Source organism: Balaenoptera borealis, assembly GCF_965194805.1.
Source record: "Balaenoptera borealis genome assembly, chromosome: 2".
Classification (NCBI taxonomy): domain Eukaryota; kingdom Metazoa; phylum Chordata; class Mammalia; order Artiodactyla; family Balaenopteridae; genus Balaenoptera; species Balaenoptera borealis.
In genome coordinates, this window is record NC_138867.1 from 2,636,977 (window position 1) to 2,780,721 (window position 143,745).

The 143,745-nt window shown below is 47.2% G+C and overlaps 1 protein-coding gene and 2 long non-coding RNA genes across 13 annotated transcripts; 1 reads left to right on the plus strand and 2 right to left on the minus strand.

The window, feature by feature from the left end:
• Positions 1 to 39,672: 39,672 nt before the first annotated feature.
• Positions 39,673 to 78,035, minus strand: IRX2 (iroquois homeobox 2). 8 transcript variants are annotated; one of them, XR_014241703.1, is made up of 6 exons: positions 75,905 to 76,520; positions 74,119 to 74,524; positions 73,090 to 73,815; positions 72,197 to 72,272; positions 69,296 to 69,423; positions 68,020 to 68,386 (listed from the first exon to the last, which is right to left on the minus strand). XR_014241703.1 is itself a non-coding variant. In XM_082381212.1 (5 exons), exons 1-4 carry the CDS (start codon positions 76,151 to 76,153, stop codon positions 72,220 to 72,222), a joined length of 1,434 nt encoding a protein of 477 aa, XP_082237338.1. In that variant the 5' UTR covers positions 76,154 to 76,520; the 3' UTR covers positions 39,673 to 40,081; positions 72,197 to 72,219. The 8 variants fall into 8 exon arrangements, 7 of the variants coding, with proteins under 7 accessions (XP_082237338.1, XP_082237339.1, XP_082237337.1 ...); XM_082381212.1 differs by lacking the exons at positions 68,020 to 68,386; positions 69,296 to 69,423 and adding an exon at positions 39,673 to 40,081; XM_082381213.1 differs by lacking the exons at positions 68,020 to 68,386; positions 69,296 to 69,423 and adding an exon at positions 61,807 to 61,991.
• On the plus strand, positions 75,994 to 80,396 carry LOC309623892. Of its 4 annotated transcripts, XR_014241704.1 has the most exons (6): positions 75,994 to 76,132; positions 77,110 to 77,217; positions 77,370 to 77,532; positions 78,071 to 78,150; positions 79,310 to 79,645; positions 79,825 to 80,396. It is a non-coding gene; the product is annotated as an uncharacterized lncRNA (long non-coding RNA). The 4 variants fall into 4 exon arrangements; XR_014241706.1 differs by lacking the exon at positions 75,994 to 76,132 and having other exon boundaries at positions 76,658 to 77,217; positions 77,370 to 77,523; XR_014241705.1 differs by lacking the exons at positions 75,994 to 76,132; positions 78,071 to 78,150 and having other exon boundaries at positions 76,658 to 77,217.
• A 151-nt stretch (positions 80,397 to 80,547) lies between these two features.
• Positions 80,548 to 95,394, minus strand: LOC309623894. The gene is made up of 2 exons (XR_014241713.1): positions 81,310 to 95,394; positions 80,548 to 80,710 (listed from the first exon to the last, which is right to left on the minus strand). It is a non-coding gene; the product is annotated as an uncharacterized lncRNA (long non-coding RNA).
• Positions 95,395 to 143,745: the final 48,351 nt, after the last annotated feature.

Below are 143,745 nucleotides of genomic sequence, written 5' to 3' on the forward strand. Positions count from 1 at the left end.
TTTTACACTGCATTTGTATCTCACGCTAATTAAAGACAGAAAAAGAGATCAGGAAAAGAAGGGCAGTGATTTTTATTTGAAGAACTTTTCTGTTGTGACTAATAGTCAACATTCTATGCCTCCTGCTAAATGGAGCTTAACCCAGAGAGAGTATCACATCTGGAAAAGATGGGGAGATGGTCATAAAGGAGAGGAGGATGAGAAATTCACTCGGAACGCGGATGAGGGGCAGGCTGCTCTGGGGCCAAGAGGGACAGCTCTGGACAGCAACGAAAGCTTTGTTTGATTGATCATTTTTAAGTTATCAACATAATAAAGTTTTAAAAACCTCTCTGCCCAAGAAAAAGAAAGCAAAACTACTGTCTTTTGAGTTTATAGGCTCTTAACTGGCACTACATCCTTATGTTTTCTTTGAGGACATATTCTTAAATATTATTTTTATTTTATTTTTATTAAGTTATTAAATTGCATTTCCTTTAAAACTTGGTTTGGGTCTTTTTGTTCCCACCCACTGTGTTCAGGAAATCCCAAGAAGAGGGAAATTATAGAACGTAGTGAAAGATATAGACCAAAACATACCCTCATATTTTAGAAATTTTTGCTTTCATAAAAGGAAGAGAAACTCATCAATGTTAGAAAAGCTTCTTTTCAGTTTGACTTTCGAGGGGTTTCAATTTCCATAAAGATGTGGTTTTGAATATATTTTTTTCAATGAAACTTGACTTGTTCCAAGTGATTTGGAGGCATGGGTTATGTTCTTCGTGGATGGGAGAGATTTATTTCCCTAGAAACCACAGAATGCCAAAATCTCCCTGTGAATGATAGATCCTCCGGTCTCTCCCCTCCCTGGAGCCTGCCCTGTCCAACTGAGAAAAGATAAACCCTGTGATTTATTCGGGGAGCACCCAGCTTTGCTCGGGGGTAGACAGGGTGCTTCTCCCGTGAGGATGCAGCTGGAGCAAACCAATGGTTTCGCTGGGCTGGGAAAGTGCATCCCTCCCCAGCCTCCTATCAGGTCCGCAGAGGGGAAGCATCTCACTTAACTAGAAGCATAAGATAAATGATCGTCTGTGACTTTTACTCAAAGTAATATTTCAACTGTTGTACCTTTCTAGTACATTTCCTTTGTTTTTACAACTGTTCCCTAATCTGAAAGAGTTTGCCATGTCAGCAATAAATGAGAGTTAATAGTATGTGCCCTTTATGGGGAGAAAAATATACACAGAATTCAGTCATGAGAAGAAAATTAAAAACCTGCTTAATCAGCAAGAGTTAGAACGTTTTACAATATCAGATGAGCTAATATATGGCAGCTAATGTGTCTACCCCAAAGTCTGACATAACCTATAGGAATAGCTACATGATTTCATGATTTTCTCCCTAATGTTAACCAAAGGACCCCAGTGATTCTGAATTATTAAATACAGGCAGACCTTGGAGATATTGTGGGTTCGAGAATGAAACGAATATCAAGATAAAATTAGTCACACAAAATTTTTGGTTTCCCACAAGTAATGTTTACACTGTACTGTAGTCCATAAGTGTGCAATAGCTTTATGTCTAAAAAAACCAATGTACATACCTTAATTAAAAAGTACTTTGTTGCTAAAAAATGCTAACCATCAACTGAGCCTTCAGTGACTCATAGTAGCAACATCAGAGATCACTTGGCACAGTTCAGCATGAGACATAAATAATAATGAACAAGTTTGAAATATTTTGAGAAATACCAAAATGTGACTCAGAGACACAAAGTGAGCAAATACTGTCGGAAAAATGGCGCCGATAGATGTGCTTGATGCAGGGTTGCCCCAAACCTTCAATTTGTAAGGAACCAAAACACCTGCCAAGCACTGCAATGGGAAGCACAACAAAATGAGGTCCACCCCTACTGTCCACACACAGTTCTCAGGAGAGAAGGAGCCAGGGGGATAATTAACATCTCTGCATTTTATGTTGTTAGAACCTGCTGTGTGAGTTCCAGTTTCATCAAATCTATATAGAGAGTCCAGGAACAGAGTAAAGCACAAATGAAAATTTGTTAATTGGTAAGTTAATCTCTCAAATCACTGCCTTAAAGAATGAATTTTTTTCATAAATGGTGTGGGGTTCACCACTTGGATAAAGATGCAGTTTGATCCATACCTCACACTGTATACCCCAAAGAACGGCAACTGTATTACAGATTTTAATTTGAAAAATAGTCACTATAAGGAAATTCAAAAGCCAAATGACAAACTGAGAGAAGAAATAGTTGCCATTTATAGTGTAGACAAAGGGTAATATTGTGAATATTAACAGAGTTTTTAAGGTTGGAGAAGAAGACCAAAAACTTACAGAAAAATAGGCAAAAGACAAGATATGCTTAACTTTTCAACTTCACTCAAAGTAATTTAAAAATCACACCAATACCTTATTTCTCATGTATCAGAGTGGCAACAATTCCCGAAATTCGACAACATTCTCTATAGAAATGGGCACATTCCGTAATTGCTGGTCATCAGAATGTATTCACAGCGGATAATCACAGGGATTGTATCCAAACAGCAAACATAAAATAAACATGAAAAAGCAAAGTTTCTGGTCCTTTGGTGAGGAAAATAACTCTTTCCTTTTAATTCTCAGAAGGTTTGGGGATTTTTGTAAAGTGTCTTTCCTATCATTATAGAACTGATTTCTGAGATTATAAAGGGAAGGAAATAGAATCTCTTCTATTTTTAATTTTTAACCATTCTTTTCTTGATATTTTATTTAATAGATCTGTCAAGATACCATTTCAGAGACTACAAACCTTGGCCAAGTTTTGAAAGAGGTAGTCCCCCGCCAGGCCCAACGATGCGCCCACCTGAACCAGGAGAGGCAGAAAATGATTCTCTAGGGGCTCGTGGGATAGAAGAGCAGTGAGACCCCAGCCTCACCTACTTGGCCTCACCTGCAGAGGCTTCTGGTAGCCAAGCTTCGTGACCCCAGGGGGCACCATTCACTCGGCTCATGGGAGGGGGTTATGGATTAACAATGAACTGGACTTTGGTTTTCGTGTTAAAAATTAGATTTCATTTTATCTTAATTGTAAAGATAATTTAAAAGATTTGTTTGGGGTCACTAAAATGTCTGGTCCCGCAAAGTTTGGACTGGTCACCCCTCCAGGCAAATCAGTAGTGAATTCCTTTGTTCTTCCAGGTGGAGTCATGGAAGGTTGTGTTTCCTCTTGAGAGGGTCATGGTGGCATTTACACCACTGGTGTGTGGCGAGTAGTAGGTTACTGCTGAGGAAAGAATCCCCATTTCATTTCTGATGTGATTAAAAGGTCATGTCCTCAGTGTGAAGAAATAGCAGTGGCACCGGCAGCTGGGACGCTATTTCAGACCATAACCTGACCTGTGGTCACGCAGGAAGCCAATACTGATCAGTGCATTTTCCCTCCCATGAGGCTATGCATTTTAGGGAGGCAAAAAGTAGCAATGTGAATATTATTTAGATGCCAATGTTTTCACAAAGATCACAAAACAAAGCCTAGAATTGTGAGATCACATGCAATAGTGGATTACTGTGACTGTCTTGGGTTTTGTATGAAGTCTCACAGAAGACAATCACACGCACAGTTACACACATGCCCATACACTCACACACGCGCATACACACACGCACATGCACACATGCACGCACCCCCCTGAGCACAAACCTAGCTATTGCCTTCTGTTGGGTCCACCCCAGACACGGCCATGACTTTTCAGCCTCATGGGGTGAGATGCCGTCCCCAGAGTTTTCAGCAGGCCCAGAAAGGCGCTCTTGTGAATTAAACAGCTCCCTCTTGTATGCACATCAGCTGTGAGTCCTTCCAGCATGTGCTCTGAGTTTCGACACTCGAGGGTCTAGGCTGAGCTAAGCCGCTGGACCAGGAGTGGACGCCCCCGCCAGCCTCCAGCCTCCACTCTGTCTGACCTATCCCCCCACTCACAGCCTTGCTTGTAACCCCACGCCCTGCAACTTCCCACCCTTTGCAGGACAAAGGTGGCTGTGCTGGGGGGGGCGGCCTGCCAGTCTGGCCTCTGGCTCCTCTCCAGCCCCCCTACCCGCACCCCTTGGGGCCCTTGCTCCCCCAGTGCCTCCCCACACGGGCCTGCCCTGAACCCTTTGGGCAGCTCCTGTGACACCTCTCAGAGCTTCTCAGAATGGCTGTCCCTCCTCTGACACTCTTGTCCCAACACCTGCTCCCAGGGTGATGGACGCCTTGCTGGGAACACAGTAGGTGCTCAGTAAACACCTCCCGAGTGGAAGGGGGAATGAGTACTACAGATGCTGCCACTTCTCCTGAATCCAGGCGATCTTTAGATTAATTTCCAGAGACCGGAGGAACTTCATCAAATACTTCCACTATCAGTAATATCTTAGTAGTACCACGAAATGCTTTATCTGGCAGTAAAGTAAATAAGAGATGGAAATTTACATACTTCATATTTAACTGCCTCTCTTTCAAGAGTCCCCGATCAAAACAGTACAAGGATGATGGCTACAATGCTAAGATCCTTATTCATCGGCACGCAGTGAAAGCCAACGTGATGGCCCCCAAGGGTCACTCTGAGTCGCAGAAGCAGACGTAGGCTGCCGTCCCTGCCCTCAAGGGAATTAGAGTCTGGTGGTCCTAGTGGACCCCATCAGCCTCTCCCAGGCACACGCAAACTGAGAAGAGCCGTGAAGCCAGCGTGAAGAGCTCTTCCTCCACTGTTCATCCAGGGTGACGTGCATGAGTGAGCCGTCCTCGCTCTTCACACGCTGCTCAAACTCCAGCAGGGATCCTACAACCCTGGTAGCACAGTCCGAGTCTTAGAGACAGGAAATGCCCTAGAAGCCAAAGCACTCGCTCTTCCAAAGCCCTCGAGCCTATCCCTGGCTCTCTTCCTCCTCACAAGTGGTCCACGGATCCGCAGCACAGCACGTCCGGGAGTTCCTCAGAGGTGCAGAGCCCGGGCCTGCCCAGACCTAGGGGCCAATCCAAGCCTGCATCCCCGCAAACGCCCCAGGTGATTCCTGGGCACCTCGCAAGCCCACCCAGGCTGGGCATGAAGTCTGTTGCTCAGCACAAACACGACTCGCAGACAGAACGCGGGCCCCCCTGCGCGATCCTCTCATGTGAAGTCACAGCCCCAAAGAGGGGACGCAAAATCCCCACCTGGCAGCATCTACCGTGTGTCCCCGAACGGCTCCGGCGTTGCCCTGACCATCTCGGCCACCATCCACCATTCCACTCTGAGCTCCCCAACCTTCACTTCTGGGGGCTCCTTGTCAGCCTCACTCTGCCCAGCATTTCCTATTTATCGATTTCATGAGAAAACACTCTCTGAGAGCCCGGAGGTGGTGGGACGGGGGTGATGGTGAGGGAAGACTCGTATTCAGAAGACGCTGTTTCGGGGTCCCCAAGACACCCTCCACATCCAACAATCCCCTGTGAGGACTCCCAGCGCTCGGCCGTGAGTTATTCCAGCCAGGAGACACAGACCACAGTCAGCAAAGGGAAAGGCTCATGGGGTGAAGTGCAGGGGGACCAGGCGGGAGCTCCCAGAGTCCTCACCCTCGGGGCCCCAGGACAGGCTGAATCCCCCAGCAATGCATGGTGACACAGGGACCCCCATTAGAGACTCAGGGCCCACGATTTTATGGGGGCTGGTCACGTGGGCTCCTTCTGCCCGGCACATGCCAAAATTCCAGACTCCCAGCAGGAAGGCAGGATTCAGCCCGAACCCAGGATTTGTACAGTTTGGACACAGCCAGGCCCTTTATCAGTCAGGGTGGTGAGAACTCTCCCTAAATCCGTTTCCCATATGCCACAGAAGGCCAGCCTTGCGAGCAGACCTCTCTAAACTGAGTAGTCTCAGGTCTGCTGTGCTAACCCTTTTCTGCACAGATGCATTTATTTCCTTCAACAGATTTTGGAATACGGCCATTATTATCCATTAAATTTGCAGTTTTAAGTTGAAATGGCAGGAACTTAAGTTACATCGTGTAAAGAAATCCCTGATAGTAAAGGGTTAGAGAAAGAACAAAAATATTTGGGGTCAGGTTGATCATTGTGTGTCTCTCTCCCTTTTACAGCTACCATCCCAGGATCTACAATAATGTCACATCAATGAAAAAATCATAACTCTTTGGAAATTAACAGAAGCCCCAGTATACAGGAGTCCCTAGTGTAATAACTGAGGAGAAAAATTCTCTGTTCCCAGGCCGGAATCACAGAACCCTGGAGCACCTCCCCCCTGGTGACGGAGATAGTAATTGCCACCTACAGTCTACAGACTGGTGACAGTAATTGCCACGTCGAAGGCATTCTGGCAAAGTTTGAACTTAACTATCATTGACTGTACTGTTTTTATCGATTGTTCAGAATAAGAACCGATCTTGATTTGGCTAACATCACACTTGAGGTCGTCCCCACGGCCAAGCTCCCATTTTTATTCCATGATTAAGAACCCAAGACCACGGATGGACCCAGAGGAAACGTCCCCATGGCCCTCGCTCACATGCTACAGAAGGAAGAGTGACACAAGTCTATGTGACTCTCTTCTGACCAGCCAAAAGATTAGCATCATCTGACAAGACCGAAGCCGGAGAAAACTGGGGTTGGTAAAGTAAGAGCTGTAATAAAGAGTGAACCTAAAACACGGTTCCATGCTTCACCTTCTCCAAGTGTCACTTGCCTTTCAGTTAAAATGGGAGGAATATGGAGGCTGCTGAGGAACTCATAGATGTTTCCAGGAACTGACATATTTTTATACTCCACCTGCATTTAAGGTTGCTTGAAAGCATTATTTGTCATTTCTTTCCGAATAGACATGAGTCTCTGGTCACAACATCCACTAGACAGGATCTGGTCAGACAGTAACCGCAGAGGCTCCAGAAGGCCTGTGTGTGGGAGGGGCAGACACCCCCTGCGTAGCTGAGCTTCTTGTCCGGGCTGAGGTTGGCCTCCTGCTTGCCTGGTTTGGAAGTGTTGCTGCTTCAGTCCCTGGAGCCCACCTAGGGCAGGGCATGCTGGGGTAGCCGCAGGACGGATCCACTGCAGAAAAAGCATTGCCCATCCTTGGCTGGGGAAGGTCACTCCTGGTGCAGCGGCCTGAGTCGTGGTGAAGATGCTCCAGGCGACCCTCCACCACGGCCGGACTCGGCCGCCTCTGAGTGGAGCTGGTGGGCCTCAGGCAGGCAGCCAGGGGTGAGGAGCCCCACTCACGGCAGAGTAAATACCCCAGCCCCTCTCCGCTCATCCCAAACCACTGAAGCACACTGGCAGAGTCTGCGTGGGTTGGATCACCCCGTTATTGCCATCCTCTCAAGTGAGTTTTCTCCTCTACCACCTGGTGACAATATTACTGTGATTTAGCCGAAGTTTTCTGTCTCCAGGTTAAAGACTCAACATTTTCTGAAGGTGCCATTTCTCCTTAACGGGGTGAGTCATGTCCCCGTAGGAGCACCAGAACTAACCTTCAGAAAAGATGTTAAACACGACCTTGTAGGATGTGAAATGCATCCCTCGAATTTTCCTTATGGCTTACCATATTTGCAATCTGAAACTTATATGGTTGGAAAACAAATATGTTTTCTTCTTAGAAGTGTTTTAAAAAAATCAGTGCTTGCAGACCATTGTGAAGCCCTTGGTTTCAACCTTTTGTACAATAGAAACAGAACAGATTTAGAGGCTGCTGTCCAGGGCCCCGTGGCTGCAGGCAGGTCCCGGAAGGTGTTTGCCAGAAAGTAGGCCACCAGAAGCCAGGGCAGATCGGGACAGTTCCCCATGCTGTACAAATGAACCCCATCCAAGCACGGTGGCAGAGGTATCTATCAGGAAGGCAGCACTCTGTTCATCAGCCATCCCCGCTCCTGGAGCTGGAAGGGAAACCCAGTGGCTGATTCAAAAACGTGAGGACAGAAACCTCACATAGAGGCGAGATTCAGTGTCAGGCTGTGTCCTTGAGGGAAGCTGAAGAGTCCTTCAAAATGCAAACAGGCGATGGTTCTTCAGAAACAGGAGACCTCAAAAGCATGGGTCCCCAGGATCGCATAACGCAAAGGTGGCAAAGTCCTCAGAGGGCCCCCAGCAGGGGAAGTTTCCCTCTGAGGCCCCTCAACAAGGGGCAGTGCTGGTCAGGGCGGAGCCACCGGGGAGAAGACTGCAGGATGGCGGTGCAGGACCCAGCTTGGCCTCACCTGGAGCAGCCCCCCGACCCCTGGTACATACACATTGAGTTTCCAAGAACGATGTGAGTTGAGCAAGGGTTTCTGTGCCCCACAAAGATTAAGAATTCTATTTTACAAATAAGTAAACAGAGATCCACAGGGATCAGTGCTCTCCTAGGAGAAAACAAGTAGCACTCGGCTCTTTCCACTCAGCCCTGCAGTTCCTGTGATAACAAGAACGTGGGCCCCGGGAAGAGTCAGGGATGGTGACCAGGAGGCACTGGGTGACAGTGAGGCTGAGGGGGCCTGGGCAAGGGTCATTTGGCCGGGGGGGTTTGTTCATCCTTTGCTTATTCCTCTTCAAGGTCCATGATGATAGGGCCAGTCGAATCATGGCCCCCCAAAATGCCCACGCCCTGCTTCTCTGGAACCTGTGACAATGCTGTGTTTGGTGACAAAGGAGTCTCTGCTGAGGGGATTAAGGTAACAGCATCATCCAGACTGTCAGGTAGGCAGAATCTCATCTCGTGAGCCCTTAAAATAGAGACTTTCCCTGCCTGGAGGCAGGAAAGCTGCAGATGTTTGAAGCATGAGAGGGGCATGACCGGCCATTGCTGGGGGGCCAAAGGGAGAGCAGGAGAAGCGCTGGGGGGGGTGGGGTGGCCCTGCAGGAGCACGACAGGCCCTCAGCTGATCGCCTGCAGGAACACGGACCTCAGTCCTACAACCAGGACTACCTGAATTCCAAAAGCAACGGGAGGGGTTTGGACGTGGATTCATGTCAAGAGCCTCCAGAAAGGGGAGCGGCCCTGCCAAGACTTTGATTTCGGCGTGTGAGTCCCCGATCAGAAGATCCGGTCCAGCCAGGGATCCCTGGACTTCTGACCTACAGAACTGTGGGATAATACACGTGTGTGGTTTCAAGCTGCCGAGTCTGTGGTGTCAAACATCATTACAGTAGCAACAGAAAACTAATTCAGGTGACGAAACATCCTGGAGACACTTAGTAAGGAGGACTCAGGAGATGTTATAGGGGAACACCAGGGAGGTCCCATTAAGATAGCCAGGCTGATTCTTGCCTCCTTAAAAATCAGGCAGTAAAGGAGAAGTCACCATTCTGAAAGAAAGGAACTCATGGTCCCTAGAACAACTTACTCACATAGAAGAAAATGACACAGAGGTTAAGTTTGTTTGTTTTTTTTTAATTAACCATTTCTATACAAAAATTTGGGGGCCAGATGAACAAAATCCCTTTCATGATGGTGATGATAATAATAATAGCAGTAAATATTTGTGCAGCACTTAAAAATTTATGAGATTCTTTCACGTCATTATTCCCTTCCATCCTCCACATTCCATGAGACATGTATTATTATTTATGTTTTATAAAACATATACATGTCCAAGGGGGTCACCAAGAGTCAGAGAAGATCAGGGCAGTTCCCCACGTCACACACATAGGCCTGAGCTCCACCGGGACGGTGGCCCCCTATGTGTAACATCCTGGAGCAACAGCAGATCCCAGACAAAGTGGTCCAGAGTCCCTGAGACCCCCTTTCCTTATGGCTTCCCAGACTCCCTCTCCACCCACATCCCCAAGCTTCTTCCCGATGTTCCAGGAAGCTCCGCCCCCTTCCCCAGGCCCAGGTCTTCAAACTCCGGGCTCCGCAGCCAGGCCAGCCATGGCCATCCCTTCCCCCATGTGGGCTTCCCCTTTCCTGGCCAGCATCGCTGCTGAGAAGCGGTTCCCTACGGTGCCCCGCACGTCCCCGGCTGGGCGTGCACCCCACCGTGAAACCCACAGCTTCTGCCCCACGGACAATACATGCCTGCCCGCCCCTGGCCTCCCAGGGCTTGGGGGGCTCTCGCTTTGTCCCCCCAGGTCCCAGCCTGTGTTGGACCAGCAGCACATGCTTCTCACTGCCACACAAGGGGAAGGACAGCATCGCCGCCCTGGTCTGTACCTTTGAACGACAATTCCGGGCCAGACCACCTCTCCTCTCTCTAGCCAGGAGTCCCAGTACCAACTGCAAGGATATAAACTCCGACACCCCCGCTTGCCATCTGTGCTCCTATATTGACGTTGTGACTCCCTACTAGGGCCCAGACATTATGCTCTGTGGTGAGGACAAGATTAAAAGCAGCTCGGGGGGCTGTTGGTCTTACAGAAAGATTTGTTTGTGGTGAAGTAAAGCGTGGAAGGGGGGGAAGGGACTGTAGGAGGGAAATGAGGTCGAGTCGGTGTTCCTGTGAAAGAGCCGACCCCAGGCAGTTCAACAACCCTCCTCCTCCGAGTGCCCTCTTCCAAGTTTACAGTGAGATGGTGTGTCCTGCTCCCTGCGGTTGGGCAAGGCGCCGGGACTAATTCTAGGAAGGGGCTGTGAGCAGAGCCTGGTGAGTTCCTTCGTGGTGGAGGTATTTAATAGGCAGGACAAGACACCCCTGCAGAACTTTCTTGCCTTTTGCACAACAATTGGCAACATTCAAACTGGGTCCTTGAAAGATTACGATGAGCACAGCTTGGAGATTCAGGATGAGAAAGAAATAAATCTGTGGTTTTAAACTACTGACATTTTAGGTTTGTTTGTCACTAAAAAATAGCTTACCGTAAGTGATACTAGAATTGGTACCAGCATTGGGGCGCTGTCACCACAGAAAATCTGAAATATGTGGCGCTGATTTAGGGGTTAGTTGTCAGCCAAGGAGGAAGCTGGTATTAGAGCTTGTAAGGGTGCCAGTCTGTCTTATGAGGTGGTGAAATATGTGATAAAGTTCTCGCCTATGGCAACATGGATGGCATGTAATATACCTAGTAGGCTGAAGGGATTGCATGATGGAAGGTTAGCAGCATGTTATTGTTAACCTAGTTACTTTGGGCTGCACTGGAGATAATACTACAGGAGATAATACTAAAAGTTTGCGCTCAGAAAAGAAAATGAGGAGTAGAGGTCCGAGCCCAGAAATTAAGGGGCTTTCAGAGTTGGAAGGTACAGCTTCTTCTCATCAAGGCATGGCCACCAAGCCCATTGTTAAAACTTCAGAATAGATGCAAAGTCCTGTTTTCAGTGGATAAAATGTCTTGGGCACATGACTAAAGGTGTCCCCCCCACCAGAGCCAGACAGGCTTACTCACATGGAGAGACAGAGACCCGGATGGAGAGACTGGCCAGGGGGCAAAAGAGTAAAGACAGCAGATCTAAAATGGACATGAGGAAATTGACACATAGAGCTGAATGGGATCATATAAGTAAGAAATTCAATATGTTTTGTGCTTTTTGTTTTGTTTTTTAATTTTGGTAAAATGTACATACATAATATTTGACATTTTAACCATTTTCAGGTATACAGTTCAGTGGCATTAAGGACATTTACATTGTTCTTCAGAGTCCCACCGTCCATCCCCAGGACTCTTTCATTTTCCAAAGCCGAAGCGCTGTCTCCATAAAATACTCATTCCCTGTTCTCTCTCTTCAAGCCTCTGACAACCACCGTTCCACTTTCTGTCTCTATGAATTTGACAGTTCTCGTAAATGGAATCATACAGTGCTTGTCCTTTTGTGATTGGCTTATTTCACATCTCATTATGTCTTCAAGGTTCATCCATGTTGTAGCCTGTGTCAGAATTTCCTTCCTCTTTGAGAATAAATAATATTCCATCGTATGGATGGACCACATCTTTTTTATCCATTCATCTCTCAATGCACACTTAGAGCGCTTCCACATTTTGGCTACACTGCAATGAACATGGATGTACAAATATGTCTTCTAATCTCTGTTTTCAATTCTTTTGAGTATTTACCCGGGAGTAAAATTGCTAGATCACATGGCAGTTCTAATTTTAATTTTTTGAGGAACCTCCATACTGTTTTCCACAGTGGCTACACCTTTTTACGTTCCCACAAACAGTGTTCAAAGGGATACAACTTGCCTACATCCTTGTCAACACTTTGTTAGTTTCTGAACCGTTTTGGTAGTAGCCACCCTCATGAGCATGAAGAGGTGTCTCAATGTGGTTTTGATTTGCATTTCCCTAATTATTAGTGATGCTGAATATCTTTTCATGTGCGTATTGGTCATTTGTATGTCTTCTTTGAAGAAATGTCTATTCAAGTCCCTTGACATTTTACAAATTGTTTGTTTCTTCGTTGTTGAGTTGTACCACTTCTTTATATATTCTAGGTATTGCCCCCTTGTCAGATATGTGATATGCAAATATTTTCTTCCATTCTGTGGGTTACCTTTTTACTCTGTGTCCTTTGATAAACAAGAAAACTTATTATGGTTGAAAGATAACCGTCCTTCCAAAGAAACCATAAACTAGGATAAAAAGACTCTGTAAAAATTAAATGAGATTATGCATGTAAAACACTTAACATAATATTTAATGTATTATTGTGTCCAATAGGGGTTAGTTTTAGTGTATACTTATTCTAATAATAAAACCATTGCTTTAAAAGTTTCAGAAGTTTAAAAAATTTCCTTTTGGAATCATTTTATAAAACACATGTTTAAAATTTCAAAGATAATCTGTCTCATTATTCATAAACACATTCCATTTTAAGGCATCAAATAAACAGTAATGGTTTATTAGTTATGGGTTTTGCATTTAAATTTTCTTTACCTGTTAAGTGTTAAGAGACTTTGGGCTAGTTCTACGTACTAAATCTACTCTAAACCAGAGAATATTTGCTGTCACTGAAGTACATAAAACCATAGTGCAATGGAGATTCTGACAATTCTGATCTTCAGTATCACAGCTTAAAATAGGCCGTGGGTTAAATGGGCTTTCCCACTGGAAATGTCTTCTTTAAGAGAGAAAATATAAATGTAAAAGCATAGTTCAGGTCAATATACAAACAACAGCCTTCTCAGTTGCCTTGTGCAACTGAGAAAACTCTACTGATCCTCAGTATTGTAACTGTGGTGTCAACACCCTCTGGTCCTCTGATGAACCTGGACGGGAGGCATGTTCTCCTCTCCCGTCCGATCTGTAGCTGAGTCACAGCCAGCGTCACCCACCTTTACCATTCGCAGGATTACATGGAGAGGCATCAGAAACCCAAAGGAGATTCTGATGCTGTGCCACCGTTGAGCTGATGATGGGCATTCTGTGTCACCGATAAAGCTCTGTAGTGACCTGAAAAGGAGAGACGTTATTCATTCATTCAACCAGTAACTCTGAATCTGGCAAGTGTTCCATCCTGGAAATGATGTGTGCCTGGGTAAGCAGTGATTTGATCAACCTGAAAACTATGCATGCTATGATGGATACCAAGGTCTTCTTGCTGTTAAATCGCTACAGAACAAGAACCCTTCTGTTTAGACCTGTTATCTGAAGATGGATCATTCTGACTGGTTGAGTTCATCCAGCCAATCATTCAATCATGGGCTTCTTCAAAGATGATTTGCATAACTGAATCTGGAAACATAGAAATGAGTGAAGTGCTAACAAGCTGATCGTTTCACCTGGGTTTTCTTGCAGAAATATTGCTGCATTCGCTTCAGTGCTTCTATTTTTGTTTTGTCTTAAGCTCCAACCCTTAAATAATGATATACTGTGAGCAAGTGGCTGGCACGGTCTGTGCCTTGACACGGTCCTCTCGGCCAAAATAAATTCAGACGAAGAAATTAAAGTCTGCCTCTTTGAAATGCTCTGAGTTGCCCAAAGCCAGCGGTGAGCATAAACTATAAAATCCAAAGACGATGGATTCCTCAGCCTACTCCACATCACAAAATTACCAAAAGCCAAAGAAGAATCAGATGAATGCCAAAGACCACATCTCACATGACAAGATATTCTCAGGATGGCAGATCAAAGAGAATCTTTAGGAATGGAATTTAGCTTAAGTGGAAACTGGCAAACGGACTTTGAGTAAAAGTTGATGAATGAGACGACTCTTCTGGAAGTGACCACATTACCTGCTTGTTTTTCATCCATTTCCCATGGACAGAAGCCTATTTGGGGAGATTTTAAAATTATCCCTGACTTGAGACTAAATAATAACTGGGTTTTATTCCATTTATAGCTGAGGTAGAAATAGGACAGTCGGTCTGACAAGCAAGCCATGGAGTTTGCCATTCCCTAATCCCGCTCAGCTCCCCAGCTTCCAAGAGCCCGGCAGTCAATACAAAGTAAGAAAAATGCAGTGCATGGGGGCTCCAAGCAGCTAACTGACCATGCTTGGAAAGCATTTTTTCTCCTTCTGAGATTAGTTTGGAAGAGAAAATGCCCTTTCCTTCACAAAATGCAATGATAGGAGAGAGTCATAGTTGTGCTTTCTGTTTATTTTTAACATCTTTTTTGGTTTAAATAAAAGTTGGCAACCTTTCCTGCAGCCTACAATACATTTATTTTAATTACCACTTCTTGAATATTGAGAAGTTCCAATCCATTCTCACAGGAAGCAATTTGCACTATGGTCAGGGGTTTGGGTTTGAGGAAAGTGGGCGGTGGAGACAGAGGGCGCGGTGGGAGGAGAGATGCAGGACAAGCTCCCGTTCCCCTGGGCTCAGGCACACCTCCGGGGCTGGACGGCACCCCCGGGCACTTTGCCCCTCTGCCCTCGGTGGGCCCATTCCTTTGTTCCAAACACAACAGTGAAGCACCCGGTGGGGAGCAGCCGTGGTTGTGGAGAGTCTGAGGCACCAGGGCAAATTCTGACACATGGCTTCCATTGGATGAAGAGGTCTTGAAAAGGGAAGACGTCCCTCTGGATGTGGAGTGATATCCAGCCCAGTTAGCTATGGACTCCTCACGTCAGGCCGTATAGAGCCAATGGGTGATGACGCAGCCTTGGTGGTGTCCTGCCAAAGATGCATGAATCTGGTGGACCACGTCCTGTCCGAGCTGCTGTGAAAAGCCAGCCAGTCCACCCGTGAAGACGGGGCTGCCGTGCTCGGTGTGGAGGCTCCACTTAGCCCTGCAAACACTAACCCGTTACAGCAGCCATGGCGGACAGACACAGAACCAAGTAGAACTTCGAGATGAATAACCTCCAAACTCCAGGGCCTGGCAGCCTTGAAAGGCTCTGTGGTCTGTAGCTCATCTGCCCATCTGTAGCTTGAAGGAAGTCTGGGTGGCCTTGATTGATACCTGCAGTGGTCCACACTGGAGGCCAGCTGGCCTCACCAGGCTCTGGCTGCAGGTACACCCTGTACAATGAATTCACTCATATAATCCTACTGTTTAGACTCGCCCACGTTCTGTGTGTTATCTCAGTGCTGAGAATTTAAAAGAAATGATGGGTTGACCAGAAAAAGCTAAACAGAGTGCAGGACTTAGAAGCTTAGGCTCCCATCTGTACCTCCAGGTCCCATCATCAAAAAAGCCATGCAGGGGCTTCCCTGGTGGCGCAGTGGTTGAGAATCTGCCTGCCAATGCAGCGGACACGGGTTCGAGCCCTGGTCTGGGAAGATCCCACATGCCGCGGAGCAACTGGGCCCGTGAGCCACAACTACTGAGCCTGCGTGTCTGGAGCCTGTGCTCCGCAGCAAGAGAGGCCGCGATAGTGAGAGGCCCGCGCACCGTGATGAAGAGTGGCCCCCACTCGCCGCAACTAGAGAAAGCCCTAGCAGAGAAACGAAGACCCAACACAGCCAAAATAAATAAATAAACAAATACTTTTAAAAAAACCAGCAACAACAAAAACCAGTGGCCTGAACTACAATATTAAGTCCAATAAAAGTGTTTTTAAAAAAAAAAAAAAAAAAAGCCATGCAGGTCACTGAGTTGATGAGTAGGGATGTTGAGACCCTGCCTGGAGAACCAAGGTCATGTAGACAAGCAGAGATGCCCACAGGCCGCACAGGTGTTGGGAGGGGGCCAGGAGGAGCTCGACCTTCCCTCTGAAGAAGATCACCCCCTTATTAGCCAGAAGTCCTTTCACCTTGTCAGTAGGAGGGGACCCCCATCCCTGGGACCCTATTTATGAAACGTCCTCAGGGGGGCTTCTGACTTGACTCAGCCAGGTCAATGGCACTTTGCTTAAACAAGTCCTTCGGGTGTTATCTTCCGGACACATGCCTTTTTTTTTTTTTTTTTTCACTAATTAGCTGATGGAAAGCAGGAAACGCGTGGGAAGTTCATACAGTCTGCGTCCTCCCCGCATCCACAGTGTCCCTACCCTCTTGTCTCCTTTTTCTCCTGCTCTCACCCTTCAGAGGCATGGATATCACTTCACGTGGACTCAGAAGCCACCTCACAGCCTTTCAGGAACAAGAGGGGGTGGAATTAAACAGTAACTTTTACTTTGCAAATTGGATTTCAGATACTTAGGGTTTAAAAAAGCGCTACATGTTTATGAAAAAGAATGCAGGTGAAAAATAATCAGAGAGCAACAAAGAAGAAAGGGGAAAATCATACTTTTGATGAATTTGTACATTTTGAATTTAAATATATTTTATTAACTTCCTCCAAAAAATCTGCAGCAGGAGCCATGACGTGGTGGTGTGGAGAGTGTCCACCTGGTGTCACTTCTAGTGAAATGTTTGCCAGTTTAAAAATACGGACTTTTCATTTCAATTTCATTGACATTTTCTGCCATCAGCAGGGTTACAGACTTTTGATAGGTTTGAGGTCCTAGGCGTGGTTACAGTTGCTATTAAGTATCTGTTCTTCAACTTTGAGGTTTTTCTATTGGGTGTGTATCTCCTTCTCGATTTGTCATAAATGTTGTATTTTTTTTTTTCATTTTATTGTTTCTTCTCACTTGATTTTTCTTTTTATTTGCCCTAAGTAGGCTTTAAATTTTTATTAGTCAAATTTTTCATTCTTTTTCAGAATAATTCTGATTCATATTAGGGAAGTTCTTGACAAAACTAGAACAATGTAACAAAAACACACTTAATTTTCTTCTTAAACTTCTGTGATTTTATTTCTTTGTATTTGAATATTTTTATCCACCTTAAATTTATTTTTGTGTAAGATATATATTTGTATTTTATCAGATGAATTTTTTACAGAGGATTTCTTTTTTTTTTTTTAATTTATTTATTTTTATTTATTTATGGCTGTGTTGGGTCTTCGTTTCTGTGCGAGGGCTTTCTCTAGTTGCGGTAAGCGGGGGCCACTCTTCATCGCGGTGCGCGGGACTCTCACTTTCGCGGCCTCTCTTGTTGCGGAGCACAGGCTCCAGACGCGCAGGCTCAGTAGTTGTGGCTCACGGGCCTAGTTGCTCCGCGGCATGTGGGATCTTCCCAGACCAGGGCTCGAACCCGTGTCCTCTGCATTGGCAGGCAGATTCTCAACCACTGCGCCACCAGGGAAGCCCCAGAGGATTTCTTTATATGAGATATTTCTTTTTTCCAAATGGGTAGCCAAGAGTGTCATGATGAAGTAAATATCCTATCATTTTCTGGTCAATGTAAATGCCTCCTTTGTAATTTGTTAGATGCCACTCTGCTTGTCCTCTTTCCTTGGACAAGGAACTCAATTCCATTCATTGTTCTGTCTTTTCCTAGGCAAGTACTCAATGATTTTACTTACTAGAACTCTTTTCTTTTTTGGGGGGGGGGCAGTGCCATGCTGCATGGCCTGCAGGATCTCAGTTCCCCAACGAGGGATTGAACCCAGGCCCCCAACAGTGAAAGCCCGGAATCCTAACCACTAGGCCACCAGGGACTCTTTTGCAAAGCAATATGAATAACTCTCAAAGAACTGTTTAAAATAAGTCATCTATGGATAGAAATATGCAATGACTAATGTAAAATCGCACTAAGCCAATAATAGACACGTAAAAGAGAAACATTTGTATCAACAAGCTGGAAGAAGACACAGAGCCAGGATTATCAAATACCATGTTGACACAGAGTCAGGAGAGATCACTAATTCTGCGGAACAGAATCCGCCTTTGCAAAGAATGCCAAGGATCAGAATTAGCCAGGTAAAGTCCCAGGATAACTGTGATGCTGTGCACTTGGGGTTGGCACACCGACTCCACCTGTGCTGGAGGGAAAGCCCTGGATCAACTCAGCCTCTTGTGAAAAAGACCGGGAGCTTTAATTCACCACAAGTGCAGCGTCAGCCAACAGGGTGAGTTTGGGCAGCACCAATGGAATTAGCGTCTCCGTGGCAGCTGGGAGGTACATGAGTTCCCCTTCCATTCCTAGCCCACCTCCCAGCCCCCGCTGCTCCCCCATGACTTCACGCTGGACCCCCCAGTAAACCAACAGCCATTTGGGGCAGGGGCTCTTCTCTCCATCAACTGCAGCTCTTGGTGGAGACCCAATAAATATTTTTGGAGGTAATAATCCCTGTCTAAAAGCTAGAGCTTTCTTACAATTATTTGCGATTTTCAACATGTTCTCTCAAAACTATGTTTTTAGAAAAATAACCCTTGTACAAACTGAAACTATGATATTTTAATAAGAAGACCACGAACCACTATCTAAATACCTTTTCAAAAGGTGCTCCTAAGAATCTTCACTTGCATCAAAGAGGTGGAACACAGGTGGAAGGGAAGCAGAGACTCCCTTACCTTCTGGGAGGTGGAATGCAGGCAGCTTCTCAGGCAGGAGTGGTGGGTATCTAGGAAGTGAAAATTTTGTTGGCAGTACAAGACGCTAAAGTTGGTAATGAAATAGAAGATGCTACAGAAAAGAGGAAGGTGATAAGAATGTAAATCTGAACACATATCTGGATCTCTGCAGAAAATAAAAGACTAAAGCAATTTTCCCCTCGCTTTGAAAAACTGACCTAGTTTAAGAAAGTAAAAGAGACAAAAGGAAAGAGGCACAAGAAGTTAGTGGAGGGACAGGAAATGAGGGAAGAGGAGGAGAAAGAGGAGAAACAGGGAAAGAAGGATTGCACTGGTTTCTGGAAATATCGGAAAAATGGATGAAGTAGCAGGAAAATACCAAATAAATCACACCAGCTTTTAAAGACCGTCTATATGCTCAGTGTCCTGAACCTAGGTCCAAACCTGCAGCGTCCCCAACTGGGTGGGCTGTCCTCAGTCACAACCCCAGGACAGTGCGGAGAGGCCCCACAGGTAAGAGCAACCTCGTACCACCACGTCTTCCACCAGTCACTGGAAGGGGTGGAGTTGTGTCCACATCTTGAGCTAAAGCTCAGAATATATCTTCTCTTGGAATCAGCTCCAGGAAAGTCAGCTACATTGAAAAGGACCAGCTGAGCTTCTTATGGTTTGGCCCAAGACCCTCACCACCGTATATAGTGCTGTCTTTGGAACTTGCACATGAACTTTTAGAGTTCAATCCATTCATAAACTGAAGACTGCTCATCCTTGCCACAAACATGTTCGCCCACTCCTGGGATGACAAGCGCAGCAGCTGTGAAAGCCGCCTTTGATGTGAGCCTAATTGATTCCAAATATTTCCTTTGAGAGCGTAGGGCCGGGAACTTTAGAGTGGAAGTCCTTGGATCTTCTTGGGCTGGATCTGCTTAAACTCCTCCTGCTGGCGAGTGCAGGCTGTGGTTGCCTTAAAGCCTTTGACCTGGACATTCAATTGCAGAGGTGGATATGGTCCACCCAAGATAAATTCACACAATAACCAGGTGCGGATCTTTTTCTAAAATTTTGTTTATTTATTTTATTTTTGGCTGCGTTGGGTCTTCACTGCTGCGCGTGGGCTTTCTCTAGTTGCGGGAGCGGGGGCTTCTCTTGTTGCGGAGCACGGACTCTAGGCGCAGAGGCTTCAGTAGTTGTGGCTCGTGGGCTCTAGAGAGCAGGGTCAGTAGTCGTGGCGCACGGGCTTAGTTGCTCCGCGGCATGTGGGATCTTCCCGGACCAGGACTCGAACCTGTGTTGCCTGCCTTGGCAGGCGGTTCTTCACTGCACCACCAGGGAAGCCCCAGACGGGGATCTTAAGAGCCACGTGCTGACTCCGACCCAGGCTTGTCATTATTTCAGCCACGTCAACACTCCTCCCAGCTCCGCTGCTCTACCATTTTAAGTGACTGATAAAATTACACAGTTGCTTGTTTACTTGTCTAAACACAGCCTGGAAAGTGTCAGGTTGTATCACAATGTTTAATTGCTACCAAAATAGGTGTGTGTCAAGTAAACAGTTACAAATAAAAGGAAATCATTGTTCAGAAAATGGATTAATTAGTATTTAATTGCTATAACTTACAATTAATCCCTTAATATTAGGAATGCAAGCTTGTAACAAATTCGTGAGGAACAAAAAAATGCATCAAGGAATGCGAGGTCCTTTCCCAAATCCATAACCCATGAGAGCGCCCAACCCCCCGCAGTCTTGACTGGAGCTGGTCAGGAATCTCAAGGTCTTTACACTGGTCAAAACTCAATTTCTCTTTCTAACCTCAGAAGTCATTTTAAATGGTTAAGGTGGATTCGGGATCCATTCTGATGATTCAGACGTGATGCAGGAGCGGGAGTCTTTGACTGAGAGCACATCTGAAAATAATTGGTTTGCCGGGAAGACGCGTTTAGTAAGGCATGTTTGCAGGGACACAAACCCCAAATGTTCTCTGCCTCCGCGGATGCTTCTGGCAGGTCTGAAAGCTCGGGCTCAAACCAGGCGAGTCTTTTCTAACACAGCTCTGTCCAGGGGGCCGGACATGCTGCCCATGGGCCTCGCTCACACCTCGGGAGCTGGGCCACCCTTAGGGTGAACGCATTCCCAGTGCCCACGCCTGACATCGCCCGGGAGACTCAGGTGGGACCCCTACCCAAGTCATTGGGAACCCAGCCGGCTTCGCCTGGCAACCAGGCCCCAGTCGAGGCTGAAGCTGCCCCGCGTCCTGGGGAGCTGAGTCCAGCTGCTTCTTAGGAGATCAGAACCCCACACGCGATGGGTCCCCGGGCAGAAGTGGCTCCCGCCCACCCCCATCCACCCACCGCCGCTCTTTAAGGCCTTTCTGAATTGTTTGCTGTCAGCAGAACAAGTGTGTGCCCCGCGATCCCACAGACAACAAAGCCCCCAGCGGCATTTCACGCGGGTGATGTCACCCAGGTAAAATTGTACTGACAAGCTTTTAATTAAAGTTTTCCCACACATCTTTCCACGGGTCCCCGGAGCAATTATTCATTATGTGCCGACTGCCAGCCAATTGTGAGTTGGGAGGGAAGTGTTTTATTTTCAAAGCTCTTGCTGACAGCTAGAGAACACTCTGTTATACAAGCTGTTTACGTTTTCACACACACACGCACGCACGCGCGCGCGCACACACACACACACACGGTCTCGCTTAAGGGGAAATGGCCATGCAGGGTGTTTAGCATGCACGACAGTAATTAAATGTGTCTGCTGTTAAGATAAATAAAAAGGTGGGGGGGGGGAAGCACAGCTCTTCTGTAAACAATCCCCCATCCCGACCAGGTCCCCCCAACCTGTCAAGGAGAGATGTTTCCAGGAAGGCACAGGTTAGAACAGATGCAGGGACCCATGGCTGGGGCAGGGAGGCGCCTGGGACCACCCCGAGCGTTGCCAGAAGGAAAAGTGCCCTCACTGTTGAGACAGCAGGCCGGTGCCCCGTGCGGGGCCACTAGGAGCGAAGCAGGCTTTTGTCAGCACCTGAGACACAGTCCCACCTTTCGTAGCTGAGAACCTGCAGGAAGGAGCCCAGACGTGGGGAGTGAGACTGAGCTGGAGATGGTTGGGGCTCCCCGGGTCCCCGGTTCCTGCTGGTGGAGCTTCTGCAGAATCGGGCTCTTCATCCCGTCCCTGTGTCACCAGGACAAACTCTCCAAAACCTGGAGAGGAAGGAAGGGAGGGGCCTGCCCGGGAGAGGTGACCCCGACCTTGAGTCTTAGAGGATGAAAGTCCATTTGCACAATGACCACCTCACTGGGCCACCCTGGACACCTCCTGTCGGGCTGGCCTGGCGCCTCTTGTGAGCTGCGGGGCCTGCAGAAGCGGCTTCCCCTTCTGAACGTGGCCCTCACTGGAGGGGAGACTCCACACACACCTGCCTGGCCTCCCCGGCCTCAGGATGGGGACAAGGGACTGGGACCACCTGATCTCAGAAAGTGTGAGCTCACCGAGGGTCCCCCAGTCGTGAATTGCCGAGACCCCCTTTTGCTCCCTCCCATCGTGGCTCTAAACAGTGGAGCAGAACGAAGATTGGGAACCTCAGCCAGGCGTGCTTGGGCCCATGATGCTCCCACAAGGTCCTACCTGGGGCCCTGCTTCCAGACGCCCAGAAGGGCTTGGCAGAGACTCTGGCTCTGGTGGAAGCAGGTGCCCTCGGGCAGGCCCACGACAGGTCTTTTCACACCTCAGGCCAGAGAGCCCACTAACACTTCCCCTCTCTTGGCCCATCTGTCTGTCAAAATCAACTGTGAGTTGGGAAAAGAAAATGTATGCATATATATGCGGCCATCTGGAAAACTGTCCCCTCTCCCGATGCAGAAGTAGGAGGAGATGTCGGGACCACAGCCGTGGCACCATGGAGGGCGCCTGGTGCCTTTTAAGGGCCAGCCCCTGTTCTCACACCATCGCCTGATTGGGCTCGTACACCGAACCAGTTTCCTGCATTCCTGGGCCACAGATATGTGGAGGGACTTAGGATACGTCCATGGCGAGCGACTATGAATAAGCTCACGTTCTCTTCCCTTGATATTGACCCAACAGGTTTGGATTCCCACTGGTCTTGCCTCAGCCATGCCTCAGTCACCCTCTGGCCCCCTCCCTCGGAGCCTGACGCCCACTGATCCCGAAATGTCAACCAGTGAACTAAAAAGAACTTCTGTCTCGCACGGGCATGATGCAGAACGGAACTGGGCTTCACAGCATTGCTGCAAGGATGCTCAACAAACCCGCTGTCCCCGCCACTCTGGGGCAGACGTCCCCCTCCCGGTGTCTGACATCATGTCTTACGTTGCTGGGCAGGGAAGCAACATGAACTCCTCCCACCCGGCTCCGGCCCCAACCTGCACGGAAGTGACCACAGCCATCTGAAGAGGCAGTTCCTGAAACAATTCAACCAATGCTCACTACTATCCTAGGCGCAGGGCGTTGTGCTAGGTGCCAACACCACGATGCTGAGCGAGACACACTAGCCCTGCCCTCCTGGAGTCCAGCTACGGCCACAGACACTGAGACAAGCACAGAGAACCTCTGGATGGGGGCCCGTGGACGCAGCAGCAAGCCAGCCCTGGGCGTCAGGCTGGAACGCCGAGAAGGAATTACTTGTCAAAGGGAAAAGCAGAGAAGGCTCCACGCAGAGTTACCAAGGCCAAGGAGAGAGAGAGGAAGGGAGAGACTGAGAGTGAAATGGAGACAGAGCCCTCAAGCGTCCGGGTAGAGCTCTGTGTTTGAGGCGCGAGTCCATGAGGAGAGCAACAAAGGAAGGAGGAGGCTGAGACGCCAAGACTGGACAGAAGGGCGGGCTCGAGTCCCCGGGGCCTCAGATAACACTCCAGGGTACCTGGCTTTGTCATAGAAGCAGCTGGAACCCCTAAATGTTGTGAGCAAGAAAGAATACAATCCACCTTGCGCTGTAGAGAGAACTTTCTAATGGCTGGGGGGGCAGTGGACGAGAGAGGGGCGTGGAGGAGGCAGGGGGCCCTTGGGATGCTTGACAGCACCCCCCCAGAGTGGGAGGGGTCCTCTGACACAGAGCAGAGCCAGTGGGGGTGGAGAAGGGTGAGCACAGCTCTCCAGAGCCTGTCATGCGAGCTACATCGTGGGAATATGTGTGTAAACACATGGATGGGTGGATGGATTCCATTCATGAATGAGTAGAAAATCGTTTGCCCTCAGCTACCTGGCAGTTTCATGATTTGGAATCGGTTTAGTTAATTTAGTTTGGCATAATGCATGAGGTGATTTAAGGAAAAAAAAAAAAAAACAGCCACAAAAGTCTTCCTCGCTCCCCCCACTGAGCTTGGGCCACCAGCCCCCTCCTCTTCAATCCTCAGTGGCCAACATCCCTCCAACCCACACAGCACAGCCTTGGAGGCACATCTCACGCATCTGAGGCTAGTTTAAAACACATAACACGGCTTCCATCGTGCTCTTTTGAGCCCTGGAGTTGGAGAGTCCATCGGGTTGAAGAACTTCAGCCACATGGAAGCATTCTGGCTGACAGTTCCAGCACCAGAGAGTTTTGCTGAATTTTTCTTCAAATCATCCCCCCCCCGCCGCCCCATCCTATGGGTCAGGACAAACTTGGTGTGTTTCTGTCCAGACGCTGCAAATCAGAGACACACCATCTCCTCAGTGGCCTGTTTAAATCCTTAGCTCCCTGAATATATTAGCAAATTTAAATGGTTGTTTATGCCACTAAGTTCTGGGTGATTTTTCTTGCATCAGTAGGAACGGGGACAGGATCTGACAGCTGGAAGTGAGATGCCGCCATCATGAAAACCTAAAATACACTGGTTTTAGGGTCTTAAGGAGACTGTTGGTAGAAGCCAGAGCTGTGTCATAAGAAGTGTCAGTGAAAACTCAATAAAAAGTGAGGAAAATGTTATCAGAGGAAAGATGACCCTTGCTATTCAGTGGTGGAAATGCTAGCAAAATTATTGCCTGAAATAATGGAGAAAATAGCAAATGCATGCAAGGAAATGATGGACTTGTCTATGGTAATATTTAGGCAGAATGCTGAAAGTGTCAACTATTTTCTTTTTAGATGAACATCATAAGGTAAGGAGAAAGAAGGATGAGTTGCAGAAGGAATTATTCGGTTTTCAAGAAGGATTCGGAGGAAATATAAACAGGCAGGACTTGCTGGCTTTGAGAATAAACTATTTCACATCTTCACTTTCTCCAGAGAAAGATTTAAGGCAGTCCTTCACAGACTCTTTCAAACTAACTTATCTTCTAAGAATCTCAAGGCACAAACCTTGCTTATTAAACAATAGGGCTTCTATGAATTTTAAAGGTGTTTCCCACTCTGTGCTCAAAGGGAGCTCAAGTTAGAGAAGGACTTACCTTGAAAATTTTGTGGATGTGACTTTTGACTATATGACTATAAAGTGATACAAACGAAACCCACAACATTTTTAAAGAAATTGTATCAAGTTGAACTGAAACAGTACAAAAACAGTAACAACAAAAAAAGAGCGTTTTGGAACTAAAACATTTAACATCAGGCAGTAGGCTGAGTAGGCTATTCAGTTACAAACTCAGGTCATTTCTGGCAGAAAACGACGAATGACTCTTTTGCACACAGGTCTTTTTTTTTTCTTTAATTTTTATTGGAGTATAGTTGCTTTACAATGTTGTGTTAGTCTCTACTGTACAGAGAAGTACAGCTATCTGTATAAATATATCCCCTCTTTTTTGGATTTTCTTCCCATTTAGGTCACCACGGAGCACTGAGTAGGGTTCCCTGTGCTATAGAGTAGGTTCTCATTAGTTATCTATTTTATACATAGTATCAATAGTGTATATGTGTTAATCCCAATCTCTGATTTCATCCCACCCCCTTCCCCCCTTGGTAGCCATATGTTTGTTCTCTACGTCTGTGTCTCTATTTCTGCTTTGTAAATAAGATCATCTATACGATTTTTTTCAGATTCCACATATATGCATTAATATACGACATTTGCTTTTCTCTGTCTGACTTCCTTAACTCTGTATGACAGTCTCCAGGTCCATCCACGTCTCTGCAAATGGCACAGGTCTTTATATTGGGAGGAACTGTGTGCAAGGAACCACACACAGATGCCTCATCCTCACAAGGAGCCGCAGCCTGGTGCCAGAATGGCTGAACATGGTCTTGACCTATTTTGCACAAGAGAAGGATGTAAACAATTTGTGACCAGAGGACAGGCTGTAATATTCTTTTAAAGGAAAATGACCATGAATTTCTTGGACAGTCCTTCAATTGAGATTCAGGGCTCTGTCCCCTCTTCTTAAATCTGGGAGGGCTTGTGGTTGTTTTAACTAAGAATACAGCAGAAAGGATACTTGTGATTTCTGAAGCTAGTCCCTGGAAATTACCCAGGCTTTCCCTGGCTCACTGGAACCCTCAGTATGGACCCTGTGCCATCCCACAAGGAGCTCCACTGCCTTGAGGCTGCCGTGCCACGAGGAAGCCCAAGTAGCACGAGGAGATCATAGCACCTGGTCCACGGTCCCAGCTGAGACACATGAGTAACTGAATCTCCAATTTCAGCCATGAACCAAGGAACAAAGGCGGCCACCGGCTGCTGGAAGAGGCAAGGAAGGATCCGCCCCTGGAGCCTCCAGAGGGAGCGAGTGTGGCCTTGCCAGGATCTTCATTTCAGACGTTGGGGCTCCAGAACTGTGAGAGAATGCATTTCTGTTGTTTCAAGATACAACGTTTGTGGTATTTTGTTACAGCAGCCCCGGGGAACGACTACAGGGATCCTTCCTCCAGAATCTGTGTGCGGAGGAAGTGCCCTGAGAAGCAGCCTGCGGCCTGGGCCACGGTGCGGTCTGGTGAGCGTTATTAGCTGCCACTGCAAGTTCACCAGCCCTGGGGACTGGACGTCAGGGACAGAGCACGGAGAAGTGAGGTGGACGCGGGAACACAGGGCACAGTGGTGAACCCGCCGTGCACGCACGATGACACTGACAGGCGCGAGAATGCCTGGAGTGTGAGCGCCAGGGCGGTAGGGCCCCCGCAGCGGGGGTGAGCTAGAGTTCGAGCCGGCTCTTGTCTGCTCCCCCAGACGCTGACCATCCTTGGGCAGGATCAAAGCGCTGGTCGGTCAGAGCTGGTGCAGGTCTGTGTGCACGGCCAGCTCGGCCAGGACGAGGACACTGTCAAAGGCTTAGACGCCGGCCCCTCAGGAGCACTCACTGCCCACGACGACCCTAGGACTCAGGATCCACTGTCCTTCCCAGCACTTCAGGTAATTCTGGAAATGAGACGCCATCCCTCCTGTAAACAGACTTGATCTCTACGGCTCCATCATCCAAGGAGACGCTCACTTACTGGGGCTAAATAAACTCTCAACAGTGGAGGACCTCTTAGTGCAAATCCCTGTGCTTCGGGCTTGAACTTTTCTCTGGGATTTCTCCCATCCTTTCCTTCCTTTTTCTCCGCTCTGCCCGCCCCCCATCTTTTCTTCTTTCTCTCCTTTCTGTCTTTCTTAATATTCTTTGGAAGCTCTTGAGACACACAGAAAGAGGTTGGGAAACCCACTTCCCCTGCAGCTGTGGGCGGATGGACTTGCCCTTTCCCTCCGTACTCAGACTCTGTATGGACCACAAGGTCGTGTTGTGTTTTCCTTTGGTTCCTTTGTCTGTCTTGTTCCTCCTGTTTTCAGGTAACTTTATGGAGTCCAGAGGTTTCATGTTACATGAATATGAACAGCAACACTATCTAAATAATTGGATCTGACTCTACAAGATTCACTGGGTGGCATCATTTGAGGACTCACATCTCCAGGAGAAGTGCTGGCCCAGGAATCATGCGTGTTCAGCTGCAGCGGCACTGAGAGAGCTGTGCAAACTGCAGGGAGGACCCGTCCCCGCAAATGCACACGTCGCCAAGTGCCTGGCCTGAGCCCTGACTGTCTGCCCACCCAGGAGAACCATGAGGAAGAGTCAATCAAAAACTAATACAGAAAGCTTTTCTGTCTACCCATGAGGCAGAGTACACACAGACTTCCAGACTCTTAGCCACTGAGAGGTTCCAACCACCCCCTCTGTGGGAGTGGAAGCCAGCCTGGATCCGTTCCTGCCACCTGGTGGCCCAGGCCCCAGCTGCTACCTTGCCTTCCCAGCGGGGCAGCCTGAGCCATGACGTGGGGACACATGCTGGCCCAGGATGGAGGGCAGGCCCGACACCCCACAGCAAGCACCTTGACCTTGTGGGCTTCCCCGTGGGCTCATCACGGCTGCGGTTGGGAGGTCCCCAGGGGGTCCAGGAGAGAATGAAGTCAATGATGTGAGTCAAAAGGCCTGAGGACCCTGGCCCCATGGAGATGACCTCAGCCTGCCCTGACCCAGGGCAGCCACTGATGGACCAGACCTGGGACAGCCGCTCTAAGGGACGTGGCCTGAACTTCTGCTCTTGGAGGAAACTGCCGAGATGAGGTTTTCTCACCAAACAGTTTTCTGGTTTTGTTTTTATTTTCTTGTTGGTTTTCTGGGAAGAGTTTCTTTTTCCTCTCACGAGCTGCTTTCTCTGCTGCCTGCAAGAATACTGGAAACCAAGCGAATCCACCTTTTGGGTTGCCCTGTTATTCACTCTCCAGACGCCTCCTGAGTTTGGACAGGTGTGTTAATCACATTCCCAGACTCTCAGGCTTCCAGAACTGTCTTTCTTAACCTGCTCGGCAGTGGGTGCTGACCAGCGAATAAATGGTGTCACCGCCCCGCGGGCTCGGAGAGGAATGACGTCATGGAGAGAAACTCAGCCGAGCGAGGTGAGGAGAGTGTCCGGGAGGAGGGAGGATGTCCAGACCCCTGGGAAGACAGATGGGACCATGTGCACAGCCTCAGATGGCACTTCTCTGCAGAGAGTGGGCTGGGCCAGGTCAGCTCAGTGTCAGCCTGGGAGCAGTGCAACTGGGGCTGCCAGGAGCATGGCCTGATATTAATCCAAAATTGTTCCCTCCAATTTCTCATCACAGATTCTATTGCCCTGACAAATAAGATGGAAACACGAGAAGGAAAAATAAGACGATAGCAACAGGAAGACTGCTAGTCAGCTCCCCTTCTGTGTGTGAAATCTTTTCTTCGCCCACGTCTGGCAGAGGACCCAGGAGTGTCCAGGGAGGCCAGGCTGGGTGCAGACGTGAGCTCCCCCAGCTCATGCGGCTGGCAGATGTGTGGGGCTTTGATAACCAGGAAACCCCAAAACAGATTGTGGAGGGAAATTATCTGCAGATGTGTCATAGGGAGAAGAGTCAAGCAAGTGCCAATAAATTAGTCAAAATTACATTTTCCCAGATCAGCCTTACCTTCTGAAGTATAAATTATGTGTGATCTAAATTTTCCAAAGTCTTCAAAGGCAAAGCACCCAGAGTCCTGGATGTTCTTGGCAAATTTGTGTTCTTCCCTGAAAGTGTTCACAAGAGAATGAAAGTGTGTACCAGCATCTTGCCACTTGATGGTGGAGCTAGTTATGCAAGAGAGCAAGGGGAGGCGCAAGGCTGCCCCAGGAGCTGGGCTGAGGGTTTGCTGCACCAGGTCCAGGAGAGCAGTTCCTCCTCTGCTCCCAGGAGCCCAAGGTTCGCCCACCCAACACTAAACTTGCCACACTTGGGACTCTTCCAGCTCGGCAGGGTTTTCATGTGGTCCTTATGTGAATCTCCCCTTGGGGAGTTCTAATGCTCAGGCACGAACCCTATATCCATCTGATGACCCTGACATAATTATGGTGAACAGAGAGATTCCATTTTTATTAATTCCCATTTTAAAAGAGAGGAAACCTAAACACAAAGAGATTCAGGTCAAATCCCCAGCCCTCCTGAGATATCCAGGAATGAAGCCAGGCCAGTCATCCTCACCCAAGAGAGCTGGATTCTGTTGGGCACTAGAATTTTTCAGAGCAGTGGCTCCTCATCTAAAACGTGACATTATCTCAAGGGATTTTCAGAGAGTCTCAAATTCCTAAGACAAAATGCAAAGCAAGCCCAAAGAAAAAGTTCAAGGAAATATACACACAAGAAGTTTCTTTTTAAAAAATCCCTTTGACACTGGGTTTGAATAGGTGTATTGAATTTCTGTCCTTCCCTTAGAAACCATGTTGACTGGTTTATCATAAAATAGTTAACATGCTGATTTGATAAACATGCAAGAAATAAAACAAACCTCCTTTTTTTCTTGGCTCTCATTTTCTCCCTATGGAGATGCACTTGTCTACCCAGGGGCAAGAGTCTAGACAAGAATACTGAGCGCACCTGGGGGGGTTGCAGGGCACACCTGCCTGATGTGTCTGGACCATGCAGGGTGGGTGCCTCTGGTCCTGCCACCTCGAGTGCAAGGCACCATTTAGCTAAACCTCACCGTAGTGGGTTGTACAGCGTCCCTCCAAGAGCTATGTCCACTGGCAACTTCAGAACGTGGCTGTCTCTGTCCGCCTGGGCTGCCGTGACAACATTCCACAGACTGGGCAGCTTATAAACAGCAGAACCATATTGCTCACAGTTCTGGAGGCTGGACGTCCAAGATCAAGGTGCCAGCAGGGTGAGTTCCAGTGAGAGCCCTGCGCCGGGCTGTAGACAGTGCCTTCTCACCAGGTCCTCACCTGATAGAAGCTCTTTCATAAGGGCACTAATCCCATCCCTGAGGGCTCCATCCTCATGACCTAATCACCTCCCAAAGACCCCACCTCCTGATACCTTCATCTTGGGCGTTAGGGCTTCAAAGTATGAATTTGGGGGGACACACACATTCAGACCACAGCAGTGAACTTATTTGAACTAAAAGACTTTGCAGAGGATCTTGATATGAGATCATCCTGGGTTTGGGTGAGCCCCAAATCTAGTGGTGGGTGTCCTTGTAAGACAGAAAAGGAGGTGACAGAGAGGAGAAGCCAAGGTGAAGTTGGAGGTGGGGACTGGAGTGATGAGGCCTCTATAAGCCAGGAAGGCCACAGCCACCAGGGGCCCAGAGAGGAGTGGGATAGGGTGTCCCCAGACCCTTCAGAGGGAGCCAGCTCTGCCCACACCTGGATTTTGGACTTCCGGCCTCTAGAGTTGTGAGACAATAAATGTCTGTTGTCTAAAGCCTCCCAGTTTATAGCAGTTTGTCACAGGACACTCGAATACTTATGCGCCCAGAGCAGGAGGAGGTGGACGTGCCTGGGGGAAGGGACAGCACAGCCCTGGCTGCTCCTCAGGGACGAATCTCTGGGAGGGTGAGGCCCGAGCCCTTGGCCTTCTCCTCTGGGGTTCACAGCAGAGGCCACCTGAGCACAGGAACAGTCACAGAGAGAGTGGAGGCCATGGCCAGGGCTCCTGGCTGCCCTCCCGCACACACACACGCCACAGCCCAGGCTGCCCTCGGTGCCCGGCTGACCTTACCCTTCTCACCCCTAAGGAGGGAATTGATGAAAACATGAGGGACAGAGCTTCTGGGGGAAACAGCACAGACTGGGCAGGGGTGCGGCCTCTAGGGACACTGGCCAGACGCTGAGAGGAATGCGGGCCTGTGCTCGGCTCCCTCGTTCCCCAGATGTGCCGTGGGGTCCAGGCTCTGAGTCCCCTCCCAGAGAGAAGACCACCCCCCCAGGAGGAGGGGACCACCCCTGGGATGACAGCAGCTGGTCACCGTCCACCCCCAGCACCAGGCAGGCCTGCAGCCAACTCGTGTCTGAGACGCGTCTGCTGTGTTCGGGATCTCAGGACCTCCTCCTTCCACTTGGGACATGAGTTCCTTGTCTGAGTCGCCCCTGCTGACAGCCTCCTCCTCAAGGACCGGCAGCTTATGGGTGTGTCCTGGTGTGTCCTGTGTATCCTGTGTGTCCTAGGGTATGTTCTGGGTCTCCTAGGTTATGTCCTAGGGTGTGTCCTGGTGCGTCCTGGTGTGTCCTGGGAGTGTTCTGGCATGTCCTGGTGTGTGTCCTCGGGTGTCCTGGGGTGTGTCATGGGAGTGTCCTGCTGTGTCCTGGGCATGATCTAGCACAGATGAGGGCCCTGCCAGAGGAGGGCAGGTGACTGGGAAGCAGCAGGACAGTACAGGACACACAAGGGGACCAGGGTCCAGACCGTCTGGGGTCCAGGGCTACCTGCACACACACAGAGACAGGAACATGCCTCCACAAAGGAGCAGTGAGGGTTCCGGAGATGCCACTCCCGTGAACTCACCACCTGGGAGCAAGAAAGGCTGGAAGCCCTGGGGAAACCCTCGGGTGGCACCTGGCGAGGACTTCCACATGAAGACAAGGACCCCCACAGCCCACCCATCACGGGAGAGCCATCCGGGTGGTACCTGGGCTTCTCCCCCCACCCCTGCACCCGGGCCTGATGGCTCCGTCTATCCCTATCGCCCCAGCAGCCTGTGTCCTCCGGCTCCACGCGCCAGAGACAAAATCGGAATCGATGGCGCAGACAAGCCTCATCTTACCTGCATGTTAGCAGCGATGAAACCCAACCGAGAAACTCCTTGAAGCATCTGGCCCAACGGAGGCAGAAGCAGATCAGGCCAAAGCCGGTGGCCCAGGGAACAGGAAGGGCCAGAGAGGATGCCACTCAACAAGACCTCACTCGGGTCAAAATTGGACCAGTTTCCAGGGACCTCACAGCCAGTGTTCCTGCCTTCCCTGCTCGACCTCCTCTCCATCCACACCTCACCCCCACCCCACACACACGCCTCTCAGCTCTGATTGTTTTTAGATCAGCGGGATCTGGGGTCCGTGCTTGTGCCTGAAATGGAGAGAAGCCATGCCCTGCTTCCCCCTCCAACTCCGATTAAACCTTCCCGTCCGTCTCCAACCCCGCCTAAGACGCCAAGTGCCCGGCCTCCTTGTGAATTTGCTTCGGGAGCCCAGCCCGGCCAGGACTGCCCCCCGCCCTCTCTACTGTGTGCTGAGCGGTGCATGGTGAGCACGGGGCCACGCTGGCAGCCAGGGAGTTCTGCAGAATAGACAACTGTCCTCACAAAGGCTCTGTGCATGCATTTGGGGCAAGAAAGGGGATTCCTAGGATGCCATGTAGCTATCCAAGGCTGGAAGATTGATTTGCAAATTTACACATTTAAACACCTTTCATGTTCCATAAAAAAAATTAAGGAATGTTATCTGCTCTTCTCAGATACAAAACAACTGAAAACGTGTGAGACTGTCACGCTCTTGGTGTTTGATTATTTAAAATATTTACGAGACTATGGCCACACCCATCTTCCATGGGATTTCAGCTCCCCTCCTGCCACCAAACTGTTCCACCCTGTCACCACCCTGGTCATGTGATGCAGAAACCCAAAGACCACTTCTCTCAGTTCCTCTTTCTTGGCATCTTGGGGATGTGGAATCATCTGGAAACCTGCTCTTCCCATATGGTTCCAGGAGGTTGCAGGCTCTGCCTCCACTCCCGACCCCCTTGGGGCTCCTTCTCTGCTTGATCCTCTCCCTCTGGTCCCCCAAGATGCTGGGCTCCTGGGGTTCCACCCTCAGCCCTGTGCTCTTCTCCATTCCCACCCTGCCCTGGGGGCTCCTTGGGCTCCCCCGGCTGCCCATCCTACAAACATGCCAAATCCCTCCACCCAACAGCCTGCTGCCGGTCACCAGAGGGACCACCTGTTGTCACCTGTAGCTCTACTTCTCTGCAACGCTCACCTGTACCCCAGCAGAGCCCTTCCCCCGATCCTGTCCCCTCCACCCACCGTGCCATCACATCGTCATCTGCTCTCCAGTCCCTGCCTGTCTCCACCTCTACTGTGTCCTTGGGGCCCCTCCAACCCCCCCGGACCAGTGCAGCCCCCTCTGCTCACCCTCACCTGCCCGGCCTCCATGCCCACCAAGGGACACTCACAGGTGTTGCCTCAGGACCCCCTGCTTTGTTCCCCACTCATCAGACTGCTGTCTTGGGGTGAAAATGTTGGGCTGCTGCTCACTGGTCCCACCTGCTGCTTATTATCCTGTCTCCTCCTCCAGGAAGCCTTCCCTGCCTTCCCCATGCCTGGCAGACCTGAGCAACCTTTTCTACCATCCACAGCACCACCACAACTGGATGTATTACAGCCCCTGGAGGTAGCTCTGTTTCCTTATTAGCCTGCGAGCTCCTTGAGAGAAGGAGCACATGGTGTCTGCCTTTGACACTGGACACTCACTCAACCACTCACTCACTCATTCATTCACTCACTCACTCACTCATTCGACTCCACCACTCATTCACTCAACCACTCATTCACTCACTCATTCATTCACTCAACCACTCACTCATTCACTCAACCACTCACTCACTCATTCACTCACTCATTCATTCACTCACTCATTCGCTCAACCACTCATTCCCTCAACCACTCACTCACTCACTCTCTCACTCACTCATTCACTCTCTCACTCATTCACTCACTCATTCATTCACTCACTCACATTCACTCACTCACACATTAACTCACTCACTCATTCCCCTGGTCGGTTTCAGTCACACAGGACCCCTGTGATGGACATAAGAAGGAGCAGTGATGAGACAGGCGAGGTGGCCACCTGGAGCTCACTCAAGACAGGGGAGACCGACACCCAGTCCAAAGTCCAAGGACAAAATATCCCACACAAGTTAAAAGGAAATGCTCCAGCTTTAACTTGAAGATGACCAGACCTTAAAAACATACTTCTGAGAGGGGGAAAAAAGCAAGTTTCGTATACGTTTTGATCTCACAGACATTAAAAACACAGGAAGTGAGTGTCTTTTCTGTGTCAGTAACATGCGTGGCGTCTTTCCAGACACCAGCACATCAGCTGATGTTTGCTGAGAGCCTTTCCACTAGCTTGTGTGTCCTGACAAATGCCCGCCTGTACCTCCTCTTTCTGTCACCCTGTGGGGTGGCCCCAAATCCCTGAAAACCTCCCTGTCTCCTCAGGGCCTCGGCCAGGGCTGTCTGGCTCGCAGGAGGACCAGCCAGCCCCTCCCAGGTCTCCTGTGTGTCCCAGCGTCTCTGGGTACCAGGCTGGCCTCAGGGCCCCACAGAGCAGGGACTGAGCTGACCACACTGCTGGGCACCCCCCTAACTTAGTATTTTTGTCCTTTGCACAAACAACTGTGCTACGGGATTTTCTGTGTAACACACACGCGGAGCCTCGGAAGTTAAACTGCCCTGGTGTTTGTAAAGAGCCGTCTGCATCCCTGTGACACCATCTGGCAGCTCCACGGAGCCTGGCCTTGGAAAAATAAGACCCCAAAGTGTGTTGAAGCCAAGCCTCACCAGGCCATCCACCGGGACCCAGCCGGGGGGTCTCTCAGACAAGATGTGCCGGGGCTCCCCCAGGGATTATACTGGGCACGCGGCCGCCAGGCTGTTCTGCCCCATTGCTTCTTGGTGAAATGAAAATAATAATAATTTCTAAGACTTCAGATTCTACCTCCCAAAGTACTTTTCCAGGAACATACTTTGAAAGAACACCATAGAAAATATGGTCCCAGTGATACAAAGCTTCAGACATTCTCATGATTTAGGGGGCGAGGCCGTGAAGGGGCTCCTGCAAGGATTTTTTGTTTCTGAAATTTCAGAAGCAAGAAAACACACCTTTGAGCTGAGCCTGTACGGTCAGCATTCAAAGTTTCATGTGAGCTTTGCTTGGCTGGTGCTTGTTCTAAGAAAAAAGAACGTGTGTGCCATGAGGGTCTGGCTGTCGGCAGGCATTCGCATCCTGGGGTCAGGGGAAGCAGCACTAAAGACAGCGTCTCAAGTACAAAGTCTTGTACAAAAGTCTCTGTATAAAGCACAGAAGAAGAGAAAATATTCTAGAGCAACCCCTGTGAGTGAGTCACAAGGCAATTCTTCAGGGTACGTGAAGGTCCCAGAATGAGCTTGCAGACTCCAGGTAGGCAGAGCACAGATTCACCCAAACATGCCTGGGTGCACTGGGCACTTAGTGAGCACCTACTGGGTGCTTGGTCCCTACCAGGCTCTGGGGAGAGAGCGGGGACAGGTGGAGGGTTTGTCCTGTGATCGTGACCGCTCGCGCACTTGAGGCCCCTGGGCCGCCACGGGAGGGACGCAGAGCCGGCTCCTTGGGGCTGACTCGCTCTGGACTTGATGACACGCACGTCAAGTGCTGCTCAGACCAGAAGACCTTTGTCCTTTCTGAATCAAAGCTGGAGTTTCCTTGCACGACACAGAATTCCCAGTTCTGCTCCAGAAATTGACCTTAAACTGCAAAACGTAAGAGGAGGAATGAAAACTTCAGCCTGCCTGGAACACAGCAATGGTTTAGCGGATTCAACTCAAAAAAAGGCCTGGGCAGCTGATGAGGTTTCAGACGGCTGTTGATACAAACTCTCATTTTTACCCACAAATCCTGAAAAGCAACATGTTGAAGGCAATGGATGCCTCTAACATCGTCCTCTTGCCTTCCTTGGGAATTCAACATTAAACAATGAAGAATAATATTTATCTCCTTCAAGAAAATTGTGAAGATAAATACACAGTGGGTCACATCGTTCCAAGACTTACCTGGAACAAGTAAACAGGTTTTCCCCTGTGTCCAAAGAACAAAGTATAAAACTAATCACTTTGGGGGGATGGTGGGCACGCCTCCTCCTCCCCGACATCTGGTCAGACCAGGTAGCCCTTTGGTCCGAACACTCCGTGGACGCGTTGCTGGAAGCATCTCGAAGCCCCTTGATGCTTCATTGAAGAGCTGCCATGGCCTCATGACAGTTATACCGTATCTTGCGGGTAAGGACACAGGACAATGCACTAGATTAATACTTTGCTTTCTTAATCTATTAATCTACCACCTTTGGGACATGATTTTAAATCCACTCCAGAGCAAAGTGACTGAAAATCACTCTGGTCTGACAGCTTTAAAAGATCACAAGTGAAACGTGTTAAGAAGGTCTCAACCCATCGATACGGTGCAAGGATGGCTCTCTGGAAGTTTCCCTGGCCTGGTGATTCTACACCCTCCCGCTGGGAGCGTCCAAAACAGACAATCATGCACCAGCAAGAAAATATTTCTATTAGACAGAGTTAAAGGGGCGAGTCCGTGTTCTGTCAGATCTGGGCCGAGGATATTTATTACTGCTGAGGTTGAAAATCCTCCGAGTTCCTGGAAAAGATGTGCTTCCTCCTTGCTGGGGTGGGTCCTGGTATCATCTGAGACAGGGAAAGGGTGGGGGGGATGCAGGCCAGGAACTGAAATAGATGGAGCCTTGCAATGTGACAAAACAGAAAACTTATTTATAAAAAAAAAAAAAAGCTTCTATTTTGATGACACTGAAGTAAAGCATTTCTGTATTTTTAAAACCAATGACTGAGCCCCTGCTTCCCTTGTCAGTCTCTGTGCTCAATGGCCAAGTTCACCCCCATGGCCAGGGATGGCCCCCCTAAACAGGCTCTGCAGGCATCTCTCCACGAGCGTGGTCTGGGGAGAATGCCGAGGAGGTCCCCAGGCCACAGGCGTCCCCGGCCAGCCCCCAGCCAGCACGGGGGGATAACTCACAGCTCTCAGCCTCCCAAGTAGTGGGAAGATTAGATAATACGTACAAAACCTCACTTTTGTAAAGCAACTATAAATAAAAATTAATTTAAAAAAACACCTCACTTTCTCCCGTGGTCAAGGGCCCACACTGCACATTTGGCCATTTGGATGCAAATCACAAAGTGTAGGAACCTCTAGGAATTGGCTACGTATGGAGGAGAAGGAAGAGGAAGCATCACCGCGAGAGGTGGGTCACCTGGGAAAGCAGGAGGGGTGGACTCCCATAAAGAAGGAAAGCTGCCTGGGACGGCCTGGGAGCTGTGGACAGGGGCCTGAAGACGCTGCCTCTGGACAGGACGAAACAGCTCAACGGGACCGACTCCAGGCGGCTCAGGTGTCCTGTCGTGGGGACAGAGAGGGAAGCGTGGACACTCCTTCTAGGGTCTGCCAGAGAATGGAGGGAAACCGGACGGGTGCGTGGGGATGGCAGGGGCCAGGAGAAGGTCAAGGGTGTGGGCTGGCCGTGCTTACAAGGCAGAGACAGCAGGCACGTGGGCCAGCACGGAGGCACGGGGGGCAGGTGACCCCCGGCACAGACGACGTTGTGCCCATGATGAGGCTGGAGCAGAAGCTTGGGGGCCCTGCTCGCTGCAGCCCACCTTGGAGGCCACCTGTGCAGGGGGCTCCGCTCCGGCCAAGGCTTCCTGCTTGACAGCCCTCCTCTGTGCCCGGGAGCCACCTGCAGCCACTGGGCTGGGAATCAGTGGATAAATACCCAGCTCGCCTACCCTCGGTGGCCCCGCCAAGACACCAAGACTCCCACCAAAGAGTCTCCTGACCCAGCCTCCGGAATCACCTCCCAAATAAACTCCTTGCCTTCAAATCCTTTACTCAGAAGCTGCTTTGGGGTCACTGCAAGCGATTATACGGCATGAATGGGGGAAGTGTTAGCAGAATGCCTCCTGGAAAAAACCAAAAGGACGGTCAGGGCTGTGCAGACGGACAGACAGGGAGACGTGGGGTCCCCTCGGGGGAATTCAGGGGAGGCTCAGGGGGCAGGGTAGAGAGGGATTCAGATCTCAGAAAATGCCCCCTTTTGCCCTTTTAAAAGAATTGATAATGATGCTGAAGAAGAAACGCCATGCAGTCAAGGTTACCAACATGGGATTCCATGATTAGAAACAGGGAAAGGCTGGGTTCAGCCACGTGCAGGACACGCAGCCCTCCTGTAACAACAGTGCACTTTTTAAAATTATCATTAATTTTTACTGGAGTACAGTTGCTTTACAATGTTGTGTTAGCCTCCACTGCACAACAAATGAATCAGCCAGACACATACAGATATCCCCTCCCTTTTGGACTTCCCTCCCATTTAGGTCACCAAATATACATTATTGACACTATGTATAAAATAGACAACTGATGACAACAACGCACTTTTATCAGCAAGTCTAGGTGGATTTGCACAATCCAGTGAAGCTTCCCTTTTCTTCCATCAAGTTGCCCTGCAGGTTAGAGAGAAACCATCACTGTTCTCTCTCGCCCGGGACATATTCGTAATTACTTTGTTTTTTTTTAATTAGAAGAAACTCTATATCTCCGCCTTGTCCCCAACTTTATGGGCTCCTCCAGATGTTGAATAGGAAACAAGAAGCCCCAGAAAAACAGCTGGATGCTAAAGACAGCGAGAATTACCAACAGATCACTTTGGAAACGATGCCTTATCCTCACGTTACCTCTGAGTAACCACCGCTGTGGCATTTCCCTTCTAGAAGGACCGAGTGGTGTGAGCCTGGGGCAGGACGTCCACTCTCGCTGTGCCCTGATGTCTCCCGCGCTTACTTCCCTGGGGTGCGCCCACGCCACCGCCTGCCCCTCCGTACAGTCGCTGCCCCCCAGCAGCTCCCCTGGGCTCACGGGGCCTGGCTTCCCTCCTCTGGCTCTGCAGATGGATTAGCCGAAGGTTGTGGGTGGAGGTGCCCTCTCACCCAAACCTCCCACCTTCAGCCACTAATGCTAACCTCCCCTCCATCAGGCTGAGAGTGATTTGGCATCTTTTCCTTAGAAAACCACATCTCTCAGGTGACTTAGAATTGGTAGAGATGTCTCCCTTCCAGACCAGCGACCTGCCTTCTCTGGAGCGAGAGCCTGGAGTGAGGAAACCTCTGCGGGAAGGCACCCGGTGTCCACAGCGGTGACCTCAGCCGCTGCTCAGGGCCGCTGCATGGGTGTCTGTTGAGGGGCTGTGTGAGTGTGGGACCCTCCCTCCTCCCCCCACCCCTTCGGATGGAGGTCAGTTGGGATCCAGAGCACAGGCCAGCACCTCTAAGGCCCTCATCCTTGGTCACATGGAGCTTTCTCTACCAGGACTCACTCTTCCAAGAAGACGAGGGGAGATGGCAGGAGGCCTGCTGGTGTCAACCCAGCAAATGCTGGTCGGCTCTGCAGCACCTGGTGGGGAGGAATTGCAACTCATGGACGCCTGGCCAAGCATTCCCGTCTTGATTCCGTGGAGAAGAACGACCTTGGTTCTCGTCTTCTTTGAAGAAGGAATTCAGCAAAGAGACCAAGACTGTGAAATAGAAACAGTGTTTATTTAAAGCAAAGTACATGTGGAAGGGCACACGGGTGAACTTGGAGTGAGTTATGCGGGCAGCAGGGGAGGCTTAGTTTGGTTATGTGGGGACGGTTTTCTGGGTTGTCTCCGGCCTATCATCTCACTTGTGCCCACATTTGGTCTGACTCAGGGTCCTTCCAGGTGTGTGCGCATCTCTCAGCCAAGATGGATTCCAGCTGCCTCTTCTCCCTCCTTTTGTCCTTCCCCTAGACTGAGGGCCTTCTCTGCACACATGTTGGGCTGGGAAATCCACAGGAATGCACCCAATCAGAGCACATCGCGAAGCATCAGCAGGAGACCAGCTGCAGCTGCTTCGCCTGGGGCCTAACTCCTTCCTCAGTCTGAGTTCTCTATCATTCCTGAAATGATTAAAGCAAAATGTATGACAAAAGCAAAACCCAAAGTATCTTTCTGTCATTTTCATGACTGCATTTATATAATTAACATACATAATAAATAAATAGATATTCAAGTTTAGTTAAGTTCAGGATAAGTTCATGGTGATAAATACACTCGTTTATTACCAAAAAATTGAAAAATGAAATAAAAACGCCTGTGTGATTTGACTAGCCCATAACTGTCATGTTTCAGATATTCTGTTTCAGTGTTTTTCTATATGCAAACTTTTTCATAAAATTCCGTTTATTTACAGTTTCTATGACTTCATGTCCTGCTCCTTTCATTTACTGTCACAAAAAAATTATATGTTTGGTCTCTGCTCATTATTTTTTGTTTAAAATAAATGACTTTGATGTTTCAGTCTTTTGCTGTCTGAATTATGTTTAGTTTACCTTGTCTTTTCTAAGAAACTGCAGGATATATTTCTCCTGCCTTCAATTTTTCACATGATTACTTTAAATTTAGAAATGTGTTAATTCATATTTTATCATTAGAGTCAGAAATTACAATCATCTTAATCTCTTCATACAAGATAAAATTTCAGTCTATTTTTACCATTTCCCAACATCCTAGATTTTCTTGACCAAGTTTGAGGGTTGAGACACGAGTTACCCTCCTTTGAAGAGCTGGGGTCTTCCTTTCATTGTGGTTTGTAAACACCTCTCCAACCTCTTTCTGGATTTACTTGATATGTACTTTCTAAGACCCTCTGCCAAGTCTGGGTCTGTCTGCCCCACTCTGGTTTGCTTCAACCCCCAGTCTCCTTATGCCTCCTCAAGTTGTAGAGCTTTTGTTTTGTGAAGAAGGCAACCACGCGCCCTGCTCTCTGAGCACTGTCGATCTGGGTGGCTTGTCTGTGGGAATGGAAGCTTTCAGCTGCAGTAACAACAGGCCCTACTCCAACAGGCTGGAGCAGCAGGGAACACCCAGCCATGTGCAGGGGTGAGGGACGCCACCCGGGTGCTAGATGGAGAAGTTAAATGGGGCCATGGATGTCGCAGGTGTGTTCTGCCTCTCTCTCTGTGACACAGACCACCAGGGTCGTCCTAGGCTGGAAGCCCTCATGGTCACGGCAGGGCTGCCAGTGCCCAGCAGGACTGCACACCTCTTCCCTAGTCATGTCCTCTGGACAGAGAGTGGCTCATGTGTCACCATCAGAGTGTTTTCCAAGCAACCTCCACAAACCTCTCCTGAGCTCTCATCGTCAACTCTCGTTCCTCCCAGGGGTCAGGCTTGGCAGGGATAGGGTTAGTCCTAGAGCAGTCAGGCCTCCTGCTAGCCGAGGCGTGTGACCACACAGGGGGAGCATGAGGAGCCCCCAACACAATCTGGGAAGAGGGAGTGGGGAACACACCCTCCAGGACAGAGTTCTGCTGACTTCCTGCATAAACAGCCCATTGTCTGGGCCCACGACGATGCTAGAATAAGTGTATTTCTTTGGCCTCTGTGCAGTTGGGGAGGCCTAACCTCTGTTTCCTTTATAGAACAGGAACTTTTGTTGCAACTCTGTATTTAAAAAAATGATAGAACTGCAAGCAGTATTTCTGCCTGGAATATTCTAAGCATCTAAAATTTCCTTCCTTAATGAAAGAAAATTTTCTTCAATTTTAGTTCTAATTATGCTTCTCTTTTAGTTGCCCTAGCTTTTCCTACAAGGACATTTATAATTCTTAGTCTAGATTCTTTCTCTGCCCTATCTTCATTTACAAAGAATAAAACAATTAGTTTCATTTATTCTGCGTATTAAAAAAAAATGTTTCTTATTGCAGTGAGCCAATACCAGAAGTTAGACATAAGAATACAAACGCCCATCACCAGGGGGAAAAGCAGTATTAATAGTGAACCATGTATCTTTTGGTCTTTTTTCTATGTGATGTACATCAAGTCACGTGTTAAACAGTCATCAAATACTTCTTGGCAACCTATTACGTTGGCCTTAGAATATACCCCTCTGAAGGTATACAGAATGCAGCGCTTAAAAATTAATCAAATTGGTTATTTTTCCCCTGTACTTATATCAGTGTGATCTACATTTATTCCTATTTTGATGTTGCCGTTTATCTCTTTTAAAATTGGATTGTAGTTTTGCCACGTGCAACATGTCTTGTTGCAAACATCAGCCGGCACTCTGCACAGAGTTCTCCCCCTACACCCTCCCCACTCCCCTCCTGAGTGACCACTTTCACCATCGGTCCCCATGGGCCCTTTCTGTGTTCCATTCTACCAAAGTAAGGAAGGTGCTGACCTTCTTATTTCACCTTCTCTCTGATTACACATGTAACATCCTCACCCCTGAGCATTTGACTTCACAGCGTCACAATATCCTGCTCTGGGGTTGGGGGGACAGTCCTCCACACCTTTTCCGTGTGTGGCCACACGAGTTTATGGTCACCTTCTCCCCGACAGGCTCTCTGTGTTTGCTTCCTGTGATTGCTGTGATAAAGCACCGCAAAATGCGTGGCTTACAACACCCAAAATGTTTTCTCTCCCAGCTCAGGGGGCCAGAGTCTGAGATCAAAGTGTCAGCAGGGCTATGCCCTCTCCAAAGGCTCTAAGGGAGGCTCCTTCCTGCCTCTTCCAGCTTCTGGGGGCCCAACACTCCAACCTCTGCCTCCGTCTTCACGTGGCCTCCTCCTCTGTGTCCCTCTTTTCCCCTGTCATCTGTCTAATCTCCCTCTTAGAAGGACAACTGTCATTGGATTTAGGGTCCACTCACGTAACCAGAATAAGCTCCTCGTCTCGAAATCCTTAATTACATCTTCAAAGACCCTTTTTCTGAATAAGGTGCCATTCTCAGGTCTGAGGTCAGGACGTGGACAGTATCCTGGAGGCCACTGCTCAGCCCACTGCAGTTGGTGGCTTGCCATGTCTTACTGTAGCAAACACCACCTTGTGCACACGCCGCTTTGTGCTGTGTAGATAAATCTCTGGCACAATTTCTAGAGGAGGTGTTGAGACTTGAAGGGTGACTGCCTGCACGGTTTTGTTAGATTTTGTCCAATTCCCTTCCATGGATTGCATTTCTCTTAACACAAGTGACCTTGAGCATCTATCTATGGGTGTAAAGGCAATTTGTATGTGTTTGCATTTTCAGTGAAATATCTTTTCATGTTGTTTGTCCACTTTTCTTTTGAGTGTTTTGGTCTTTTTTTTCCTTGATTGTTTAAAACATCTTAAAATTTAAGGTTTTTAGCCCTCAAGCTAAGATAGGAACTGTTGATATATCCCCCAGTTTGCCATTGCTTTGGATCAAGGCAGTTGGCGGGGGGGAGATTTTTGGGCCATGCAAACATTTATATAGTGTTGAATTTATTCATTTTTTTCTTATTTACTTGAGTCTTTATTTGGATCATAGTTGGAAGGCTTTCACCAGTCAGGTTAAAAAGGAATGTGTGCTCTTCCAGTGTACTTGAAGTCTCATTTTTCATATGAATTTCTGACCCATTGTGGTTTGCTCTGTTGTTTAGAGGGAGATTTGGGTCCAATTTTGCCTTTTTCCAAACGGATGTTCAGTTCCCTTGATGTCATTTACTTTTACCTTGTTGGTATGAGATGCCACCTTTGTCATAAACAAAGTCCCCTGGGTTGGTCTCTCTACTCTGCCCCTAGGACCCATTTGTCCAGCTGGGCGCTAGAGCTATTAGTTACAGGATTTATACCATGTTTGCGTGTCCTTCTTCCTCACTCCTCTTTTTGGGATTTTCATATTCTTACATGATTATTTGTCCATACAAACTTTAAGGTCAACTGCATGTCTATAAAAAATACCTGCTGCCACGAGTGTTGGATTTATGCTAAATTCATATATTAACTCGGTAGAATTAACTCTTCTTATCCAAGATCAAGGTACAAGTCTACCTCGGAGACTTTGAAAAGTATTTGAGAGTTTCCCCATATAGATTTTACAATTTCTTATCAAGGGCATAAGAATTTCATGTTCTTAGTTGTTTTAAACAAGATTTTCTCTTTCTTTACGTTTTCTAAGGGGCCGTTGTGGGTCCATAGGAAGGAGATTGATTTTTGTTGGTTAGGCTTATAGCCTCCTAAATGTTCCTAAAGGCAGCTTTTAATTATTTAAATAATTTGCTTAGCTCTCAAAGTCATGTTGATAAAGGGATAAGAGTTGAATCTTCTCTCTAAACACACGGATATGGTAGATAAAGATTATTCAATATTTTAAAAAATGCACAGCCACCCATGAAAGCAAGCAAGGAGAATCCCTGTGGCTGGAAATGGGTGGAGTGCATGGTGGGGCCCATGGTCACAGTGGACCCAGAGCAAAACAGGTCCTTGAGATCAGCGCTCACCTTGTGCAGGGCCGGACTTGGTGGGTGAGGACTTTGGGTCTCGGCAGAAAGCTGCCCATCCAGGAAAGGGTTGAAATTACCCACCCCTCACTCCCTCCCACACACTCAGGGTTGAGGTTGGGAATGAGTTTCCTGCCCAGAATGAGCCCAGCCACACATTCAAATCAAGCCAGGCCCCCAGTGCATCTGTGTGCAGCCTCTGACCTGGGCTGTCGGGGCAGGATGAGGCCGGACCAGGTGCCTGCCCTGGGGACTGCGTTCCAAGCAGGTGGGAACAGTTGGCAAAGGGCCCTGAAGGAGAGGCCCTGCTCAGGATGAGCTCTTAAAACACAAGGATTTGAAAAACAGTTAACAGTCCCATAAATGGGAGACGTCAATAATGATCAAAGAAATGTTCACATATTGAGGTGTGGGGAAGTCATTCTAGCTTATACATGAGATAACTTGAATTTTCTTCTAACTAGAACAGCCTGTTTGCGGCCCGTCAAACACACATTGTGCATCTGCTTTAATGATTAAAGAAAAGGGCACATAGACTAGAAGGGAAAGAACGTCCATGTTAAAAATAAAGATTAAATGCCCCTCTTGCTGGACGCTAATGCTGGTCCTCCTTTGACGATAAGACCCCCTTCCCGGGCACCAAGGCCATACTGACTCACTGGATATGTGCAGATCTTTTTTTTTTTTTTTTTAAACCAGGAATGCCTCCCTGACTAGTTTGATGTTCTTGGTTCTGATGAGACATAAAACTGTGCTGAAAACCATGCTTCTCAGGACCAGCTCCACAGAGTAATCTGAGAGGCTGTCTCCCAGGCTATAGTCCTCAGTTTGGCTCACATAAAACTCTTTTCCATTCCTATTATACATTGTTTATTGATTATTTTCATCCGACAGTAAGGAGGATATAGAAATAGCAGAGCGGGAATTCCCTGGAGATCCAGTGGATAGGACTCCTCACTTTCACTGCTGAGGGCCTGGTCAGGAAACTAAAATCCCGCAAGCCATGTGGTGTGGCCAAAAAAGAGAGAAAATAGCAAAGCAATTTTCAAGAAACACTTAGCTAAGCACGTGTGTACTACATTCTCAAGTAAATAAAGTAAAAGTCTTCTTTGTGGAAAAATAAAACAGAAGGTTATAAAGCACACGTAGGCAGATTAGAAAAATGGAAAAGCTGGAGACAAAAAATAGCAGCGGTGAAACTTATCCAAATTCTTACACCCAGATCTCAGGCGGAGGGCTGGGCTATGTAGCAGGCATTGTGGAGCCTGTTGGAAAAGGTGGGTGGTGGGGTTGGAGCCAGTGGGGCCCCCGGCTGTGCAGCCGCTCCTGCACTGAGGTCAGCCCAGCAGCCAGCAGGGTGGCCTGGTCCAGAGATTCCTGCCCGCAGAGGGCGGACAGCAGGGTCCCAGGGGTCACACTGGCACCTCTGGCCCCAGAAAGTCTTCCCCTCCGGATGGAGCTGCCGCCCCAGTTGGGTCTTCGGGTTTGATCAGGTTTCGTGCACCACCACCACCCCCACCCCCCCTCCCCACGGTGTGGCTCACTCCTGCGTTTAGGCCAGTTCCCAGCAAGAGGCTTCTAGAGCATCCGCCCACCCTGCCGCCCGGGCCGGCCACTGGGCCTGCATCCTCAGCAAGGGCATCCACCCCCGCCGCAGGCACCCTGCCTGGCGCTGACCAGCACCGAGACCCCGGGCTGCGGTTGCCTTTCGGAGGAAAGTTAGACTTACTCTGGGATCCCCTAAGGGAAATCTTCTCAGAGCAGAGAGAGTTCCCCCACGCCCTGGGCGCAGACCCCTTTGATGGGGCGGGGAGGGGCCTCTGAAGGGAGCTCCCAGCTGGAGGCAGGTGAGGCCTTGGATGTTGTAACTGATGGAGACCCCTGTTCACACCGACGGGCCAATTAGCTCGAGGTGACCCTTTGTCCAGGACGGACCTGCCCCTCAGGAGACCAGGGAAGGCGCAGGAGGCACCCTGCACTCCCGACAGGCCTCCATCCTCCCTATCGAGGCATCCAGCCTCCCATCACCCCTTCGGGCAGTGGAAGGTCTGTTTGAGCTGCAGCCCCTTGCCCGTAACCCTTAATCCGGTGACACCAAAAGGGAGCTTCAGCGTTCAGGAAGGAGTCTGAGAGTTACAGTGAGGGCCTGGATTTCAGAGCCAGGATGGAAACGGGGAAGATAGAATCAGACAGGACCCAACCCCCTCCTCAGAGCACTTTGCAGGGGGCACTCCAGCTGATTCCAGGGTTTGGGGTATCTCCACAAACTCTTGGATCAGATGCCCTCCCGGGAGAAGCAAAACCACAATAGAATTACCAGAAGACAGATTCTAGAGTTTCAATCGCATTTTTGTGAAGTTCTGTACCATATACATTCAATTTCAAATGTCAACACTTTTCTTTTTCCATCTGATAGGCAAATGTAGAACTAAAAAACAGCCTAAAACCAAATCTAAGACAAAAAATAAACCATGGATTTACAGAATTTAGCATATCCTTGTCCTCAAAGATGAGGTTAGTTCATGCACAGTTTAAGCAAAATACCTACAATTACAGCCCCAGTTGCATGTTTAGTTACAATTCACGGAGAAGTGATCAGTCAGTAAACTAGCTCATGGTTAATAAACCATTGCATGGAGGTGGACCCTCCGTGGTAACCACACCCAAGCATTTCAACATACAGTTCCTGGTCTTGTTGCTGGAAGCTTCCAGCCCACCTGAACGCCCAGAGTGGGTCATCTCACAGGTGCACAGACACAAAACAATTTCTACAACTTACACTTTAGACCATTGTTCAGACTCCTACTTCTGACAATGTTCAATGTTTCATATTAGCTGTTTTTAAACAGCAAAACCAGCAAAGAAAATATTATGCAAAAAAAAAAAAGAGAAGTATAGTTCTCTTGCCCTGTGCATTGATGGAATATTTACAGACGGGCTGTGTACGGAGGCCCTGCCATCAGCATATTTAGAATAATCATTTTCAGAGCCGGGAGCTGGGCCGGGCGGGGCCTGCTCTCCTTTGGGTGTTGAGGAAGGACCACTGGAGGAATGGCAGCAAGTCCCCTGTGGACCCCACTCAGGAGCACGATGTCAAGGTGGGGATTCTACCTCTGGCTTCAGTATTACTCACGAATTTAAAATAACAAAGTGTTAAAAAATATATCAGAACAAGTAACTGCCAACGATAAATGCATCAAGGCGGTGGAAAGGATTACATTTAAGGTATTAAAATTGAAGTTGATGGTGATCCCACATTATTCATTACTTCAAATGGAGATGCCTTTAAATTTATATTAAATTCAATTTAAATGCCATCAAAACCATGGTTGACAAAGTACTGACGGATGAATATTTTAGTCTGATTCAATAGCAGTAAACTTTATTTTCTTACCTTGAGGCAAGGTGATGGAGTTTTTATATGCAGTAGGTTGAACTGGGTTTGTAGTAACATGGCTTCTGATTCCCATAAAATAAAATTCTATCTTTAAAAAATGATTTTCAAGGGTTTAAGTCTTGAACTCTGAAAACATTTCTTCAGGGTTCTTTCTGATTCACTCATTAATTTATACTCTGAAATCCAAAAGCTTTCTTATGCTTCTGTTCAAAATATCTTCTGGTTTAGAATTAACAATTAGTCATCTTAAAGGTTTTATGTTTGATGTTGATATTCAGTAATATTTCAACTTGATTTTTCCACTTACAGCTCTTGGTTATAGGGGAAAAGGGCCTTATACAGAAATTCACTTGGAGTTGGCGTTGAATGCATGTGCATTAGGTAAATGAATGAAATGATTCAATAACTGATTTATTATAATTAACTAGTCTCTGTAACTGTTTCTAAGAAAGAATAGGCAGCCTTTTGTCTGTCTGCTAGAATAGCCCTTGGCTTAAGAGTTTACAGGCCTCATCACAAAAAGATACAGGCAGTCCCTCTGAAGAGATTATTAGTGACATAAATATTGATTATTACCGATGCAGGGAAATAGATAGTCATCTCTGGGCTGAGTCCTTCAGCCTCTGGCTCTATGTGCTTCCGTCTAAGCTCCTAGAATTCAGGGAAGGTTTTTCTCTCCGTATGTCGTTCCCAGTGTGCTGTCTTTCCTGGAGATGTACAGGAGCTCCTGTGGTGGGATCACATTCTGTCAACTCTTCCTCGTGTATCATTATTTTCTTTAGCCCAGTGTATTTTTAATTCCTGTCGATTCTTTTCTAGCTAATGGCTCATTTCGCCCCTAAACCAAGGCAGCCACAGCTTCTGGGGAAGGACAGATGCAACTGAAGGTCAGGAAGCCATGGCTTGGCTGTGACTTTCAAAATAGCCTTTACAAAAGGGCGGGGGGGTCCAGGAGATTTGGGAGCCAGAACTTCAACTTCAAAAGCCAAGTCCTTGATAAATAAAAAAAGGCCCACAGACATTTTCCATTTTGCCTCTTTGAATAGAGTGGGTCCTGTAGCCAAGGCTGGGTTGCAGGGACCTCTGAGGAGTAAACACACAGCTTTTCCAGGCTCTACTGGGGGAAGGGGGAGGGGGAAGGGGCTGGGCATGAGGGACAGCCTGCAGTGTGGACCACAGCCCTCTAGCAAGCTGTGCCCAGCCCTGTAAACATGCGGGGCCGGGATGTGGGCACAGGCGTCTGCCTCAGAGTCCGTCCCAGGCTCTCCAGGCTGCTGTGCTGCGTTCCTCCCTGTGTCTCAGGTACGGCCACTCTGGTGATGAAGGTTGACAGCTCACAGAGACACTGTGCACAGAGGTTTACATTTTAACCATCCCTCTCCGGACTACTGAGCGATGCCTTCGGGGGAGACATTGTCACAATCCTAGTACAATTAGCATCATCGATTCTTTCATCTCCAGGATGGAAGGGCTGCATCCTGGGGGCCAAAAAGTAGGTTTGGGTCCTCAGGTTCCACGTGCCATAGCCACCTTCTCAGGGCTCCCTGAAGGGCCACCCAGTCAAAAGAGTGGCCATCAATCCAACCTTGTTTTAGGTGGTGACCACTTCAAGTGCTTAATTTTGATTGCCCCATTATTTTTATAAATGTGTAGAAATTTTTTTCCAAATGTATTTTTTAATTAATCCAAAATGAATCATTTAAAAAAATCTGTAGTAGGAGGGAAGAATCAGTGCGGATAGGTGATTCATTTCGGCATAAAATCAGTCACTTCTGGCTGAAAAGCAAAGATCTGTGACTGACATATAGAGTATCGGGAAAATAATCTCAGAATGGGTTTTGTCTGCTTCTTGGCTTTGCAGTACCGAAACACAGATTCAGAAATAAAAAATAACTTCATAACATAATGACATGTCTAAAGTACTGCATTTTACTAACCTTTCACATGAGTAATTTAGAATAAAGTCGCTATGTGATTATATAGATTTACATGTTATTTGTCAATTAGAAATATTTTATTTTAAAGGAATATGGATTTGTTTTACTTATCAGAATCCCAATATACACATTCATGAAATTACTTACAAACTTCACTTTATACTTTTGAATTATCCCAGGCTCTGGAGGCTCTAGGGAGTCACTAAAACTTAGTAATTCTGAGTAGAGTATCCCTGCCTCACATTTAAAAATAGAAGCCATAATACTCTCTAGCTTTTGCCAAATTGCAAATAAGTGAGCAGAGTGGAGAGTGATGTGATGAGTCAGAGCTGAATATTCTCAAACCCAACAAGTGTCAAAGTGTGATTACACAGCCTTACCCTGGGGTCCCGCACCCTCAGCTCTGGCCCGGAGCCCATCTCAGGTAGGCAGGCACCAAAGTCAGGTCCATCTGTGCACCCTGGAGCATCTTTGAGGAAAGCCAGCAGATCCCAGCTTTGTAAGTAACTTCATAACTGTGTCTCTTGGGATTCTGATAAGCAGAACAAATGCATACTCCTTTAGGAATACGTTAGGACACATTGTTTTAGTTACTGTGGATATCATTATGATTAATTTGGAAAATACAAAACATATAAAAGACAAGCCAGAGGATCACGGCCTCCTCCTCTTTCACTCTCAGCCAGAGGAACCCTCACTGCCCACCTGGTCTTCACTAGAGCCCTGTGAGTCCTGGGAGCTCCTCGTTCACTGAAAGTTGAGCCCCCAAATCAAGAAGAATGGCCAGGTTGAAGGGGAGTGGCCCTCACCCCAGTGGCATGTCCTGGTTGCACTAACATGTTGCTGGGACATCACATAGGAGAGGGTTTATTCCCCATCAGAACAGAAACAGAGCCGAGGTCACGTGTGCCAAGGTCATTCCATCTTGTCATAGTGCATAGTGACCACTGACCTGTCTGCACAGGAGAGAAGGGAATTTACTGATGGAAATGAAGGTGGGCGTCTGCAGACAGGAGACCCCAGCGTCCCATCGCTCTGGGCTAGGGGGACCCTCCTACACCCTGGTCACCTCAGGGTCCACAGTGCACCAGGACACCAGGCTCCAGCACTCAGCAGTGGTCCATTTATTGGTTTAAACAAACCAGAACTTCCAATTCACCAGGCTGGCGCTGTAGCCAGAGAATGTGAGGTTTCAGGACAACTGCAAAGAGAGCATAGCACACTGGAACAATATTTTGGAGGAAAAGAGTCCTTCATATTCTAAAGTACAGTCACAGAAAAGACGCAGCATCTCGCAGGCACCGGGCATGTGAACAGACCACCAGTTAGTTATACTTGTACCTGGCATGCTGACTACGGTTTCTTTCCCCAACCATTTTGGGACTTCAAGCTCAATGAATTTTAAGGGGTAATTGTACTTGGCAAAACAAAGACTTAGCTGGAAACGATTTTGACAATCTCCAGAACTTTCAGGGTGTGTAATATGTATTAAAGCATGTCAAAAGTTAAGCCCATAAGTCACAGAACCTCTCCTGGATTTGGATTCCAGCTCAGGAATGAGATGATGAAAGTATAAATACGCAGCCAACTGCGCTGAGCACCTCGGAGAGTTCCCAAGCTCACCCTCAGCCAAGTGGCAGGAAACAGCTGTCCAGAATTTCTGAGTGCCTTTAATGAAGAGGATTCTTCATTGTTCGGATTTGGTGATTAAATGGAATAAGACTAATATTCCTTAGTGGGTTTCCTGAGAGAAGACTGTCCTGGAAGACAACTGGGTCTATGAATCCATCCTGGGGCCTGACATGGCAAGGGCAGGGGTGGGGGGACCACACTTGGAAATCAAGCTTTTGGTCACATGGGTTCTTGTCAGTGTGCTTTTTGTCTTTCCACACATTTCAAGAATCTTTCTTAGACCCAACTAAGAAGTCTGGGCTACTTTATTTGTTGGGATTTCCTTCCTCAGAATACAGTGCCAAGGATTTGTAAAACAGTCTCTGTGTGGGTCCGTGGATGCGTCATGGCTGGTGGAATTATGGAGTGAAACTACGCCGCACTCAGGGCAGAAACAGGAAGACTGGGAGCCCCCAGAGGCCAGAACGCCCACAAGGGCACCGCGGAGACGTTTACAGGCCTTGGGAAGTTTCTCTCCATGACGGAAGAAGCTGTGATCATCACCAGTCATCGCTAGCAGCTCAAGGACGAAGTTTGTACCGATGAACTGTTCACTGAAACTAGGAACAGTCCCCATGGTCCCCGCGTTTCCACTTAATCAGCTTCAGTTTCACTCACCTTTTAGGGTTATTTATTCTTTCTTGACAGACAGAAATGGAGGCCTGGGGTGGCGGGTGGTGGAGCGTCCGGCTGGGCTGCCTCACCCCACACTAGGAATAACACAGGCCAAGCTCCGTGCTGGTTCGCTGACCCTGCAGCCCGGCACCCTGGCTTTGCTGCGCGAAGCCCCATGGGAATGAAGGGTCCCAAGTAGAACACAATTGAAATCCTGGTCACCTATCCGAAAAGCATAAGTCATCGCTTACTTGCTCAAGCAGCGGCCTTCAGACTGTTGACCGAAATCCTCAGAAAGAAATATGTTGTGTTATCTACACACACACACCCCTGAAATACAAGTTCACAAAACACTCCTTATATTCCCGGTGATACTTTCTCTTCTATCCTATCTCATTTAAGGAAAACTGGACACACAGTGGATAGAAACCCACAGATTGAAAATAAGCCTGAATTGCTTAGACCGTCTTGCATATTCACGGCTGCATCCCTACAGATCCACGGCCACAAGCATCTGTCCACTAGGCTGTTTCCACATAGGGTGAGACATTTCCGTTTCTGTAGCCACAAGAAATGTGTATTCAAGAGACACCGAGCTAGATTCTCAGTGCGGTTTCTAACCACCACTGCTGACTGAGCCCTTGTGTAGTTGAATCTATGACTTGAGCTTTCATCCAAGGTAGTTTAAACAACTTCATGAAACAGATGGGTGTTATCAGCAAACTTCATACGGGACGTCCTTTGTTTAAGGAGCTCTGACTAACTCCAAAAAGATCACATGTCAATCCAGAGACTCTTGGGATTATAAACTCTTAGGTCTAGAAGAAATCGAATTGGTCCTCCTTCCCAATTCTTGTTTTATTAATTAAAAGGAAAGCATCTGTGGACTAAATTGTCCCACCCAGCATCTGGTACACAGTGGCAGTGCAGTTATACGAATTGAATTAATGAACTTGCCAACGTGGGCAGGGTCAAGGCCACACAACAGGCACCAGGCTGGGGATGCAGACTTTGGATCCACGGTGGTGTGTGTGGGAAGTTCTGGGTTTGCACCACAGTGTCCGTGGTCCGAGCTCGCCTTCACACCGGGAGAGGAGCCGCTTGCCCACAGCTAAAGGCGCTCCCAGCAGAGTGAGCAGAATTATGGCAACTCTGTACCATCTGCACATTCCTGCGTGGCCTCCCGCACCTCTGAGTTGAGAGATAAGATGGGGTCCTGCTTCCCCAAAAGGCTTCATCTCTCCTAAGCTCGTCTAGAAGGCAAACCCACAACCCTAGCCTCAGGAGCTCCATGTTTTGATGAGGTTGGAAAACATGGTTGGGGGTGGGGGGGGACATGGAACAGGAAGTTTTGTTTAATCTATATTCACACCCCTGAGATGGCATTCCCAAGGGAAGTTAAAATAAGACTTTGAAATGGAAATTGCTTAAGAAGGGCCACGCAAATGATAGGGAGGGGCAGGAACCCACAGGGCCCTTCTGCCTCCTTCTCACCCCTGGATGTGGTTGGGAAGGTATTTCGTTTGTAAAATCCAAGGTCATTTTAGTCACTAGTGAGGTGCTTGTGAGGAATTATTAGTAGAAATTGTGAACAATTCCACTCAGACAGAACCCTGATCTATCTGCCTGTGACAAGCAGACTGTTAGGGGTTCTGAGAGCTCTGGATAACAACAGCTGGTTCTTCTCATAAAAACGGGGCACCTGTCAGCTTTTCCAATGAGGAACTTTCACGCCAAGCATACTAAACTCTCCTCACCCGGCTGCCAGCGCCCTGCCATCGGGCAAAGGTATTTTTAAATGTCTTCCAATATATTTTATTACCTGCAAGGGCAGCAGAAATAGTTTGTCGATGTGTGACGCCCTCCTTTCCCAGCACGACCCGAAGCGAGCCAGCAGCTTAGAGATGGCAAGCCATCACCCTAATCGCTTTTGACTTTTTTCTCCAAAACCACATCATGAAAATGCTGCACTATGAAAAAAGGGGATTGTTCGCAAGGAAAAAAAAAAGCCAGGGTTTCCGTTCAGAGTGCACAGAATCTCCTGCCGCTCCGTGTGCCACCCTGGGCCGTGGTCAGGGTGACACCTGAACCGCTAAGGGTGATGGGCTCCTCCCCAGTCCTGGGACAGCCACGTGACCTCAGAAAAGGCACATGGTCTCTGGGACGCAGCCCCAGGTGACGCTGATTCCGCCTTCCTGCCCCCCCAGCTGTTGGTGCATTGATGAATTAATATTTGTAAAGTACTGAGAACTATTTGCAGAGGGTCTCCAGGGTCAGGAATCACACGCCTCCTCTCAGAGTGAGAACGCATGAGGAAGAGACCTGCAAATACGAATCAGGCTAAATGCCCATTGTAAGTTACGAGTCCGCCCTAATTCTTAGTTTCCTGTGAGCCCGCGACTCCGTGAATTCAGATGTCCTCCCTAAAACCGGAACACGGAAGCTCCGGGGCCCACTTTCGATCTAGACAAACAATTAGCCAGGACATTCTTCTGTTTTACCAACAAAGGTCCTAAATCAGTGGAGCTCCCCCTGGCTTTCTTTTCAATGTTATAAAGTCTCTGTCAGTTTCCCCCCTTCTACTGGAAGGTTACATCACTTTCTTTTTCTTCTCTATTTCCTTTTAGGTTTGGAATCACATTCATGGACAGTAGACACAACATCTATCTGCCGTCTATAAGGTTTAGGAACCTTTCTGAGTTATCCCTCCAACAAAGAATTCTATAATTAGCACAGCAGAGTTAATAATATTCAGTGAATTGAATAATACATTACATAGTCCTTAACAGTATCAGAAAATCTTCTGATTGTCTGGTGTTTCACATGGGCTCCATTTTACTTATTTTTGTTTTTGTTGTTGAAGTATAGTTGATTTACAATGTTGTGTTAATGTCTGCTGTACAGCAAAGTGATTCAGGTATGCATATATATATATATATATATATATATATATATATATATATATATATACACACACACACACATTCTTTTTTATATTCACATGGGCTCCATTTTAAACACAGCCTTTTCATGAGAAAATAATCTTGAATTTGTTACCACAATGTACACTTTGCAGCTAAGGAATTCTAGAATGAAAACAGACATTCCTTCCAGATAACACATTAATGACTATGTCATCTGATATTCTTTCAATTTTGTAGAATTGCAGGGCTGCCTGATCCGGGAAGGCCCCGAGTCCCAGTGCCTCTGTGTGGATATGGCTTTAGGGATGGTTTCCTATGACCTGCTTCTGGCACGGGTGAGACGGAGAAGGCCGGGGAGTTGAGGGAGGCCGCGTCTGACCCCTCACTCGACGAGCCCTTCCCACGCCTTCTCAGATCACAAGATACTCAATAAAGGCACATTTAAAATGTGGCTTTCAAACTACTCCCTCTTACAATGATTCCTTGGGACACAGGAGTCAGACACGGGGCCAAGAGTGGAGCCAACAGCAGGTAAGGGAGAGTTTCTCCCGGGACGTTCCCTGCCCCCCACAGGGAAGGGACGCTGCATCCCCGCTGCCCCCAGGGGCGCTGTCAGGGGGACCAGGCGGTGCCCGGAGGGGCGGGGACGAGGACAGCCCCCATGGAGAGGCCTGGGAGCAGGATGCTCAGGTTACACAGCAGGAGGGGGACCCAGGTCACCAGGAGGCTGTGCTGGGGGAAGACGACCTCAGGCCCCTGTCCCAACCCTCGCCCATCACTCCCCAGAAGCACCCCGCTTGTTGAGCCCCCAGTGGTGTCTTTACCCGTCATCCTGAACTTGAAAGATTTACTTGTGTTCAGAATCTGGAGATGCGTGTCCACTGAAATTAGGCACATGGACCCTCCTCACTCAGCTCCCGATGTATCTGAAAGAGACAGAGTAACGCAAGGAAAGAGTGAACTCCACTCGGGCCTGTCTTTCCCCAGGCAGCTGGTGCAAGACAAACGGTGCCGAGTTGCTGACGGGTGATGAGTGACAGTCCCCAAATATTCCTGAAATACTCGGTCAACTTGATACATCTTGCTTAAGGGCTGTTACTCCACATGATGTAAGGTAGACATACCTCCTGCTCCAAATTAGATTGTGCAGGTGAGGCAGGAATCTGAGGGGCCCAGCTTCAGTGTGCAATTAGGGGAGCATCATGGGCTGCCCTGAGAACTTAACAAGGTGTGTGTTTGTGTGTGTGTGAAACCAAAAGGCAAAGATATTGTGCCTGATTCCTAAGGTTTGAGCAATTTCAACTACTGTTTGTGCCAAGAACACGCCATTAAAAAAAAAAAAAAAAAGGAAAGGAATTTACTGGAAAGGGCAAAGAGATGGGGCCTGCCTATGTAAGTTGAGGGAGACTGGGGGGCGTCCTGTGGAACTCGGGTCAACTGGAAGCTAACAGTTTACTCTTTAGAAGAGAGTAAATTCAAGCAATGTTTGCATAAGCCACGGCTCTAGACTTCATCTCTCTTTCACATTTTGATTCATTCTTGGAAATTTAAACTCCATGGGTGAGTGTGTGTGTATGTGTGGTGTGTGTAGAAAGACAGACAGACAGACAGAAACAGAGAGAGACAGACAGACACAGACAGAGACACAGAGAGAGGTATATCATATCAAAAAACTGTAAGGTCTCAGGAAAGAAACCAAGGGCTAAAATTTTAGTTTCCAGTTCCAGAAGATAAAAGGCCAGAGGCCCTCTTAGTCCTCATTCGCTGAGCCCGGGCAGAGAGCACAGGTGAGCACCCCTGGAGGATGGCAGAGGGTGGTTCCCCCACCAGGTGAGCCCCCGAGGTTTGAGGGCTGAGACCACCATCATTCCTGCCTTTCTGCAGGGCGGTAGTTTGGATGTTACAGAGTGTCTGTTTGTTTCTGCAAACCCTGAAGCCCTCTTTTGTGAACTTGCTGTAGAAAAATTTAAGGAGAAAATGATGCTGGCAGCTGCTCTACTGAAACCAAGAAGGACTTTCCACCATTCCCCATCTGCAGAGGAAATTGCAGGCTGCACGCAGGATATCACGTTGCTGTGTTTGCACCTGTCTACAGGTCCAGTGGGCATTTATTGGGCCACTCCCTCTGGCAAAGCTGAGACACGAGGATGCATCACCCCCGCCACCCTTGGTCGACCCCAACCCATTGTCCTCACTTCATCCATGACCTTCGTTTGCTCAAAGGCTGGCAGCAGGGGAGGCCGGGGACAGCGCTGAGGGCTTGTGTTGCAGGGAGGGGAAATAGTCTGGAAAAGCAGGTCTCGGCTGGACCACTCGAGGAGCGTGGGGTTGGCGCCTGGCCCACGGTGGAATCCACAGCACAGCCCTCGCCCCGGGTTAATCTGGGCAACTCACAGATCTCAGGTGTCTCACCTGTGAAGCCAAGACGACAATCATGACTCTTTTGTAGTGTTGTAGGGAAGATTAGGTGAGATAACCCACAGCACGTGCACAGAGTAAGCGCTAACTAAACACCGGCAGCTACTTCCTTTACTTATTAACTGCGTGTCCTCAAACAAAACGTTCAGAACTTCCGGTGCCCCCTGTGTACCACGTGAAGAAAGTAGCATCAACCCAGAGAGGGCTGAGGGATGTTGTTTAAATGAGATACTGGACGTGGTCTGCCAGGTGAAGGAGATACAGCTAATCCACAAGGATGTGGGTCAACTCCAGCTCTGCTTGTAAAGCATCTCCAGCCAAAAGACCCCCCACCCCATGCAAGTTCCATGAGATTCCCCAGTTTCTCTTCCAAACTACTGAACCTTCCAACTTCTTAACTTCACCCAGATCACTGGAATGAACTGAGGTTTAGACATTAGCCATAAAATGTACGTGTGTTTTAGATGAGTGGGTCTATTTTGGGTCACAGAAACTGACACGTAAGGATGGAATGGCTGTGCCTAGCAGTGGCTGAATGAAAACTCTCCCGGGTCACTGGCAGCTCTCAGTCCGTCCAACCTCTGTCCTCTGAGACTCCCCCCACTACACCTGCTCCATTCCAGAAGCCCAGGGCTAAGTCAGCAGAAGCACGACACAATGATGCCTCCCTCCACACGTTCCATGTGGGATAACCGTGCCGCCACCACCATCACCCCAAAACAAAATTTCCTCAGAAGCCAAAGAGTAAACACACCTCTGATCTATTCCTTTCCCAGCCCAACGTTGTCTGAGTTATGAAGCAAATTAGTAGCCACTGATTAAACAACTAAACTACTGGGTTGAGAGGAAAGTTTTCAAATGCACTTACCTATTTAACTTTTCTTTCAAGGCCACTCATTAAAATTAATAGCAGTTAACGTTAATAAAAGTCTCTTTTTCATCATTGAGTTGCCCACCCGATCAACATGTGTGTGTGCTGAGGCTTGTGAGGTGGAAAAAGGGCCCGGAAGTAAAGCCGTGCTTCAGGGAAAGCTTCCCCGCCCCTCAATCCGGTGCCTGTGTGGACAGACGCAAGCACACACATGCGCGCACACACACACACACGCACGCGCACACACACACGCGCGCGCATACACCCCCAAACGCGCGTGCACACCCCCACCCACGCACACCGACACCCACACACACGCAAGCACGCGCGTGCACACCTCACACACACGTGTGCACGCCCGCGCACGCATGTGCACTCACACCCGCACACACGTGCATACACACACGTGCATACACACATACGCACATCCACACACGTGCGTGCACACCCGCACACGCGTGTGCACACACACACACACACACACACTGTTCCCTGCAGTTTTAAGTTTTTGGCTATAACATACACAAAATGTATTTATAAGCAGAGTTGTCAAATTAATTGATGTAATTGCTAAAAAGCCATTGCTTCTTCCATGGCAGTTAAAAGCCCATAACTTCAGTAATGTAGTAAACAAACTTGTTTTATCCACGTAAGCCCCCTTTGAATTCTTACCTAACAGGGATTAAGCACGTACCCCAGAGAATTTTACTAGAAGATGTCTCAGGTGAGAAGACATGTTTTTGCTCACTTCCTGCATAAAGAAAGCTGGAGGCGTGCAGGAGATGGCCAGTCATCACCCGCAAGAAGCCGCCAGCAGGTGGCTGGAGGGGAATGGAACCCCAGCTGCTCCCTCTTCGGCTTCTCACCTTGCAGACACTTCACCTGCACGTGGCATTTCAAGACTCCAGGATCATTTCACGAGTGTTTCACAGGACACATATTTAAAATAGATGCTAGTCATCTGCATCTAACAAATTGCGCTAAAGAGCAGTTGAGGCAGCGCCGTGTGGAGGGGGTCCAGACAAGGTCAGAGGTCACAGAGGAGAGAGAACACAGGGTGCTGGCGGAGACCACGGCTTTGTGGTCCTGGCCTCCAGGACCTGTCCTCACTGCCTCTTGCACTCAACTGTCTACACTACTTCCTGCACCGGGCTGTTCACACTGCCACCTGCACCCAACTTCTACACTGCCTCCTTCACCTGACTGTCTACACAGCCTTCCCCTGCAGCTCGCAGTATGCGCAATTTCCCAGCACAAAGATGTGTTTTCAAACAAGAGCAGGCAAGGAAATGAGGAGGATTATGCAGGAAGCTGGCGGTCCGGGTCCTGCTGGGGGATGAGAGTCTCGGGTCTGATTCTGCAGGCAGCTGGGTCCCCCCTCAGCCCCTCCACCAAGAGACTGTTAGGTCTGCGATATTTTGGAGGTCAGTGTAGAACAGCTTGGTGCAAGCAGGCCTCCGAAACAGGATCCCAGTGCTTGGATGTTGCAGGGGGCAGACAGAGAGGTGAGGGTCACAGGGAAGGCCAAAGACAAGGGGAGAGGCAGCAGAAGGGGACAGAGGAGGCGGACCTCAGGCATCGCTTCTCCACTATCACGTGTCTTCCCATCAGAACAGTTTTGGGACTTCCCTGGTGGTCCAGTGGTTAAGACTTCGTCTTCTAATGCAGGAGGTGCTGGTTTAATCCCTGGCCGGGTAGCTAAGATCCCATATGCCTCGCAGCCAAAAACACAACAAAGATTAAACAGAAGCAATATTGTAACAAATTCAGTAAAGACTTAAAAAACCTGTTGCAAGGACAATGTTCAATTTCATTTGCGTCTGTGGCTCAGTGCATCTCTCGTTCTTCCTTCTCAACAAGTTCTCTCTGCTTAGAGCATAAATTACTACTTGAAAGTCACGGTCTCTTTGAACAAACCCCGATGTCTTTCCACAGACATGCAAGGTAGCCACCATGAACGAGAAATGGACAGGCCCGGGCTCTGGGCGTAGGATTACTCTGCTCTGTGCTGGTGGACGAAGACCATGGACCGAAGACCAAAGATCACTGTGTTCCAAATACATACTTCGATGGTTGCACAGTGACTGAAATTCTCAGATGCCAATAGGAAGCTCCTAAGAAACCCACGTCCCCTAGAGGTTTACGGTGGATTCTAAGGGGCTCATTGATAACACCCTTGGATTCACTGGTGGGACTGTGAATCAACCACACAATGAAATCCAACAAGAAATTATTCAAAACTCATCCTGCTTCTCCTGCTTTTAATTCTTGTTGAACTGAAAAGTAAGTACTTTAAAGAAACCCAAGTCCACTACCAAGAGCCCAGGATTCCAACATGAACCAATTGGAAAGCAGCTTGCGCAGGTGACTACACGTCCCAAGATTCCAGACCTCAGGAAAAGCCTCACGACCAAACCTATCACTTTGATTCTATCATATTGTTCCTTACCTTTTCTATCTGTAAACACTTGAGTCGACACATACTCACTGTGTTGAGTTCACAACAAGGCAAACCTAGGAAGGCTCCCTACCTATCGCGTTCCTGGATCTCAGAGCTGGCTGACGCTGGAACACACAGGCTTGTAAATCAAACTGTCTGCACAAAAGGGGTCAGGGCCCAGGTTTGAACACCAGCATCCCTCCTTCCTGCTGAGTGTGGTGAAGGATGATCTGTGTGCCCGCAGGGCTAAAGCCTCTTCCTACCCTGGGTATCACTACCTATAATGCAGACACTTCCCTGCCTCTGATGGAAACCAAAGGGCTTTCTGATCACCCTGTGGTGGCCATGCTAAGCCACTGTCTCCGCACAGCTCTGTTTGCAGGACGTCAGTGGCCTCTGGAAACGTCTGACACTTTCAAGAGCTTGTGGGATCATCACATCCCCGATCTGCCCTGAAGGAAATACACCCATGTTACAGAGGCCCCAGCTCTGTCTCACAGGGCTCCACCACTCGAATGCTGCCTGAATTTCCACTGCAGGCGTTTTCTTTTTTCTTGTTTTCTCACCTCAGTCCTGCACCCATGGCCCTGCCAGACCAATGGACCCCTAATCTCTCTCCAGGTGACTCCAGTGCCATCCTGGCTTAAGGTCCATTGGATTAATGCATGAAGTCACTTAATGTGGAACATAAAATCCCTGAATGTGGGTGACTGTCAACAAATCCATGCCAAGGTAAAGTGACCGTTTTAAAAAAGCAGCGTTTACTTATGAGAGGAGCATGTGATTTGGGAACGGGTTTTCATGAGAGAAAGGCGAGATGGAGGGCTTGGAGGGCCATCCTTTGGTGGGAAGGACTGTTGAGGTCTCTGTGTATAAAGACAAGGTCTGCCTGCTTTCTACCACAGGGTGATGGGAGTCTGGCTTGAACCCGAGCCACCTTACACCTCTAATTCTATCCACTCACAGTCACTAAATTCAGTTCTGTCAATTCTGCCTCAATTTCTCCCTTCCATACACCTCTCCTCCAAGCCATGTACGAAAAAATCTCACTAGACAAATATTTTTAATGTATCTCATCAGTAATAGGCTTGCCAGACTTAGCAAATAAAAATAAAGAACATCCAGTTAAGTTTATTCTTACTTTTTGCATGTGGTTTACTATACAGTTTCTGTTGAAAATATACTTAAATGTACACTTTGAATACAATTACTTTTTAATTTTTGAATCATTATTGTCAGTGGAACACAAATTATATGAAAATCTTGATTACTACAAGGGAAGGAGTGATCCTGCTGCAAAGAAGACAAGGAAAAAAATGAATAAATATATAATTTATGAATTACACAGTCTTTATTACTAATCCAAGCTTTGCCACCCCTCAGAATGAAACACTCAGACGTGCACAGTAATCATTAAATTCAATCCTCTTTGATATGGTGATGACTCCTGTGCAAGTTATGCTTTGCACATATTTTGTGACTGTTGTCAGTTGAAGGTGTATTTTCCCAGGTAGAAAAGCTAAAACATATTGCATGGAACAGTTTATAAGCCTGATTTACAAATGTTCAGGATTCGGACACTGAAGGGGACTCATTTATCCTCTTGGCCTGACCCCTGCATGGCCGTCACTGGGCCTCGCGCTGGGATGAGGTCTGTGAGTGGACCGACCGGGGCAGGTGGATAGTGATGCCAGGGCCAGCCTAGCCGAGCACGGAGTACCCTGGCAGAGCCTCCGGGGCAGGAGGAGCTGGGCTTTGGGAGGAGAGCCACTTGGGGCACACAAAGGGCCACGGCGGAATCGCTGAGCGCTACTCCCTCCCCTGCCTAGGTTGTGGAGGTCACCGGCCTCCATTGCCTTGTCCGGGGTTCTCTGCCTAGCAGAGTGCAGGCACTCCCCCTCCTGTAGGACCGCTGTCCAGAGCCAGCACTGGGGCCCTGCTTAGCAGGCGCCTGCCCGCCCTGCTCGGAGCTTGCACCCCATCCTCTCATGCGGGACACCCTCCAGGCGAGGACCCCATCACAGTCGTCAGCGCCTGCCTCTAAGCACCCAGCCTGAGGCTGCCAGTACTCCTGTGCATAAGCCCCTACCAGAAAAGAAGTGCCTCCTGGGCCTCCCAACACCGCGGTGAGTTAGCAACACGACTGGTCCCTTTCCCACAGGTGTGCTCTCAGCGGCTTCTCCTTACCTCGAGGTAAGAGGCCAGGAGTGCACCCAGCCTGGGACAGCCCGCCGCACTCCTGCAGCCCACAGCCCACCTGCAGCGAAGCCTCTCGCTGCGCACTCTGCCGAGCTTGCACGGGGAAGGCAGGGAGAGGAGGGGCTTCGAGCACCTGAGCACATCATTTGCTTCTACTTAAAGATCTAACGTCAGTCGAAAAGTTTACATTATAACTCATTTGTGTGCTGACTCCTGGCAAGACGGCTTTATCTTCTTTCAAAGCACAGCCTTGACTCAGCGCCTGCTTCGTAAGAGGTCCAGCCCCACGGAGAGGTTAAACCAACTGTGTTTCCCATCAGGGCTTGGGCTCATCCCACCCACCGCAGACAGGCCCTCCCGGAGGAAGCGGGCCCTTTCAGTAACTCCTGTTTACATCTGGGCCCATTACCACCTAACTCACTATTATTTGAGGGGCTGAGTATCACTAATCATTTTAAACGGATTGTTTTTCCACTGCTTGAGAGCCAGAAAGAATAAACCTGGAACTGGCCTGGGCCTCCTATTTAAATAAACTAGCGTCCTGGCGCCCGATCTGCCCCGCACTTGGGCCCAGGGGTCCCCAAGGCCCCGCCTCCTGCCTCCCGCCCCACCCCCTTCCCGCCTCCAGGCCTTGGCGGGCTGGTCCAGGCTCCCGTCCACCATCTCCGCTCCGGTCCACCATCTCCCCATCTCGGCTGTACGGACCTCCAGGGTCGAGTTACCCCCGGGAGTCGGATGGTGGGAGGGACGGGGCCGAGGTCGGGTCGGGGGCACAACTTACCCAGATCAACAACAGGGCCCGACTCCCAAAGGTTACAAAGCACACCGCCTCCCCGGACCCAAACTTCACTGCCCCAGCCCCACCCCAGAGCCTCCCCCGCGGCCGCTGGGGCCTCCTGCAGGTCCTGCTCTCGGGGACGCTCTCCCTACCGGTGGGAGGATGGGGGCGCTGCTCCCATGGTCCTGCCCCGGCACTACCAGCTCTGAGCGTCCAAGTCAAAGTCGCCAGTGGCCACCCGAGAACGAGGGCCACAGTGCGGTCTGGCAGCCAGGAGTCCCAGAAATGAAGTGTTGGCAGTGAGGCTGGGTTCCAGGACGCCCGCCCCCCCACCGCCTTTGACTCTAGAGCTTGTCCTCAGGAGCTGTAGCTGGACGAAACCCAGGCGACCTGGCCGCTCGCGGGCGCCCCCATCCAGGCCGTGAACTCCGCTGCGTCCACGTAGGCTTGTCACCACCTCCAGGCAGCCCTCCAGCTTGTTCTTAAAGAGAAGTGCGGGGCGGGAGTGGGGGGGAGGGAGAGTGTGTCGAGGTAACTAAAGTTGCTTGATCGGGCCTATAAAACCCTGACTTCTCCTGGTAAATTCCCTGAAAAGGAGAAGAGATGTCTCAGGCCACTGGCCTGCGGGGAGCCGCACCCAGACGCCAGCGGCTCAGTCGAGCGCCCTCCGGCCCCTGGCTAGGTTTATCCAGGTCGTCCCAGAGGGGCGGCCCCGCCAGGCGAGCTGTGCAGTCAGGCTCCTCCGCGCAGTCCTGGGAAGGCGGCTGGGGGCGCGCGGGGTCCCCGCCCCGGTCACTGCGCGGCGGGACCTTCCGGGCGCGCGCCACGAAGGCAGCCGCCGGTGCGGGGCAAGTGCTCTCAGCTGCCGAGCGAATATCACCTCGAGCTCTGCTCCCAGCACCGCGCAGTTGCCTTGTGCGTGCAGTAAAGACCCGCAAAAGAACCGAGGGAAGGGGGCGGACAGCAAGGCTGGCGGCGGCTCCTCCCTCCTGGGCGTGGGGAGGGCGCCCAGCCGACCCTCCCTCATCCTAAACTTGGAGGCAGTGCTTTCGATTTGCGGCAGCTGGGGTGTGGACTCGTCGCCCCTTCCCCGCGCACGCCCGCGCTCCTGAGGGGCAGGGGTGCGGCACCCACAGCCGCCCGCGAGGGTGTCCGGAGCAGGGCTGGAGGACAGGGGGCCCGCGAGAGGGGCCGGGAGGAGGAGGGGAGACTTGTCCAGGGGAGGGAGCAGGCGTAGGGCCAGGATGGGGGCTAGCGGAGTGCAGCCGGGGGCGGGAGTCGTCGGAGGAGCCCGGGATGGGGCCTCCGCTGGGAGCTGGCAGGCGTCGCGCGTCCCTGCAGGCTGGTGGACGGGCCCCGGGCGCCTGGCTGCGGCCTCCCCTAAGGAGGCTGCGAAGGGCCAGACCGTCTCCCTCGAGGGGACGGGGCCTGGAAGTGGCGGGAGGACATCAGCAGGCCACTGGACCCGGGCCTCCCGGAGCGAGATCTGGGCGGGGGCTCTGCCCTCTCCTGAGCGGCCCCCGCGCCCCCCGCACTTCCCAGTGCCCCGGGCGAGGGCTCCCAGCCGGGCCCTGCGGTCCCTCCCGCGCTCTCCGCGGTCCCTGGACCTGCTGCTGCTCTGCTAGCCCGCCTCGGTCCTGGCCGCTGCCTTTGGGGGCCTCGATGTGACCAGTGAGCGCACACGTGGCGGCGCAGCCCTGGAGGCCGGTAGGACAGAAATGGGTCTAGGGGTGTCAGCTGAAGGACGTCCTCAGCCCGGACGGCCCAGGGGGCTGGAGACCGTGGAGGAAAGACAGTTCCTTGAAGAAATGATTGTAGTAGTTGTGCAGGGGCCAAACGTGGGCTCAGAACCGACCCTGGGTTAAAGGCCCTTAATGAACTTCGGGCCCCCGGGGGTCCCTGTGGAGAGCGCGGCCGGGAGCGGGGCGCCTCCAGGTCACGCACCTCACGCGGGGCCGCCGGCGCCCACGGCTCCCCCTGCGCACGATGCGGAGCGGCCTCCTGGGCTGACACTGCCTCTGCCCACCCAGCACGTCGGGGCACCGATCGGCCTCCCCTGTCTTCCTGGGCCGCCTACTTGTCCCCACCTGACCTGCTAACTCACCTCCCAACTTTTCAGGGCTCGTGACGCCCCCGGGTCCCGCGGGACCCGCACCTGCTCAGGACGAACGCCCGGTACCCTTCCCATCCCTAGGCCAGGGTGGTCCCACTGTGCTGGTAGGAGCAGGGCCTGAAAACAGGGGTCCTCCCCCAGCCCACCTTCCCCTGTTAGAAAATCTCAGGGGTTAAAATGTTCGCTTTGCGCTTTTTCTTGATCTCGGAGGGGTAAGGCTGGAAATGCTGGCACCTTTACCGGCCTTGCTTAGACCTGCGGCTGCGAGTCCCAGCCCCACTAACTTGGGTCAGCCTTATTAATTCCAGCTGCACTCTATTTGTCTGTCATTTTCCCCTTTTCCTCCCGAATCATTACTTATGGCAGAGGGGGGACATAAAGGTGCCCGTTAGTAGAATGGAGGCTGGGAGGGAATTGCTGACAAGGAGAGCATGAATGTGTGTTTTCCCTAAAGGTCACCAACAGAAGGGGCCTGGTCTGATCATCTCTTAAAATGGTTACTCAAGAACATTAACTAATTACCCAATCAGAGAAATGAAAAAATATATATATATATTCTTTAAAATAACCAAAGGTAATTATAACCCGGTTGTTGACACTAATGGTGAATAATTGATCAGGACTTACAATCAATTGTCAATTCCCCCCACCCCCACCCCTAAAAAAACGTGAGTGCTTGTGTAGTGTTATTTTGTTTCTCCCCTCTGGGCATTGCCTATGAAGATCCACTCAGTTCCCATTTGGAGGCAGCCCCAAACCTCACAGCTGCTTCTTTAAGAATCTTAGATTTAATTTGTTTTCAGTTTCATCTAGAACCAAGTAACATCGGGACACCTTTTTAAAAGATACTTCCTTATTATCTTGGAGCCACACTTAAACAAACAAACAAAAATCATTCTTCCTCTTTCCTTTTACCTGGGGTTGCAAAAGAACAGACGGCAGATTTCCTGACTCATCCCATTTGCATTATATTACCAGTAGAGTCCTCCTTCCTAACAGCTTCAATTGTTATCTTTCTTAGAAAGAGCAAGAACACTCTGCCCTCAGTAGAGGGAATACAAGCCTATTTTCTCTGCCTGGAGGGTGGAGGGTGTAGGTGCCAGCTGAGACTATATCCCTCTGTTTGCAGGAGATGCAGGTGAAAAAGCAGAGGAGAGCATGAAAATGGGGGTATTTGCTCCCCAAACTGGGGGTAGAAGTGGTGTCTCCCTCGCCTACCAATGCCTGGCATCCAAGTGCACAGCATCAAACACCGGTTTCCTAACATTCTAGCCCAAGCAAAGGGAAGGGCTGGCGTGTGGTTTCATCGTGGCCAATAGAAAGTAATTTCCAGCAACTGGAAAATTATATTGTCATAGATTACTTCTCCTTATAATAAGCCTTTAAAATATCTGCAGGGATTTGTCACTTACATAAAGGTTTGCAAATACATCAAAGGGATATGTCCCCTTTGCGATTTGTAGAAATTCAAATGATGTTAATCATAATATCCACATATCACAGACTGTTGTGTATTGTTCCCAAGATTGTCTCTTGGGTTAACACATTTTTTTTTTAATGTTTAAAATGTTATTTTTGTGAAAGGCAGTGTAAAAACACATATTTAATGGGTCTATTTATATCCTTAGTTTGGGGTTAAAATGAATGTTTTCCTTGGGATTTTCAATGCACTGGGAAACTAAAGAAAAAGTATATGGTGGATAATCAGTGTAGACTGTTACTTGGAGGAACTTTCTAATAATCCAGCGTATTATTTACATCTGAAAAGGGATGCCTCCGACTGAAAAGATAAATGGCTTTGTAATGATTTTTGCAAACTGTCTCTTTACTGCGACTCGAGCAGAGAAAGTTTAGGGCACGTTTATTCCGTCACGTTAAGAAACAAAAGGGTCGACTTGACTCTTAGCCTCTTTGATAATATTTCAGTGCGATTTTAAATGACCCTAAAACGCACGCGGCCAGTGGAGGGCGGCTGCTCCGTCCGCGCTTTCCGCAGCGGTGCGCACGGGCCAGGTCCAAAGATGCCGGATAAACACGCGCGGAGGACAGCCTCGCGGGCACCCGGCCGCTTCCCCGCTTCCTGGACCCGCTCGGCGGCTGCGGCGGCGGCGGGGGCGGCGGCAGCGAGGGATGCGGGTTGCGCGGAGCCCCGGCCCGGGCGCCCGGCCCCTTCCTCTCCGCCGCCCCCGCGGCCTCGCCGCAGACAAAGGTGGATGAAGTTCTTTTCAAGTTTCAAAGGCAGTTGCCCGGCAGCTTTGCAGAAACAATAACTCTTTTATTGGGAACAAATGTTGACATTTGACGGGAGCGGAGCCTGCGGCCGCCGGGCAAGCGCTACCCTTGCTCTCGGCAGCGCCCGACCCCGGGGCCCACCTGAGATTAAAGCACGAATTCCGATAAATCTGCTCTAAAGCACCCGGGGCCGCGCGGGGTAGAGGCCGGCCGGCCGGATCGCGGGCTGCATCCCAGCCGAGGGGCGGGAGGCCGGGCCAGGCCCGCGTCCCCAAGGCCCCGCGTGCTCGCCACTGCGCGCCTCCCTCGCCTCCGCTAACATCTGCGAAAGTCTTCGTGGGCCAGGACGTAATGTTTGATTAGCTAGATTTTAAAGCAAAAGATAAAAATCAGACGCAGCAACTTCCTTCCCTAAGAAGGGTCTCTCTGTCTCTGTGTCTGTGTCTCTATCTCTGTCTCTGTTTCTCCCTCATCTTCCCTAAGGATCTGCGTGGAGAAACCATAACTCACTCTGCATTTCCTTAAAAAGATCCCGCTAAACACCTGCAGCTTTTATGTGCTTAGAGCACATTTCAAAATCACGTTTTCCAGAAAGAAATTCAGGTCAGGAGGCAGGGTGGGTAAGTTATGGAAATCTTTGATAATTTGTTGGACTTATAAACATCAAAGAAGATTCGTTAGCCTGGGCTAATCTCCTGCGCTGCTTTGAGTTTTCACCCATTGAAAGGTATGCGTTGTCCCTGAGCGAGGGCGTGTGTGTGTGTGTGTGTGTGTGTGTGTGTGTGTGTGTGTGTGTGTGTGTGTGTGTAGGGAAGGGATCACATGTCCAGGTAAAACAATCTTCAGTTCCAAAGGGAGACAGCTTTTATCCAGGCTTCAATTTCTGAACATGTGCAAGGGAGATCAATTTTTGCCTGGGTTTCCTACTTCTCCACTCCACACTTCTTTAAGAGATGGAGTGCCCTCGCTGTGTATCCTCACTGGGGGCATGGTCTTTCAGTGCTTAATTTGTTAAATATTGTTAACTTTCATACTTTTCACTGAAGTCTTCAAATATTCAAATTATAATATTGCATATAGCAGATATTGCTGCCATGTGCATTGTATTCCCTGCTGACTTAGGAAATATAGCTAATATTAGTAAAAGCAAAACTACTTAACGCCTTCGTATGGCAATGTCAAATGCTAGCTGGAAGGAAAATCATTATCTTCACAGTAATTCTACAAAGGTTTCATCTGAGAGAAAAACAGGCAAAGGAGCTCCCGCCTCACTTTTATGTCCACAGACTCGAATTTGTTTTCTTCCAGACGTGCTGCCACAGAGTAACCAGGCTGCCCACGTGAAAAATCTTCCCTGTTGCCAAGAGATAGCTCAGATCCAAACATGTCAAGGTCTCTTACTAGGAGAGGCAGGAAGGAGAAAAAAATAGTTGTGTACCCCAGAGATTCGCTTTCTGCTAACCTCCAAATGCTTATCTACTCAAAGCCAACAAAATGCCTGAGAAGTAATAGAAAACCGAAACCTTGGCCTGCGTCTCTGTTGGCAGTCAGACCCCACCGTTCCTCCCCATAGGCATGGCTCTGTGACCAGTTCACAGCCCCCTGGATTTGCCTCAAGTATCTAACATTACTTTCAAATACCCTTTCTAACAAGACCCCAGCAAGAGGCCACTAATTTCTAAGGCACAAAAAGCCACTGGAGAGAGATCCGTTTGTCAATATCAACTGGTCCAGCAATTTCCCATCCTCAGACACATCGGCCTATCGGAGCTGGCAGATGTTTAGACAAGATTTTATAAATTGTTCAATATCAGCCCATAATGAACCCCAACTGACCATTCCAAAGCAGCTAAAAGCATCCGGGACGACCCCCGCTGGGATCCAATAATGCTCTCAGGCTGCAACATTATTAATCATGGAATAAAATAGATGAACCTCTTGAAAAATAAGTGTATGATTGATTAAAGGGCAATCTAAGAAGCTATTATTCTTGTTTTATAACTGTAAGTTATATTCACTCAATTTATCTTTGGAGAGGAAATAAATGATTGTTCATTTCTTTTCTGAAATTATATTATATGGATATCCATATAATTTTGCTGAAAATTAAAGTGACAGTTTTGCTGCTTTTATGATACTAATCAAAGGGAATATGTTCCCTGACTACAAATTCTAGGCTTGTCCTATAATTAGATAGTAACACAATAATGAGGCAATAGGCTAAGGTTCTTTAAACTTTTCTTTCCCCCCAGGATAAGGGTAAGAGTCACTGCAAGGAAAATAAATCTCTCCTCCCAGATTTTCACCGTGTGTTTAATGTGAGTTATATGAAAACGAGAGTTAAGAAGTCATCCAATAAATCTGAATAATCTGTTCCAATTTGGATAATTCAAGCTTATAATAAACAATTATTTCCCTCAATAATTTATGGTGAGGGTGTAACTATTATCCATGTTATCACAATTCTCTAGTTACTGAGAAGGTTCAATAAGCCTACACCAGAAATAAATATAAAATGGATCCTAATGCATAGGCATATCAGATCATTTTATCTTGCCATGCTTTTAAAATGTACACTAACAAGCCGTTTTCATATTCAGAACACAAAATCTGAATTTTCTTGCAATGCATGTGTATATAAATAACCTAAAACCATACATATTCTCCCTACTGTGTACTTCTCTTCCATCTGCCTTTTTGTAGGAGCAGGAGAAAGGAGAGATTATTTTACACATTTTCATTAAAAAGCCTGAGGTCAGATCACCTGGGCAGAGGGGCTACTATCACCAGGACTCCCTACCCAAATCACTCTTCCAGGACAAATGAGCCCCAGACACCAAATTGTTGTAGACTAGTTTGTTTTTATTTACAATTTAAGATATAAATTAGTAAAGAATTCTTGTTAAACAACCAACAAAGATTATATAACCAGCAATGTTCAAATAAAAACCAGGCAGAATTTATTTACAAAAGGTTTAGATTCCATTGCAATACAACTTGCATAAATTACTAGAAGCTTTATATCATTATAAAAATAAATATCAAATTTGTTTCCACTTCTTAAGTACTCAAGTTCTATAATCACGTTTTATTTCTACTGTGTACATCTTTTACAAATAAACTTTACAGTAAATCCTATCACACCTATAGAATATATACCGTGGCAATGAAGTGATCAATTCAAGATATCCTGAGAAAAAAGATTGTTTTCAAAAGTCACACATACATTGGGGAAGCTATACTATGCCAACAAATTCACATATGTCCAACAAAAGTCTGTTCCAATAGAGTCTGTGGGTTGGCAGTGCCCTGTGGATCCTTCTCTTTTACAGTGGCACAAGATGTGGTCCGGATTTAGAGATCATTTTTTGTTTTATATATCTGTATATTTATGAACTTGGGAAGAGAGAATGGCCTGCTGACTTTTTTTTTCCAAAGCAATTGTGACACCTACCTGTGGACCAAGGAAAAAACCAAATCATCCCAAATCCTTCAGTCCCATGCCAACATCATCATATTCTAAAAAAGAGTCCATCTGAAATGGTTTTGCATCTTTCCCATCTTCAAGATCTGTGATTAGCAATTGTGCCTACTTGTAAAGTAGGTATTTTTTGAGTTACTGCTGTCAGCCAGGCGAACTGCACGGCCCTATCTAGTCCATCTGGACATAGGGACAAGCCTGATAAAAGACTAGACTAGTCCTTCTATGTCTCTACAGTCTGACTCTGCAAAGATCATCTATAAAGGGGTTTGATACCCCAAGTTTCAGGAGCACTCGCTCATCAAAGCAAGTGTCTATTAAGGGTCTAGCATAGTTAAAAAACAAAAAAAGTTCCAAGTTGCATACAAATACCCAGATTTTAAGAATCTATTTTTTCCAAAGAGAAAACAACAGCAGTAGTGCAATAAATACATTCCAGTTAAAGGAGTGATTCTGTAAAGCAGAACTTGAGCAGAAAAAGAGGGACTCTCTCTCTAAAAGAGAATGGATCCTCTCCCACTTAAAGGGAAAAACAAAACAAAACAAAACAAAAAAAACCGGGGAAGATTGCAGTGCTCTGTCCTCAAACCCCTTGACGAAAAGCAAGAAATACACATTAAGCAAGTTTACAGGGCAACTGGTTCGGGGAGGCTCCCCAAGGGGTAGGGGGGAACCCCAGGGAGCCCACTTACTTGCATTGCTGCGTGCGGCCCTTCTATACGTAGGGCTGGAGGCCTCCACCAACCACGGTGCAGCCCTCACTGGCATCTGTCAGGGGAGGGGGCAGTGAGTCAGAACCCACCCCCAGAGCCATCAGTCTCCCAGACAGCAGCACAGCCACCAGCCCGCACACCCACGCTTGCAACGCCCTCGCCCCCTGCGCCCAGCAAGCAGTTTGGGGGAGCCCGCTGTCTCCACCACCACTGCCTGAGACAGACTTCGGTCACGTTTCCGCGTCCTCATTTTCTCTCCCCCTCGACTCCTTTTACAGGTCTTATCAGCTCAAGCCTGAATTATGAGCAACATAGACGATATAAAGAAAAGGAGAGAAAGAAAATAGGTTCTCGTTTTCTATTTTGAAGATTTAAAAACTAAGGCCTCTGGGAAGAACTAGAACGTTTTGTTTCCTTTCAGCCAAAGGCGGAAGAGGAGATTCAGCTGAGACTCTATAAAGGGACAGAAAATACAGAAGCTTAGGCTCAGTCAGCAGGGGGAAAGCTGGCAGCTGCATCTTGTGGCAATTTGTGTTTGCCCAAATGAAAACGGTCACGAGAATACTAATAACGGTAATAATGATAAATCAAATGAAAACTCAGTTATAAGGGGGCAAGTCCCGTTGCGAGGCAGGATCGCCTGGCCCTCCGCCCCCTTTCTGCCCTCACCACCCCTTCACTGCTAACTTGTAGTCCAAGAACCACCGTCCAAAGACGTCTTGTCTTTTTCCTGTTCTCGTGTAAGCGACAAAGCTTCCCTGGCCAGACCTACAGGTCCCCCGGCCCCTTCCCCGGCTCCTCGAGGGTGCTCACCAACCGGGGACCCGCCGGCGCCCCCTCCCCCAGGGCCCCGCGGGCCGCAGGCCGCCTACCTTTCTTGGGCTCGTAGCCGCCGCCGGGGGGCCGGTAGTGGGGCTCCAGCGGGTGCGCGCCCGCCTTGCCCGCGTCGCTGGCAGCCTTGGGCGCCGCGTGCAGCGCCTCTCCGGGGGCCGCGGCCGCCGAGTTGTACCGCAGGAGCCCCTGGCCCTGCAGCGCCGCGTTCAAGTTCCCGTAGTTTGTGTAGTTGCCGTAGAAAGGCGACGTGTAGTAGAGGTGGCGGCCGAGCAGCGGCGACGCGGGGTAGGGCGAGCCGCCCGGCGGCGCCCCGGACGAGGCGGGCGCGGCGGCCGCTGGCAGCCCCGGCGGCGCGCAGCCCGGGCCCAGGCTCGGCTGCTTGAGGTCCGACGTGGCGATCTCGGCCAGAGACCACAGCTTGGGCTTGCTGGCGGGCGGCGGCGCGCCCGGCGACGTCCGGCTGCCCAGGGGCGTCTTGCCGCCGCCGCCGCCGCCGCCGCCCCCGCGGGGCGCGGCCTCGGATGGGGGGCTCAGCAGCGGCGCCTCCACGCCGGTGAGCGGCGACGAGGTCACGGGCTTGGGCGGCGCCAGGTCCCGCTCGCCCTCCTCGTCGTCGTCCTCGTCGTCCTCCAGGTCGTCGTACTTCTCCTTGCACTCCGAGCCCGACTCGCACAGGGGGTCCCCGGCCCGGCACGGCAGCTTCTCTCCGTCCGACTCGGCGGAGCACGAGTGATCCGTGAGCGAGTCGACGTGCAGGCTGATCCCTGCAGGGGCGCGGGCACGGTCTGTGGCACCCGGGGGCTCTCTGCCCCAACTGCTCCCTCACTTCGACCCAACCCGAGCCGCGTCCTCGAGAGAGCGTGACCTCCCAGGACGCGCTCACCGAGGAGTTTCTCGGCCCCGGAGCTACCAGGCGGCCGAGACTCCAAGCCCGAACCTGGAGCGTCGGGCGGGCAGCACCCGCGCCCCCACCCCCAACCCCGGACCTCATCCTCCCTGACCTCAGCTTGGCGCCCCGCCTGGGAAGAAAGCTCCTGCGACCCTGCGCCCGCCTCGGCCCCTCTCACCTTCGTCCTCCGCCGAAGTCTCGGTGCCCTCCTGCGCCTTGTCCGGACTCTCCTCCTTGCTCCTTGCCGAGTCGCCCTCGTCCTCGTCTTCGTCCTCGCTTTTGTTCCTGGGGGCCCACGTCATCTTGTTCTCCTTCTTGAGCCGCCGGCGCGCGTTGGCGAACCAGGTGGAGACCTGCGTGAGGGTCATCTTGGTGATGATGGCCAGCATGATCTTCTCGCCCTTGGTGGGGTAAGGGTTCTTGCGGTGCTCGTTGAGCCAGGCCTTGAGCGTGGCCGTGGCATCCCGCGTGGCGTTCTTGCGGTAGGCCGGGTCATTGAGCTGGTACGGGTAGGCCGCGCTCCCGTAAGGGTGGTAGCTGATGGCGCCCGTCATCCCGGTCGTGTGTGCGTCGTAGGGCGCACCCTGCAACCGACAAGAGCCTGGTGAGCGGGTCCCTTGGGGACCTGCCGGGCGTCAGCGCCAAGGCGACCCCTCCACCCGCCCGTGACCGCCTTTCCCACGATGCCTCCGGCGCTAGAGCTGCGCTTCCCGCAGCAACAGAGCAAAAGGACGCAGCGGGTAATTTAAGGCCAGCTGTTGATCAAGAAAAGCGATATGGTTTTATTCTCAAAATTTCCAACTATTTCACTTTCATAAAATGACACATCTTCCCCCAAATGCCCCTGGGCCGCCGGTACAGACGTACACAAATACGAACGCACATACAGGCCCACAGGTAGTTTCTTGATATCTAAATTTCTCTGGATGTTAAGTGCGGCTGCCTGCCCCACTCCTCCTCCCCCGCCCTTATGTGGTTAAAAAACTACCCCAGAGCCCCCGCTCCGCTATTCACCATCCTAAAGCTCTGCAAATCCAATTTGCAACTCAGAAGCCAGTCACCGTTTCGAATTCTTCAAATACGTGGTAATTAGCATGTTAATTCAGCCTTTAACGTTTAAATTCGAGACTTTTACAGCCTTCGCCGAGGCCCCAGCTACTCCATCGCTGCCCTGGAATTCCGCCGAGGGCGGGAGGTGGCCACCAGCCCCCGTTACGGCCTCCACCATCTAAAACGCACTTTGCCACACCCGGCCGGGCCGAGCTGCAGACCCCGAGGAGCGCGGGCCGACCCCGGGTCGGGGAAGCAGGAGCTGCTCTCGGTGCGCAGGGGACCGAGGCGGCACTTAGCTGGCCAAACACCGGCCGACACGTTTTTCCGAAGCATGGCCTGTGGGACAGATTAAGGCTGAGATCTTGGCGGCCGGGCCGGGCCCCAGAGCCTCTGCCGATGCTCCCTCCCTTCCCCAGCCCGGTGACCCCCAAGCTCCTACAAGTAGATGCTAAACACTCGGTAATCGCCCCGGAGGCCCCAGTGGCGCCGACCCTAGCGCCCCGCGCCGAAAGAAGCGAGCCCCGGCCCGCTCTGGACTCCTGGCCGAGCTTCTGCGCCTGAAAGAAGGACCACCCAGGACAGATCCCATCCCGACCCCAGCGGAGTCGCACTTCACAGGCTCTTGGGGAAAATGACCCCTGCAGCCGAGGGGAAGGGCGTGGAGCGCGAGGCTCGGCCCGCGCTCAGGACGTCGCCGGCCGACCGCCCTGCCTCTTGCTCTGGACTCTCGTCCCGCCAGCAGCGCGGCGACCCCAGTCGGCGACTGCGGAGACACCTCCCACGGCACGTTCCCCGCCGCCCAGCTCGCGGATCCCCGGCCCCGCTCCTCCAGCGCCGCGATCAGTGTCTCTGCGCCCGGCGTCCCGCGTCCCGCGTCCCGCTCGCCCGCCCGCCCGCCCGCGCGCGGTTACCATGTAGGATGGGAAGCCGGCGGCGGCGGCGGCAGCGTCGGCCGAGTACTGCAGCGGGCTGCCGAAGCCCGTGGCCGCCTGCGCGGTGAAGGCCGCGGAGCCCGGGTAAGGGCTGAACGCCGAGCCCGACGCCGAGCGCGCCAGCTCCTCGCTGCGCGGCGCCGCCAGTGCCGACGCGCCGTACGCCGGGCACGAGTATAGCGCCAGCGAGCCGGGCGCCTGGTACAGGTAGCCCTGCGGGTAGGACATGGTGGGCGCGGGGCGCCGGGCCCGCGTCACGCCGAGCAGCGGGCAGGGCGCGCGGCGCCCTCCATCCACGCCCGGCCGGGGCGCGGCGCGGCGGAGGCGGGCGCGGGGACCGCCGGCCGAGGCAGGCCGGCCTGCGCACTAGCCCGGGCGGCCCGCGGGCCGGGGGAGCGGCTGGGCGGCGGCGGCGGCGGCGGCGGCGGCGGCGGCAGCGCGGAGCCGGTGGGCGCAGCCGCGCGCCAGGCCGGCGGTCGGGGTTTGGGGGAGTCTGGACTCGGGAGTGAGGAGTTGAGGAAGGAGCGCTCGAGTTTCCGAGGGACATTGGAACGCGGAGCTGTCCGTCACGAGCTCATCTGCATATTCGGGCGCCCGCCCCCTCCCCTGCCCCGCCCGCTTCGCCCGCTCCAGCCGCCAGGCCGCGGCCGGGGGAGGGGCGGAGACGGGCCAGGGAGGGGGGCGGAGGAGCGGGGGGGTGGAGGAGCGGATGGCGGGAGGGAGGAGGAGGAGGAGGAGGAGGGAGGAGGAGGCGGTGGCGACGCGCAGGCTTTTGTGGCGCAGTCGACTCTCGCGCAGACCCAGCCCGCGGCTCGCGGCCCCGCAGCCTGGCGGGGCCGAGCAGTGCGCACCCCCTCCCACTCGCGCGGACTCCGGGCACCCGCCCTCCCACCTTCCGCTGCCAGCCCCCCAGACCCCGCCGCGCTGGCCCCCTTCCCTTGCCCCGCCCCCAGCTTGGCCCGCGAGAAGCCGGCAGAGGCCGCCGGGCTGCCACCTGGGGGGACGAACGGCCCGTGCCCCCTCTCCGCCCGGGTGACTGAGCGCAGGACCCTAGTGCCAGGGCCGAGAGCCGCGGGTGATGGGGCGGGAGCGTGGCACCCGAGGCCCGGGTCCTCCTGGGGGTGCCGTGCGTGGCTCTCACTTCCACCTTCCTGCGTCCACCCTGCCTGCCGCACGGTGCGAAGCTCCCCGCGTGGCCTCGCGTCTGGTCTCCGGCCCCGCGCCGCCCGGCGTGTCCCCGCGGGACCCGGATCCGGGGCACTTTCGCTGCGAACTGCCAGGAGGGCCCTGAGGTGAGCTTTCTGCCCCGAAATCCGTAGTGGCAAGCTGGTCCCGGGGTGTTAGGACTTTCTGCTCTAGGAAGCGTTTTAGCCCACGCCTCCAGTGCTTCGTCCGGGAAGACGCAGCCCCCCCAAAGGGTTTTATTTTATTTTGTTTTAATAAGTTGACTCCTCTTTCGGATTTGTGTTGTAAAACACTCGGGGGAATGATTGTCACCGGACAGACCGCCTCTGGCGCGACGTGAAGCCTCGCTGTCACTCGGGAAGGGACGAGAAAACGCCAGGCTGGTGGCAAGGGCGGCGCAGTCGGCAGCACAGGTAGCTCAGGTAACAGGCGACTCGGGAGGTGCTTCGCAGGGCCCAGCAGCGAGATGCTTAGCAAAGGGCCCTGGGACCCCCAGTCCCTCGAAAACACCCTTCTCCCCATACCTTCTCCAGGGGCCGGGCCAGCGGAAGCGGGCGTCTGGCGACTGGGCTGGGGGGGCCGAGGGTTGGGGAGGTCACCGGTGGCGCTCAGGAGGTCCACGGGGGGTCGGGTGTATGCGGATACGGCGGGGTGGCCCACACAACAGGTGTCACTTCTTCGGCGGCCGTCTCGGGTGGGTGACCTGTAGGGGGAGAACGCGGTAGCTGGGAGCTCCGGCCCGCAGACCCCCCCCCCCTTCCCGCAGCCCCCTGTTGGTTGGGCAGCTCTCAGAGTGACCAGAGTTATCGCTTTCGGGTCGCGGTCGCGCGGGCGCCGCGCGCGCGTCCTGCGGCCGCTCTGCTGGCTGCGGCTGCAGCGCGGGGACCATGAGGCCCCAGTCTGCGGCCTGGTCGCCTGCGGCACCTTCGAGGCAGTCAGGGTGCGTCTGTCTTTCCCTAGGTCCAGGGGACCAGTTGTAAACGGCAGTGCCGGGCTTGAGCAGAACCCACCGTCCTTGGCCTGCGGGTGGGTGGCTCCCGGTAGGTGCGGTCCAGGCCCTTTAACGAGCCGCCTCTCCCCCGAGCCCCCAAACCACTCGCCCCCACCTGTCCCCCCACGCTGCCTACAAACCCCAGCCCGCTCCCGCCGCACCTCACTGGCCACCTCCCCCCCAACACACCCTCCTCCGCCCCGCCCCTCCCCCACTACTTCCCACACACTCTGGGCCGCTGTGAGGACCCAGCAGGGGAGTTTCAACAATGCTGTGACCCCAAGCAGGACGTCCTAATTCAGTTCAGGGCAGATATTTTAAATCAATTATCCTAGCGTTAAAAAGGAAGGAGAAGGAGAGAGAGCCAGAGGCCCCAGCAGCCCTGTGGAGCATGCCTTTGACAGGACCCACGGCATTTGTGGTCTTCCTGGGAGGGAATTCGGCCGGGAAGAGGCCATAAATGAGACAGACACACGTTGGATGACCAACATAAACAGCAACAGATCAGGTTACAGGCCTTCGGTTCGCTTCCAATTACATAGTTTAAGTGAAAAAATCAGGTCTAATTTTTATCTCCAAGGAAGACTGGCTTGAGTATTTCCATTTCTAAAGACCAGTTCCTGCTGTTGTCTCATTAGCATTTGGGCCTGCCCCCCCCTCGCCCTCCCTCCCCCTCCCTCCCCCGATCTCTCTCCTGGGCCTGATCTCTGCCAGGGGCAGAAAAGAAAACAGCGAATTATTACAAAAACATCCCCGGTTTGGAGCAGAAGCAGAAGCTCCGATACACTCGATTTTGACATCAATTAAGTGTATAACCAGACATGTGCACGTGGCTTTGGAGGGTCTCGACTCGCCCAGGGTGCATCTCCAGAAAGGGCTGCCAGGCTCTTCCCTCTGCCTCTAGCTCGGCGCTGCTGATTCTGAAGACAGCTTCTTCTCCGAGTGTATTTATCCCCCAGCAATTACACTCCTCCACTGAAATCTGAATTCTCCGTACTGCTGCCTGCTACTAATAAAACCCGTCTACCTTGCACTATTAAACAGTCGAATCGCCCTACATGCCGTTTTTATTAGTAGTGACTGTAGCAAATTAAAATGCCTACGCAGAGACATTAAAACTTAACGCTCTGCATTGTTATTGGGATATATAAACTCCGTTTCGCTTTAAAGCTCTCTGATTTTTTTAAAATCACTTTCCCTTTTCGTAGATTAAAGTTGGCTGGGTCTTCTTTTTAAAAACTCAATCGAAAGAACAGGCTGCATGTGTCGAGGCTCGACGCGGTGGCTGGGAGCGCGGCCGCCTGCGACGGTGGCCTGGATTCGCTGGAACTGCGTCTCGGGTCACCGCGGGGAGCGCTCGGCTGCGCCCCGGGCCGCAAGGCCGCCTCTCTCCGAGAGCAGGGACCTAGATGTTTCGCTCACGGGCGTGGAGGGCGTTCAGGCCTGTGGAGCGTCTGCGTCCGGACGTACACTTGGCTTCTGTGGCTTTCAGTTGCCCTCCGAGCTGGATTTAAAGAGAAGGGCCGGCACGCAGGGCCAACCGGGTAAGTGCCCGGAAAGCGCGCTCACACGGAACCATTAACCTGGGCAGTGAGCGTTCAGGTTTACGGTGGATCCCCTCCCCCCTTTGCCCCAGGTATGCATTCAAAAAAAAAAAAAAAGAAAGAAAAACCGGGGGTGGTGATGGTTAGCACTGTCACATTTCTGTTTCTTGTCCCAACAGTGGCCGATGCCTTTGGAACAAGTCGGCGTGGACATGCACGTTTCAAGAAGCTGTGGTTTCCTGGAGGCCAAGCTCTGGGAAACGGCAGAAACGCTCGCGGGCTTGGGCTCCGGGCCCTTCCCGGAAAGCGGCGGCGGCGCAGACCGTGGCGCCCTCCACCTCCGTCCTGGGGCTCCCGGGAGCCGGGCAGGCTGAGCGGCGACGCGGCCCGAAGTCGTGCGCGCGGGCGGCGAGGGGGCGCTGTGGCCCGCGGCTGCCGCCTCGTCCCCGCCGCGGTGGCCCCGGCGCTGTCCCCGGCCACCGACGGGCGGCGGGAGTCCCGGACCTGCCTCCTCCCACGTCGGTTTGATTCGGGGAAGAAGGACAATAACACTGGAGCATTTCAATAAAACCTGAGCCTCACTCGACCTTTCTCTCGTTCCGCCTTCTGCCCTGTCTTCCGGGGAGTTTGTAAGAGTTTGGTGGGAAAATAGGTGCCATTGTGGAGCGTGTAAATTTGGAGGGGGGTCAGTTAAGATTAAAGAGACACATTTTACGTGGTTCCCCCGAATAAAGTCACGTGTGAAATGTAAGTCGTTTCAGTGTATAAGGCACATTTCCAGTGTGTTCCTAATCGAGTTCTCTTCCTGTGCCCGCACTTCCTGGCGGGACTGCGGAGCGAGTGACAGCAAGAACCAGGAGAAAGAGCACGAGAGTTCGGTTGTGCGTTTTCCTTTGTTTCTCTTTTCTTTTTTGGAAAACCGAAATACGTCGCTATAAATTGTACAAAATTTAAGTCAAACTGAAACGTAAATGCCTTCCAAGCGGGGTTGAGCCCGGTCACGATTCTGTGGACACTTTGGATTTCCGAGGTTCTCAAACTCTCTTCTGATGCGGCCACGTGTGTCTGGAAAACAAAGTCGTAGGCGAACCCGCGCGAGGCCCAGGGGTCCCTGACGCTCCTGTCCAGGAACCCCGAGCTAGGACGCGGCCCGGGGTTTTCACACGGGCCCGAAAGCCAGGGCCCTGCGGGCAGCGCCGCGGGTGGGCACCCGGGCTGGGGCCCCAGGACGCAGGGAGCTCTCTTCTGCACCTTCTGGGCTCAGCCGGCGACCCGGCTCTCCCACCAGCGGCTCGACCTCGGAGCTCGGACGACTGCGAGGTCTCCTGGCCGCTAACGTGTCCCTCCCGGTTTCCTTTAGTGGCAGCACAGATGCCCCGCCTCCGACGCGCTTCCTGAAGTTTCTCCCGCGCTGCGCCCCGAGAATCCTCCCCTCGCCATTTCTCAGCATCCCGCAGGCTTGGCCTGCGTGCTCCCCTGGCTCTCGGCTCATCACTCCTCCCCGCACGGAACCGCAGACCCTAGAGGCGAGGCGTGCGCGCGGCCCCGCGCCCAGGTCCCCGCCGGCGTCCGAGTCCCGGGCCTGGAGCGCCGAGCGGGAACTGGATGGCGGGTGCGGGGGGGGAGGGGCGCGGGCCGGGTACGGGATGAGGGATCCGAGTTACCGGAGACCCGTTTCCGGAGCAGCGAAGACCCGAGCGCCCTCGTCCTGCAATCGGCGGCTCCCTGGAAGGAGAAGTGTTCGGGAGTCCTCAGCCCTCCACGTTCACGGCGTGGACTCGCACACACGTGCGCGCGCACACGCGCGCTGCCCGGGGAGGTCCGCGCGCCGCGGGAGCTGCTCTGGGCAAGTGGAAAGAGATGAGTTGTCAGTTTGTTCTTTTCACTTTTCTTTAAGTGTTTCTGCAAGACAGTCGTTGGAAGAACTTAGTTCACCTCCATCCCCCACCTCTCCCCACCCCACCCTCAGTTCCTCCGGCAGCTACTCCATCACTCGCTTCGCATTCTCCGTTTTACACTCCGGAGCGCACCGTGGGACGTGAGTGCGGGTGTGAGCGCGCCCAGGGGGCTGCAGAGACCGCGCGAGTCGCTCCGACCGGCCGGAGCAGGTAGGATCCTCGCTCGCAAGAAAACATGGGAGGAGAAGGAAGTGTGTTTTGACAATTGCTTTCATCAGAGAAGCGAAGCTGTATAGGGCGTTTGTCTGGGGCCACGCTTCATATCCTTTTGCTAACTCTCGGTTTGTGCACCCAAATGGCTCGCCCAGACCACGATTCGGCGACGCGTAGTCAGGCGCACACACCAGCCCTCCCCAAGCTCTCCCACACACTCTGACACAGCTGGGTTGCAGAGCCAGGGGTAAGGGAGGATTTTTTTTTTTTTTTTTTTAATTCTGGAGGGAATGCAGAAAGAAAAGTTTGATACATTTGATTGCATTAAAAGTAAAAACTTCAGTTGGATAGAAAATAAATTGCTGACACCAACCAGGGAGAAGATATTTGCAGCCCACCTAAACGGCAAAGACTGCTCTGCAGAATCAGGAAGGGTTCCCAAGGTCAACGGGTGAAGGCAAGCCACCCAGTGGAGAAATGGGTCAGGGATGCGGGCAGAGACCCTCCACACAGAGGAGACCTAAGAGCCAAGTTCGCAGAGGCTCACAGTCACTCTTGACAGGGAAATCATACAGTGTATAAGATGCCACTTTACGCCCACTGGATGTCACCAAACGAGGCCCAGGGTGTGCAGAGACAGGGCACTCACACTCCCTGCCATGCTAGTTGAAATGGCTACAAAGGAATCAGGGAGACATTTGGCCACATCTGAAAGAGCAGGAGATGCCCACTCCCTATCACCCTTGGATGCCTTGCCTTATCGTCCACCACAAGAAAAATGCCAGGCAGGGGCACGGAGGGCCCAGCACAGCCCTTGCAGCATTGTTTGCAAAGTGCAGGGCTGGAAACGTCCTAAATGGCAGGAGAGGCCTGGATACAGAGTCTGTGGCATATTCCATGGAACAGAATGTTCCCCAGGGATGAAAGTGAGTAAGATAGGTCTGCTGGTATCAACATGAGTGAGTCCTGAGAATACAGAGTTGAGCGGGGAAAATAATAATAATTTTTTTTAAAAGGATACAGACAACTTGATGCCCATGACAGAATTTGACAAGACCCAGCAATATGTGTGCTATTTACACATGGGGGTGGGGAGTGCAGTAATGCTGTGGGGAGGAAGGTCTCCCCTCCGCTCCAGGCCCACTGAGTGCCTGGGAAGGGGGGTGAGGGGACTCCACTGTGTTAGTCATGTTTTATTTCTGAAAAATACATCTGCTGCAAACGTCACAAAAGATTATTAACTTGGAATGATGGTTACGTGGGATTCTATTACTCTGTACATTCCTACCATGTGAAATATTTTACACTTTGAAAATTAAAAGAAAAATATGTGTTATCATTTAAAAAGAAGAGTCATAGCACAGAAGTATAGTGAACTAATTTAGGAGAGCTTTCTTTAAAAAAACACAAAAAAACAGGTTCTCAAAAATTTGCATTTTTGTTTCTTTCTTCCTCTCTTCATCCCCCTACCCTTCAAAATATAAAGGTAAACAAAGTCTTGGATTTGCAGTTTAGACCTTTGAACGGACTGTCACCCATGTGTCTTTGGGCCATCGTCCAGAGCATGGCAGGTAGAGAGGGGCTTCCTGGGCAGGGCGCTCCCTACAGGACCCTGGGCCCCTCGTCTGGGACCTGCAGGTTAGCAGCTCACCCCATGGCCACTTGCTCTGCTCAGGGCCGAGGCACCGTCACAGAGGGCTCTGGAGGGGAAGGACAGCGTTGCTGCCACCGGCCACCTGCACGCGTCTATGGGGAGAGAGATGCCTTTGCCCTGGATGGAATTCTGCATCTTCTCTCTACACACAGTACATGTATTTGAGAAAATTAAAGTTACGATTAGAGAGAAGGGCTGTGGAAGACAGAAAGATGGGGGGATGGCCAAGGGGGAGGGCAGAGTGTAGCCTAGAAAGGAAAGCAGAAGAGAGGCTGGGGCAGGGTAGGAAGACTCCAGGCCCCGGCAGGCCCTCACCCCCCACACACCCCTCACTCCCAGAATACAACTCTGTGCCTTTCTGGCAATTAAGCTGCTTCTAGAAACAATTCTCTCTGCTCTCATTCTCTCCATTGCAGCTAGACGGATTGGATCTTGCACACACATTTGCGGAGAGGCCTTGCTCAGGCAGAGAGGCCGGCAGCTTGGCCCCGGCAGTGATTACAGAGGCCTCCACGTTCCATTCTATTCCCCAACCTGCTCAGAGCCAGGCTAGGAAAGGGTGCTGCTTCCTGGGAATCCCCACAATTCCAAAGGCTCCCCTGCGTCCACCACCGGGTGGAAGGCCCTTGCGGCTTACTTCCACTGGCAGGCAGCCCTCGGGCTGGCTGCCCCCTTGCTCTCGGCTCGGGCCCCCTGGCCTGCTGACCCTTCTTCCTGCAGCTACACCCCCTCGCACATCAGCCTGTACACGTTGCTTCCCCCGAGAGCATCCTGCCCACGGGGCTCCTTCATCCCTCTGCCTCGGGGCTCTGTGGCAGCCGCAGCCAGAGCTGTTGCTGGTGTCCGGGTGTGAAGGTTCTCTGACCTCAGTGATGCCTCTGCCTTCAGGCCTGGCAAATCGTGGGAGCTAGACAAGTATTGATTGAATGAATGAAAGAATGAGTGGATGGCTTGCTCTTGGTTATTCACCTTTACTTCTAAAAGGTACAGCAGGGTGTTGAGGGAAAGAAACAAAAAAAATCACAGGGACACTTGCTTACATTTTACCCCCGCTTCCCTCCTTGGAGATTCCTCTGCACCTGAGTGTCATGGACACTCGTAATCCAGGCAGATCCGATCACGCCTCAGGAGCCCTGCTCTCCAGTGTAAAGCACGGTTGATTTGGGATGTTAAATTTTAGGGCCCAATGGAAATACGCACTTAAAATAACATTTAATTTTAAAAATAAATTCCTGAGTTAGCAATCAGCCCCAAACCTTGCATTCCTTGAGGAAAGTGAGCGTGCATTTTTATTTTTGCATCTCAAATGACCTGTTCCCAGCACACAGACATTTGGGAAAAAGGAAATTTGACCAAAAGCAAACTGGACTTTTATGATATTTTTAGTGAAAAATTCAGTGAGAACAAGTGTTTAAAGCACTACTTAGATCTGAGCAAGGGTTTTGTAGATACAATCTTATTGTAAAACTTATTTTTAATGGCACAAACCTTACATACGATAGCTAAAACAATTTTGACAAAGAAGAATAAAGTGGGACGAATCAGTCTACCGGATATCAAGACATGACATCATTGGAACAGAAAAGGCAATCCAGAAACAAACCCAGATGAATATTCCTGACGTATTTTGACAAAGGTGCAAAGCATTTCAGCAAATGGTGTCGGAGCAATTGGACATCCATAAATCACACACACACACACACACACACACACACAAACTCCAACCCAGTCTCATATCTTATACAAAAATTAACTAAACATGGATCACAGACTTAACTGTCAAATTATGAAACTTTTAGAAAAATAGAGGAGAAAATCTTCAAGATTTAGAGCAAGGCAAAGAATTTGTAGACTGGACACCAAAAGCACAATCTATAAAAGGAAAATTTGATACGTTGGGCTTCATCCAATTTAAAACTTTTGTTCTCTGAAAGAATGAAAAGGTAAGTTGCAGACAGAAAATATTGGGTTGGCCAAAAAGTTTGTTCGGTTGTAAGTAAAAAAAGAAGACACATTTTTCATTTTCACCAGAAATTTTATTCAACAATGTACTCACTAACTGAACAAACTTTTTGGCCAAACCATATATCCGACAAAGGACTAGTATCTAGAATATATAAAGAATACTCAAAGCAAAATAGTAAACTAAAACAATAAAAAACAGTCCAATTAAAATTTAGTCAAAAGAAATTTCACCAAAAAGGATATATAGATGGCAAATAAGCATATGAAGGATGCTCAACGTCATTAGCCATCAAGGAAATGCAAACTAAAACCACAGTGAAATATATGCACCTATCAGAATGGCTAAAATGAAAAAAATAACATAGAGATAACATCAACGTCTGGTGAGAATGCAGAGAAACAAGATCATTCATCCAGTGCTGGTGGGAATATAACATGGTAAATCCACTCTGGAAACTAGTTTGACAGTTTCTTATAAAACTAAACTTGCAGCTACCATGAAGTCTAGAGATTGCATTCTTGGGCATCATTCCCAGAGAAACAGAAACTTATGTTCACACAAACCCTGTACACGGATGTTCATAGCAGCTTTATGTATAATAGACAGAAACTGGAATCGGCCCAGATGTCCTTCAGTAGGTAGAACGAACTAATGCTCAACCGTATGCAGGAGTGAGTTATTGGTCCACACAAGAACTCTCATGAATCTCCAGAGAATGAGGCCGAAGGACAAAAGCCAGTGCCAAAGGTTATACACTGCGTGATTCCACCAGGAGAACATTTTGAAATTACAAAAGTTGAGAAATGGAGAACAGTTTGGTGGTTGCCAGGTAGGAGAGACAAAGTGAGGGAGTTAGGAAGTAAGAGGGAGGGGGCGTGTTTACAAAAGGGAACAGGAAGGAACCTTGTGGTGATAAGGGTCAGTACCTTGACTGTGTGTGTCTTCAGAGACATTCAGGGCATGAGGGCTGGAGAAGATGTGGGGCCCACATTATATGATGCCCCCTCTGAGCACAGGAAGGCAGGGCACGTGACAAGGGGACGGTAGAGGAAGCATTCTCCTGGAGATGCAAAGCCAGGAACTGCCTTCTATATTTTTTGACTTTTATAAATATTTGGTGATTTTTTAAAGTTATATATGGTCGGGGGAGGGATAAATTGGAAGTTTAGGATTAACAAATCTATTATATATGTATAATAGATAAACAACAAGGACATACTGTATACCACAGGGAACTATATACAATACCTTATAATAACCTATAATGGAAAAGAATCTGAAAAAGAATACATATATATGTGTGTATATATATATATATATACACAATAGAATCACTGTGCTGTACACCTGAAACCAACAAAACATTGTAACTCAACTATACTTGAATTTTTAAAAATTATATACAAATATGATGAATTGGGTGTATACTGTAATGGGATGAGAAGAAGAGCATGTTTTTATATTTATCTTTTGAAATCTCTGACTTTTCTAGATTTTTACATTAGTCTGAGAAAAAATATATATTATATATAGAGATCCTGAATTATGGTAGATACTAAATTATATCTGAAATAAGCACACATATATTTCAACTCATATTTAATGTTAATGTTTCTTTATATCTCTCCTCATATATTGAAAGTCTTGTTTCTTTCACCAATGTATATTTATTGATTTATTCTGAAATATACATAAAGTTTCAAAACCATAAATATCAACATTACTACTAACAATAAATCACTCAGTACAGTTTTTTTTTTTCTTTGTAAATCATTTTGCATATAGAACATATCACAATTGGGATCCACAAAACAGTATTCAAAATTACTTGAAGATAGTATTTTATCTGTTATCAATTTTACACAAAGATTTATTTTTTTCCTACCTAAATTAATTTTAGGACTTTTCCTCTTTTTGACTGAATTTTTGTAATTCAATAACTTCCATGGTTAAGAGTCACGGGAATTGTGCTCAGCAGTCTTGGCCCCTTTGTCTCCCCCGTTTTCCATCTCTCCTGCCCTCCAGCTGACCGTCTCTGCCCTCATTAACTTCTACAAGTCTTCCCAGCATTTCTTTTTGCAAATGTGAGCAAATACATGCACACGTTCATGACCATAAGTCAATAAACCCTCTCCCTTTCTTTCTCAGGTTACATACCTCCTTCCCAAACTTGCTGTGTTTTCTTAACAATAACTCAAGTAGATCACTACGAATTACTTTCTACAGAATTTTCCCTTTTTTCCCAAAAGTACCTGAGTAATATTGCCTTCAAGGGTGCATCATAGTTATTCAACCAGACCCTGAGTGAAGGGCCTTTGTGCTGGTTATAAGCTTGTACTTTATTAATAGTGCTGCGATCGGCAGCTTTCTTACAGGCTCTTGCTGGGGAAGGCGCAGCTTCAGCCTGGAACCTAAAAAAAGGGATGTCTGGGCCGTAGGGTGACTAAATGTGTGGTTTTAGCTGGAATTGCCAAATTTCTGTTCTGTTTTGTACTCCAAATATCAGTATAAGAGACTGCACGTTTCTTCACATCCCAACCAGTGTAGACTGTTTAAAGAAACTCGGAATGTTGCCTGATCTGATATGTGAAAAGTGAGTAATAAATTCTTCTTTCGATGGCATTAACCTCTCAATATTGGAACTCAGTCACCTCCCTGAGGTAAAATCCCACACGTATGTTTCAGAACAAAGTGGCATTTCATTATGGTTTAATGTGAATTTTCCAAATAACTAATGATGCTGATCATCCTTGCACGTGCTTGTTGGCCATCCATATACCTTATTTTCTGAAGTGGCTGTACAATTCTTGTGGTCATTTTTAAAATGCATTGTTTTTCTTCTAATTTTTGCATTATAAGAGTTCTTTATATATTCTGGACACAAGTCCTTTTTCAGATATAGGTTTTGCAGATATTTTCTCCCAAACTGTGGCTTGCATTTTCATTTTTTTTATTCTATTAATGGAGTTTTTCAACAAGCAAAACTTCCCATTTTGATAAAATTCAATTTTCAGAAATCATTCTTTTTGCCTTGTGGGATGTGTATGTGTGTTGTGTGTCCTTTTAAAGAAATATATGCCTGATCCAAGGTCATGAAGATTTTCTCCTATGTAATTTTTGCAACTGTTATGATTTTAGCTCTTACATTTACCTATTATGATTCATTTTGGAGTAATTTTGTGTGTGGTATGTAGTAAGAGTCAACATTATTTTTTTCCCCATCTAGTACATAGTTGTTTCAGTGCCACTTATTGAAGACTATACTTAACCCAGTGAATTATCTTGTCACTTTTGCCAAAAAATACAGTTGCCCATTTGAGTGTGGGTGTATTTCTGGCTTCTCAACAATGTCCCATTGAGATCTGTCTATCCTTAGCTCAATACCATATTGTTTTGTTTTTATCTCTTTACAGAAAGTCTTAAATTTGAAGTTAAAAGCATAAGTCCTTTAACTTTAATTTTCTTTCATAAAATTGTTTTGGAACTTCTAAGTCCTTTATATTACCATGTAAATTTTGAATTAGTTCCTCAATTTCTACAAAAAGACCCATGGGGTTTGATTGGGATTTAATTGATAATATAGATCAAGTCGTGGAAAACCGCTCTCTTAAAAAATATTGACTCATTCAATCCGTAAATATACTCTACCGTTCCTTTTATTTAGGCCTTTAAAAATTTTCTCAGGAATGTTTTATAATTTTTAGGGTAGAAATTTTGAACAACATTTATTAAAGTTATTACTAAGCATTTTATTTATTTATTTAAGCCATTGGGAATGCCTTTGTGTGACATATTTTGACATTGTTTATATAGAAGTACAAGTAATTTTTGTATATTGACCAGGTGTTCTGCAATCTTGCTAACTTTGGCTATTGGTTGTATTAGCTTTCTGTAGATTTGTAAAATTTTCTGTATAAATGATTATGTCTTTTGTGAATAAAGTTTTATTCCAAACTTTCCCGTTTGCTTGCTGTCTCCTTCGTTGTCTGCCTTCCTTGCACTAGCCAGACTCTCTGGTGTGATGCAACAGAAGTGTGAGGGAGGCATCCTTGCCCTCACCTGAGTTGGGAAGGTCAGTCTGTCTTCACTAAGCATGGTGCTGCTGTAAGTTTTGAAGATGTCCTTAAGTTTGGAAGATTTCCCTTTTTTCCTAGGTTGCTATGAGTTTTTAATCATGGATGGGGGTTGTACTTTCTTGAAACTTATTTTTCTGTATCTATTGAATAAACATATTTTTTTAATTTAATTCTATTAATATAGTATGTTACATTAATTGACTTTCAAATGTCAAACCAACCTTGCATTAGTGAGATGAACTTCACTTGGTCATTGGTACATTATCATTTTACAGGCCTGTGCGTCTCATGATATAGAAACAAAAATCTTCAAATATGTTAAGGAATCGAGTCCAGCAACTTATCAGAGGATGACAGATCATGCACAAATGGGGTTTATCTCAGGAATTTAAGATTGACTCAACTTGGCAAAATCAACCAATGTAATTCATCGTATTAACAAGATAAAGGAGAAAGATGATATGATTATTTCAATAAATGCAGAAACAACTTTTGACAAAACTTACAATTCCTTTATTAACAACACTCAGAAAACTATGGGTAGAATGAAAAATTTTCAAACTGACAAAGGATATCAGCATACACCTAAAGCTGACACCACTGTTAATCATGAAAGATTGCATGCTCTCTACGATTGGGAGCAAGATGAAGGTGTCCACTTCTTTTTTTTTTTTTTTTTTTTTCTGAATATTTTTGTAGTATTAAGCCATGGTTGAGAGTCTTAATTTGCTACTTTTTGTAATTAGTAGCAAATTAAGGTGTCCACTTCTATTCAACATCATATTCACAGTCTTAACCATGGTAATAAGACAATATGTAAATAACAAACAAACAAGAAATAAGACAGAATTTGGAAAGGTTTCCTAGACAACACAATTGCCTATGCAAAACAAAATACCTATTAGAATTACTATGTGAATTTAACAAGGTTACAAAACATAAAGTCCACATTAATGTCAATCAGTTGTATTTCCACACAGTGGTGACAAATAATAAGAAAATTTAATTTTTAAAATTCCATTTATAGTATTGTTGAAATATTAAACAAATAGAAATAAACTAAATCAAATGTAAAACATACAAATTCTACATGGAAAATGACAACGTAGTACTCAGAGCAATTAAACGATATATAAATAAAATGAGAGATATAACATAGTCATGGATTGAAAAACTCCATATCGTGAAGACATTCATTCTGCCCAAATTGATATGTAAATTGAGTACAGTGCCAATCAAAACCTCAATAGGAATTTTTGTAAAAACTGATGGTTGATTCTAAAGCTTATTTAGAATTTCAAAGGACAATAGTCAAGCAATTTTGAAGAAGAAGAACCAGACTGGAGAGCTTCTGCTACTTGATTTCAAGCTTTATTATAAAGTTACAGTAATTAAGACAGCTTGCTATTGGTGAAAAGATGGACACATAGATCAACAGAACAGAATAGAGAGCTGAGAAATAGCTGTACACATTTGTGATTACTTAATATTGACAAAAATGCCCTGGTGTTAGAACAACTCAACATCCATATGAGAAAAAAAAATAATTGCTACCTAACACCATATACAAAATTATTTTGAAATGGATCATAGACCTAAATGCAAAGGCTAAAACATAGGAGTAAACTTTTACAATTTGGAGGTATTCCTTAGAGAGGACACACATAAGAATACCCTTAAAAGAGAAGGGGTGAGGGGCTTCCCTGGTGGCGCAGTGGTTGAGAATCTGCCTGCCAATGCAGGGGACACAGGTTCGAGCCCTGGTCCGGGAAGATGCCACATGCCACAGAGCAACTAAGTCCATGAGCCACAACTGCTTAGCCTGCGCTCTAGAGCCCACGAGCCACAACTACTGAAGCCTGCGTGCCTAGAGCCCATGCTCCACAGCAAGAGAAGCCACTGCAATGAGAAGCCTGTGCACCACAACAAAGAATAACCCCCGCTCACCACAACTAGAGAAAGCCTGTGCACAGCAACGAAGACCCAACGCAGCCTAAAATAAAATAAAGAAATTTTTAAAAATGAGAGAGAAAAGGGATAAATTGGACTTCATAAAATTCTCTTTAAGTGACCAAGACGATAAAATAAAAAGGCAAGCCACAGTGTATATTGTTGTCTGTGACATATTATATATAGCATATTTTTTGACAAAACACTTGCATATGTAAACACATCTTACATTTCAATAAGATGAGGAGTCTAATAAAAAGTGGGTAAATTCTTGAAAAGACACTTGTCAAAAAAGATATAATTTCAAAAATGGTCAACACCAGCAGTCATAAGAGAAATGCAAACAAATCCCAGTGAGGTTCTACTACTCACCTTCTAGAATGAGGCTAAAATTAAGGAGACTGACAATATCAGGTGTTGTTGATGAGGGAGAGCACCTGAGATTCTAAATCATTCCTGGTGGAAATGTAAAACTGGGCTAGCACTTCAGAAAACCATCTGGGCCGTCTGATATGAGCCTCAACATACTCTTATCACGTGCCCAAGAAATTCTACTCTTAGGTCTGCCCAAGAGAAAAGAGAATGAGTGTCCTGCCAACCATTTGACCCCCATGTTTATTGTAGTATCATTTATCATAGCCCCAAACTGGGGACAACCCAAATAGTCATCATCAGGAGAGTTAGACTGTGGCCCACAGTGCACAGGTGACCTGTCTCATCACCATCAACCCTGGGCGACTCTGCAACATGTATTCTTGAGGTGTTCAGGCTCCCCATCTTCTGCTTCGCCCTCCACACCTGACCAGACACTGTACCTACCCAGGGACCTTCTGTCCTCATGCCCGAGGGTGTAAGAGAATCTGAAGTCATGTTTGACTTATCTTCCTTTTTCTCTTAATTAGTTAGTTAGTTAAATATGCCAACAAATACTTTTGGAAAACGGTTATGGGAGGAACTGAGGACCCACCAAATTCATATGTGGAAGTCCCAACCCCCAGTGCCTCCAAATGTGACCGTGTGTGGAGATACAGTCTTTAAAGAGGTTATTAAGGTGAAGTGAGGTCATTGGAGCGAGCCCGGCTGCCGTTATGAGTGGTGTCCTCGGAAGAAGAAGAGATTAGGACACAGACACACACACACAGAGACGACCATGTGAGGACATAGGGAGGAGATGGACTTCTACACGCCCAGGAGAGAGGCCTCAGAGGGAAGCAGCCCTGTGGACACCCTGATCTTGGACTTCCGACCTCCAGAAAGATGCAAAAATAAATTCCGGTTGTTTAAGCCGCTCAGTCTTGGTACTTTGTTAGGGCAGCCGGAGCAGATGATACAAACACCTGTGAAGTAAGAGCCACTAGGTCCACCTTCGTGAATGCCATTATGAGTATGGAAAAAAAAGAGGTGTGGTCGCATGGGGTTTATTCTCAGCTGGGGGTGAGGATGGAAATTCACTCATTCCCCAGCGGCCATGCCCACATGAGCCTCCTACTGCCTTTCCTGACTGTGACCCCTCTCTTCCGCCTGGTTTGCAGCAATCTCCCTCTTGCTACCCTCGACCCTACCATCAAGTTAAGGGAGCATGTGATTTGCCACTTACACTTCCCAGATGACTCGTCCCTGGAGATGGGGCTCAATAGAATAGAAGTCACGGTGTCCAACTGGCAGACTACTAGCAGACTGGGAGGTGAGGCAAGCAGCCCCTACACTCCCCAGGCACCACCACTTGCCAGGGGCTGATGCAGACACCGAAGGCCACAGCGGCCCCCCCCAAACTTTGTGCAGATTGGGTGAGAAGGGGCTGTCAGTGAGATCTAATGCTATTCCCTTTGGGAATTCGTTCCTGTGTTCACAGAAGAGGGAACCAAAGCTGGAATGAACAGTGGCACCGGAGTGTTCTATTCACTTACGTACACCTTTATTGTGTGCTGACTTTGTACAGAAGAACCCCACACTGTGGGGCAGAGAGAGATTTCAGCAGAGTTTCTTCTTGTACCCATTAGAAGACAGGCAGAGACACGCACGCGAACCTTAACCAGGTTATGTAATATATAAAATGATGCAGAACAGAGAGCGCTGGAATTTCAAAACAGGAGTCTCCTGCCAACATCCGAAGAGACTCCAGCCACCTCACGCAGAATCCCGTGTGGTGACCAACTTTCCCCAATGCATCCCACGTGCTCCAGGGCACAGGCCGGCGTTCAGACTCCGATACCCCCTCATCACTGATGCTCTTCTGGTTTCTCTCATTGTCTCTCAAGTTTGCTGAAGGATATTTTCATCTTTCTAGGGCTTAGAGTGTGCTTTCATTCTCATTTTTAAAAGTATTACAGTTTTGGGAATTCCCTGGCGGTCCAGTGGTTAAGACTCCGAGCTTCCACTGCAGGGGGAGCGGGTTCGATCTCTGGTCAGGGAACTAAGATCCTGCGTGCCACAGTGTGGCCAAAAAAAAAGTATTACAGTTTTGTTTCCAATGAGCTTCCCCTTCACCTGTATCCATTTCCAACATATTTTTTGTTTGCTTGTTTTGGTTTTGTTTTTCCATCTTCATTCCAATCTTTATTTCTTAATATATCATGATAATCTAAAAAAAAAGATAAACATTTTTATCTTGTGCTTTTAGTTCATATTCAGACAAAATTAGTGCTGTTTTAGCAACGCAAATTTCACATTAATATGATACATTCCATTGGCTGAGGCTTCCATGTATTTTGTTGGTTTGATAAAAGCCCTTTTCAAAAGGCATAAGAAGGTACAAAGAAAAAGACAAAAAAGGTAGCTGAGTTTTAGGAATTAGTGTGATTATTGGTAATGCAAAAACGTCCAAAAACCTGAAACAAATACTGAATCTTCAGTTCTAAACCGCAGCTTAAGCAAGCAAGCAAGTGACAGCAAATCAAAGGAAACTTGATTTACTCATGAAAAAATTAAGAAAATCCAACGTGGTTTTAATCAACTGTGAGGTAATCACGGTTTCTCACCTGTGCCTCCATCGCCTTTGCTGTTGGACCGAATAACATTTCCTGGGCCGTGTGTGTCAGGTGGCTGGTCTTCTCCACCAACTTGGATTTCCAGGCTTGCGCTCTAAGGGTAGAATGAGGACTGGGGTCTCTACCTGATGGATCTCCTGTAGGTCTTTGCTGGCAGATGTAGAGATATCCATGTGTAAGGCATCCCTGAATCCCATGGGCACAAAGCTGGGGCTTGTCTCTGTGGTCAAGTCCCGTCAGTTCTCATGGCAGGACAGGTGCAGACCTGGTAAACAACAGGTTAGAGAGGGACCAGGTACAGGGTCTGCGGGGCCGGGCTGGGCCCAGGCCCCAGGAGGTGTCTGCTGTTGAGGAGACACGTACCTGAGATGACTTTGCCGGGAGAATCCACTGAATCCATCTGTTTTCTTAGGTGGTGGGAAGTGCTGGGGAGAACAGGACAACAGGGCAAGCGAGCAGGGGGCTATTTTGTCAGAGGCCATGAGAGGTCACGTTGACAAGGGAACCTTTAAGCAGAAACCTGAGGGAAGCAAGAGAGAGCTTCCCGAAAGTGTGAGGAGGTGGGCATATCCAGGGACTGTGGGCACAGACTTCCAGTCTCACAGGGAACAGAACGGAATTCCAGTTGTATTTGTTTCCTGTGGCTGATGTAAAAAATGACCCCCAAAGGGGTGACTTAAAACAGCAGGAATGTATTCCCTCACAGCTCTGGAGGCCAGACCTCTGAAATCAAGCTGTCCCGGGGCCGAGCTCCCTCCTGAGGCCTCTTTCAGCATCTGGTGCCCCAGCCTCTGTCTCTGGGCTCCCGGTGGCCTCACTCCAAGCTCTGCCTCAGTGTTCGGTGGCCTTCCACCCTGTCTCCCCTTCTTAGAAGGACATCCATCTTGGACTTAGGCCCTCCCAATCTGGGCCGATGCTTGCCTCAATCACATCTGCAAAGACCCTATTTCTAAAGAAGGTCACATTGGCATCTTTTCTAGGGGGTCGGGGGAGCACAGTCCAACCACCACACGTGTACGAACTACAGACTCCAGGAGGGATTCAGAATCAATGCAGAGAACACCTAGGACTGCGCTCTGACGAGAGCTGCGGCCCCCAGGCAGGTAGACTCTGGTGGCGTCTGGGGGACAAGACGTTCACACTGAGAACAAAGCAGCCCTGGTTCGCTGGGGGAGGGGCAGGGGAGCCCCGCGGACGGGTCGGCAGGTCAGCCGCGCAGGTCGGCGCTTTCCCCCTACTCTTCCCCATATCTCTCTGCTGAGCCAGTCCTCCACCTTCGGTGTCCAGGGTCCCTGTACCACCCGATGGCCGCCCCAGCTAAACTCTCACCTCGCCAGCGCTCCCCTCGGGCTGAGGACCATTTCCTGCCTTTCCCTCTTCCCGCCCCCGGTTCCTCAGGCCGAGGCCCAGCTGGCAGGGGTGCAGCCCTCCTTTCTGGAGCGCCCGCCGATGGCACCGTCTAAATTCGGGGCACGCTCTAGTTTGTGTTTCGGGGGGCCTTCTTCCGTGTTGCCCCGGCCCAGGCCCGCCCTCGCCCCTCGCGGAGCCCGCTGCCTCTTCCGATTTGGGAACGTGCCCTGCGGTCCCACACACCCCCGTGCAGGTGAGAGGCCCTCCGGAACACAACTGGTTCGACCAGTTTCCACACCAGACTCTCCACCACCTGCAGGAAGCCTTGGCCACTCCGGGGGACAAACCGGTTTCAAGGCCGGCGCCACCCCGCGCCCCGAGGTGCATCCCCCCGCAGAGGCCGGTCCAGCTCTGCATCTGCGCTCCCGGGATGCTGGCCTCGAGGTTCATCCAGCCCAGAGCTCCCCCGCCTGCCCAGACCCACGCAGGGGACCGGCTCCTGCCTCCAGTGGGACCCTCCCGGCCTTTATTGAAGCGGGGAGGGGTGGGAAGACGAGGGGGAGAGCCTCAAGTTATCTGCTTCAAGATAAAGGCAACTTGAGACTTAGAGCTGGACCTTCCATTGCCCCCCACTTTCGTCCCCAGGGGGCGGCTTCCTCACGCCTGCTATCCCTCCCTCCCGGGCCTGCTTCCCCATCAGGAGGAAACGCTGAGGGATGCCCCCTCGTTCTTAGGAAGGGCAGTGGGACCACTGTTTTTATAAGTCGGCTTCTGCCAACAGCCTACTGTCAATCTTAAGTTTCTTAAGTTTTTGTGCCGACAAAAATAGTTTTCTAAGAGGAATTCTTGAACCAGCTGTCAACTAGTGCCTTTTATGTGGCCAAATATATATATGTATTAATTGAAATTTTGCATATATAATATATACGTATATTTGTGTATTATCTGTGTACAAGTTGTATAGATATACATTTTCAACAAAGAAAAATAAATGTTTATAAAATTCATAGAAAATCTATTAAAAATGCAGGTTTGGGCTGCACAATTATTTCATAATTCCCCAAATAAAAAATATCCAGGCAACAATAATATCATAAATTAACAACAAAATGACCCCCAAATAGTCTACTTGGGATTAAACAACATTAACAATGACAGCAAGAAAAAGCTCAAGCTATCTGCTGAGTGAATGTGAGAATGTATTCATCAAGGTAGAGGGGAAACAGGAATATAGATTTGGGGCACAAATATACATTGATTAAGCTTTTAGGTATTTGGGTTTTTTTAATCACAAGTATGTAGCATCTTATAATTAAAAAAAACAGAGAAGATAGAAAATAGGTCCTCAGTCAAATATATTATGATACAGTCTCATAATGGAATATTAAGTAGATTCTAAAAAAGGACAAAGCAGAAATATATGAAGTAAAATAGGAAGATAGCCACTATAATTTGTTAGATTTTGTGTATGATAAAACAAGTGTGATCTACACATACGTGAGTTAATAAAACCATGGAAAGCTGAATGATATCGGCTTAGTGAGTGGTCATGAATACTTACGCATTATTTGCATGATAACAGTGATGGACTTTTTTGGGCTGATGTAGCAAAAACTTCTGTTCACCTCTTGCTAGCAACTCCCTGCTTCTTATAGAGCCCTGGTGTCCACAGGAGGCAATTTTGAATTGTCATAATGACTGGGAAACTATATACCTTAGTACTCTACAGCACACAAATCACCCCCACCCTAGAAATGCTGTTTTATAATAACAGAACCTTGGTTTCTAGCTGAGCACGTGGTCACCTGGAGCAAAGACTACATTTCCCAGAATTCCTGCAGATAGGTATGGTCATGTGACTTGGGGTTGGCTCTAGCGTGTGAGCAGAAGGGATGCGGCCGGTTCAGCAACCCCTGGAGATGGAGAGCACAGCCCCGCCTTGTTTCCCTTCTTCCCGCGGGAGCACGACCCAGCCACTCAGCACTGGAGCTGTGGGGACACAGTGTCCAAGGGTGAAAGTGCATGGAAAGGGCCCCTTAGGCTCCCACGCCCGCTGGGCCTGGACTGAGCCACATCCCGGCCTCCCTTCAGCCACCGATGCTTTGGTTTCCTGTCTCTCACAGATGAACCAAGCCCGAACAAAAGCGAGTAGAGCTTGGTATTTTATTACACACATTCTAATGAATACGCTCTTCCTATTACCAATTTTAAGATAATTGATAAAGTTAAGCGGCCTGTGTCTGCTGTAAATACCACCACCTGGGTGGCTTTTAGCACAAGAGCAGTGTAGTCTCTCACAGTCTGGAGGCTACACGTCCCAGATCCAGCTGTGGGCAGGGTTGGCGCCTCTGGAGGCTCCAGGGGACGATCAGCTTCGTCCCTCTCTGCCCAGCATCTGGTGGCGCTGGCAACCCTGGGCGGTCCTGGGCTTGTGGCCGACAGGCTCTAATATCTGCCTCTACCTTCACAGGGCCTTGCCCCCGTCTTCTCCGCTACCGTGAAATAAGGGGAGTTGTCTTTGTATTTAGGCCCTGCTTGGGTCATCCAGGATGACCTCTTCTCAGGATTACATCTTCAAAGACCCTTTTCCTAAATAAGGTCTCATTTTTATGTTCTAGGGTTAGGACATGGGCAGATCTTTGGGGGGCCCCTATTAGACCCACCTCAGACCACTGCCTCAATCTCATTCCCTCTCCCCAGGGTCAGTGTGTACAGTCCGGAGCTTTCTCTAAGCACTTCTATACATGTACATGAATCTACTGACGTATCAGGTATATATGTGTGTATATATAGAGAGAGAATATGAGTGAGGACTTCACTAACTTGTGATTAATGAACAGAATATGGCATAAATGATGGACTCTTAATTCTGAGATTAGGGTTACAAGATTGCTGCTTCCATTTTGGGTGCCCTTTCTCTTGTGCTACTCAGATCATACATTCTAGGGGAAAACCGGCTCCAAGTGAAGCAACCTATGAGTAGGCTTGCATCGTGAGGGGCCAAGGCCAGCCAGTAGACATGTTTTTGAGTTGGAAGGGGGTCCTCCATCCCAGTAGGACACTGAGATGGCTACAGCCTCAGCCATCAGCAGCACCACAACCACACCAGAGACTTCGAGCCACTCTCAGATTTCTGAACCACAAAACCGTGAAACAATAAGGGTATACACAATAGATAATATAATAGGTTCTATAGAACATGCTGTGTGTAATCTGTAATTTCTTCTTTTAATAACAGTATCTTTAAGAACCTTTCATATCATCAAATTCCTTGTTATTTATTGACTGCAAAATATTCCACTGTTTTAGATTTTTTACTTATTCTTGAGACAATGTTGGCCATTTATGTTTCCACGATAATTTGTCTAGATTTTAAAATGTGTTTCTGTGAAGTTTTGTTTACCCTCTTCCACCTTGACTTTTGGTTGTTGTGCCTTCCCATTTTTCCTATTCCAATTTATGTAGTTTGGATCTTCTTTCTTCTTTTTTTTAATAGATCTTTATTGGAGTATAATTGCTTCACAATACTGTGTTAGTTTCTGTTGTACAACAAAGTGAATCAGCCATATGCATACATATATCTCCATATCCCCTCCCTCTTTTGTCTCCCTCCCTCCCTCCCTATCCCACCCCTCTAGGCCGTTGCAGAGCACTGAGCTGATCTCCCTGTGCTATGCAGCTGCTTCCCACTAGCTATTTTACATTAGGTAGTGTATATATGTCGATGCTACTCTCACTTCACGCAAGCTTCCCCCCTCCACTGTGTCCTCAAGTCCATTCTCTATGTCTACGTCTTTATTCCTGCCCTGCCACTAGGTTCATTAATACCAGTTTTTTTTTAGATTCCATACATATGCATTAGCATATCGTATTTGTTTTTCCCTTTTCGACTTACTTCACTCTGTATGACAGACTCTAGGTCCATCTACCTCACTACAAATAACTCAGTTTTGTTTCTTTTTATGGCTGAGTAATATTCCATTGTATATCTATGCCACATCTTCTTTATCCATTCATCTGTCGATGGACACTTAGGTTGCCTCCATGTCCTGGCTATTGTAAATAGAGCTGCAAGGAACATTGTGGTACATGACTCTTTTTGAATTATGGTTTTCTCAGGGTGTATGCCCAGTAGTGGTATTGCTGGGTCATATGGTAGTTCTATTTTTAGTTTTTTAAGGAACTTCCATACTGTTCTACATAGTGGTTGTATCAATTTACATTCCCACCAACAGTGCAAGAGGGTTCCCTTTTCTCCACACCCTCTCCAGCATTTATTGTTTCTAGATTTTTTTTTGATAATGGCCATTCTGACTGGTGTTAGGTGATACCTCATTGAAGTTTTGATTTGCATTTATCTAATAATTAGTGATGTTGAGCATTTTTTCATGTGTCTCTTTGCCATCTGTATGTCTTCTTTGGTGAAGTCTACTTAGGTCTTCTGCCCATTTTTTAATTGGATTTTTGTTTTTTTGATATTGAGCTCCATGAGCTGTTTGTATATTTTGGAGATTAATCCTTTGTCTATTGTTTCATTTACAAATATTTTCTCCCATTCTGAGGGTTGTCTTTTTGTCTTGTTTATGGTTTCCTTTGCTGTGCAAAAGATTTCAAGTTTAATTAGGTCCCATTTGTTTATTTTTGTTTTTATTTCCATTACTTTAGGAGGTGGGTCAAAAAAGATCTTGCTGTGGTTTATGTCAAAGAGTGTTTTTCCCATGTGTTCCTCTAAGAGTTTGATAGTGTCTGGCCTTACATTTAGGTCTTTAATCCATTTTGAGTTTATTTTTGTGTATGTTGTTAGGGAGTGTTCTAATTTCATTCTTTTACATGTAGCTGTCCAGTTTTCCCAGCACCACTTATTGAAGAGGCTGTCTTTTCTCCACTGTATATTCTTGACTCCTTTATCAAAGATAAGGTGACCATATGTGCATGGGTTTATCTCTGGGCTTTCTATCCTGTTCCATTGATCTATATTTCTGTTTTTGTGCCAGTACCATGCTGTCTCGATTACTGTAACTTTGTAATAGAGTCTGAAGTCAGGGAGCCTGATTCCTCCAGCTCCAATGTTCTTTCTAAAGATTGCTTTGGCTATTTGGAGTCTTTTGTGTCTCCATACGAATTGTAAAATTTTTTGTTCTAGTTCTGTGAAAAATGCCATTGGTAGTTTGATAGGGATTGCGTTTAATCTGTAGATTGCTTTGGGTAGTATAGTCAGTTTCACAATATTGATTCTTCCAATCCAAGAACGTGGTATATTTTTCCATCTGTTTATGTCATCTTTGATTTCTTTCATCAGTGTTTTATAGTTTTCTGAGTACAAGTCTTTCCCCTCCTTAGGTCTGTTTATTCCTAGGTATTTTATTCTTTTTGTTGCGATGGCAAATGGGATTGTTTCCTTAATTTCTCTTTCTGATTTTTGATTGTTCGGGTATAGGAATGCCAGAGATTTCTGTGCATTAATTTTGTATCCTGCAACTTTACCAAATTCATTAATTACTTCTAGTAGTTTTCTGGTGGCATCTTTAGGATTCTCTATGTATAGTATCATGTCATCTACAAACAGTGACTGTTTTACTTCTTCTTTTCCAATTTGGATTCCTTTTATTTCTTTTTCTTCTCTGATTGCTGTGACTAGGACTTCCAAAACTATGTTGAGTAATAGTGGCAAGAGTGGACATCCTTGTCTTGTTCCTGATCTTAGTGGAAATGCTTTCAGTTTTTCACCATTGAGTATGATGTTTGCTGTGGGTTTGTCAGATATGGCCTTTATTATGTTGAGGTAGGTTAGCTCTATGCCCATTTTCTACAGAGTTTTTACCATAAATGAGTGTTGAATTTTGTCAAAAGTTTTTCTGCATCTATTGAGATGATCATATATATTTTGTTCCTTAATTTGTTAATATGGTGTATCACATTGATTGATTTGCCTATATTGAAGAATCCTTATATCCCTGGGATAAATTCCACTTGATCATGGTGTATGATCCTTTTAATATGTTGTTGGATTCTGTTTGCTAGTATTTTGTTCAGGATTTTTGCATCTATGTTCATCAATGATATTGTCTATAATTTTCTTTTATTGTGATATCTTTTTCTGGTTTTGGTATCAGGGTGATGGTGGCTTTGTAGAATGAATTTGAGTGTTCCTCCCTATGAAATTTTTTGAAGAGTTTGAGAAGGATAGGTGTTAGCTCTTCTCTAAATGTTTGATAGAATTCACCTGTGAAGCCGTCTGCTCCTGGACTTTTGTTTGTTGGAAGATTTTTAATTACAGTTTCAATTTCATTACTTGTGATAGGTCTGTTTATATTTTCTAATTCTTCCTGGTTCAGTCTTGAAAATTTTACCTTTCTGAGAATTTGTCCATTTCTTCATGGTTATCCATTTTATTGGTATATAGTTGTTTGTAGGAGTCTCTTATAATCCTTTGTATTTCTACAGTATCAGTTGTGATTTCTCCTTTTTCATTTCTAATTTTATTGATTTGTGTCCTCTCCCTTTTTTTCTTGATGAGTCTGGCTAAAAGTTTATCAATTTTGTTTATTTTCTCAAAGAACCAGCTTTTAGTTTTATTGATCTTTGCTATTGTTTTCTTCATTTCTATTTCATTTATTTCTGCTCTGATTTTATGACTCCTTTCCTTCTACTGACTTTGGGTTTTCTTTGTTCTTCTTTCTCTAGTTGCTTTAGGTGTAGGGTTAGATTGTTTATTTGAGATTTTTCTTGTTTCTTGAGGTGAAATTGAATTGCTATAAACTTCCTTCTTAGAACTGCTTTTGCTGCGTCCCATAGGTTTTGGGTCATCGTGTTTTCATTGTCATTTGTTTCTATGTATTTTTTAATTTCTTCTTTGATTTCTTCAGTGATCTCTTGGTTATTTAATAGTGCACTGTTTAGCCTCCATGTATTTTTTTTTTTACAGTTTTTTTTCCACAGTTTTTTTTTTTCCTGTAATTGATTTCCAAACTCATAGTGTTGTGGTCAGAAAAGATGCTTGATATGATTTCAATTTTCTTAAATTTTCTGAGGCTTGATTTGTGACCCAAGATGTGATCTATCCTGGATAATATTCCGTGTGCACTTGAGAAGAAAGTGTATTCTGCCACTTTCGGGTGGAATGTTCCATAAACATCAATTAAATCTATCTGGTCTATTGTGTCATTTAAAGCTTGTGTTTCCTTACTTACTTTCTGTTTGGATGATCTGTCCATTGGTGTAAGTGGGGTGTTAAAGTCTTCTACTATTATTGAGTTACTGTCGATTTCCCCTTTCATGTTTGTTGGCATTTGCCTTATGTATTGAGGTGCTCCTATGTTGGGTGCATAAACATTTATAATCATTATATCTTCTTCTTGGATTGATCCCTTGGTCATTATGTAGTGTCCTTCCTTATCTCTTGTAACAGTCTTTATTTTAAAGTCTGTTTTATCAGATATGAGTATTGCTACTCCAGTTTTCTTTTGATTTCCATTTACATGGAATATCTTTTTCCATCCCTTCACTCTCAGTCTGCATGTGTCCCTAGGTCTGAAGTGGGTCTTTTGTAGACAGCATATATATGGGTCTTGTTTTTGTGTCTATTCAGCCAGTCTGTGTATTTTGGTTGGGACATTTAATCCATTTACATTTAAGGCTATTATTGATATGTATGTTCCTATTACCATTTTCTTAATTGTTTTGGGTTTTTTTTTTTTTTGTGGGTCTTTTTCTTCTCTCGTGTTTCCCACCTAGAGAAGTTTCTTTAGCATTTGTTGTAAAGTTGGTTTGGTGGTGCTGAACTCTCTTAGCTTTTGCTTGTCTGAAAAGCTTTTGATTTCTCCATCGAACCTGAATGAGATCCTTGCTGGGTAGAGTAATCTTGGTTGTAGGTTTTTCTCTTTCATCACTTTAAGTATATCCTGCCACTTCCTTCTGGCCTGCAGAGTTTCTGCTGAAAAATCAGCTGAAAACCTTATGGGGATTCCCTTGTATGTTAGTTTTTGTTTTTCCCTTGCTGCTTTAAATATTTTTTCTTTGAATTTATTTTTTGTTAGTTTGATTAATATGTGTTTTGATGTGTTTCTCCTAGGGTTTATCCTGTATGGGACTCTCTGTGCTTCCTGGACTTGGGTGACTGTTTCCTTGCCCATGTTAGGGAAGTTTTCCACTATAATCTCTTCAAATATTTCCTTAGACCCTTTCTTTTTCTTTTCTTCTTCTAGGACCCTTATAATTTGAATTCTGGTGCTTTTAGTGTTGTCCCAGAGGTGTCTGAGATTGACTTCAATTATTTTCATTGTTTTTTCTTTATTCTGCTCCTCAGCAGTTATTTCCACCATTTTGTCTTCCAGCTCACTTATTTGTTCTTCTGCCTCAGTTATTCTGTTATTTATTCCTTCTTGTGCATTTTTCATTTCAGTTATTGTGTTGTTCATCTCTGTTTGTTTGTTCTTTAGTTCTTCTAGATCTTTGTTAAACATTTCTTGTATTTTCTCAATCCGTGCCTCCATTCTATTTCCGAGATTCTGGATCATCTTTACTATCATTACTCTGAATTCTTTTTCATGTCCTTTGCCTATTTCCTCTTCATTTATTTGGTCTTGTAGCTTTTTGCCTTGTTCCTTCATCTGTGACATATTTTTTTGCCATCTCTTTTTTTTTTTTTTTTTTTTTTTTGATGAGTGGGATTGTGTTCCTGTCTTACTGGTTGTTTGGCCTGAGGCTTCCAACACTGGAGTTTGTAGGCTGTTGGGTAGAGCTGAGTCTTGGTGCTGATATGAGGACCTCTGGGAGACCTCACTCCAATGAATATTCCCTGGGCTCTGAGGTTCTCTGTTAGTCCAGTGGTTCAGACTCAGAGCTCCCACCTCAGGAGCTTCAGCCCAATCCCTGGCTCATAAACCAAGATCCCACAAGCTGAGTGGAGTGGCAAAAAAAAAAAAAGAGAACAATAACAAAGTAAAAAATACAATAGGAAACTAACAGATATGTTAGAAAGAATATAAAAATAAAAATATAGATGAAGCAACAACTGGAAGGTAGAACAGAGCCACAATAGTAAAAAAGAGGAGGAAAAAAAAAAAAAGGTGGAAAAGGCCTTGGCTGTGGAGGGTGGGGCCTAAGCAGGGATGGGTTTTGGTTGTGGGCAGGGCCAATGCTTAGGACCCACAGGGCTGGAAAAGGCCCTGGGGGGTTGGGGGGTGGGGCTTAGGCTCAATGGAACAGATGAGGCCCAGGCATGCCCCCACCTCTGGTCTCGGAGGGCGGGGGACCCCACCTGGGAGCCCAGCCGGCTTCTTCTCCTTCTCCTCTGGTCCTGGAGGGCCCCTTCCGCCTGCCTCTTCTGCTCTCTCCCAGCATCCATCCTATGCCCCCAGGACCCACACAGCCTGGAGGTGGTTTGGAGGGCAGGGGACCTCCCTGGGAGCTCAGTAGGTTTCCTGGGCTCGAGTGGGCGGGGCAAACATCCTCCGCTCCTTCTCCTGCTCTTCCAGCCCTGGAGAGCCCCTCCTGCCTGCCTTTCCTGTTCTCCCCTGGCTTCCCTCCTATGCCCCCAGGACCAACGCAGCCCAGAGGGGGCCTCTGAGGGTGTAGGACCTGGGCTGAGAGCCAGGCAGACTTCCCTGGGCAATAGGGCAGGGTATACGCTGGACGTGTCCCCCGATCCAAGCCCCCAAGGGTCCCTCCAGGCGTGGGAACCCCTCCCCTCTCTCAGCCCCCCCTCAGGGATGCCAGTCCTGTCCGGCCTCCACTTCTCCTCCCCCCTCAGTCACCCCAAGTCCTACGGGTTCACTTGGGGATTCCTCCCGTCTCTTTGGGCATCGAGGTCCCCTGCCAGCATCCTGCAGGTGCCCTAGTTGTGGGGAGATGTAAACTCTGCGTCTTCCCACACCATCATCTGCCTTATTTCTTTTCAAAGCACCAATTTTTATATCTATCAAGAGACTGTCTACTCTAAGATTTATTTATTTAAAAAGTGTTGAAATTTCTATGTGCAGTAATAACTGCCCAATTTTTGTGACAGTTTCATGAATATTTTAAAAGAAAGAGTAACTTCTCATTGTTCAATTTCAATATTGAAAGGCAATTTAGACCAAGCTTGTTAAGTATGGGGTCCAACTTTTCTGCATTTTTTTTCTGTTTAATCTGTTAGTTTCTGAAATTTAAGTTAATGCCTCTTACTATGACTGAGAATTTTCCACTTGTCTTTATTTACTTTGTGTGTTTTTAAGCCATATTCTGGGGTACAAACACAGTTTCTGACTGACATTTTCTGAGTGCATTATTCCCTTTATTACATGAATATCCAACTTCATCCATTTTGTTGTGTTCACTCTGAATTCTAATTTATTCCATATCAATATTGCTCCAGTGGCTTGCTTCTTATTACCACTTGATTGGCATATCTTTATCCTTCCCATTCTTTTCAACTTTCATGTTTTGATGTGTCTCTTCAATTGACTTATAATGGGATTTTTCTTACCCAATTTGTAATATTCTCTTGTTTATGATGTGAATGCAGCTCACTTACATTTATTATAAGTACTGATGTGCTTAGCTTTTCTTTTCTGCATATTTTTTCCTTGTCTTTTGTTTTCCTAGGTACCATATTTTTCCCTTTCATCCTTTCCTTGTAAACTTCATTTTGTTGAATTAATCATCTTTTCTGAGTTACCCCCCAACCTCTCTCTAATTGTGTATTGAAGCATCATTATCAGAGCATAATTTTAGATGTACTCATTTAGTGGGCTGTTAAGAACAAAACTGATATGAACATTCATGCACAAGTTTTATGTAGACTGTGTTCTCTTCTCTTGGGTAAACACCTAGGAGTGCAAGTGGTATATAGTGCAAGGGCCATATAGTAAGTGTAAGTAAGTCCAACTTTGTAAGACCCTTCCAAATGCTTTCCCACGGGGTGTATTATTTCCACCAGTAATGGTGAGAGTTGCAGTTGTTCTAAATCCATGCCAGCACTTCTATCTACAAGATTTTTAATTTTAAGTATTCCAATGGATTTGTGCTGATATCTTCTTATGATTTTAATTTGCATGTATTTGATAACTTAAGATGGTAAACATCTTTTCATATGCTTATTGATCATTCTCATATCTTTTGTTTAGATATGGTATGTTGAAATATTTGCCAACATTAAAAAAATTGGCTATTTGCATCCTTATTATTGAGTTACAGGAGTTCTTTATATATTTTGGATGTAAAACCTTGGTCTGACAGATGTATTGTGAATATTTTCTCCAGTCTGTTGCATGCCTTTTCTTTTTTTGGAAATCTTTCCAAAACAAGAAAATTTTAATTCTGTTCAAGTTCAATTTATCAGTTTTTATTTTATGTAATTTATGCTGTTACATTCTAAGAAATCTCTGCCAGCCTCAATGTCACTAAGATTTTCTATTATTTCTTCAAGAGATTTTATACTTTTATATTTAGGCCTATGATTCATTTTTGTGTTTGGTATTATTTTTTTAATTGATATACTGATGTCCTAGTACCATTTATTAAAAAGACTATCCTTTTCCATTAACTTGCCTTACCATCTTTGTAGAAAAGCAATTGACCACTGAAGTGCACATTTATGTCTAGGTTATTTATTCTGTTCCACTGATCTACATGTCTATTTTAATGCAGATACCACTATTACTGTGGCAAACTTTGGAATCAGACTAAGTCCACCATCTCTAACCTATTTTAAAATAGCCTTAGCTATTTCACATCCTTTGCATTTTCATATAACTTTTAGAACCAGCCTGTTATTATCTACTGATAAGCCTGTTGGGATCTTGATTTGGATTGCAATCCATTAATTGAAGGACATTTCATAATGTAAAAATAATGAAGATGCCAATCAATGAACATAACATATCTTGTCATTTATTTAGGTTTCTTTAATTTTTCTCGGTAATATTCTGTAGTTTTCAGTATATAGATATTGCACGTATTTTGATATTTTTGTTCCTACAGAATGTTTCTGATGCTATTGATAATGGATATTTTTAAAAATTCATTTTCTAACTGCCTCTTGATAGCATAGAAAACTATAATTAATTATAGTATATTGCCTTTTTATTACATGGCCTTGCTAAGTTCATTTCTTAATGCTAGAAACTTTTATAAGGATATTTTTAGGATTTACTACACACAACATTGTTATCCACAAACAAAAACCGTTTTATTACTTCTTTTGCAATTTGCATGACTTTTGCTTCTTTTTTTGGTCTTATTCCACTAGACAGAAACTTTAGTACAGTGTTGACTGGAAGTGGTGGGAACAGACAGACATCCTTGCCCTGTTCCTGGTCTTAGGAGGAAACCATGCAGTCTTCCAACATTAAATGTGATGTTAAATGTACATGAACTGTAGATGGTCTTTTTTAGGTTGAGGATGTTCTCTGCTTCCTTTAGTTCTTTGAGAGTTTTTAATCATGAATGGGTGTGGTGATAATTGCTATAAACTTCCCTCTTAGAACTGCTTTTGCTACATCCCATAGGTTTTGGGTCGTTGTGTTTGCATTGTCGTTTGTTTCTAGGTATTCTTTGATTTCTTCAGTGATCTCTTGGTTATTTAGTAGTGTATTGTTTAGCCTCCCTGTGTTTGTATTTTTTACAGATTTTTTCCTGTAATTGATATCTAGTCTCATAGCGCTGTGGTTGGAAAAGATACCTGATATGATTTCAATTTTCTTAAATTTACCAAGGCTTGAGTTGTGACCCAAGACATGATCTATCCTGGAGAATGTTCCATGAGCACTTGAGAAGAAAGTGTATTCTGTTGTTTTTGGATGGAATGTCCTATAAATATCAACTAAGTCCATCTTGTTTAATGTGTCATTTAAAGCTTGTGTTTCCTTATTTATTTTCATTTTGGATGATCTGTCCACTGGTGAAAGTGGGTGTTAAAGTCTGCTACTATTACTGTGTTACTGTCGATTTCCCCTTTTATGGCTGTTAGCATTTGCCTTATGTATTGAGGTGCTCCCATGTTGGGTGCATAAATATTTACAACTGTTATATCGTCTTCTTAGATTGATCCCTTGATCATTATGTAGTGTCCTTCTTTGTCTCTTATAATAGTCTTTATTTTAAAGTCTCTTTTGTCTGATATGAGAATTGCTACTCCAGCTTTCTTCTGATTTCCATTTGCATGGAATGTCTTTTTCCATTCCCTCACTTTCAGTCTGTATGTGTCCCTAGTTCTGAAGTGGGTCTCTTGTAGACAGCATATGTACGGGTCTTGTCTTTGTATCCATTCAGCCAGTCTATGTCTTTTGGTTGGAGCATTTAATCCATTTACATTTAAGGTAGTTATCGATATGTATGTTCCTCTTACCATTTTCTTAATTGTTTTGGATTTGTTATTGTAGGTCTTTTCCTTCTCTTGTGTTTCCTGCCTAGAGAAGCTCCTTTAGCAATTGTTGTAAAGCTGGTTTGGTGGTGCTGAATTCTCTTAGCTTTTGCTTGTCTGTTAAAGTTTTAATTTCTCTATTGAATCTGAATGAGATCCTTGCTGGGTAGAGTAATCTTGGTTGTAGGTTTTTCCCATTCATCACTGTAAATATGTCCTGCCACTCCCTTCTGGCTTGTAGAGTTTCTGCTGAAAGATCAGCTGTTAACCTTATGGGGATTCCCTTGTATGTTATTTGTTACTTTTCCCTTGCTGCTTTTAACATTTTTTCTTTGTATTTAATTTTTGATAGTTTGATTAATATGTGTCTTGGCATGTTTCTCCTTGGATTTATCCAGTGTGGGACCCTCTGTGCTTCCTGGGCTTGATTAACTCTTTCCTTTCCCATATTAGGGAAGTTTTCAACTATAATCTCTTCAAATATTTTCTCAGTCCCTTTTTTTTTTTCTCTTCTTCTTCTCAGACCCCTATAATTCAAATGTTGGTGTGTCTAATGTTGTCTCATAAGTCTCTGAGACTGTCCTCAATTCCTTTCATTCTTTTTTCTTTATTCTGCTCTGCAGTAGTTATTTCCACTATTTTACCTTCCAGGTCACTTATTTGTTCTTCTGCCTCAGTTATTCTGCTATTGATTCCTTCTGGAGAATTTTTAATTTCATTTATTGTGTTATTCATCATTGTTTGTTTGCTCTTAGTTCTTCTAGGTGCTTGTTAATCATTTCTTTTATCTTCTCCATTCTATTTCCAAGATTTTGGATCATCTTTACTATTATTACTCTGAATTCTTTTTCAGGTAGACTGCCTATTTCCTCTTCATTTATTTGGTCTGGTGGGCTTTTACCTTGCTCCTTCATCTGCTGTGTATTTCTCTGTCTTCTCATTTTGCTTAACTTACTGTGTTTAGGGTCTCCTTTTTACAGGCTGCGGGTTCATAGTTCCCGTTTTTTTTCTTGTCTGCCCCCAGTGGCTAAGGTTGGTTCAGTGGGTTATGTAGGCTTCCTGGTGGAGGGGACTAGTGCCTGTGTTCTGGTGGATGAGGCTGGATCTTGTCTTTCTGTGGGCAGGACCATGTCTGGTGGTGTGTTTTGGGGTGTCTGTGAACTTATGATTTTAGGCAGCCTCTCTGCTGATGGGTGGGGTTGTGTCCCTGTCTTGCTAGTTGTTTGGCATAGGGTGTCCAGCACTATAGCTTGCTGGTTGTTGAGTGGAGCTGGGTCTTATCGTTGAGATGGAGATCTCTGGGAGAGCTTTTGCTGTTTGATATTACATGGGGCCGGGAGGTCTCTGGTGGACCAATGTCCTGAACTCGGCTCTCCTACCTCAGAGGCTCAGGCTTGACACCCGGCCAGAGAATCAAGACCCTGTCAGCCACACAGCTCAAAGGAAAAGGGTGGGGGGGGGGAAGAAAGAAAGAAAGAAGAAGAAAAATGAAATAAAAAATTTAAAAAAATAATTAAAAATAAAAAAGTAATTAAAAAAAGAAAGAAAGAAAGAAGAGAGCAACCAAACCAAAAAACAAATCCACAAATGATGACAAGCACTAAAAACTATACTAAAAGAAAAAAAAAAGGACAGACAGAAGCCTAGGACAAATGGTATAAACAAAATTATACAGACAAAATCACAGAAAGAAACATACACATACACACTCACAAAAAGAGAAAAAGGAAAAATATTTATACATATATATATTAAAAAAAAGGAAGAGAGCAACCAAATCAATAAACAAATCTACCAATGATAATAAGCTCTAAACACTAAACTAAGATAAACATAAAACCAGAAAAAATTAGTGCAGAAAGCAAACCCCAAGTCTACAGTTGCTCCCAAAGTCCACCACCTCAATTTTGGGATGATTTGTTGTCTCTTCAGGTAGTCCACAGATGCAGGGTACATCAGGTTGACTGTGGAGATATAATCCACTGCTCCTGAGGCTGCTGGGAGAGATTTCCCTTTCTCTTCTCTGTTTGCACAGCTCCTGGGGTTCAGCTTTGGATTTGGCCCCGCCTCTGCATGTAGGTTGCCTGAGGGCATCTGTTCCCACCCAGACAGGACAGGATTAAAGTAGCAGCTGATTAGGGGGCTCTGGCTCACTCAGGCTTTGGGGAGGGAGGGGTACAGAATGCGGGGGGAGCCTGAGGCGGCAGAGGCTGGGGTGAAGTTGCAATAGCCTGAGGCACCATGTGTTCTCCCAGGGAAATTGTACCTTCATCACGGGACCCTGGCAGTGGTGGGCTACACAGGCTCCCAGGAAGGAAGGTGTGAATAGTGACCTGTGCTTGCACCCAGGATTCTTGGTGGCTGCAGCAGCAGCGTTAGCATTTCATGTCCATCTCTGGTGTCTGTGCTGATAGCCGCAGCTCACGCCCATATCTGGAGCTTGTTTAGGTGGTGCTCTGAATCTCCTCTCCTCGGGCACCTCAAAACAATGGTCTCTTGCCTCTTTCGCAGTTCCAGACTTTTTCCCGGACTCCCTCCCGGCTAGCTGTGGTGCACTAGCCCCCTTCAGGCTGTGTTCACACAGCCAACCCCAGTCCTCTCCCTGGGATCTGACCTCCGAAGTCTGAGCCTCAGCTCCCAGCCCCCACCTACCCCGGTGGGTGAGCAGACAAGCCTCTCGGGCTGGTGAGTGCTGGTCGGCACCGATCCTCTGTGTGGTCATCTCTCCGCTTTGCCCTCTGCACCCCTGTTGCTGTGCTTTCCTCCGTGGCTCTGAAGCTTCCCCCCACACACCCCTGTCTCTGCCAGTGAAAGGGCTTCCTAGTGTGTGAAAACTTTTCCCCCTTCACAGCTTTCTCCCAGAGGTGGAGGTCCTGTCCCTATTCTTTTGTCTCTGTTTTTCCTTTTTTCTTTCGCCTTACCCAGGTACATGGGGAGTTTCTTGTCTTTTGGGAAGTCTAAGGTCTTCTGCCAGCGTTCAGTAGGTGTTCTGTAGGAGTTGTTCCACATGTAGATGTATTTTTGATGTATTTGTGGAGAGGAAGGTGATCTCTACATCTTATTCCTCTGCCATCTTGAAGGTCCACCCCACTGGGTTATTTGAACATATTTTGCTTAATTTCTAAATATTTGGGAATTTCATAAGTTTATTCCTATTGTTTGTTTCTAATTTAATATCATGTCAGATGGTATATAATTTCACCCCTCCTAAAGTTATTGAAACTTATCTCATTGTTCATTATTTGGTCTTTATGGGGGAAGATTTTAGGTTCACTCAAGAAGTTACAAATTCTGCTGTTGTAAGGTAGAGTAGGTCAGTATTAAAGTTGGTTTACTGTTTGGGACTTCTATGTTCTTAAAGATTTTCTGTCTGCTTGTTCTATCAAGTGTTGAGAAAGAAGTGTTAATATTACCAGCAATATTTGTCTATTTTTCCTTCACTTTATCAATTTTTTGCCTCATGTATTTCAACACATTATTCGGTGCATACGAATCTAGGATTGTTATATATTCTTGATTAATTGACAGTTTTATCATTATGTAGTATATTTCTATATACATAGTAACACTCCTAGTCCTAAAGTGTGCAGTGTCTGATACCAGGATAGTCACTTCAGCTTTCTTATGATTAGTGTTTGTGTTGTATACTCTTTCCCATTCTTTTATTTTCATGTAGCTCTGTTTCTATATTTGAAGCTTATTTCTTGTAAACGGTACATAGCTGGGTCTTGTTTTTCTATCAAGAGTAACAATCTCTGCCTTTTAACTGCTGTTCTAAGATCTCTTATATTTAATGTAACTATTGTTATAATTTGGCTTAAGTCTACCATATTGCTATTTGTCCCATCTGTTCCTTTCCTTTGTTTATCTTTTTATGCTTTTTTTAGATTGAGAATTTTTTCTTTTATTATTCCACTTTATCTCCATTATGGGCTCATTAGATATACATCTTTTTAATTATACACTTCTGGTAGTTTCTTGAGTTTACAATATGCAATGTTAATTCAATAGAATCTGCCTTTAAATATTATACCTCTAAAATATAATGTAAGACCCTTATAAGAGTGTGCTCCAGGGCTTCCCTGGTGGCGCAGTGGTTGAGAATCTGCCTGCCAATGCAGAGGACACGGGTTCGAGCCCTGGTCTGGGAAGATCCCACATGCCACGGAGCAACTAGGCCCGTGAGCCACAACTACTGAGCCTGCGCGTCTGGAGCCTGTGCTCTGCAACAAGAGAGGCTGCGATAGTGAGAGGCCCGCGCACCGCAATGAAGAGTGGCCCCCACTTGCCGCAACTAGAGAAAGCCCTCGCACAGAAACAAAGACCCAACATAGCCATAAAAAAAAAAAAAAGAATAAATTCTTCCTTTAAAAAAAAAAAAAGAGTGTGCTCCATTTCCCAATGTTATGTATTTTATTCATACATATGATATAAAGCTCACAATATACTATTATATTTTGCTTTAAATACTCAATTATCCTTAAAAAATTCAAGGCTGAGAATATTTCAATATTTACCTATACATTTACCATTTCTGGAGTTCTTTATTCTTTTTCTGTAGATCCCAGTTCCCATTTGGCATTGTTTAACTTCAGCAAAAATAAATTTTTTTTTGTTTTTTTAAATTAATGTTGTTTGTAGTCCATCAATTCTTTCAGCTTTTATTTATCTGGAAAAATCCTTATTTTGCTTTATTTTTGAAAGAGAATTCCCTAGACACAGAATTATAGGTTTTTCCATTGTCTTCTGGCTTCACTGATTCTGAAGAGAAGTCTGTGGACATTGTTATCTTTGTACCACTGCATCATATGCACCAAGCCCCTGATCCCTGGCTGCCTGTGCAGTTTTATTTGTATTTATCCTGATTGAACTTGGATGGGTTTCTACCATCTGTGTGTTCAGAGTTTTCATAAATTTGGAAAAATATTGATAATTATTTATTCCGGTATAATTGTAACTTCTCTTTCAGGGACTCTAGGTGTACTTAAATTGTTTGATATGTTCCTTTGCTCATTGAGATGCTAATCTTTTTTTTTTTTTAAGTTTCATTTCCCCCTGTCTGTGCCTCTTTTTGAGTGTATTACATTGCTACATGTTTAAGTTCCCTAAGCTTTCCCTCTGCTGTGTGTAGGTCTATCTCATTCTTTTTGATGATTGCATTATATTCCATGCCATAAAAGTAGATATCAGAATTTATTTACTCATCTCCCTAATTAACAGTATCTGTATTGTTTCTAGTTGTTTGCTATTTGCAGTGATCCTGCAACAAACATCCTTGCATATATATTCTTATTTACTTTTATTTCTGCATGATAGAGTTCTAGGTCTGGGATTTCTGGGTCAAAAGTCATACGTATTTTTTGGTTTCAAAATTATTGTGAAATGTTGCTTTCCAAGTATTCTGTCTCAAATACACCTATTTGATTATATACTTTTATAAGTTACACCAAATATTAATAATTAATGTGGTGATTTCATATGTCTTATTTTAGTAGTTCTTTTTTTCTTTTTCATCTTTGCTTGATGTCTCCTCCACTTTCCTCTGCTCTCCAAATTATACTTTCCGGTAGTGCTTAACCTGCTAAATCTATTAGTGATTTTTTTTGTTTCAGATTTTGACTTCTTACCTCCAGAAGTTCCATTTGGCTCTTGGGTAGATTTTTACTAGGTGTAGAGTGAGAAAGTACAACATAGAAATTTTAATATAATATAAATCAATGACCAAAATCAAACAAACAACAAAACATGTCCATGTTTGTATATAAAATATATACATATTTGGTGTAAAATATGTACTAAATTTCTTAGGGAGAAGAAGATGTAATCCTATCATAAATAATATGTATGTGTATTAGAATATATATGCACAAATTTCTCTTATAGTTTAGAATTAAGTGGAAATACTAGATTATAAGACTAAGATGTGGTTTCTTCAACTCCACCAGATGTACCATCTGAGCCTGATGTTGATGATGATGATGACGATGATGATGATGATGATGCAGGGGATTGGTACTTGACCACTGAATCAATTTGAAAAAACATATTGGTTTATTTATATTTGTTATTCCTTCTGGCCTCAGTTTTAGAAATGGCTGTTATTCTTGTGATTTGTCTATTTCATTCAAATTTTCAAATCTTCAAATCTGGTTAAGTCTAAATAGCTTAGTCTAACCTAAGCAGGAAAGGAAAGGAAAACATAAATGGAAAAATGTTATTTATCACATAGATATTTTCCTTGCTAAATATTCAGTCCCTAAACACAAGTAGATAATTGTCAATAGCCAGAGTAAGTATGCTGAAAGTTCATTAATAAATTAGACTTGGAGAGAATCATTTCTAGAAAAGAGGGACTAATAGTTATGAAATTGTACAATTTTTCTCTATAGAAGTCATGGTTTAATCCTCTTAGCAGATCTCAGGATCCTGTCCACAATGGAAAGAAATAATATATCTGATATAGATGAAAATTTTCAAACATTAAGTATCAGTCTCTTAGCAACCACGGAGATTTAAAGAGTTCACTTTCTTAATACCCATTGAGAAGTGTGTTAATGATTAAATGGTTCCTAAAAGAAAGCTACTGAGCACTATTGGCTTGGGTGGGGGTGGGGGGTTCCATGGAAGGCTCACGTGATTGATGGTCTCAGCCTCACGTGATGGCACTTGGTGGCATTCCTGACGTAGGGTCCACCTTCCAGCTGTATCGGTAAGCGTAGCTGTGCCTCAGGATCTGGGATGGCATTCAGTAGGCTTTGGGTGACTTTCTCTGAGTGAATCTCATTTGTAATCCATCTGACAATTTTCTATATAGTGTATGTGAGAACAAGTGTGATTTTTCTTAGAATTGACATTTCATCTCTTCACAATCCAAATATTTATATTTGGTCCTGAACCAAGCAGATAACAAGAGTTCAGCTACTCATTTCTATGAAAGAAAAGTTATAGTCAATGAATGGAATAATTTTGCAAATATTATTCTACTCCCACCCCTTAGTACAAATAAGTGCCCAATTTGAAAGAGATTCTCCAAGTGAGAGTCAAGAGGGATAATGCTTTAGGGAGGACATCACATGAGCTGACACGTTATCCTCATAATAAATGTTTCTAATATGACACATTGTTTCAGACTCTGGATGTGATTTGTCATTTGTTTCAAATTTGGATTGTTCTTGGAATAATAAAGGATCCCTCTGTTATTTTCTGACATCATGCAAGCCAGTGGTTACTGCATTTGCTCCACCGGCTTCTATGAGGGCTTAGCTGTGCAGCTGCAGGCTGGTAGGAGCTGAGAACACCCAGCAGGTGGAAGGAGACGGGAAACTTGCATGCTTTCTCTGCTCTGTGTCAATGGGCAACATGGTTCCGGATGTTTTGTGTGCTCTGTCCACTACTCTCCCTGGAATAACATTTTACCTGGGGTGGTAGTAACCTCACCACTAGAGAGTCAAGACCCACATGGAACATTCCTTAAGCTACAGCAAGGAGTAGACCCTAAGATCACATTTGCTAGGAAAATATAAGGGCATTTATCTAGATTTTTTTAAAAAGCAACTTCATAATGTCACATAGGTGACGAATTCTGAATTCTTAAATGAGAATATGTGCGAAAATGATATAGAACTTCTAATTAAATATAAATTTCCAATAAATCAGCCATGATGAGGGTTCCCCCCCAGCCTGATCTTGTTTTAGTTCTTGTTTATAAATACCTGGTGTCCAGACTCTACCTAGGAGGCTGTGAGTACCTGTCAGACATACTTGAATAGGAGCCTTAATCAGGGTGCATCTTTAAAGATGGGAATAACGGGTCTGGAGTCATTTCAGCTACTGGGACAGAGGAAGAGAATGCTATTATTGTAGAATAAAATATGGGCATTGCCCCATAAACTGACATAGGGTAGGATTTACTCCCAAAGAGATTTATTTGGGGGTCCCTTCAAGGGGTTATTTATTCAAGTATACAAAGTACCTCTTTGTGAAACTTTCTTATGTGTAAAGCTATCGCACTGAAGAAACCATTGCACTGAGTTTAAAGTCTAGGTCATCGTACGGATGATGTATAAGTTTGCTGGGGCCACCTTAACATAGTTTCACAGACAGGGCATCTTAAAGCACAGAATTGTATTCTTTCATAGTTCTAGATGCTGCGGGTCCCAGATCAAGGTACCAGCAGGAGTGGTTTCCCGTGAAGCCCCTTTCCTTGGCTCACAGGTGGCCTTCTTGGTATCTTTTCTTCCTACTGGGACACCTAGTGAGTTAGGCTTATCCTTCTGACCTCGATAAACCTTCACCTGTTTATAAAGGCCCATCTCCAAATAGTGACATTCCAAGTTGCTGGGGGGTTGGAGTTTCGGTATATGAACTTGGGAAAACACAATTCAGTCTATAATGGACAATGTGAGATAGAAATGTTTTATCAGAGTGAGGACGACTGTAAATAAACTGCAAAGGCTTGAGTCGACCGTTCCTGAAAAGTGATTGTGTTTGAGAGGTTTTGCATTTTCCGCTCTCTGGAAGGTTTGTCCAACATTTTCTCCAGCACGCTTCCTGTCTAAGTCTGGCAGCCTGCCCCACAGCTGTGGTGAAGTAGCCTGGCTCCTGCTCCCATGCACAGGGGGGCCCCATGTCTGAGTGTGTCATGGGGAAAGGCACACCGCTGTGGGGCCCGGGATCACACAGCCTCCCCCGCTCCCAGGGAACAGACCTCTCGGGGACTGAGCACCACGGCTCTTCCTACGGGGCCATTTGTGATCAGAAAAAGCTTGTCAAAACTTCAAGTAGGTGTCTTGGGAGAGAATGGAACGGGTGACAGTGGTGTGACAACGTGAAAGATTCTGCAGTTGGAGGGACTGATGCCTGAATGTCACGACTGGAAACCATCGGGCTGCAAGAGTGAATGAACGAATGAATGAATGACCAAACCAATCAATCAATAACTGGGCTCACTTGTGGGAACTGTTGAAAGCTGCCGTTTGCATTTTTACTTTACAGTGCTGGTAATTGCTTCCTCTCTGGGCCCCATGGCTATGATAGATTTTTTTCCCATAATTATAATTTCAGCAAATTTTTGCAATTGTAAGATACTGCATTTTTAAAGAAATCCAGCTGTCATTCCCCATTGAGCAGAGCTCCGTTTTCTGTTGTTCATTCAGTTGTCTTCCTCACTCTTGGCACCCAGCTCCAAGAACTCTTTACAGGGGCAGATTTATGATGGATGCCATCTGGTCTGATAGAAGGAAACAGATATTGATTTTTAATATTTTCTCCCTACTTGTTTACTCTAGGATAATACAGCAGCTGTGTGGCAGCTTGTCTCCGAGTGGAAAGGATTATTACCACTGCCTTTTGATGAGATAAATTACCTAGGATGACTTGAATGGCTAAAGGGTATACTTTGATGTTATGTCGCTTCATTTACTCTTATGACTAAATGATTATTGATTTTATATTTTTAAGCTCTTGAAACGTGAAAATAAGTTGGTTGAGGAGCCTGGCTGGGTTCGTTTTATTAATTTATTTCTGCAGGGCATAATTCACTTTGGACCAGGTTGTGAAGGTTTTGGGTTCATGACCGGCTGTAGATACAGTTGCAAAGAAATGGCTTATTTATATAGTCATTGCAAGTAGTCTCAAAATCAATACAGTCTGGGATTGGATGATTAAACTCAGTCCCTTTGTGGGATTCATTCTGGTAGCTGCTGCCCCAATCATCTTGACCACAGCAGATCCAGGGGATCAAGTCTACAAATAGCAAGTTTGTTCAAGTTGAAATATTATTATTATTTTTTTTGCTCATCATTTATTTTTTATCTGCTATGTTCATTCAATGACATTTTAATAGCCTGGGGGAAAAAAGTGGTTGATTACCTACGTCAATGAAATCAGGAATCTGCATTCAAAGAGGCACCTCCCAGGTCTTCTAGAATGTCCGTGCGTGGATTCAGTGAAGACTTTGATTAGAGGTCGGGGCTGCTCTGGATATCGTGTCCGGGGTGCTTCTGCCAGCAGTAGAAATCCGATGTGTCTGCTAAACCTTCAGCTACTCTGTGGGTTGATGATGGCTCAGTGCCTCTGTGCACTGGGCAGATGCCTACATATTTCTGTGAAGTGTTGCCTGTTTTGTCATCATCTGATGTGTAGGAACTGGTCAGCGTCTGTCTGCAGAGTGCCTGTATCAGTCTATTTCATGTCTATTACTCCCCGGTCAAGTGCAGAAACACCTTCTGTAGAAAATTGGATTGTCTTTATTTCTCACGATTTTCCCTCTATTTATTTTCATAGACTTTAACATAATTCACCTCATCCCATCTATTCCTTGTTAGTAATAACATCTGGTTTGATTACTGAGCCTCATAGCATCTCTGACACTGAGTTTAACCTTTGAAATGAGGGGTTTCAATTTTTTATGTGATCTTCTCTACTTGTCCCATACTCAGTGACAAGAGAGGCTCAGACCCTGTGGGGGGAATGGAAGTAAGAGGGACTGATTTTCTAGGAAAATTTTGCACTTATTGACTCAGACGGTCAAAAAACCAGAGGAAACCGAACCCTGGGATTCATGGTGGCAATGCAGGCCCAGGCTTTATCTTAATTTCAGCAGAGTTCTCAGCCTGAGACTTCCCTCCCTGCCCCTTATCCCCACCCTGCTGTGGCCTTCAAGAGTTTCTAGAGATGGATCAGGAAATTAGCTACTGGGTTTTGTCCTGAGATGGTATTTTAAAAGCCAAAACTTTATATACCAATTGTATTTGGTAATATTACTTTTTGCCTCGGAAATTTATTTCAGATAAGGCTAATATTTGTAGAACTTAAAATCTGCCGACAGAGATGACTTCTCCATCCATGCAGGAGAAGCAAACACAAGGCATTTCCTTCCCAAGACAGAACTCGTTGTTGTAAGTCATGGGGGCACACTTTACAGAGTTAAAAAAAGGTGTAAAACACTTTTTCTTACTTTAGTCAGTATGTATGTATAATTAATATGTAGTAAATTATGTGGCTCCAGTTTAAAGCTTGTTTAAATGCATAGAATTTGAAGTCGAATGAAGAAATAAAATAACTTTTGGAGCAGTGTAATGTAATATGTTGATCAATTTTATAGGGGAGTGGTGAATATTTAATTAATCACCTTGTGACAATTATTCACACTGGTTGGAATCAAGGTCTCCATTAAAGCCGAAGAATAGCTTCATTACAAATGACCCATAAAAGTGTCAAGAGCTGGCTGTGAAGACAAGTAATTTCCTTTCCCTTTAAAACCATTAGATGGAATGATGGGGGTGGGGCAGGTGATGAAGAGTATAATCGTGTGATTACAAAGAAAAGCTTAAACAGTAAATTTGACGGCTGGGTTGGAGAGGGGAGCGGATAAGGGTTATAAAGCGATGGCTGTGTCCCTTCCAAGAGCTCTCAATTTCATAAGAGGACGAGAATGGCAGCATTTTATTTTTGCTGGACTTTTCTCTTTATTCTACAGTATTTGCTCAGGATGTCGGCATGCCAAGCTTTCAGTACTGGTGGATGTAAATAGAAGAATAAGTGACTTTATTCATGAGCCTCTTGATGACTCTCAGCAGAGGGCACGCTGCATTGTGACTGACGTCTGGGAAGGCTGGCCTCGTGGCCCAGCGTCTGGACAGCACAGAGGGACCCATGTGTCCCCAGAATTGGCACAAGGACTTCTGGACCTGGGTGCGAGGACTCGGAACATGCTGATCATTGTGGCTCCTCTCCTGCCCCAGAACAGCCTGGAAGGCTGATAACTGTTTACATTTCACCGAATCCGTTTTTTAAATTTTTCAACACTGGCCAAGAATCCTTGACATTGATCCACTTTCAGATGCCAAGATAGATCTCTGGGTTTCAGGAACTCTTACAGATATTTTCCTGAGTGAAAAATATTTTCTTGCCCAAATGACTCAGGGGTGAAAATTCATTTATGAGAATGTCAGGATTCCAGGGCCTTGGGCAATATAATACAGAATGGACTTGTCTCCTCCAACCTCACTCCACCCTGCTCGGCTGAGAGAGGCACCCTGGGTGTGAAAATCAAAGCTCATTTTAAGAGATCCAGTGAGATGCCTGAGCATGTGTTGTGAGAAGTGTTTCAGACATTTGAATTTAATTGTAATTACAAATGGCCTCTCTAGCTGTTAGAATTTGTCTAAAATTGGGCAAAACACAAAGGGCTATTCTTAGCTTTAACAGAAACAGCATCTGAAGGGACTTAAGTTTTCAGCAAGTCCTGGCCACCCCTGAGACGTGATGCTTAAACCTCTTTGAACCTCAACTATTTTAGGGTCCTACACCTCTGGGTAGCCTGACTCCAGAGTCCACACCCACTCACACAAGTTCAAGTGGCCACTTTGGAGAACTAATGGCTATTGACGCTCCTTGAGATTTCTGAGATGTTATCTCGCTCCGTAAAGACTTTGCGGTATGCAGTTTACATTGTATCTGGTGATTGTATAATCATTATTGATTTCCTTGTGTGTAGTACCTATGTCAAACAACCTAATATATTTAAATGGCGATTATTTCAGTTCTGTGTCTACTAGGAGATAAGATCAAAGGCAGTTAAGTCTGCGATAGATGGGCGCAGATAGCGTAATGTACTTGTGCCTCTGTCTAGGCTATTATACAACTCAGCAACCACTGAGAGTATTTAATAATTAACTTTCTAAAACAGGTTGAGATTTTGGGTCTGCAGAAGAATGAGACTGGCAGATAGAGGGAGAGCATCCCAGATTTGCAGCTAAAAGCTTCTCGGCCGCATGAATGCCAGCGGACGGATGGATTGCTTTCAAAGATGCTGGGAAATCATTCTGTGTGCTTAATTTACTCCTTGTTTTGTACAAATACTCCTGAAGAAATGAGAACCACATTTAGACCGATGTGTAATTTTCCCCAGGCTGGAGTCACTGCTCATCATAGCGGTGAGATGCGCTGGGAACCCCACCAGTGAGTGGTGATGGGGTTGTCAGTTCAGTCTCAGGGGATAGAACGGTTATTGTGCTTTATTAATCATCCAGTGGTACCCAGCTTGGGCTGCTGGGTCAGGATGTCTGGTCAGGCACATTTGTTTGAAGGCAAAGCAAGCTGATTTTGCTGTGGCTGCAGAAATTTTTTTATAGCATTTTCCTTTTTCAAAATACATTTTGTATTACAAGTTTTGGAATTCTTTGTAATGTAATAAAGAAATACTTATCATTTTGAAAAGTACTAGCACTACAATTAAGACAATCTAAGGAAACTTTACGGCAGTTAGAAAAATAAAGCTCCACAAAAACCAAATCTTAATATGAGGCTTAACATACACATAAATCAATAGACACTTTTGAAAATTATTGTTTAGACAGTCTCCCTGGGCCATGGCTCATGTGGACTGTCAGCCTTCTCACAGCTCTACTTTCCTCTCCAGCGGGGTAGGTGGGACGCGCCTGCCCAGCCCTGACGGATGCTTCTGTGGCTTCATTAGAGTATTTATTCAGACTGTCTTCTTGGACCACAGCATATTTTCCCCTTTCCATGGTGTTTATTAGAAGTTATCCCGCTTAGTTGGGGTCATTAACAGGACACTGAGGGCAACCACAGAATCAGAGAGAGGCCAAGTTTTTCCAGGGAAACACAGATTCAAGTTTAACGTCAGGTTCATTAGTTGGAGTGATTTGTTTCAATGGACTGGTTCACATTTGCAGGTGAAAATTTCATAGTGCAAAACCTACTGAAACCCCATCTTTGAAGCTTTGCAGAATGCTTTTGGATCTGTCTCACATAGAGTCCAGCAATGCCTGATGAGGAAGGGGAAACCCACAGCGATCGACCCATATTTCAGGTGGGAAAACCATCGGTGCAGCAGGTGCATGCCTGCCCCCAGGGCACTCAGGCCTCCTGGGGGTTCGTGTCCTGCCTTCTTAACCCTGGGCCGCCAGCCACGGGATGAAGGCGTGCGGCTAGGCGGCGGATGCTTGAGTTTCCCTGAGTTCCCCGAGTAACTTGCTGCAGCTGCAATGTGCCAACTGAGTTCCAACAGGTCCTCAGCACAGTGTACCTGGACAGCAGTGGAGTAGAGTGATTTGGGTCACACTCTGGTGGAAAGGCAATGATCTTACTAAGAACATTTGATATGATTTCTATTTGGTTTGCTGATTTTAAATGATCTCAAATTTAGTTTTGGAGTCTAATTCATTACAACATTTCCCCCTTAAGCTAATTTCATACAATGACTAATGGAGTAATGTGTTTCTTCCTTATTTTTATTTTTTATTTATTTATTTGTTTAGATAAGGTCATGACTGGAAGAATGTAGAAAGTGTTTTAAATTTTAGGGGGCTATCTTGCACAGTGTTTTCTGAGGGCAAGCTGATTTTGAAATGTAAAATTTCATGCACTTCAAGGAATGGCATCGTTGGGCCGCGGTGAGGTGGAAAGCCCAGGGGCTTCTGCCCGATACCACGTTTGGTCCCCAGAGTTCACACCTTGAGCGGATGATGCTGAGGTCGTCCACACCCCAGCGCTCATTGAGTGCTCTCCGTGTGGACACTGGGAGAACAAGGCCAGATCACTGCCACTCAGCCCTCAGGGTGGAGACCAATGTGCTCATGAACGGGAGAACCCAGGACTTTGGAACCCTGCACACAGTCAGCAGGGCCTATTCAGTCATGGGGTGGTTCGTACAGAGGTGGGGGTCCACCCCTGCTGGGGTCATCTTAGCGTCAACTGGGCCACCTCCTGGCACAGTCTCTGCAAGCATCAGGGCCATGAAGGAACGCCCATGGGTCTCAGGCTGGCCTCTCCCCAAGCCGGCCCCTGGATGGAGAGGCCTGGACCAGAAAGTGCCCCCAGGACAACCTGATGGGGGGTGGGGGGCTGGACTTGGAAACAGAGAGGCCAAGCAGTGTGTGATGTCCAGCAAGTCCCATGGGAGGGGCCTCTGGGAGATGCCCTGGGAGCTCTGGGGCCTCCAGAGTTGTCCATGGGGTAAGGGAGAGGGGAGGGAGTGGGGACGTTAATGTCCCATCGCTCCATTCCTGGGAGGCTGTCCTCATCAATTCACAGGCAGAGCTGGCTCTGGGAAGCATGGGCTGCCTCTGACGGTGACTCAGGTGCAGGCCGCTGGGCATGACGACAAACCAGGGCTGGTGCCCGAAGACAGTGATGGGTCAGAGGGCATGTGGCGGCCCCCAGACAGCCGCCACCTGGAGCCCCGTTTCTTCATAGCTTGGCTACTTTTATCCTGGTTTTGGCTACACACATAAACTTTCCACCTAAATTTTGAAAATACTCCCTAAATGTGACTATTTAAAAATATGTTTGGTTATAACTGCCACTTGAACATTGTGGGTACTCTTTTCAGGGTGCAGATGTTTCCAATGATAGTGCCATTTCACTGAGAGCAGCTCTGAAGGAAGCACCATGTGTGGCATGCTCAACAGCTCTAGAAACAGCCAGACTGCAGACGGGATCAGGTCAAGACGGGGCCGCTGGGTGCGTCAATCCCATGTGACCGGTGTCCTTAGGAGACAGCGGCCGTAGGAGCGAGATGCCATGGGAAGGCCGAGGCGGAGAGAGGCGGGATGCCTGTACCAGTCAAGGAGGGTTGGATAGTCGCCGGGACCAGAGGCAGAAAGAGACACAGAAGCATCCTGCCCTGCACGTTCCAGAGGGAGCACGGCCCTGCCTACGCCTTGAGTTTTGACTTTCAGCCTCCAGAACTGTGAGACAGTGCAATTCGGTTGTCTTAGGCCATCTAGTTGGTGGCGCTGTGTTACGGCAGCTCAGGAAACAGATACAGACCCATCATAATAAATTGGTTGTCAAACCCGTCACACGAGAGTGGATGACAGTGACATCTGATATCAGGGGTGCAAACTCTCCAGGGGCCCCTGCCCCGTCTTGGAAGGAGAGGCCGCTCGGGGAGGAGAGGCCGAGGGCCACCCTGGCTGTCGTGCTGCTCACCGGCCGAGCTGCGTGGGCCATGGCTTAGCAGAGGAGAGCGGCCTGGATGGCAGGGGACAGGCCTGCAGCTCCACCAGCCTGTGTCCCCAGCTTCCTGCCTGTGCCTCCTCTGGGGCCACCGTCAGGTCTGTCTGGGGCTGTCCCCTCTGCACGGACTGTTAGTGGCCCCCGTGGGCTGGTGTCATGTGCTGTGAACCCAGTCGGCCAGTCTGCTCTGTGATGCCTGAAATCACTCTGAAGTTTCCGCTGCTACTCCTTTAAATCTCCTCAAATTCCACTCATGATCCTTACCTGCAGCCTCATAGTCTGTGTTTTCTCCAGAAATTTCCGTTGCTCATGTAGATATATTAGTTAGCTAGGGCTGCCATGACAAAGTACCAGACTCCCCGTGGTGGTGGTGGTGAGGTGGGCTTAAACAATAAAGATTTACTGTCTCAGGGTTCTAGAGTCCAGAAGTCCAAGGTCAAGGTGCCACAGGACCACGCTCCCTGTGAAGGCGTAAGGGAAGGGGCTCTTCCAGGCCTCTGTCCTGGGTTCTGGGAATTCCTTGGTCTGTGACAGTGTAACTCCAGTCTTCACCGGGTGTTCTCCTTGTGTGCATGTCTGCCCCCCTGCACCCACATTTTCTTCTTTTTATGAGGGCAGGGATCGTTCTGGATTAGTGCCTGCCCTAATGACCTCATTTTCACTTGATTAACTCTGTAAAGACCCTGTCTCCAAACAGTCACATTCTGAGGTCCTAGGGGCTCAGGACTCCAAGAGATCTTTTTGGGGGACACAGTTCAGCTCATAACCATGGGCTCTTAGGGAGTCCTAGAAACTACCTGCTGCCTGGGATTATTTTCTGTGGGGGCCTGGCACTCAGTCCTCCAGAGGGATGACCCCCACCCACCCGGGAGGGTACAGACCTGTAGGGTCACTGTGCTTGCACTGGCTCCTGGCTCTGAGTCTCAGGGCTGAGTGGCCCCAATGGCTTTGCTGCTGGAACAAGACGCACCTGGCTGGACAAGAGGCAGGTAAGCAGTGTTCCTCTGGCCCACGTCCTCTTTGGTTTAGGTCGATCCAACAAAAGCTGAGATATGTTGGTGCCACCAACAGACATACCCATTGTGCTTTACCTACAGTTGGCATGAAATAGCTGAAGTTGTCCGCTCCATTCATGACTCTGGGCAGTGATCTTACCCTGTGTGTTTGCTGAATAAACCCACCCTGACCTAATCTTCCCACCCGTGCACAGGCTGCCAGCTCCCCCAAGGGTGGTGTGTGCACTCTGAGGGTCAAGCTGGCCAGGACGGGTGTCCAGGGATGACAGGGAAAGTCTGAGAGGGCCTCATGGATCCTTCTACAGCCACAGAGAAACAACCGACCATCCTCACTGACAGAGCAGCTGGGAACCTCACTCAGACCACGCTTACCCCCCCAGAAACCTTTCCAGGTACATATGTGACTTCCCTTTGACAAGCGGGGACACTGGGTTTTTAAATTATGAACAAAACAAGTCCAGGCTCACATGGGCTGGTAGAGGCAGGGCAAGGATTTGGATCCGGTGGGCCTGAAACCAAAGACCATGAAGTTTCCGTATCATGGATTTGGGCTTTTCCTGATGTATTCATTTCCCGTCAATGCTCTAACAAATCGCCACAAATGTTGCGGCTTACAAGGGCGGAAAATTTTTCTCTTGCAGTTCTGGAGACCAGAAGCCTGAAAAGAGTCTTGGCCTGATTCAAGGTGTCCCAGGCCTGGAAGCTCCGGGGGAGGGCTCATTCCTTGCCTTTTCCAGCTCCGGTGGCTGCCAGCAGTCTTTGGTTTGTGGCCGCATCACCCCAGTCTCTGCATTTGTGGTCACATCACCTCCCCTTCTGTCAAACCTCCCTCTGCCTCCTTCTGAGAAGAACACTTGTGATGGCGCTCAGGCCACCCGGATACACCAGGACAATCTCACGATCCTTAACTTAACCACACCTGCGAAGCCCCTTCTGCAAAGTCAGGTAACACTCGGGTTCCCAGGATGAGGACTTGATATATTTGCGGGACATTATTCAGCTACCACACCTGCCATTTTGCATTATGACATTCCTGGGGGTGTGCTGCTCAGATCTCTCCCCCGCCCCAGGGAAACAAGCTGCCAGTGACCTCTGGGATTGTGGTCAGTGGACTAACTAGCTGTAGTACCACCCAGACCCATCCACTGCTCACCTCCTCTCGGGAAGCCGCAGCTGTCGGCTGGCCATGTCTGCCCCGTGTGGGGCTCTTCAAGGGTGCCCTCTTCTCCACAGCCCTCCTTGGATTGGCTGCTGGCAGCGGAGTGACCCTGCTCACAGGAGGGGGGGCTGCAGTTACCCAGCATGGGCAGGAATTCTACCCCTGTTCTCACAAAGCTACACTTTTTCTTGTCTGTGTAAGTATCTTGACAGTTCTTTAATTTTAAACTTGATTTCCATGAAAAACTCCCAGTTGTAGGATTACTACATTACAAAAAAAGATAGACATTTTATGTCTGTTTTTATGTTTTGTCAAAATACAATTTGAATCAACTATTAAAACACCCAGAGAAATCTATTTTTAAAACATTTCTTAAAGTGTGTTTACTGTTTCATTTCTTATTTCATTGGCCTAAATCATCAAAATCAACTTTAATAATAATGTGTTCTTATTCTTGTTTCTATTCTGATTTTAAATGTAACCCTAGTGTTTCCTCAAATTATAATTGTCTTTTGATTTAAAATTTTGTCTGCTGTTGATTTATAACTCTTATCATGTTAAGAAAATGTTTGCATTTCCATGCTCTGTCTGAATTTTAGAAGTTTGAATTTCATTAGTTGCTGCCTCTCCCTCTGTTACGCTCACATAGTTTAAATTACTTAATTTACTTTTGTGGTACAATCATAGCATTTTCTTAAATTGATAATCATCGCATAGATAAATCATTATGCAGAACTGACCAAGTAATTTCAGATCAATGGAGCAAGCATGACATAGAAAATGTTTTTATTCCTGAGCAGTGTTTGGACTGTCCCTAAGTCATAGGAGAGCTCAGTGAGAAAGTACACATGTTAATTGACAGGACCGAAATGATCCCTCCAAACGCCTACTGCACACAATGGTGGCATCCTTATACACACACAGACGCACATGCACATGTGCATACACAGGTGAACACACACAGATGCATGCACACACACATGCAAACACACACAACATACTTCACTTATACAGCACATGCATGCACATATACTCACACTCACTAACACACACCACACACTCACACACACACACACACACACAGGTTTATCTCCACAATCTCTATGTACACAAGGTCACTTCCTGCATAGCATGTGTGATCCGTCCCACTTGTCAAATCTTCTTTGTCCTTTGTCTCTGACCATCACCAAAGCTGTGAACTCGGGGAAAGCGATGAATTTCTTTCTGATACTGTAGGAAAATTAAATTGTGATCTGAAGCATGAGCATTAATTTTCATACCAGTGAGAGGAAGTTGCATCTCAGCCCAACTTCTAAAATATCTGTTCTTAATGAGATGAATTTCACCTGGGAGACATGATTTTAAAGAGTAACCTTTGGTAAGTCTGTGACATTCAGACTTTCTTGAGTAAGTGTATGTTACAAGTTAGGTAATTTTAGTAGTTTTTAACCTCTTCAGGTATTTAAATGACATTTTCTTTGCTTACTATTTTGATACATTTTTACCCAAATTGCCAGTTAACTTTCCAACTGTTGTCCAAAAAAGCTAATTTGGTTGTGATGGCCAAGCCAAAAAAAGATCGCAAATTACATCACTTTGCTGGTGGATAATCGACAATGACACACATTTTCTCCACAGTGTGGTGACAATGAAATGCTACCTTGGACATCAGCAGAGAATATTTAAGGGTCAAACAGCTAGTCTAAGGAATTTCCTGAGTCTTTACATTTTTCCATTTCAGATTTGCATAATATTTTACCATTTTACTTCTTAGTCTTTATGTGCCGGAGAAAGAAAACAAAAAGATGATTGAGCCAAACTTTACTATTTGAAAACTTAACATGGACACCAGACCAAGGGTCACCATTACAGCCTCCATCCCTGACAGCTGCTGGCGACCTCCCCAGGTCTAAGATCTTTCTGCCATCTGACACCACCGTGTTATCCTTTTGCGTTAAAAAAAAAAATCAGTATCTCTTTTTGGAGAAGCAGTTTTAGCAATAAGGGTATTTACAGAATGTTTTAGTGACTACGATGTTCTGTTTATTCTAAGAAAAGGTGGTCACAAAAACTACACAAGCTATCAAGGGCAAGACAGGCTGTGTGGAGTGTCCTACACCATTTAGCGACTGCCTTTTACGTTCCAACTCACAGTACCCTTTCAGGCCATTGAAAAATTGCTTCCGTGTAAAATTACACTTCAGCAATTTGAATCATTATTCCACCTTGTTTGAGTCAGTTTTAAACAACTTGTGAAGCGAAAGGGGAAAAATAAATGTTCATTTTTACTCGTTCCCTGTGACTGCTGCTGAGTGATTCCAGCAGTGACTTTCCAACGGCAAACACTGAGCAAACCACGCCTAGTCAACTATGAGTTTCAGTAAAGTTGGAATATCAGGGCCTTGAGGGATGTTTCTGTTGTTTGAAAATATGGGCATACGCATTTTGATTTTTAAAAATTTAATCCAAAATGATGAGCTTATCAAATACTTAAATGAATCCCTATTGCTTGAAATTACGAAGCTGGATGCCTGGAAAGTTTCTGGTATTTCTTTAGAGATTTCTTGCTCTTCTTTCTGGGGTGTCTAATGAAAGAGAAAGGAGATTCCAGTCTACGGAGGTTCTGTGGCCTTTGCAGAAACCCTGACCCTGACATTTCAGTGCCAATTAATGCTCTCTGGGAAGCCTCAGGCTCTGTAGAGGGGACTCTACTCTGTTTTCACTTTCATATGCTGTGGAAGCTTCTCCGGTGGTCATGGAATTTATATTAGGAATTTCCTGTGTCCAGCCAAGAATTTTCTAATGCTACAGTTTTGGCTTACACCAACTAACTAGTCCCTGTTATGTACATAGAACTGTGCTTCATTTTTTAAATTAAAGCAAAACCTTTTGAATCTCCCTTTGTCCTTTGCAATCCTACATTTCATTTTACTTTTCTTAAATGAGGGGAGTTCGATGGCTCTCACAATAGATAAGCTCAGAGGTTGGGATGGAATTCAGGCATGGTTAGATCAAGCTTCTGGCTCTGTTTAGCTATAATTGTCTTAGGGCTGCCCTCCTCCACGTGTAGCTGTCACCCCAGAATCACTTCTCTTACAGTGGTAAATAAGGACAGGTCATGCTTTGTGTTCTCTAGAGAATAGCTGCACCCCGAGCAGATGTTTTCTCCAGGTTCATCCACCTGAATGGAGTCACAGAGCTCTGATGAACCAGGTGCTGAGCCAGGAGATTGGGCTGTGCTCATCGACCTCCCATTGCTACATGCCTCACTCCAGGTCCTGCTACAGTCAGCTCCCCCCAACACACATCCTACCCGGGGAGGAGGAGGGGTGCGATTGTTACTCTCCATGTATTTCAGTGCATGGAGAGTAATACAATAGTACTGATCATGCTACTGCAAGCTTCAAGGATTGGTGGTGGGGATAGGGAAATCTCTGAAAAGAGAACCACGAGAACCTGCCTGCTCTTCCCTCAGGCCACACCTGCCCATACCTGGTTCGCAGTGTGGCAGTCTGTGCTCCAGGTGGTGAGGGCATAAAGCAGAATGTTCCTGGTCCCTGTCTTCCATCCCTTGGACCCCACCTCTCCATGATTCTGGACTCAGCCCCTCACCCTGACCCCAGTGCCAGCCTCTGGCTTGCTGTCCTGGTATTGGGAGCACAGCCCTCTCCTGCTATCTTAAGTCAAGTTGCTCGCTGGGCCCTGTAATCAAATGTGGGCTCAGAGGAACCCGCACCCTGGCCTTGTCCCTGGCTGTGGCCCCTCTACAACAGACAGCTGCCTTGGAGGACAGGGGTGGTCTCAGATAAATCCATCAGACAGTGTTTCCAGGTAGAGGAGGGCTTTTAACATCACCGAGCTCACCTGGCCCAGGGCCCTGTGCTCTGCATGAGCCAGAGGAGTTCAGGGCCACAGCATCCACGGCAGGGGGCCATGCTCATCAGAGGCTCCTGGAAAATCCAAGGACCAGACATTCAACAATGGCTCAAGACAGCAGAAGGACTCAGTGCTGCGAAGAAAGATGACATTAAAAACCAGACTCCTGCCCTCGGGGTGCTGCTTATTTATTTATTTATTTTCCTGGGAGACAAGTGATTTATGCAAATAATTATAAATCAGCTCTCTTTTGTGAAAATGCACTTTTCAGCTTAAAGGATGCTGAGCCATTACCACTATTTCCACAGATTCAGTGTTACCGTAGAGGTAAAAACAAAGAACCCAGGGACCCGGGAGAGGCTTGCAGATGAGGAGAGCTGCCTGCCTGCAGGAAGTGGGAGCCTGCATGGAACCTGACATGCAGATATCCATGCGCTGGCTGCAGGCAGAAAGGGTGCTGGGGCTGAAAAGGGCCCTGCTGGGGGACCGGGGTGGCACCAGGACACCCAGGAAGGGTTGTGAGCTTCTCTCTGCAGAACAGGAGCTGGCAGAGGTCTGTGAGGCAGAAAGGAACGTGAATCCATTTTGCCTTTTACAGTAAACTCTGGCACTGGCCAAAGAAGGCATTTTGGAGAGGCAAGGTAGGGGCAGGGGGTGGTTGGGATGGCAGTGAAGCTGGGGCCATGCAGTGGGAAAATGTGAGGACATTGTGGCAGGAGCACAGACCGGAAGCAAGGGTGGTCCTGAGACTTCTTGCCCATGAGAAGGAGAGGATGGCAGCACCATTTACTGAGCCAGGGAGCACAGGTGAGGATGGATGGATGGATGGGGCTCAGTCATCTGGTCATGGGGCTCAGGCCATCTGGTCGACCTGAGCAGCAAGGCTTGGAGAAGGAGAGGAAGGGTTGTCTCCGAGGGAGGGGCCTGTGGATGGGGGGATCTCTCAGGTCACAACTGCCTCTGCCTGGGCACCTCCCAGGGCGGCTCCCATCCCCACTGGATCCTTCCTCTCCCTCCCAGAGTCCACCCCACTGTGCTCTGGGGCCGCTGAGGGCTGAACTCTCACCTCCATCTCACCAGGCTTGGGAGCCAAGGAAGGGAGACTTGGAACCAATAACTGGTTTACATCGATCCCTAAGGGGCAGGTAGGATTTCGTGAGGTGCACGCAAGGGGCAGGGCACTCCTGAGAGGTGGAGTCACGTGTTGAGGGTGGAACCACAGACACATTTTGAGCACAGTCTGGGTGCAGAAGGACTGGGTGGGGGAGAGGCAACGTGTCGGGGCCACCAAGCACCAGGTCTTCCTGTATCCTCATAAAGGAAGATGCTCATTGAAAGATCAGAAGGTCTGCGAGCCCTGGTGACCCAATGCCGGGAAGAGGACCGGCAGAATGCCCAAGATCACAGGTCAGAGCTGCATATGGCGGCTGAGTGTACTCTTCTGCTTCTGCAGTTTTGCTTAATCAAAACTAGATTCGAGGGACTTCTCTGGGGGTGCAGTGATTGAGAGTCCACCTGCCAGTGCAGGGGACACGGGCTCGAGCCCTGGTCCGGGAAGATCCCACATGCCGCAGAGCAACTAAGCCCACGTGCCACAACTACTGGAGCCCGCACGCCTAGAGCCCGTGCTCCACAATGGGAGAGGCCACCGCAACGAGAAGCCCATGCACCGCAACGAAGAGTAGCCCCGCTCGACGCAACTAGAGAAAGCTCACATGCAGCAACGAAGACCCAACGCAGCCAAAAATAAATAAATAAATAAAATAATTAATTAATTAATTAAAAAAAAAAAACTAGATTCGAATCTCCCATGTTAAACAGATCCAGGGAGCCACTTTTGGTGGGTAATGTTGTTATGGAAACAGGAAGGGGACATAGTTTCTGAAAGATTCCATGGAGAATATGAACCGAATATAGAAGCTGATGGACCCTCCGCGGCCGCGATGTGAGGTGACATCTTTTACTTCGTTTTCAGCCTTTACCTGACAAACATTACCTAGGAAGTTGCTGAGGTGAAGGAGAGGACCCCAGGGCCCACTGGTCACTGCCATTTTGCACACACTCGATGGCCCAGCTGCCCGCAAAGGCCCAGCTCAGCCCAGACAAACCACTTCCACCTCCAGCGCAGGTAATGGCATCCCCGTAATCACATGCTTGAGGCACTTAAGGTGTAGATTTATTATTACTGAGAATAATAATCGAAGTGAAGATTGCTTCTTCTCCACCACAGTCCTCCACCAAAATTGATTTTCCTGGGGTCTGCATGGGTGTAAGGCTTCTTTTCCTTTGGTCTCCAAGGTGGATGGGTATTTCATTGCATCTACCCCCTTAAATTCCATATGAATGATGGACATAATATTGATACACTCACAAGAGAATGGTTTTAAAATCACAAATCTTTATCCAGTGCCTTTATGGTCCAATCGATCTCAGACACTGAGCAAACCCTTTGATTTTTACAAAGGAATTCCTTTTAAGTAAGGAGAATGCGCACGCATGGAAATGTCTTTGCCTTTCAGACCATCGAGTCCTGCATTTTCCAAGCGGGTTTCTCTCTGGTTGAGGAGGTTGGACACAGAGCCGGTGACAGTGGCTGCCCTGCTTCTCCCAGCAGAGGGCCTCCATCGGGGAAGTGTAGCCTGGTGTTATCAAACAATAATAAGTCCTCCAGGCTCAGTCCTTTACGCTTGCTAATCTTGGTGACTGTTTACATGCTACTATTTGTTAAATGGCAAAGTTTATTGATTTGGCAAATTCAGTCCCACATTGTAGATTTTCTCTCAGTCTGTGTTGCTACATGTGGTTCAGCATTTTTAAATGTCAACTGCAAAGTATTATTGATCAGTAATTAAATGTGCGGAGAAAAATTAGCATAGTAGAAGTTTACGGTCATTAGCACAAGTACCGTTGGGCAATTATTTAGCATGTTTTAACATTTATTTTCCTTCCTGTTATTGACATAGAGTATGATGCTCACCCAACAGTTTTTGTTTTGCTAAAAAGGAAAGTTTCAACGTCAATAAGAATTAATGACATGCAATTCTTTTTGAAAATGTGCCTGTTGGTTTTCCTGCCGCATAAATAAGCGAATCTGAAGGGTTCTTTGTGTTCTGGCTAGAATGAGAGAGAGGGTCCGGGCATCGTGGGGCAACCAGGGGAAGATGATGGCTTCCCAGGACCAAGGGCTGGGCGTCCTGATGAAAAGGAACCAGGAAAGCTAGCAATGTGGGCTAGGCAGGGGAGCAGGAAACCAGGCAACATTTCACTAAATGTTTATCCCAGATATTCTCAGACACGATGCAATTTTCAATATTCTACTCCTTATAAGCATACTGCACTAACCGAGTCATAGGAACAGATTTTTATTCTGAAAATATGGTCCCCTAAACATTAGATGTTACCAGTGCCCTCAAAAGCCTATATATTATCATGTTTAAAAATCTAAAGCACAAGGTCAGCAATTCAAGTGTGCTACCCACGTGACTGTAGCTGAGGGTGGCCATGGGGCAGGGGCAGGGCAGGTGTCGATGGTGGCTGCTGGCCTTACTTGGGCATTATTTTGAGCCAGTGGAGTTTCTTATTCAGGAGCTTAGTGATGGGCCTGGAAAGTCAGAGAGGAAAGTCTGAGCTACAAAACCAGTCAATCAGGGCTGGGGGTCAAAACCTGACCAGGCGGAAGGCCATGGGACGTGCAGTCATTCCAGCATCTGTCCTTCATCCTTGTGGACGTCGGTTCACGTGGGCAGCCAAGTGCCCATTCCCTCATCCTTTAGGGGCTGAGTGCCCTGCAGGTGGGCCAGGGGACCCTCTGCGGCTGGGCACACTGGCTGCTCTCCCTTAGCCTGGAGCCTATGCTGCGGGGTGCAGCCCAGAAGAGGGGTCTCCCCTGGGGCTGCGTGTGACAACCGCTAGGGCCAGGGCTGGCACAGAAGGCCGATGCTCGGGCCCTGGCCAGCTACCTGACGCTCCAGCAGTGGGGCCTGGTTGAGGGGCCTCTTCCAGCAGGTGCGGGCGGGACGTGTGCACAAGGCCATGCTGCTCATGGTGGGGACAGTGGTGCAAGGTGTGTTCCCAGAGAGAGGGGCACTGAGGTCCCCCTGGCCCAGCTGGTTATCTTTAGGGAGGAGAGGACATTTCTCTGAAACCTGGTGAGGGGGGAGCAGACAAGACCAAGGTACAGGTGGGGGCGTTCTGGAGGGATTTGACTCAGGAGAAAGCTCAGCCCGATTCGGGGACAGGGCTGGGGGTGCCCACCTGCTGTGGTGGGATTTTTGGCTTGGTCTCTAGTTGCCTGAGGTCTGCAGTTATGTTCTCCAAGACGGGAATTGTCCAGAAGCTGGGTCGCTGAGAATGGGGGGTACTTGGAGGCTGAGATGCTGTGCTGGGTTCTGCCACTGCTTTTGGGGTCTGGGGTTTGAAAGGCCCCCCCCCCGCACCTCTCAGTGCCAGCCTGCACCCACCGGACAAAGAGGCCTAGGGCTTCAGCAAGGTCGAAGTTAAGGATTTAAAATAAAATTACGTGGGAAGCGATCACTAGTAGATCACTTGAAGATGCTAGCTAGGTGCTTGAAGTTTGAAAACGTCTAGGAAAGCCACAAAGGAAGGTGGCTCAGAAGAGGACAGAGGGAGGGGAGAACTGCAAAGCAACGCTGATCGTTAAGGGAGAAAGATTCATTTAATAATTTAGTGAGCTATTTTTTCAAAGAAATGAAATCTATTAAAAGCTCTATTTTCATTTGGTTAATAAATGCTATATAGGAACAACAAATAACCAAATAATTAAAGCAAATCCAATCTGTTAATGCAAACATCCTTTACACAGTCCTTAATTTGCTTTTAAATATAAATATTAAATAATGCCTAACCCTTCAAAGAATCCTTTCTGCAGCTTTGCTTTCCAGACTAGTTCCGCCTGCCTAGTTTTCACTGTGAGTGCAAACTCTTTTATCTAGTGGCATCACTTGCCTGCCTCTCAACTCTGAAGGATGCTTTAGCCTGATTTTTCTTTGCTAGCGATTGATTTGATACAGTACATTATACATTTTGTCACTTAAGGTCACTAGTATCCTGGATGGCATTAAAGCTTTGCATGTAAGGTTGGACATAAAGCATAATAAAACATTTTCATTTGATTTCTCCAGTTTATTTTATACATTTAACCTCCCCTCCCCTTTTTTTTTTTGGTGCACAGTGTGTTATTTGAACATATTGAAGAACTTTTCCAGGGTTAGGTACACTGGTTGTTCAGTGACATTTTACTTTACTAAGATTACCTGAAAAGAAGTAAAAAGAGAGAATTACAAGTGTCTTTCTTTTATTATTATTATTATGACTACTACTACTATTACCTTTAAATATTATATTTATTTATAATATAAATTTATATTTATGCTTCAAAAATTTGCAGGTAGCACACTCAAGGCTCTCTGTAAGACAATTTGCTGATTCCCACCTGCCTTCGGGGAAGAGGTGACAGAGCTTTGCTCATCTCACAGCGGGTAAAGACGAGACAGTGAGAGCTGAGAGGTCAAGCAAGAGGGGCTGAGACATCATTACGTGGGTTTCCAGCTGTTCTCCGAGTGTTCCTTGTCGTCCTTCCTGTGCAAAATATCCATCAGCAAAATCACATCATGAGTGTTACCCACAATATGAACATCTTTTTTTTCATGGACAAGCATATCCAATTCCAATAAAGAAACAAAAAATATTTGCCTATAAAATATCATATAATACAAAAAAGGTATTTCTCAGACATTGTTCCAAAACAAATGAAAAATATATCCAAACTTATAGCCTGGAAAAATGTCCCTGCATTTTCTTTGTTAGAAAGTATTTCCCACTTAATTTTATATCTTTGTACTTTCTATTTTTTAAAAAAAATATTAACAAAGAAGAACCCATAACCCTTTTAAGGTTTGGAAGTTGAATCTAACGGTGTCTCTGGAAACTTTGGAGGAAGAGGCTATATATTGGATGGTTCTTTAAAATGAAAGGTCTTTCTTGAAATGCCAAAGTATTTAAGATTTCCATATGATCGGTACTTTTGGAACGGGAAGGCTATTCTGGTGTATGACGTGTGAGGTCATCTTAAAGTCCTAGGCTGATTCTCATGGCCAGTTAGTCATTCTGCAAGTGGAATGTTGTCCTAAATATCCTCCTCTCCAACGTAAGACATCATATATATTTCCTGAAAGAAAGAGATTTGGTGCAGAAGGCATTTGTAGGACATCAAGAATGATTGACCGTGAGCTGGGCCTCTTGTCCCAACACTTCGATGGAGTTAAAATCAATGCCTTTGAGTGGAATGGTCTTATACATCATCCCAAACCACGTATTAGCACAGACCCTGGTCAGGGGCTGCACAGGGGATATTCCTGGCGTGCGGGCGCTGTGCTGGGGTGGACGCAGGGGGACACCGCTGTGGACACAGGGCCTAAAGTGACCGATGGCTCCCCCTCGGACCTCAGGCCAGGCGAGCGCTGTGTTGACAATGCAGTCAGCCATCAGGGTGTCGTGACGTGGGTGCTGATTTTATCCCGCTCCTGCTGCTGGGTCTTGTGACATTACACACCCACCAGCCACCCACCCCTGCCATCCAGTACTCACTCCCCTCGAGCTGTCTTTTACTCTCCCTCACCCTTAACCAAGAAATTATTCTCTGTGTTATACAGTGTTGCGTATCCTCTCTGAATGTAATAGTTTGCATCTACCAAACCCAAACTCCCAGCCCATCCCTTGCCCTCCCCTATCCCCCTTGGCAACCACAAGTCTGTTCTCTATGTCTGTGAGTCACTTTGCTGTACAGCAGAAATTAGCACAACATTGTAAATCAACTATATTTCAATAAAAAGTAGAGAGAATTAAAAAAACTTAATAGAGAAGTAAAAAAAAAAAAAAAGAAATGATTCTCCATCGCTTGCTTGCTACGGCCTTTTCTTTGGCTGTGGTTTTGAGAAAGTGGAGTTGCTCTATAAAGACAGATTCCAGCTGAGGGCTTCTCTCAGGGAATCTGATGTTGCATCATCAGAGGGAAGCAGGGCCCATGGGGCGAGCAGGGAACCTGGCCTCCATCACCCAGCGATGTCCCAGCGTGCCCGGCCCTGCTCAGCACAGGAGCCGGGAAAGGAGGGCGCCTCCCAGGAAAATCAGCGTGGAGGGCAGCCTAGGAGTCCAGGTTGGAAACAGGAAGTCCTGGAAAATGTTCTCAGTCATGAGGACGCTGACGTCAGCTGGGGAAGGCAGGGCGGCTGCAAGCCAGATGGCCTCCTGGGGATGGGGGCCTTCCATGGAGGCTGCCGCAGGTGTGATCTGTGGGCGTGTGACTGGGAAGGTTTGAAGGCATGGTGCCTGGAGCCGTACGGGGCTTGCACATCAAGAAGGTGCCCTCTGGGGGCTTTCAGGGTGAGCGTTGCCCAGACAGGACACCCCAGGAATGGAGCACCTCTCTCGGGGTGACCAGAATTCCCCCAGGGAAGGGACGGCCTGTTGGAGAGCAGAGCTTGGCAGGGAGTTGGCTGTGGAAAAGCAGTGGTAACAGAGATCACAGCACAGGCCTGAGAAGTTTTGTCCTGTGTGGAGAGTATTAGCGCAGCCCAGGGCTCACTGCCAGGGAGATGTGGGAGAATCGTCTACAGATGTGTAGTTTGGGTGATTATTTATTTTACAGTGTGGGACACACATCAGGTTTATTCTCTGACGTGTCTTGGAGAGCTCATTCTGTCCGTCATGTGGGTTTTCCCTCTTTTCAGTAGTTGGAAGTGGTCCAGATATGCAAAAGCTCCTCTTACTGTTCCGTTCCTGATGGACATGGAGACTCTTTCTAGCTTCCCACTGTGAAAACCAACCATCAGTGAGCATGCTTGTACACATACATTTTTGTGCAAGTGCGTGTAGGAAAGATCTGGATATCTAGGCACAGTGTGTACAAGTTGATTGAATATGAGATGACGTATACTAAGGCACATTCCAGGCCAAGCAACCCATGTGTTCATACAGCAGTGTATCTCTGATGGAAACTCAAGGTTTGGACAGTCCATCCAAATGGCTATTAAGTATATGCCAGAAGACAGAGAAAAATGGGAAAACTTAGGAGCTCAGAACCACCAAGATTTACAGGCCCTGCTTGACAGGGGTTAAGGTAGAACATCAGAAAGAATACAAGTTAAAGATAGATAAGTTATTTCCTCCTGCAGGGTGTCAGGGGCCCTGCAGAAATGTCACCCAGGCTGCAGGGTGGACTGACCAAGCTGGTGGCCATGGGAGAAAATATCAACAGAGTGTAAGTTCTAGGATGGGTAGAGGAGACCTTTCAGGGTGAGGGGTGCAGGCAGACCCCCCAGCTCTGAGTGCCTGTTCACACAGAGAGCTGAGAAATGGAACAAATGGCATGGTGTACACCAGTCAGACGCTCGGCTAATATTCAGACAGGATGAGAACTCGTTCTGTAAATTAACAGGTTTTCAGTTTTGACTGTAAAACTATAAACTATATTTCAGGTTTTGTTTTCAATACGACCTCCTTTGTAAAATCTTTCGTGATCCCCAAAGGGAAGGTGACAGCTTTGTCTTTGAATGCCCAGCACACATTTTATTTTTACCTTTTCTTATTACTTCTATGTATGGCTATTGGTCCTCTCCATGGAAGTGGGCTGGCTTTGTGTCATTTTTAGCCCCAGCAGTGGCTTACCAGAATGTCTTATATTTAGTAGGAACTAAGTAATGCATGCTTATTACCCTGAATTAAAGGGTACTGTTGATTGTTGAATTTTGTTGCTCATTGAATTTTCGTTTTTATGCTCCTGGCTTCACCTTAAGGTTCTACCAGCTGTCAGTGACTTTTGTAAATGAGAGGGTAGAATAATACAGAAAAGTGAGATGTGGTCTTCTGAACATTAGAAAGATTGAACATATAGAAAAGTGAAAAAGAGCAGGATGGTCAATGAAGAAACACAGCAGTCATCTTTACCTATGAATGAGATAAAGAATTAACTGTGTAAATGTCACAAAAGCACTTTTTGTAACTACCTATTTGTTACAAAAGTATCCTTGCAAGCTGCCCGTGGTGAAACTTATTGAAGGAAGTCCCACAGGGGGTATATTTCCTCTGCTCCCATCCCACATTCTCAGAAACCAAATTTAGGAACTCTGGGCTTGTCTGTGGCTCCCTTGCACACAGAGGGGTGCTGGGGACCAGACCTCCTGTGTGATCTTGTACATATCTCCACACCTTCAATGAAGACAGAAAGAATAAACAAAAATGTGGAAGAGACACCAAGCAATCTAAGAATGCTGCTGTAGAACCTGACACAGATCACTTCACTGGAGAACTGGGGGAGATTCAGAGAACTTGTGATGACAAAGGTCCCTCTGCTTGGACGGTCCCTGACCTGGGTTCAGTGTCGCCCTGATGGCCTGCGTGCCCTTGGCAATGACTATGTCTCCAAACTTGGTTTCCTCATTTGAAATGGGGATAAGAGCTACTACCCCGCTCCCCATTGAGCCATGGTGGGATTTAGGTGAAGACAGCCCTGTAGAACAAGGTGTCTCCCAGAGGACAGGTGCATGGCCGTGCAGACTATTATATGTAGGATGGATAAACAACAGGGTCCTACTGTATAGCACAGGGAACTATATTCAATATCCTGTAATAAACCAGAATGGAAAAGAATATGAAAAATAATATATATGTATAACTGAGTCACTTTGTTGTACAGCAGAAATTAATACAGCATTGTTAAATCAACTATACTTCAATAAATTTTTTTTTAAATCAAGTTTTTAATACATAGTTTCCTTACTACAATTGGGAAACATTTAGTTCTTAGACTCAGCAAATGTAAATACTGATTGCCATGTGAGCTAAAAAAAAGGTATTTTCTTTCAGCATCTTTAAATCAAAGTATCATAATCTTTTCATTACTGTGGACATTATGAATTATTGGGTCACTTCAAAATTGACATGTGGGTATTTTTCATTTTCTAGTTAAATTTACACATTTATTGCTGTGTGTTTTTTTTTTTTTTTTAAATCAAGCATTGTAGAGAGTCTCATTATTTTCTGTGTACTTGGTCTTGACTAGAGCAAACATTCTCACTAAAGCCAGTTTAAATTCACTCTTCGATTGCTGCCTTAGCTTCACGCACATTTCATCCAAAATTATTTCATTTTGGAAAGGATTTCTTTTGGAAGCCAATGGGAAAAGGATGTGTGCTTTTCAGAAGATTCTGAAACAAAGAAAAGAGGTGTTTCTTATTTTTTTTAAAATAAAATGTGAATAAATCAACTCCAGCCTGAGCTGTGCAATGCAAATGTTGGTTCAGAATGGCACAGTATTGTGGAAAGTTGCAAAAGTGGAACCAGGCGTGTCCTCGTGGAAGTGTCTCTTCTCTTCGGTGTGCAGGGCCACTGCGAACGAGGTCCTGGATGTAACAAGAGGCTTAAAGGAACCACAAGACAAGTTCCCCATTTAGCACATGTCTCTGCACCAATCTGGCCAAACCAGCAGAGAAGAGTTTCCACCTGCAATGAACAGATTGTACAGCATTGATATTGAAGACATTTTATTTTTGGGGCTAACAACTTTATGGTTTTCATGGCAAAACGTCTTGTTGACCATTGTAATAAAAATGTAAACTCACATAAGGTAAAATATAGAGCATTTTCTTCTTGCTTTTCTGGAACCATCGGCAACATAAACAGAATGGTCATAGTATACCAAGTGCAATTCAGTGCTAAACGTGAGGAAAGAGTATCACTGGGTTTCTGTTCAATTTCTCTATGACTGAGTAGCCTGGGAAAGGGTGTATAAGGTTTTAAAGCTTTCTAGTTCTTTTCACTTATGTGTGCTTTTTGATCAATTTCTCTGTGAATATTGCTCAGTGAGGGGGAATTCTCTCTCAATTTACTTCTCAGTCCTACTCAGATGTAATTTTGTGTCAAATGTTTCTACAGAGTGAGTCCTGACATCTAAATCTTTTAACTTTGAATGCCTCTTACTATTTCAATTCTCGAGGATATAAAAAAAAATTACAGTTATGTACATGTGTTAAGCACTTGTGTGGATCCCTTTGAACACTGTCCTGTTGCTCTCGTAAAAAATGGATGTGTGTGTGTTTCTGTGTATACAGGCAAATATCATCAGAAGCTCTTTCACTGTGATGGTAACCTTTCCATACACTTTCCAACTTGTCTCGGTTTTCTTGAAGGTCGATTGGGTTTTCAACTGTGTTATCTGCTAGGTGTTTGATGGAGTGGTCCAGATAACAGGGAGAGAGCAAAGGAAAGAGAATTTTTTGAAGATCAAAAGTGGCTGTTCATTTTGTTATCTGACCCTATCTGTTGTCATAGTAACAGGTCCCTTTTAACCTATGTCATGGGATGATTTGTCTCTATCTGCTCTGACTTCTCCTTTGACTGCGGAGCTACTCCTACAGCATCCAGACCGATCCAGTCTCTCTGTGAAGCTCTGCCGAGGGGGCCAAAGGCACAGACTCCATGTCGGAAAGGATTTAAATTACATTTTCCATTTAAACCACTATCTTAATTTCAGAGGAGATAAAGCCGGCACAGATGCTTTCCCCCTGGTTTTACAACATATAAGTAAATGTCATGTAGAAATGAGATGAATGAACATGTTGTTTCTCTAACGCTGAGGACAGGCATCCGGGAAAGTGACCAAGCACGAGCTGGTGTTTGAAGTGAACTTGTAATGAAAGGGACAGGCTAAACCTGGAGATTTCCCGGTGGCTCCTGGAGAAGGTGGGCGGAGGCTCCCTCCTTGCTGATGGCTTGTCTATCCGCTCACATCAGGGCGCCGAGGACTGACAGGACACTGTTCCATTTATTTTGAGACAAAGCTTCCGGAAAGCTGAGCTCCAGTTGCAAGCTTTGGTCGTCCCGAGGATATACCGTGTCTGTGACATTCCTTTTAGGTTTCGCAGGTAAAGACATCTTGGAAATGACCATTCAGTGTCCTCCGGGGTCCCAGCCCCCCTCATCCCCCTGGACCCTCGTTTTCCCTCGCTGTCGGTGGGTGGGTACACACAGGGCCACCCACAAACACGGGCACAGGCCGGGCCAGGAGAAATCCCAGGACCAGCCTCTCTGGGTGCAGCAGTGCGGGCTGAGGGGTGAGACTGGCCTCTCCCCAGTCAGGGGCTGCTGCTCTCTGTCTGTCCAGCAGCAGAAGGAAAGACAGCCCCTCCTTGCTCCCAGGAGGCGCCTTGTCCGAGTCAGCCCAGCACAGGCCCAGGATTGGAGGGTGGGGGAGTGTGGGCTTGGTTAAGCCCAGTTGGTGCCCTTACGTTTTCCTCTGGTTTAAAAACCCTCCAGGCACAAAGCACTTTGTGTGAATTTCCGAGGGGTAACTCGGTAAACGAGGCACTTCGCTGAACAGGTTCCTGAGGGATTTGCATAGACCCAGGAAAGCCTTTCCACTTTCCGGCTCTGGACGAACCTCTCTTCTGCTGTGGAAGATTCCCACTAAGAAGAGCGGAGGCAAGGGACCTTCCCTGGCCAAAGCCATCCTCTGGCCGGGGGCTCCCTCAGCCGCCCCACGGAGGTGGGGCAGAGTCAGGCCTCTCCCCTGTGAAGGGGGCACGGCACACTCTCCTGTGGAAGCCTCAGCC

What these genes read in the sequence shown, in the direction of transcription:
- IRX2 (XM_082381212.1), bottom strand. Translation starts at nt 76,153, where the DNA reads ATGTCCTACCCGCAGGGCTACCTGTACCAGGCGCCCGGCTCGCTGGCG. An exon ending in CCGGCTTCCCATCCTACATG is followed by an intron (nt 74,525 to 75,904) that starts GTAACCGCGCGC and finishes TGTCGGTTGCAG; the next exon opens with GGTGCGCCCTACGACGCACA. An exon ending in CGGCTACGAGCCCAAGAAAG is followed by an intron (nt 72,273 to 73,089) that starts GTAGGCGGCCTG and finishes CTCCCCTGACAG; the next exon opens with ATGCCAGTGAGGGCTGCACC.